Source organism: Sinohyriopsis cumingii, chromosome 13, assembly GCF_028554795.1.
Source record: "Sinohyriopsis cumingii isolate HCF-2022 chromosome 13, ASM2855479v2, whole genome shotgun sequence".
Classification (NCBI taxonomy): domain Eukaryota; kingdom Metazoa; phylum Mollusca; class Bivalvia; order Unionida; family Unionidae; genus Sinohyriopsis; species Sinohyriopsis cumingii.
Window position 1 is genome coordinate 66627739 of NC_142973.1, and position 143118 is coordinate 66770856.

Sequence of the window (143118 nt, forward strand, 5' to 3'; positions counted from 1 at the left end):
CTAGACTAATATTGTGGGGTAGGACACTATAAAACACGGAAATTAGCCTGGGAAACCCATTCACGACGATTTAGCTTGTCAAATCGGTGTTTAGATTTATTTAATCACTATTATTAACACACACCCCTGTCGGGTTTGGAAAGTTTTGATATTTTTCACCGCTTCCTTTAATAAACTGATCTCTGCAAAGATTCAAATTATGACAAGTACAAATGCTGTTTCTGTTACATTTCAACACTTGGTATTTTTTAATGCATAAAACCAATTCACCTTTTCTTGACCAGTTTGCGTGACATAGTTATCAAACAGAACCTCATTAAGAATCAGTCATGCCAACACCAGACATATTAAAGTACCATATCCTTACACATCCCATAGATTTAATTCAGTCATGCCAACACCAGAAATATTAAAGTACCATATCCTTACACATCCCATGGATTTAAATCAGTCATGCCAACACCAGACATATTAAAGTACCATATCCTTACACATCCCATGGATTTAATTCAGTCATACCAATACCAGACATATTAAAGTACCATATCCTTACACATCCCATGGATTTAATTCAGTCATGCCAACATCAGACATATTAAAGTACCATATCCTTACACATCCCATGGATTTAAATCAGTCATGCCAACACCAGACATATTAAAGTACCATATCCTTACACCTCCCATGGATTTAAATCAGTCATGCCAACACCAGACATATTAAAGTACCATATCCTTACACATCCCATGGATTTAATTCAGTCATGCCAACACCAGACATATTAAAGTACCATATCCTTACACCTTCCATGGATTTAAATCAGTCATGCTAACACCAGACATATTAAAGTACCATATCCTTACACATCCCATGGATTTAATTCAGTCATGCCAACACCAGACATATTAAAGTACCATATCCTTACACATCCCATTGATTTAATTCATTGCCAAATCACATATATTACATTAATGATTATGTGTCACAATGACACCTGCAAATTCACACACATCTATAAAATTAATACAGTTACACAAATATATGCCCAAATTGAGAAAGAAGCTCTGTCATTCACTTGGGCATGAAACATTTTGTATGCGTTTGCTAGGTCTTAAGTTTGTCTGAGAAACTGACCAAGAACCCCTCGTTCCTTTGTTGAGTTCAAAGAATCTGAATAATTTGTCCCCCGGAATCCAAAAATTTCGAAAGAGGTTAATGGGTTATTTCTTTACAATAGCCCGTGTTCCTGTGAAAGATCTTGAACTGCTGCTGCACTTTCACACGCCCCTCCAGAATTGGAAAATTTTGCTACCCGCTGTCCTTAATATGCTAATACGTGCAAAGTCTCAAATTATGACAAATATTTCAGCAAGTCCAGACGCTGTTTCTGCAACATTTAAACCATTGACATTTCGATAAACAAAACCCATTCTTCACCTTTGTCCAGTTTCGCCTGAGGTAAATATCAAACTGAATCTCATTAAGAGTCAATCAAGTCCCTAACACAGGTATTAAAGTACGGCCATACCCAAACAAATCATGGATTTAATTCTGTGCAAATTCACGTATTGATTTCATATCGCTATGTGTTACAATGACATCTGCAAAAGTTTTTCTGCTGTATATATATATATATATATATATATATATATATATATATATATATATATATATGTCTGTGTGTGTGTGTGTGTGTGTGAGAGAGAGAGAGAGAGAGAGAGTTTTACTTAACAATCTCAACTGGGTGCGGGTGCGTGATATTGGTTCAACCAAGGGGATTAAAACGGGTATCTTCACGCAAATACATAATCATTATTATTATTATTATTATTATTATTATAAAAGGCTGGATAATAAGATGACATAGACAAATCAATAATATGCAATAACACGGACAAGCTTCAAATTTACGAAAAAAAATATCGATGCTCATCAGAGAAGGCTTCAATAGTGTGATACTATGTTCAGAATACTCTCTATTGTTGTCCTTATGTTCCATCAATCAATACTCTCTATTGTTGTATGTGCATTCCTTATGTTCCATCAGTCAAACGAGACAAATTGAGGTTTGAACGTGAGAACCTAAAAGTTTCCTTTTGTACAAAGTTGAAACACCGAATCTCATAGTATTTTGTATTTGATTTTATTATGTTGATCTTTTTTTTGTGCGAGTGTTTACCGTTGAGAAAAGGAATTGTTGATCCCGAAAGCGTGATAGCTTGAACAACAAAATATTAAAGCATTAAATTTACTGCATGTACAATATAAATAACAACATCAAAGAACCAGCAAGAAAATGCTGTGTTTATTTTTTTCTCGCACATACTAAGGTAAAATTGCATAATAGCGAACTCCGAATGTGACCTTTGTGATGATTTAAGTTCCTGGGTGGACATGGAAAGTAACAATGCTGCATGGCTTTGTTTCAAAGGGTAATAGTGCAGATGTGGTGGTGGTGGTGGTGGGGGGGGGGGGCAAGGGGTAATGGATGCGTGTCTTTGACCTTAAGAACTAAGTTTTACTGAGGTATATAGCAGATTGCGAAAAGAAGTTTTACTTGGTGGATCCTTGTAATTATTGAGTAGCAAGAAATAAAAACGCTTTAAAGTGTTTTGACCTATAACCTTGACTATAGGACTCCATATGTCATATTCAACACTCCTCAAGATGATGCCATTAAGTGAAATAAAGTTTCATCTATTTATATCTAAGAACCCAAAAATTAAAGACCGAAAAAGAAAGTGAGACGGAAAAGTGATTATAATTGTAACGTCGCGCTCTTAGTAAGAAGAGTGGTTAAGTGGATTTGGCTGGCGTTATCTAGAGAATGACTTCCCTCAATTTTATAGCACGGCGGGGGTGGAGAGATAGAATATCAACAGAGAACTGAGCAAGACTGTTGGGAAGAAATAATGCCATACGAGCCTCCTTAGACAAGAAAAATAACAAAATTTAATCAATAACAATTAGTAGAGGCAACTCCAATTCAATCTAAGTTATGTTAACAGAATTTAATAGCAGCGTCTAATTTGGATTTATTTAATCATAATAACGAGTGGTGAAAAGAGCGCAATGTCCACGACTGATTGCATCACCTTTCTCTCGTGACCAGTGTATCATGTCTTCCTATTCTCTAATCTTTCTATTCTAAACGCTTCATCTGTTCCTGGACCTTCTAGCCATTTATTCTAAACACGTCATCTATTTCCGGACTTCCGACTTCCGTCTTTGGACTGTCCTGTCTGTCACAGAAAGCTGTTTTCTTAATGATGTCCTCTTTTAGACATTGTGCGTCCTATCATTAAACACTGTCTTTCTTACAAGACAGACACCTGGTCCCATTTTCTTGTTTAACGAGGAAAGCACTATTCTTTTTAGGCTTCCTCTGAGCCAAACTTCTCTTCTCTCAAGATTTCGAACTAAAGAATTTCGACCATGGTCGTCACTTTAAATTCACATTATTTCCAAAGTGTACGCCTTAATTTACTCTCACCAATCGAACACAGCAGTTCCTAAATTTTCCCAAGATAATCATTTCTTTTGTCAGATTTTGGATAGACTAGAGTCTCTGAACAATGTTGCATATCAATTTCCCTTTGAAAATGATAATTTTACATGGGTTCCTTTCAAGCGGTTATGGTTGGTAGCTCAAATGTTGACTTTCTCAGGACAGCGTTGCAATGTCCTGTCAAATATCAATTAGTCATAGATATTAGCCTTTCAAGTTTAACACTGACAAAGGGGGAGAAAATTAGAAAGGTCAAAGTGACCCTTCACAAAGGCTTGTATTGCATAAATGTGAAATTTTTTTTAATCCTCAGTGCATTCAACTTTAAGGTTTAATACAACTCAAAATTCGACAGGAAGACACAACCTTCTCTAATTTTTTTTTTTTTTTAATGACACACCGTCTCGGTTATGTATTAGTGATACTAAGCATCGTATATCCATTTCAAACGCCTATCAAATTATAGAACAGAAAAGAACCATGAAAGCTCATCTTCAAGACTGGAATAATCGTAGAGCAAATGGAGCAGTTCCACTAGGGCCCCCTGCAATGCAGTGAAATCGTATTATTAATAAAAAAATTTTGTTGGGGGGGGGGGGGCCGCTTTGCTTCAAGATCTCTTATCACCTAAAGGAGACCTGATTAATACTGCCCTTTAATTTTCCTGCCATGCAATTTTCACGTATTTCATTCAGCAAGAAATGATAGTGTAAAAGTGTATTGGTTCTAGGTAGAGAGAAACAGTAAAACATCAGCTAGGTGTAATGAATCTAAATATCCGTCAATCGGATAAATTAATTTAACAACAAAATTTGAGCGTGAAGAAGTTTCCTTTATTTGCAGTTTGCAAATAAGGATGATTGGCGTCATAATGGTATTATTTGTGACGTACGTTACAACACCAAACAAACACTGATGCAATAAAGCATATGGGATATCAAACTTAAATATTCTCGAGATATAATTCTCCACATTCGTTCTACGCGCTTAATATCCACAGTTGCATTATTCCTAGATTCCTTAAGTTTTTATTTAAGAAAATTACCCAAGCACGGCATTAATTTGGAAATACTATTTAGGACAGCGGACCTAGGCATGCTCGTATGGTCATTGTACAAATCAGATCTTGATTTTGGTATATCAAGTGAAAAGACGGTTCTGAATTAAATGTAACACAGTATCAGATGTAGTTTGTACTTTATTGACATCATCATTTTAGGCACGACTTGGTGGGGAAAATACAGTACAAATTTGGCATCGCAGCTTCTACACTTCAGTGTACCAGCAAGAAGTCCATTGATGTTAAGATGCAAGTGCGGAAACAGGTGTTCTACTATCGCTGAGTCATACACAGCGCCATGAATATTTGGACACTATGCCACAGATTCTGATGTAGGTCAGTGTGTGTATATATATTAATATAAACAGTAAATAACAGAACACATACACATGTAACAACAGTGTAGACATGACAATCAGAGGCTACCGCAGAATTATTTTTTTTTTGTTGGGGGAGGGGGGAGCAAACATGTAGTAATCAGCTATAAAGTTTTACATGTTTAGAGGTGAAATCGGGGGCAGGGGCGGGGAAGGGGGGGGGGGGCCAAGTGTTCCTCTTGGCCCTATGTGTGGACGCCTATGATGACAGCAGTTAACCAAAATCTTACACCCCACCAGACATGGTTGGTCTGGATGTGTAGCTGACATGGATACAAAAGAATAATTGTTTTAATGGGGATCTAGTTCAATTTTCTTATAAGTATGCATGTATATGCAGAACGGGGCATACATTTATTGTTCTGTTGTAGGAATTGTTTAAGGATGTCACAAACCAGAAATACCGCAGCCTGATAATTAGCTGCAGCGGACATTAATTCTGTGGATTCACATGTTATATTAATTAAGAACAAAGTACATCGATTTCGTCTAACATCTATTACAAGCCTCAAACAGATCTGTAAATCTTACTTACATATATCTTACAAAGTAATCCACAGATTATACCGTCACTATTTTCTGGAGTTCAAAAGTGGAATTAATGTCCTACAAGATGAAAAGGATGTGGTAGAAGCTGACTGAAACTGTTTCAAAGCTACTTTAAAAATTCTAAATCACACACATACACACACATTGTTAAATTCCCCCAAGGGCTAGACCAACAATTTGTTCTCCACCTTTTTTTTGTTTGTTTGACTGGCGGCTCCGCCAGTCAAAAAAAGAAAAAAAAAAAGGTGGAGAACAATTTGTTGGTCTACTCCGAGGGCCATTTGAAGTGCAAGGTAGTGGTTTACTGATCGAAGTAGACATTGATGCAAGCAAATAAGTCTCCTTGATTGTTTATGCATTTACTAAATTTAAAGCTGACTTTTGAACTTAAGGAAGAAATTCAAAGCAGTCAACTCCTTACTGGAATGACATTGCCAAGATCATTTAGAAACGGTCAGAAAAAATTACATTCATGGCATTTATGGGTTCTATCTCCAGCTCATGAGTATGATACGTGTTTTATAATGATTGGTGGGAAAGTGACTGGCGAAAACAAGAACATCACTGGCTTCAGTTTTAAGGATCTCGATGGTTCGAACTTCCACCCCTGATAAGAAATCCGGGGTTCTTCTTTGCAGTCAGTGCATTGAATGATCTACTATTTCTCAGCGGTGGAAGTGCTAATGAGTTTCTCTGCTTGAGTGGAACTTAAGTGAATGGAAGCAGTATCCGGAGATGATCAAGGGAAGGCAAAAGAACTGAGTAAGAGGAGGAATATGCATACTTGGTGGACATTTAGGTGTTGAAGACTGTAAAGGTATGTGGGAAGTTGATAGAGATTTGACAATGTACTGAACAGATGGGACCAAGCAGGGAAGTTAGTTGTTCCCGTTTATTCCCCATCTGTGACAGTTCTTGGTACCTATATTTATGTCTGTGGTTGACGAAGCATGCTAGAAACTGGCAAAGAAACATCAAATATTATTCTGATGTTTTACACAGACAAAAGAACAATGTACTAAACTGAATGCAAAACTCCCAATTGCAACGAAAGGTCCAATTTGAGGCCAATTATACTCCAGAATACCATAGTGCTCATCACGTTTATGTTACGAAAAGGTGTTGACTTGATGTTTCATGGGCGTTCCACTCCAAGGCAGATGCGCGATTTGGAACACTGTCCAAAGAAGGAATAAAGCATAGCAGTGTATGACAATACGGTCCTTTTAGTTGAAGAGGATAGCACCGATTTACCAGAATCACTGCATTGTGAAGCCAAAAGTTTTGGTCATGATACAATGTACGTAAAAAAGTCTTTTTGAGAACTGATTATACTTAAATCCAGCGTAAATACACTAGAACCAATTAAAACCTTGGCTTCGATGGATATTATTAGTCAAGGGAATACTGTCAATTAAAACCTTGGCTTCGTTGGATATTATTAAAGGGAATACTGTCAAGAAGAAAATGCTCCACCCAGCTGGAATAAATTTGTGAGCAGTGGTAACTTAAGGCTTGCAAAGTTTATATCCATGAATTTATGACAATAGAATAATGTTGATTGTTTCACCATTTAAGTTTGATTACTGAAGTAATACTTCAGGTCGGCTGTTTCTATTAACGATTTAAACACTACGTACGAGTTTATTATATTTTTCCAGCTATATATATTGTTGTTGTTTTTTTTTGTCCAGCTAAGAATTACACGCTATTTCAGATTTGCTTCTTTTGATCTTGACATCTGTTTTGTATATATAGCCTAGTGATGTGGCATAGCCTCAAATATTTCAGTCATTACTTCTTATTAACGAGTATAATGGCATCGAGCCATTCCATTTATATTTGATTCGTTTATCTTTACAAACAACATTAACGACATACTAGAACTAACTGAATACTATGAAAATTGCAGTTTGAGCCTCGCTAATTTGTATGAAGTCAGTGAATGATGCATAAAAGTTTTGGGAATACTGGACTAAATATGCCCAGTTATGCATGAAAATATATTGTTTACAAAAACAGTTATAATACCAAATTGAAAACAAATATATCAAGAATGTTAGCTTCTTAACATGTGATTCTTTGTAGTCAAGCTGTAAAAGCATACAAAATGTACAGAAGGCCACCAGTCCACAGATTTAAAACCTAAATTCCTGCGACTACCATGATATCCATGTTGAATAGTTTTGACAGATTTTTATTTATTTAAAAAAGCAATTTAAAAACTTTTTAAACACATCCATTGCAAGCTAACAAGAAATAAAATTGTTCAACCGCAGAGCTTCTGCATAGGTTGTGAACAATTGAGAAAATTTGATTAATATTTCCAAGCTTATAAATCTTGAAACTGCGCTATAACACAAAAACCTAACTCGTAGCTAAACCTCCAGAATTATTGATATATAACTTGTTTATTCAGTCGGTTGCTATTTAAAGACACATCATCACAGGGAGTGCCTTGCCAGTGAAAAACCATGGCATCTAACTCAAACTGGTCTGGGCAGAACGAAAAGTATACTAACATATTGCGGTGGATCTTTCCGGGGTTTTCCCGGGTTCTTCCTCTACCATTAATACTGTCCGCCATGTATAGCCTATCGTGTGATGAAAAATGGCGTTAAACCCAACAACAACAACAACAACTACATATAGTCTCTTGACGTATGTAGATTGGTCTTGGTTTTGGTGATTTTAACGGTACTTTAGCTCATTATTCACCATATCATGCCAATAAAATGGGAGCCGAGTGCCTTTCCCATGGATAAAGTGAGGTAGTTGACCAAGGCTGGCCTGGGTGGGTATCAAACCATGAACCTTTGATTACCTATCTGATGCTAAGCCACCACAGCTTCGTGTACCTACACAGATGCAAATAATAAATAATCTTACATTTTGGTTATTCTAATCTTATACTCAACAATGTTAACAGCAGACTAATTTCTTTTCACTTTGAGCACAATTTCATCATTGTGCTCAGTGTTGTGACCATACAATGTGTACCTGATGATGGCTCAAGACACACTATGGAACCTGTACTTGATGATAGCCCTGACAGCCTGTATTATCAGGATTCAATATGGAACCTGTACTTGATGACGGACCTGACAAGTCAGTACAATCAAGACTCAGAGTCAATGCTGAAATGTGTAATGGATGACTTGAGGGACTCTTTGAAGCGTTTCTTCTGATCACCTTAGACCTCTTTCCCTCTTTCAGCTCGCCGTAGAAGAGAGTCTTAGGTAATTGCTCATCTGACATCCTGGAGACGTGGACTGTCCATCTCAACTGTGAGTTCGTCAGCAGCGTGTGGATGCTTGGAATGCCTGCCCATGTAAGAACCTCAGCGAATGGACCCTGTCCTGCCATCTTATCCTCGTCTGTTTCCTCAGGCAGCCCATGTGAAAATGATATCTTTCGTTGGCATGGCGTTTTTACACTGTCCAAGTTTTGCAATCATACAGCAGGGTCGGCAACGCAATGGCTTTGCAGACCTTAAGTTTTGTTTGTAGGCTGACTGATCCCTCTGTGCTCACACACATTTGCATGTAGTTTGCCAAAGGCCACACTTTATTTAGCAATTCTGGCGTTGGTTTTATCATCAATGTGGACTGCACGTGACAGTGTACTGCTGAGATAGGTGAACTTGTCCACTGACATGTGGGTTTGACCATTTACTGTGACGGTAGGTTTTGTGTAAGGTTTTTCTGGTGCAGGTTGGTGCATCATCTCTTGGTATTGACCATAAGACCCAAATTTTCACAAGCTAAAGAGAAATGGTACATACTCCATTACATCTCAGATTCAGATTTGGCACTCAAATAACGGTCGTCAGCAAGTAGGAAATCACGAACAGTCACTTCTGTAACTTTGTCTTTGTCTGTAGTCTCCTCAGATTGAAGAGCTTCCCATGGCTGATATCGTATGTTGATCTTAGTGGCATGGTCAAAGAAGGCATCAGTAAGCGTGTCAGAGAACATCATGCTGATGAGGGTTGAGACCAACACACAGCCTTGATTGACTCCAGTGGTCATTGGGAATGGCTTAGATATCTGTCCATTGTCCATGACGCAAGAGAACATACCATCATAGAACTTGCAAACCACCATGACGAATTTCTCAGGACAACCACATTTTGCCATGATCTTCCAAAGGTCTCCATGGCTGACTATGTCAAAGGCTTTTGTCAGGTCGATGAATGTCATGTATAGGTTGGAGTTCTTTTCCTGTCATTTCTCCTGGAGTTGGGATGCAGCAGACACAATGTCTGTGGTCCCTTGTCCTTTCCTGAAGCCACACTAACTCTCTGTCAGGATCCCTTGATCGATGTGAAGCACAAGACGATTCAGCAGAATTCTGGCAAATATTTTTCCAGTTACTGACAGCAAGGAAATACTCAATGGTTGTTGCATAATTGTATGTTGTCTTTCCGCTTGTACAAGTAGACGACAGATGCATTCTTGTACTCCTGGGGAATGGTTCCCTGAGTCCACATTGAATTGAAGAGTTCATTAAGTTTCTGTCACATGTGTGAGCCACCAATTTTGTAAACTTCTGCTGGCATAGTATATGCTCCAGTTGTTTTGCCATTTGACAGCAGGTCAATTGCTTTCACAGTTTCAGTCAGCACTGGAGGATCATCAAGCATTATGTTATACTGCTGCCCATCTTTGAAGTATAGTTTCTTTGTGGGTGAGCAGTTAGGTGCTATCATCACTAGGTATCAGAGATAGTCCTGACGGCTGTGGCCCACAGTTTGTCTTGTATTCAAAGCATTAGAGAAGTTCTTCATGTCATTCCCGTCTGCGTTTGAATGAATTTCATCTGGCTTGCTGCTCAGCAATGAGTCTTGCAACTCTGAGTTTGCATTGGGAAGTCCTCTTGATATTGTTGATACTGTCTTTGTTGATGATGAAGTGCTGTATTCTAAGCAGGCCTTCTGCAGCCTTTGTTTCCCATTCAGAAAATTCTGTATGGCATCATAGTTCTCGTAAAGCCAATCTTGATGTTTACATGTGGTGGGATCAAGGGTTTTGGATGCAGCTACACAGTGTCCGTGAAGGATGCCCAGGTTTCCTGTTTCCTCCATATTATTGGACTGTTTTTTTTTTTAATTGTATCCAGTTGCCTGCACAGTTCTTCGACCAATGACTTTTTCACAATGTCCCGTTTCGATTTGGTAACATTAAGCTTTTGGGGCACCGTTTTGTCTTGTGGTCACGAGTTAGGTTGAATATGAAACTGAGCTTGGAGATTATTAACCTGTGGTCCATCCAGCATTCTGCTGTAGTCTGCTCCCAATACCAAGAAGAACTGTTCTACTCTGTGGCCTGTCTGCTGATATACTGTACTTTAGTGTGCATACATTCCTGGCACTAATCATCAGTTCCATCACCTCTGTGATTTTTGGATCATTTTTGGCTGCAAAGGAGGGATTCGCATCAGTGGCACTATACTGACCAGGGTTAAGGTGAAGCAGGCAATGTCTAGGGCACCTTTTTTTAGTCCATTCCTCGTGATACAGAGGTGAGCCTGTGAGATCTTAAAAAAGGCTGCTTAGTCACCCAGGGGGCAGCCGAATTCCACTGCAGCTTTGGTCCAGTGAAAAGCAACCAAATGCCCTGAGCAACCTGTGTGCAGGTCTGCAGTTATTGCTCCCATTGTATCCACACCTGCTGCATTGCCATTAAGACATTGAAAGAAACACATTGTGTTTGCTTTTGGAATGCCTCTCTCTGAATTTTGATAGTAACTAATGCCTGTGTCACATTACTGAATGTGTGGGTTATTGTTCTGTATTTATTCTGAATAGTTTCCATCCTTCCAGCTATTTATCTATCAAACATTAAAGATGCAAATTCCTTCAAAAATCAATATTAACAATGAATGCTGGCCACGTTCACAGTCAAAGTACCATTAATGGGAATCTTACCTCCCAAATTCACTCATATTCTCCTTCATGATTCCTTCTGCTCATAAACAGGAACTTCATATATTTTTTAAGTAAAAGAAAACAAGGAACGGAGGTGCTAATGGGTATTTGCATATCTCAGGCACATTCTTTCAATGAATTAGTTTACTCTCCCTGAATTAACCACTCCCCATATTTGGCATAAGTGTATGGCAGTGTCAAGAATCAATAGCACTGCATACTCTAAAGTATGGATGATAACCATATATGCTCTTCTTTTAAATAAGTGACAGTCATGTATAGTTGTTTTCTATATGTGCTGATAAACATGAAATATACTGTCATACATTTTTAAAACTTCAATAGTTCTCCTAATCAACTAGAGAAGAAAAGCATATTACATAAGAAAAGATGTCAGGAAGGGTCAAACATGAGAAATAGATAAATACCTATGCCAATCACTTAATTAAGAATAGATTCATTGGTAGGGTGGAAATTTATTCATCTCAGACTTTGCTAATACACATAATGTGCACCTGGTTTTGCTATAAAAACTCAGGAGGTCAATGTGCATCTATTTTCCACATATGCTTATTTTCTTTTACAGACTTATAATCCAGGCTTTAACCTAATCACATTATGTGTGGACACACCCCCATCAGCTAATTTACATAAACCCTTTTTGGAATCATATTTAGAGCAATATGTTGTTATCGTATTAGCATACCATATTTATTCAAAGCTAATTCAATGCTAATTAGACCATCCCCAACTTTAGATTTCTTTTAGGCAGATTGTTCATTTTATGTATAATGTAGGCACCCTCGTCTGATCATGGGAGTAATGCTGCACTGAACTTTAATGGATGCAGAATTCACTATTTCAGATGGGATCAGTCTAATTTCAAGTGTCCTATTTTCAAGGTCCATTAAACAATTGGTTGTATTGTATTGGTTGTTTTCTTTCTATTACAGGTTACCTGCTATCTGTATGCATTTAACTTTTACTAAAAAAAAGATTTATGAAATTGACTTAGCCAATCATCCAAACGCTGAACAGTGAATCATGATGTCTATCATTCTCGATAACCAGTACTGCCTGTTAGTTTTGTGCATGACAATTTAAGTTTCTAAATGTACCTATGACTGTTACAATATGTATTTTTGTTCAAAAATAAGAAAAAGGGTTTACATTTGTATGATTTTTACAACATTACAGTTCTATATGTGCAGTACTTAATCTCCAAAAGTAAGGGGGGGGCAGTAAGGGAGAATGTGACTTGCCTAAACTTGACTCGTCAGACAAACTATCAAAATCATAAAACATACAAGTCCTAAGCTAACCTGAGCAGTTTCAGGATAGTGGACAACTTGCAGACTTTTGTAAATTTACCAGCTATGGACTAGTGTACTACTGTAAATTTACCAGCTACGGACTAGTGTACTACTGTAAATTCACCAACCTCGAGCTAGCAGACGAATGTAAATTTTTAGCCAAACAACAGAACAAGTACAAAAATTAAACTGACATCTTCTTGTATATAATTTTCATATTTTTTATTTCAAAGATGTAACAGCCTCATGACAAGATTGTCAAAATAAATCCCAACAGACTGTATCATCTTATTTTAACATCCCTAGATCTGCAATTGCTACAATGTATCTCACCAAGAATGCCTGTTTGGATGACATCATTAAAATATAAATCCACCAAAAATAACCTCTATATGGTATACAACTACATCAAATTATATGTAAAAAGTGACAATGTTTTGACTCTCATATTACAAGCATAATATCATTCACATATCCTTCCTCTTTAAGTTATGTCTTCTGAATTGGAGCCCTAGGTGGCCAAGTGGCCTAAAGTGCTCACTGTTACAGATCACTGCCATCTGACCTGTCTGCAAGGGTTCGTGTCTCAGGCTTAGCCAATGCGGGTATGTGAGAAAGCTTGTCAGTGGCTTCCTGTGGGTCAGTGGTTTCTCCTGTGGTTTTCCCAGGTTCTTCCTCCACCAGTTATACTGGTTGCCATGTATAGCCTATTGTGTGTTGAAAATGGAAGCAACCACCACAACAACTTCTTTGGACCGCTCCAGTGGTCTAGTGGTTAGACCATCTGCTTTGAATGTGGGAGGATGCGGGTTTGAACCCTGGCCAAGTCATACCAAAGACTTATAAAATATGGTACTAGCAGTTGCCTTGATTGGTGCTCAGCATTAAGAAGTCAGTGTTAGGACTGGTTGGCCTGAATGTGACTGGGTGGAACATGAAGTTACATTATAAACTGTCATAATGCAGACATCATAATGATATGACTGGAAAATTACTAAAGCTACATTAAAAATCCATATCACATACACAGACAAAACTTCTTCCTAACAATAAATGATGCTAATCCTTAATGGTATTTTCTTATGATGGCAATTATTTACTGATGAGAAATATAATACATGTGTTTTCAACTCTCTGAAACTCATACAGACTTTGAAATCTCAACTGTTAAACAGTTTTTCCTAAAAATTTCAGGACTTTCATGATTTTATACATTCAAAAATGTGAAATATTACAAATCTTTATGCTGTCTACATTAAAGCTGTTACTACCTTGGAGTAAAAAAATAAATCTAAAAGAAATAAGATTTTATTTTCTGAATTATGTTGATGCAAAATCTGGTCCTAACTTCAACTGAACATTATATCTGTGCTGGTGATTTAGAGATTTTTTTATTAGTTTAATGCCATGTTAATGCTGGCAAAATTGCGTGGTTTATGTAAGGCTCAGTCAATGAGGATGACAAACAGGTAATTAACAAGAAGGTAATCATAAGCTTTAGAGACTTAACACACAATCATTCAAACAGAGAGCAGTTTCGTAAACATTTTAATGTATGTGAATTCACTTATTTCTCTGGTTACAAATTCTCACTGTTTTGAATAAAATGCATTTTTATCTGTACTTTTATTTGTAGATTGGAGAAGATATCCTCTTGTTATCACTGTAGAATCAAGGTTTGTTGGGTCTTTATATTTAAAGTTCCATGGAATTTAAGAAAAATTGAACAACTTTAAGTCATGGTTTCATGGAAGTCATAAAAAATGTATTCCACAAAATAATAAATTCAGTGGACATGACCGACCACATCTGTTGACTGGAATTTCTGTAAAACTGAATTAAAGGAGGAACTGACTTTCCCTTTCATACAAAAGGTTTAAGAGAATTATTTTATTTTTTTTAACATACAGTGCGACCCAACCATATTGCGCTCCATGATAATGTGAATTCTGATATAATGCAGTCGTAGCACGGCTCACAAAATTTTGTTTATTCACTTGCACATGAAAAAATATTTTTTTGTTCAAAGTACGTGAAATAGTGTATAAAAAAGTTATTATCAGTTTGGGGAAGAGATCGTGTATGAATTCAAAATAATACAATTATATTTTTCTCGTACCAGGATTTTTTTTTTAAGTACGAGAAATAGTGTGTAAAACATTTATTATCATTTTGGGGAAAAGTTCACATATGAATTTGAATATAATATGATCGTGGTGTAGCTTCTGAAATTTAACAATTTCACCAGGTTCTTGAAGTGTTATGCCAAAATAAACATTGTCGAATATGTTACTTATTACTGGTCCATGAGTAAAGCCAGCAAGTCATCTTTGTGATAGTCTTTAATTAATTCTGTATACAATCGTTGCTCAAACAATAGCCAACATGTGTTTCTTCTTTAACTGCATACACAACCAAGCAGCATGCAATGCAGTGGTTGATAAAAGATTCTCACAATAAACATCAAAATACAAAAGCCGCCACCATGTTTGCTGGGCTTGTCAGTGTTATTATACGCAATCAGTTGACCAGTAAATAATGTCTGCTTTATCAGCTGGAAATTGAAACGGCATGAAACTGTATATGTGTTCAGCTTAAACAAATTTATAAAAGTGACTTGTGACCATTGCAGGCCTACTGCACTTAGTTCTCGGGTTTTACATGTGTATGGTGTTTGCTCATAAACTCAGTATTAATTTCCTATTTTTTATCAAAGATTTTACTGTTATGGAAAAGCAAGGTTACAAATGCAAGTCGTTCGCTGCACTTTGTGCAATAACTGGTAAAGTAGTTTTCTATGTTTCTTTTGATATTCCCAAAATCTGAAGTAAAAGTTACATGCACGCTTAAAGCATGTGTTGATTGTTAATTATTCTTGCTGTAGTCATTCAAATGAATAGGCATACAAGCGTTAATTATTGGAAATTTACTATGGATAAATGTACACAGAAACGCATATCAGTAAATTTTACCTGTATGAAATATGTACAGCCACTATTCATGGACACTGGAACATAATGAACCATATATGTGCTTCATCTTTCTTAACCTAATTTTGCTGTTAATTTTTCACATTGAATTCAGACATATAATGACCTGTGACAAAATTATTGAATAGTTTAAATATGTATGCAATTTTTGCAATGGAATTACATGTATTATGGACTACTTGTATGGTATGATATCAGACGGCAAGTAAATGGTGTTAATACTCTGTCATGCTATATTAGACATTGAATTCAGACACAATGATCTGTCACAAAATTACTGAATATTTTAAATCTGTGTGCAATTTTTCAATGGAATTACATGCACTGTGGATGAACTACATGCCAAGACGGCACGACAGTAAATGGTGTTAATACCCTATTCATCATATACATTAGACATGGATACACGTGTATGTGCCAATAAGTTGTTCTCTGAAAAAAGTAAAATACTGTAAACCCTGCATTAACGCGACCCCGCTATTAACGTGATCCAATTTTTTGGACCCCAATTATCATTTTATAGCTGGGTTCCACTGTACAATAAAATTCCCCAAAACTGGCCCTCAGTAACCCAGCCACTCTTGAAAACTGTCCAAAACACTTTGGTCAAAATAAAGGCTTTTCTGATGCTAATCAAACTTCCATATATGACCAGGTCTATTTCTCATCCATTAGTTTAGAGTTTAGTTTCTCTGTACTTTTATACTGACCTCTTTCAAATTATCCTTAAACTATACACTACAGATAGTCTTACACAAGCGATACTTTTAAAGTCAGTAAAATATGCAATAAAACTACACTGACAGTATACAACATAAGCAAAATTAGAAGAAAATTAAAGTATAAAGAATAATTTTTGTCAATGTTGTGCATATTTTCCAGAATATCTGCAACAAACTTAAATAAGAAAAATTAGGTCATTTGCAGAAAAATATGCAGGCTTGGCCAACCTTACAAGACAAAACACCAACTTCACAAAACTTTGCATTCTGGAATCTATCTTTTTGAAAAATGACAGAAGAACTACTCTATCCTCATGTCAACTGTCTGTCCTCAAAAAATTCACATTAGCAGCTATAGAATGAGAATCAGGGGTGTCCAACTGATGTGGCATTAACGGCTCCTCTGAAGGAACCCTCTGTTGGCTAGGAACATGATGTGATGATGGTGCATATTTGCCGAGACGGTACCTGCAGCACAAGATATCAAACAGGAATCCAATTCCTCCATGTAACATACCTGTGGGAAGAAATAAGCAATAATTAATTAATTATCCTGTTAAATATAACATTTGCAGATGATGTGTAATGTCTGTTTTTTGACAAAATTAGAAGTGTTCGAAGTGAAATTCACTCTGATCAAAGGCAAAAGGCGGGGGAGAGTGGTACATTTGGAAAAATTTATGAACAGATGGTCCAAGCTATATTATTAACACATTAACCCCTGGTGATGAGTTTATGTGGCAGGAGGTACTAGCCTACTGCTGAGCTCTGTAGCGTCATGGTCATGTAAGATACACCAAAGTGGGTGGTATTATAGAAAGGTAGACAGATGTAGCTCTACAATGATACCAAATAATCTGGAATTTCTAGTTGCACTACAAAATACAGATGGAAAAACCTAATTTTTTTTACCCGATTTTTTTCACCAAAAATTCACCTGTGGTCGGAATCTGATTTTGTGTCCGAAGTTTAGAATTTTTGGTCTCAGATCTAAGACAGACCAGTATGAACTGCAAACAGACAGATGAACCTTTGCAAAAAGTATGATAAGATGGGCATTTGGAATAAAGAGTGGTCTCGATACAAAAATAATGGGTCCGTTAAGCAAAATAAAACAAAAAAACAAAGAAGAACTCCAACTTTTACCTTTCTTTTCATGCACGAGCCAAATAACCAATGAAAAACAATGTTTCTAACACGACTAGGCATTATGTTATTGGAAGATCACCTGGAAGTTGATTTATTAGGATGTATTCAGAAATAGCTTTCAAAATGTGTTTCCTACTCAAATTTCAGGCAAAAACAACAAAAACATCCAGGGGTTAATGTGTTAAAAGATACTGTAAACTATTGAAAGTAATTATTACATTAAATTGTGACATTAATACGAGATGAATGTAATAAAGGCAAATAATTAGTGCCGTATTTGCTGACCAATAAGCCTATAATTTTTACCAGAAAATCTGGGCTTCCTCTGGTATTCCAAATTAACATATATGTGGATTATGTCATTCAAACGTCTTTATCATATATTATGTAATTTTAAGAACGTTAAAAAATATCTCCAAAAATACCAAAAACAATGTGTGTGTGTGTGTGTGTGTGGTAGTTTGATTTTTAATGTAGCTTTAATAATTTTTCATTCATATCGCTATGATGACTGCAATATGGCAGTTTATAGTGATGTCTAGCGCTGGGGCATCATGCCGCGGATGTAGCATCATGTCCCACCCAGTCACATTATCCTGACACCAGGCCAATCAGTCCTAACACTAACTTCTTAATTCTTAGCACCTCGCCCTGCTGCTGCTAGTACCATTTTTATAAATCTCTGGTATGACTCAGCTGGGGTTCAAACCTGTAATCTCACACATCCAAGAAAAATAATGCATAAAAATAGTTATTATTTTGGGAAAGAGATCATAAACAAAAAATATGGGACCCAACATTGAGAAAGATTTTAAAATATTTACATGATTATAAGTATTAAATTCAAATACCTCAGATGTAATTGTGTTAATGCAGCATGCACTAGTATTATACATTGTTTAAATTTAACTACATATATGTGCATTATAACAGACAAGTTAGAAAATACATAACCATGACAAAGATATTCCATCTCATTTTTCTTCTTGCACCTCTTGATCAAATAACATATGCAAAGATTACAGAATCATTGTAATCTGTATTGTTTAGTTACCTGATAAGTGTTATCTTACTTGTGTACAAGGTCTACACCATGCTGAATTATCAATTAATACCACTGTGTAAAAAATCCTTCTAGTTTTAGTAACGATATCCACTTTCCCAAACAACGCAAGACTTTGCAGTGTTATTAACATGCTAATTAAAATATGCTACAGCTGTGGTCAGGTCATCCAATCTCACACATCTGAGAGCAAGATCCAGCAGACTAGATCACCAAATTGGAAGTGAGGCTACCAATAGGGTAATGTGAATATGGTACAGTGTAATGAAAGGAAATGCCAGGTGCTTATTTATGTCAACTGTGTACTCACCAACAGAACTGTTAGCAATTTAATGTAACAAGCAGCATGAGCAAAGATCAAAGCCAAATGCTGCCTAACTACATGAAGCGTACTTGCACTTACACATAAAGGATAATCTAATTTGTTGAGAATGGATAGGTTGTTGTACTTGCAAAGAAAATGACACAGCATGATCAATGGTCATTCTTTGGATTTAACCTAGATGGAGTCTATATGAATATAAATATTGTGAATATTTAAACTCTGAAACTCAAGGAGCATGGTATATTTTAATAATTTCCATTTACTACTATATTTACTACTGTTTTCTCTCTTTGACAAAGGCTTCAGTTAAACAGGGGCAGTAAAATACAAAATAGCTTGAGAAGGGCTGAATCTCTCTCTTTCTCTCACATTGGGGCATATTTCATTTTAATCATGAGGTAGAAGAAGAAAAATGCAATGGAATACATATGCCTGCCTCTCTCTTGTTTTAAAACAGAAAAAGCATTTAAGCATCAGTGATGCAATTTCTCTGTTATGGGTAATCTGAAATAGCAGACAGTGATACCATTAATATTCATGAAGCTGGAGTTACTATAGTTTCATTCCACACAGTTTTGCGAATTTTATTGTATCTGTAACTCAGTAAATTTTTAGGTCAGTGTCGTTAAAATGAAACTAGAAGTACATAATTCATTTAAAATATGTTGTGTGAAACAAATTAGGTACTTTTAGCTACCTTTAATGGTGCTAACATGAAATCCAATCACTTACTGATAGGATAAAATTTGCATTGCTGTGTGGATCAACGTGAAAAAGACAAAGCCATGTTATGTATCAGGTTTCTTATAATCAGCATTGTCATGTACATGGATGAAGGCATGAAAATTTTCAGAACTTACTAATTTCTCTTATACTCTGCATTGACTTATAGGCTAGCAAATATGGTACTGACCTTCCCACTCTATATTTTTTATACAGTTACCAAAGCAAAACATTTTTTATTTTAGTTTTATCTCCTTGCTGTTAGTAATAACGGTAACATAAAATTGCATAATAGTGACAGATATGTAGCATGTTTAATCAATTTAATAGTTACCATGGACAAGCCAACATACCAATAATATACTGAATAAGGAGATATCTTCATTTCCAGATACTAAAACCCTTTTACCTGATACAGCAAATGTTCCCCCAATGATGCCACACATTCTGACAAGGAACTGCCAATATGGTCGATGCTCCTCTCTGATCCTGATCGAGATTGGAGACAAATCATACTTCACAAATATACCTGGCACACCGTGACTCCCCGATGCATGGTCTATCGTTCTGTTCTGAAAGAAATGTTCTATATAATTACCACACAATAAAAAGTTCAAGTGGTGAAGAAATTTAAGTGATTTAGCAGTCACAGAATGAAACAATGAAAGTAAATTTCATCAAAAGCTACCACCTTAAAAATGATAACCTCTTTAGCTACAAAATCACAAAAATATAAATAGTGAAAATAAAAATCCAGTGTAGTTGCAATAAAATCACCTAGTTTTATGGCTATATGATATTAAAATATTTGTACCCACCAGTCTTGTGTCTTGAACTGCACCAACACACCCATTTACCAAACATTTACTTCAATGAAATGTAAATTTTCATACACTTTTATTTTATTTTATTATGTACAAATAATTATTAGTAGAAAAATAATTTTCTTAGGTACCTAAAATTTACATAATTATAATAAGAAAAGTGTCTATTGAAGGGACTGGGGCTTCAAAAGAATTTCAACAAATTCAAGACAAGACCACTTCTTACTTTTAATTGTTGTGTGTTGAAACCATCTCTAATATTCTTCAGCAAAAACAAAATGTTCAAATTGGCTCCTGTGGTAAACAAGTCAGCTTGGCAGCATTCTCATTAAACGTCCTTTGGTAAACAAGTCAGCTTGGCAGCATTCTCATTAAACGTCCTTTGGTAAACAAGTCAGCTTGGCAGCATTCTCATTAAACGTCCTTAGGTAAACATTTTCATTTCAGACCAACTAGATATCATAAGAAGTTTACCCCATATTGATATATATAACCATCCATTTGGAGAGGAGTAGAGATAATATTCTTAAGATAGGACATTCCATTATTAGTAATAATAACATATTCAAGTTAGCTGCTGTGGCAGCCATACTGGACATCAGATTGGCACCATTTTCATCCAAGACCAACTGAACATCATAAGAAGTCTTCTGTAAAAGTAGACTTGTGATAACAAATTTTTAAGATGGCTGCCATGGTGGACATATCAGATTTCAAACTGGCATCAGTTTTATTTAGGACCAGCTAGACATCATAAGAAGTCTTTTAGTGAAAACCCCATGCTGATACAACTGTCCATTCAGAAGGAGTGGTGATAACAAGATTCTTAAGGGGGCACTCACCAGATAATATGTACTTTTGAGAGAGTGACGTATGTAAGGTGAAGTAGTTCGCATTTAAAACATGCACAGTGGAGAGAATGTTGGCATACCTCTATGCTACATTAATGTAATGTGGATGATATTTCTTTTGGATATTGTACTTTTGGAAATTTTACATGATTTAAGCACACTGCTAACTAAAATGACTGCTCCCTTGTGTTAAAAAATCAGTCTGAATTAGTCTAAAGTACACTATACATAGCAGCTATTAAAATAAGGAAAATTAATTTTGCCAGACTAGACAATACCAGCTTCTGAAAGTGCAATGAATGAATTACCAAGTATATAAAATGTTAAAAAGTTATCGGCTCTTTTTTATACAATTTACCTCTGAAGTTCAGGAAGTGAAAATGACCAAGTAGAGCTAGCACTTTTTTGAAAGGTGCACATTTGAAGTAAGGCCAAGCTGTATACTCTATAACCCATAGTACACTTATCAATCATACACCAAAATAAAGGGAATTAAAGGTTCTTTGCATTATACCTAAGATATACAAGGTCTTTTTTAAATAGCCAGTATAACCAGTGAGGAAAGCCGGGGAAATTCTTTTTCTTTAAAATCCTAACCCTATGCAAAATACGAAACTGTAGAGCGCCACCTAAGATGGCTCCTGTGGCAGCCATACTGGAAATCAGTTAAATAAAATGTAAATACAACTTCAACATTGGCCTTAGTCTAGGTGTGCACAGACATACAGGTATGCAGCATAGACACAAATGTGATTGCTATGTGGTATTTGCACCAATGTGAGCTGGACAAATATTGCAAACAATACAGCAAGTTCCTTTTTGGGGTATAATTATCATAGAAGAATACTGTATGTACTCAATATTAAGTCGAGTCCAACTGCAAACAACATGGACCCAATCAGCCATTGCACAATGCACTGGCAGATCAAGGTATATATTCTTTATTCTACTGATTACTCCTTAAAAACTGCATAAACCTAGATCTGCTGGTGTATTATGTGATTACAGATCTGGCTCTGTACAATTTGCAACTGGACCAGACTTATAAGGGAGTAAATATGGTATATGGGCTAAAATATATCAGTTTACCAGTATGTGGTTTTTTCTACAAGTTTTAATAATTTCCTATAGTATCTGCATGCAGTTCCATTTGTCTGTACCCCCCTACCAATTTGAACAATGAAGACCATCAAGGATATATAAAAAATGCACAAAACGTATTCATTTCATTCCCTGATTTATAATTTTTAACCTCATAGGGTCCATGAGGGGTCCCTCACACTGTCAACTTATTGGCATTTCAAAGCTAAGTGAAGCTTTTGATGTAAACAAGTAGACAGACTGCTCTCTGTCCTCTTCTGGCTTCTTGAATACAGGAAGTCCATTTCAGCAAAAACTGTTACTTGTGTCCAATATTTACAATGTCTAGTTACAACACTTCTAAGACAAATTGAACAAATAAAATGAGTAACTCTTGTATACATGTGTTCCAAGAGATGTAAATCCAAAATTTACAGAATTACTGAGATTATCAAAGACGGCAAACTACATCACATCTGTTGCTTGGAAACAGACTGGCCATTGCAAATATGGCAGTGTTAGGAACATCCTGGCAACAATCAGGTTAGAACATATAAATCAATCAATGAAATGACCAAATTTTGTGCATTTTTTTATATCCTTGATGCCTTGTTTTTAAATTGACTAGGGAGGTACAACAAACAGGACGGTGTGAGAATAATATAGTAAGTTATCTTTGTTGATAGCAAGGTCAAAGTCTTTGAGATTTAGGAAAAGTGAATTCTTCATATACGCATGAAATGAGAAATTTGTTTTGAGAAGGTTTAAGTTCTCAAGCATTTTGTGCATAAATTCAAAGACAATCTCTACGTACACCTTATGTGCACTTACAACATATTCTTTTTACCTCTGACTTCATGCTCATTTTGCAACTTTGATTGTTTGAATCTAACAGCTAGACTGATATATACTTTCATATCAGCAATCAAAAAAATATGTCATTGTCCTATTGGCTATAAACTGAACATGGTAACATTGACATTGGGACTGATACTGTATACTGATAAATTGTCATCATCAGAGGATATTACACGAGTGTTTATTTCATTATTAAAATATGTTACCTATAATGTATGATTTTTTATTTATTGCATGCCAAAAGACTCATGAAAATGTTGAATAGTGTAGTGAAACTACACTGAAAACCATTTGGATGCCTTGTTTGTTATGTCTTTCCTATGCATGGTGTTATGATGTAATCTGTGACATTGTGAGGTGTTATTACACATCATACAAATTATGATAGGAGTATACTAACATAAGTAACACAGTAAGATAATTTCTATTACACCTGTAATATGCTCAGAAAGAACTGAACCATTATTCGACATTCTTCGAACCAGTGGCACGAATTCTTCATTAAATTTAACAAAAGATTATTGGTAACGTTTCAGGATGAACAAAATTTTTTGAAGCACCTGAGTGTACTTTTTCATACAGAAATTTGCTACTAGATAAGTTAAACTAGATAAGAAATTAAGTACGACAGTGCTCTAGATTGCAAATTTTAATTGAATGGAGGATGAGGGGTCAGCATGAGGGCATTTTAATGATGCTGGGGCACTAACATCAAGGTATAATACCAAGTTATTTCATACTTTCATCTGTAAAACATGTAATTTAAACTGAAATATTGTATATTATAACATGAATCTTGTAATAAAAGTTTGTTTTCATTGGATGACATAATGTCATGCAATTTATGATAATTCATTTTACTGCGCCATTGCATTGGCAGTAATTTTTTACGTCACAATCTATTTTTCTGAAATGGCATTTTTATTCCTCTGAATCGAGTTCAATTTCAAAACTGCACTAAACCAGATAATAAAACATTTACAGACTTGACTTCTGTTGAAGTGAACAAGAAGTTTTATGGACCCCTCATCATGCTGATTTCCACTTCATGATGGTCAATATGAGATTCACTGGTTTATAAATATATATATTTATGGCAGTAATACGATCTCAATTGCTAGATCACATCAAATTGTCAGCATCATAAAATAAGGATCATTACAAGATGCAAACCACAAAGTCATGATCCAGATTTTCTGACGCTGACAACAAGATGTGATCCAGCATTAAAAATCGAATTACTATGATAGCGATATTTTAATTATATACCTTTCAATTTTCAGATAAAATAATAAAATCTCAAAATATAGCTGAAAGAAAGAAATGGCATAAGATTTAATCATTTCTCATACAAACTTCATCTTAACTCACAAACTAATTTTTCACAAAACAGCTGACATACACATGAATATCAGTCTTACGAATGAAACGTATATAACATCAGCCACTCATTTTTGCTACTATCATTGTTAATAACATGAGTTCTTTGACAAACAGAGCAGCACACCCATACCATGATTTACAGTTATTGTGCATGTACTAAATTTTGTAATACTAAAGGTATCACCAGCCGAATAACTATCAAAGTTTATATCTGAGTCATGACTGATAATATCAGAACGTTTTCTGGTGTGATATTATGAGAGGCTCTGATGGGGACTTGGCATGGGAATAACAGCACAGAGGCTCTGATGGGGACTTGGCATGGGAATGACAGCATTATTCTGACAGTTGTTTACATCTGGATTAAACACAGTGTTGGAACTTAGTGATACATATTTGTTAAAATGAATGCTACTCATTTCCATTTGTATTTTTTTTCTACTGCATAAGTTATTTATGCTTATTCATTTGTAACCAGGAAACATTGAGGAAAAAGTAGTTAACATCCTTGCTTTAGAGTTTGGTAATATAGAAAGAAAAAAAGACTAATGTTTTCCTACTTTTGGGAATAGAGGTTACAATTCTGGGTCATTCTTAGGTAGAAAATTGACAGATACATAATAAAACCTAACATTAACCTAAACACAGGTCTATTAAGTAATAATATTTCTGATTCGTTATATTTTTGCAATTTCAGCATCTTCACAACTTTATTATTGTTTTCATTTGCATAAAAGCAATACATGTACACAATCATTATCTTCCTTTAACTTCTATTTAGGGGCCCCGAGTGGCCGAGTGGTCTAAAGCGTTCGCCGTTACGGATCACTGCCATCTCACCTCTGTCTGCGCCAGTTCGAGTCTCAGATTCAGCCAATGTAGTGATGTGAGAAAGCATGCCAGTAGCTTCTCGTGGGTCGGTGGTTCTTTCCTGGGTTTTCCCGGGTTCTTCCTCCACCATTAATACTGGCCGCCATATATGGCCTATCGTGTGCTGAAAAATGGCGTTATACCCCACAACAACAACAACAACAACAACTTCTATTTAATTTTTACAAATACAGCTGTATTGCTGAATTAGCAACAATATTATTCTCACAAAAGTTATATGATTGTATTATGCAGGGAAAAGATTAAAAAAATACAGAGAACCATGCAGAATAACACACATTAAATGTGATATCCTACTGATCTGAAGAAGGGCTAAGAGCGGGCAGGCTTGAAGGGTCGTAGGAATGAAATGATATGAACACAGAAGGAGGTTTGAAATGGGTCATTCACTACATCTCTGTCTAGATGATGGAGTGTGTGAGATACATATGAAGACATACCCTCTCTGTAACAGAAAACTGGTATGTATCTGCACTGTTGATATACGTCCTCACTTGAGTGGGAACTACTTGCATGAAGTACTGAAATATATGGCGATCTGAAAATATAAAAGTATATTTGATACAGAATTTGTCATACACATTTCTTTGACATGAATAATTATTCCAATAAAACATAGTTAGCATCACATATCTCTTTTGATATTGTCCTCACATTAATTCAAGTTACTGTCAATAATACAAAATTTAAATGATTTTCGGATCAGATCTGGCTCATCCTAAAGCGATTCAACTGCTTTCATAATCCAGTCCACAACTGTTTATCTGCATTCTTAATATGAGATGTGTTGTCATTTTCCTTGGAAAGGCCCTCTGCTGCATTATGAATAAAATTTGTCTGACTTTTCCTCATGTTGGACTTGACCGGTTTATTGACACTGATGTCTGGTGGCTGTAGCTTGGAGGTGTATCCACCCGGAATAACTGCATGCACCATGTTACCCCTTCTCAAAGCCTGTTTTACAGCATCTGTAATATGTGCCAAGAATGAATCCATCACTAAAAGAGATCGTTCCTTTCCTGTATACTTGAGATATATTTCTTTAATCCACTGCAGCATCACCTCCTCATCAACCCAACCCTTCTCCTGCACATGTACAATCCATCCCTTTGGTGCCTGAATATCTTTTAGCTCCCTCACACCACAAAAAATTATCACTGGCAGCAACACATTTCCTGCTGAAGATACTGCATGTACTAAGGTTAGATGCTTTTTGTCCACACCAGCCATGCGAACTCTCAATTTTAACACCTTTCTTTTCGACAGTTCGTCCAGAAATGTGATCAAAGTACATAGGAGTTTCATCCATGTCTTCATCTTGTCTTCGAAATCGGCTTTTTCTCTTCTCGAGTTTACGAATTCATGGAATAATTTAATTTTCTCCTTCAAATCTTCTGTGAGATTCTGGGCCATCATTGTCTGTGAACGAAGCATGAGGTTGTGTCGCTTTAAAAAACCTGTTACTGAGTTCTTATTGGCTTGAAACTCAATTCTGGATGTTCACTTGACACCAAATCCTTGGCATAAGCGCATATAGTGTCCACACTAACAATGATCTACAGATCATGCTGGACGAGAACCCACTTTGCAATTTTTCCATCTAACTCATTGCCATATGTTACTGGTCTCTCACTCCTTGCTAAATGTCCCCATCCAATCAGCTGTTGAGAAGAATCTATTTTTGACCAATGTACAATGGTTGATTTGAGGATTTTGAAATATCTTGCTGTTACTTGAATTCCATGCAATTTTGAGAAATTTACAACCTTTTTCTTTTTGCTTTAATGTAAAATGCCTGTAATGCAATTGATAGACATTGTCATTTTCAGAGATATCATCTCTCTCCTGACTTGGATCTCCAATTTCGTGTTTTTTGCAGCTGGTTCATTTTCTTTTACACCAGACTCCTCATCTCTAGCATGCTTTTTTGGTCGATCTACGGACCTCTTAGGTGAAGCTTTAGGCAATGCATTTTCTTTCCATGCACGAGGCAAGGCCTCTTCTCTACTTGAGTATCGCACTACAAACTTATCCATAACAGAAGAGATCTATAATGTGGTTTATTTTGTTTTATTTTTATTCCCCATAATATATGCTATCTATGCGATAACAATAACTGTGAGGAATCACTTTTTGTGTAAATGTGTGAGAAGTTATCCTTTCCAAGTGTTCCACTGTTTCTATTTATTTTCAAAATCCCAGTGAAAACCAGTAGAAATAAATCAAAGTTAGCTTCCCCATGTCAGCCGAAATTTGTATACATATGTATTGTTTTTTAAAAACAAATCTCCACACTAAAAGGAATCCAAAAACTGCTTCCGGGGTCATCTTGCTTTGTACTAAATTAACCTTTGTATTTGATATCCTACAAACAAGTTCAAACAATGAGTTCATGGCTGTTAGAAGGTGTGTTTATTCAACACCTGGGCTTTCATTTGTATGCCATCTGTAGTCATAATTGACACAAACGGGTTTCGAGTTCTTCAGTGTAAATAGTATACACAGCATTAACTTGCTTTAATAATACTTTTTGTAACCCATGGAATCAAAACAATCGTCATTTGTACTCACAGTAAATGTATTTCTAATAATGATTTTAGTTTGCAAGATATTGTCATATCGTTACCTTGGATATAATATACTATTGGTTATTTTGTACCTTACACCGTGTCACACATGAATGGCAGGTGCTTTTGAGTGATGGGGTTGATAATTCTCACTCTCTCTCTCTCTCTCATTTGTATGTGATTTTGATGGATCCAGTCTTCCTTCTCATAACATTCAAACCTTTGAGGACAACCAAACATGATTCTCAATATTCACATCAATGACCAATGTGTTGTGCTGTCTGATGAAAGCGATAACACAATGGATGCATGTGCAACTTATATGGAGTTTGTGGATATATTTTTTCTTTAATAAAATGCTAATGTTGACCAAAAAAGTGAATAAATGATAACAGTACAAGGTCAGTTTCTTTCATTTTATTATCAAATAGAGGAAACTTGGATTCATTATTATTTCAACATTTCTAATTGTTAAGATCAACAATGATTAGGAATACCACAAATATAATCCAGCTATGATTTCAAAAGTTATGCTATAAATTATTGTGGTACATATTCAAAGAGTACGAGTTTAAACAAGTTACTGTGAAAGGACTGACCTGATGAGATGATGTGCATATTTGAATATTAATCAAATGTAAAAATTAGTTCAGTAATTTTTGTCCATTTGCACACCAAAAACTGGTCTCAAGAAAATCCTACTCTTTTGAAGTCAAAACTCCTGAACAAATTTTGGAAATCTCCTGATCTGTCCTGACCTGACTTGTCTTTTTGTGTCACATGTATGTTTTTGGGGCCTTGCACAGATTGTGGGGATTCAGACTACACATCAAATCAATATGGATGTTACTATCTCTTTATCTTCCAACTCAGTATGGCCAAAAACATTCCTTTGGAGCTAAAGGCAGACTATATGTAAGGAAAGGCAATAACTCTCCACTAATTGTTCATTTAAATGTTCAATAGAAACTGCATGGACATGTGAAAATTTAATTAAAATTTGATACATTGGTTCATTCTTTAAGGTGCTGTTGAACTTGACATGACTCCTGTTCTATATTATATTCTTTATCAATTTGCCACATTACACATTACATTTTTCAGAGCACCTATCATGAATGACAATGAATATAAATGGCAATGTTGCGAGGAATGTGAATAATCAGAATTTTGACATTATATTTACCTTGGGATGGTAGTTTTAATTACAGGGGATTTAGTGGTATGAAGTTGTTCCCTTGTAGATTAATTTAATGTTGCACAGTTGATATCTTGCCTCATTTCTTTTACAAACTTGCTAGGTAAACACATATTTAATTAACAGTTTTCTAATCAAATCTTTACAAAAGACTATTCCAATTCTGATGTTCAGTTATTCATTTCAGCTCCAGGCCTAAGGCTTTCAGAGGTAGCTGCTACAGCTGCAACACAATAAACAAAAGCTGCCTCCTTTACTATATGTTTAATCTAGAACACATAAAACAAAAAAACCTGAAAGGGAAAACCAAAAGAAAACTGCAAATAAAATCTATTTCCACTATTTATTAATCACAGATATATCCAATATTTAATTATGCAGATTTATATGAAGAAAAAATCATTTAAAATGTGGTTGGTGCCACTTATGCAGGGTGGGTGATCGTTGTTGTATAAATTAGGCTGATTATTGTAGGTTTGGTAGTCCTTGGCAAACATGTGTGTTTTTGTCCAAAAACTTTACATATAAAACAAACGTCCCTTGAAGGGACTGATGTTTTACTGTCCAAAAAAGAATTTACAGGAATTCAAGACCATTTCTTCTTTTTAACTACTGAATGCAGAATTCATCTTTGACATTCATGAGCAATAATTATCCACTGTGACAGCATATTAGATGTAAGATTGGCACCATTTTTATTTAGGACAAACCAGACACCAATTGAGGACATCTAGCTAAAAACCCATTTTAATATGAGAATTAGTGAAAAGATTTCCAATATGAACATTGCTGCAGTCATATCTGAGATCAGATTAGCTCTATGTTCATTCAAGACTAACTAGATATCATAACATGTGAATGCCCCTATGTCAATATGTCTTTCCATTTAGAAGGAGTCACAATACCAACATTTACAAGATATATGGCATGGTAACCATGCTGGATATCAGATTGGCAACAATTTCATATAGTACTATGATATCATCTTCAGGTGAAAACCAATTGTTGATATGGCTTTCCTTCAGGAAATAGTGTCAAGATTTTCAAGATTGTATCAGTCATAATGGATATCAGATTGGAAATTTTAAATTAAGATCGACTAGACATCATAAGAAGTCTTCCAATGAAAACCCCATGCTGATATGACAACATTCAAGAAGAGTAGTAATAACAAGAATGCAAGACCACTATAATGGCCATACTGGATGTCACATCAGCACAATTTTCATTTAGGGCCAACTAGACATCTTTTAGTGAAAGCTCCCAATGATAATATGACCATTCATTCAGGTGTAATGATAAGAAGAATTTCAAGAAGATGGCAGAGGTGGTGGACAATGGTCTTCAGATTGGCACCATTTTCGTTTAGGAAACAACATCATAAGAAGTCTCATACTGAAGACCCCATGACCATCCATTCAGGAACACAAGCAACATGATTTTCAAGATGGCTACTGTGGTGGCTGTATTGGATATCGGTGCAACACCATTTTCATTTAGGACCAACTTGATCTTGGGGTGAATATGTGTGTAATGTTTCATGGCATTCCTTCAAGCAGTATCAACAACAAACTTGTGCTAATGGTTTGGCAGACATCAGACAATGGATGTCAAACAAAAGGGCATCCCTTAAGCTCTTTTGATTTATGGCCAGTATAGCTAAAAATAACACCCTCAAGCAATGTTTGGTGAAGAACAAAAGGATCTGAATTATCCTTCAATTAAAGCAGGGATCGTGCGTTGTTTGAGTTATATGACTGTTAATGAACAAGCAGGCATTCTTGTAAACATCAAAATGAGCAAGAAGTTACATGAAAATCACAATTTGGCACTGTTATAGTAACTCAATACTCATGTAATAAGGAACAATTTGTCCATTCATCTATTTAAGAATTATCAGAAACTGGGACAAAAACACAACAATATGTAAGACCCAGTCATTTACAAACATGAAAAATTATTCATAACAGACAATTCCTCAAAATGTGAAGATTTTTTTTAAAGAACCATATTTGTTCATTATGACAATACTCCTTAAGTTGTTGATTAACAAAAAACAAAACAGAATGTAATATTTTCCTCCTGGTATTACCTTCAAAAAATAGTTTTAACAACTTTTATCAAATTACAAATTCCTTCAAAATTTTCCCCAATTTTTTTAAAGACACACACACTCACAAACACACACACATGAATGATTACAGACTTGCTTTCTAGTTTGATAAAACAGACTGATGACTGTTGTAAAGTCAGAGAATGTCTGGATAAAAGAATGGGTTGAAAAATCTTTGAAAACTGACTAGTCCTGTCAGACTAATAATAAACTTTCTAACACAACCAGAATAAACCCGTACTCAACCAGTTATTATAATAATATAAAAGCTAATAATCTTAACAAACTTAATTTGACCATGTTTTGAAAAGTTGTTTTCCAGAACTCATTCTATGACCATTCTAACACATGCAATAAATAATTACAAACTGAGACCAGTCAGCTCTCCTTTCTGTAAGTGTTTATTATAACTTAATGAGTGAAAGCAAAGTGCTTGTATGAACTAGATCAAAACAAATGGAAAATGTTTGACAGTATGGAATGTAATAAACAAAGCTGACAATATTCTCCACAGAACATACCTTTTTTTTTTAAAGACACAAAGTCATGAACCAGAAGTAATCACCTTATTATTGGAAAAGTCACATGACTGCCAGAAATTTTCATTCACCAACTCCAGTTCAGTGTGTGAATTTTCGATGTGTGCAAAAGGTGAATTGTTACTGACATACTTACTTGAATTTGCTATCAACAGCTCACCATCCAGTGGGTTGACTATGCCTACAATAGGATCACCGAAGGAGAAACTATCTATCCGATGAGAAAAGTTGTACTCTGCAACATAAATTAATGAATAAATGCTTATATGAACATCATGTTTCTCTTTCTTCTTTCTATCCACTACCATATATACTCATTTATAAGTCAAGTCCAACTGCAAAAGGCAGCAACCCAGATCTGCTGGCACATGGTGCACTGGCAGATCTGGGTCTGTGCCATTTGTTGGAAGCAATCTGCAGAACAATAGAGACCTTGATCTGCAGGAACATTATGCTACAGCAGATCTGTTTCTTTATTGTTTGCAGTCTGAATTGATTTAGAAATGAGTATAGAAGGTATATTCATCAGACAAGCAGTTATTTTCTTCAAAATATTTCAAATACTAAAATCAATTTTACTTTATTATTGGAAAAAGCCACAACAAGCTACATAACAAGGAGCAACATTTATGTGCATAAAAAGGATATATTTATAACATATATTATCATTGGAATGTTCACAAAACAAGTTTGAAAACAAATTACAAATACATTTAGGGATAGCAGTATTGCATTTAAGGATATGAGGACAGTAATGGTGGTTTCATTATTACAAACTGAATTTTACTGGTGGCTGATCAAAAGAGCAGGTAAAAAATATTTAAACCTGTCTAAAATGTCACCTGTATTGAACAATCACCTGTCTTGAATGGCCAACTTTTCAATGTCTCTTGCATGAAATCACTGTAGGAATAAAACTCCATTAGGCAGCCACCTGTGTTGAAAGGCCATTAAGACAGTTTCGACTTAATCTGCAAAAGTAAAACTACCACTAATGTCCTCAAGTCCTCAAACACAAAACTGTTATCCCCACTCTAACACACTTTGGAAATTTTTCTTGAAAAACAGCAGAAAATGTACTTCTTCAAGGCACTATGTCATAAAGTCATAATGTCAATATTTCATCAAAATTTTGGACAGTACTTAATAGATTTCAATGTTCCAAATTTTGGCATCCGACGAATAAGAAAGTAGGTTACATTTATACATGTATGTATGTTAGAATTTAGTTTTTACTGATACATGCATTATGTTGGGCTGAAAATTTTAAAAGAATATGTAATTCAATTCATTTACCTAAATGCAGTGTAATCAGTTTCATAGTACCATAGATACTTTCTTATAGGTCAGACCCAATTGCAAAGTGCACAGACCCAGAACTGCAGTGGCAGTTCTGGCTATATGCAGTTTGCTAGAACTAATGAGTAGAACAAACAGCATAGATCTTGATCTGCTGGCACATTATGTAAAGGCAGATATGGGTCTATTTTGTTTTGCAGTTGGAATGAACTTGTAAGCGAGTATATACAATACATCTCATGCACAACTGTGTGCATAGGCATTTATTAAGATACAAACCTCGATGAGACAAATTTGAAGATATTATACAAATATAATTGACAAATAACCAATAGCTCAGGATACAACACAAATAAGAGAGAAGAAATTGCTACAAGCAAGATGCTTCAATAAGAAAGAAATAAGTAATTGCTATAAGCAAGATGCTTCAGTAAGACAGAAGTAATTGCTATAAGCAAGATCAGTAGAAGAAATTTTTCCTCTTTTCAAAAGAAAAGTAAATGCTTTACTTACTGCATATACTCAAATATAAGCCAGATCTAACTGCAAACTGCACAGACCAAGATCTGCTATCACATAATGCACCACAAATCTGGGTCTACACAGTTTTAGAGGAATAAAGAGCAGAACAAACATTATGTTTTGGTAAATTAGGGTTATGTTGCTGTAAGTTGGACCCAAGTTAAATGTATGACTCTAAAACCAGGATTAGTAAAGTGTGAAACTGCATCCAAGTTTGTGCTATGAAGCAAAGGAAAAACTTCTTTTTATGCATACAATGTTTTATTAGTTCTTGGTTCAACATGGTCTGGATATTGTTGTAATTACAAAGGTGTTGCTGCCAAATACCTCTGATATGGCCATTCCTTGACTACAATGGTAGATGGGAACATTTTTTGATAGTAAGTAATAATAAAACTATTTTTCACATCAATGCAAATGTGTGTTTTGTATGCAGATCTCAAGTCTCCTTGCTTTGAAGCTTAATAATTCTCTACATGTTTAAATGCAGTACAAAATTTAGTAAGGCCACAAATGTACCAGCTCTCTCTCTCTCTCTCTTTATCTCTCTCTCTATCTCATTCTCTTCCTCTCATAGAAAAGAAAATGAACTTCATTCACTATGTCTGATCAGAGCATAATTTTTTTGGATCACAAGATGTACAAATAATGGTGTAACAATCTGGATATCTACATCCATGTCATTGTTATCCATTTTTTAACTCACACACACACACACACACACTTTGTATAAGCATATTCATGCAACATATTGTACTAGTGCATGACACTTTTAGAACAATTACATCAGATGCATGAGTTTAATATTGAAGATCTTATAAATCCCTCAATGTCAAGTCTTTTACTTTTTCATATATGCTCACTAATAAAATGGCACATTATTTTTAATACTTTGAAAAAAGTAATTATTTTTTTTGTGTACAAAAGATTACATGAAATATGGTAATATGCAAATTAAATATTGCCATGGTCAAATGATTTCTGTGTCAAGATGTTAAGAAACTTGACCACCCACTGCCATTAACAGTATAAGACCAAAAAGTAAAAAAGCTGAAGAAGAAATTTTCCTAAATTGTCAGAAAATGTAGTCAGAGCAACTGGTAAAATTTCATTTGTTTATATAAAGTGTTATTAAGTGTGTGTGTGTGTGTGTGTTTTGGATTTTTAACATAGCTTTAAAAATTTTTAGTCATATTGCTACGATGTCTGCAGTGTGGCAGTTTATAGTGATGTCTACCATTGAGGCATCATACTGCAGACATGTAGCATGATGTCCCACCCAGTCACATTATCCTGACATCAGGCTGACCAGTCCTAACACTAACCTCTTAAGGCTGAGCACCAAGCGAGGCAGGTGTTAGTACCATTTTTGTAAGCCTTTGGTATAACTTGGCCAGTGATTGAACCCATGAACTCCCGCATCTGAGGCGGATGCTCTAACCACTAGACCATCGGAGCAGTACTGTTTTTTAAGTAAACATGTCACTGAGTAAGGCTTGATAAGTACATAATGAGGGATGGATGGATGGATGGATTTATGTTAGGATAAATATGGGAAAATCAGGATCAGGATGACTCCAATACATTTACAGCTGGACAGTAAAAGAAAGAAAAAATAGAAAATGTTTTCAAAAAAACTAAAGCATGAGATTTACTTTGTCTATTTTTTTCTGACACAAGAAAAAATTATGCAATCTTTTCAGTACTAGCTCACTGACTGGTAGATCTTTTTTATTTACAATCAAAAAGACAATGGTTTTACGAGGGTTCAGTCTGACTTACCCCAAGGCTCTACCATGCCAGTGATATGTATGTGTCCCTTGGGGTGTGGAATAGATCTAGGTGTGAGAGAAGAGAGGCAGAAGTAGGTTAGACAAGGTGGCTTTAAGTATCTGGTTATTTCATGAGAAGTATATTCGTCCATGTAACTTGAACACTTATATAACTTGACCACCTTCATATGAGACTTAAAATTTCCCACATCTCAATAATGTGACTTTAAAAGTTATAAACAGATTTAATTCTGTAAGGCCTTCAAATACCTTTGTTATCTATGTATAAATTATACCAAACTGTAATGAACACAGACCTAGATCTTTAGTCCTATTGCACTGTCAGGTAAGGTATACACTGCTTGCTTCAAAAGTGAAATCAACTAATTAATTAATTAATTAACCCTGATCTACCAATTAATTAATTAAATGAAGTTTACACCTTACCTGTAAACAGTACATTATTCCACAGTATATGGACTGGGTCTAAACTGTCTACAGTTCAGACACATAACAAAAATACATAGAATAGATCTATAAATAATACTGCAAAGTGGCTGTCATATAAACCAGCCTGGGTTGTAATTAGAAAGCTAAGAATGTTAGGATGGTAAAAGTGCCCAAGTTACATGGGTGATACATGTTAACTCCAGTTGTTATGAAGTGATTATGACTGAAGTGAGTGCTATTTAACAATAATACAGTGCACCTCATTTATAATGTTGTTCACAAGAGCCATAAATGTGTTCTAGAGGATCAATTAAAAAACCATAAATAGCATGACCCTCGGGGTCAATAATAAAAAAGACATAAAAGAACACACACACATAATACAAAGGTCACTTGATATACACACACACACATACATATATATATATATATATATATATATATATATATATATATATATATATATAATACAAATCAAATGGCGAATAACAAATCCTTTCAAGTGCACTGTATCCAGCAAGGGATCATGTGGGTCAGGGATTGATTAAGATATATGCAATAAACTGACAATGAACAGTGCAAAACTAGTATCTAGCTAGTCTGAGTGCTTTTGATTCTTTAATGAGTCTTTTTCAAAGGCAAATACAAAACACAGACAAAACAAACAAATAAAACTGATAAATAGTTATGTTTACAAAACTTTACATGGCTGTTTTTACAGGAATTCAACCTTTTAACTTTATTATGTTTCTACTAGTTTACTTCAGCTTGTTGCTGATACTGGAAAATATTTGTATTGACCTAGAAATTGATGAGCCATAATGACAGCTGTCATTTTATGTAAATTTATGTAAGCACAAATTATATCCTGGATATTTCATGGTTATAGTAGTCATAGGCTATTAGGCAAATTTAGATAATTATTTAAAAGAAAATATGTCAGCTGCAAAAGATAATTTTATTTGCACGTGGTTGTCTTTTTCTAGCCTAATAAAATTATCTTTTGCAGCTGTGAACAGATAAACTACTGTAAAATGAACAGATAAACTACTGATAAAACTAGTTTCACTGAAATGACAGTACCTGAATGTGATTCATTTGATAGAAATTTCACAAGTACTTCAAGTGTCAAGCATGGAGTGTCAGCATGGATTTTTGTGCCAGAATTTGATCAAAAGAAAGTTGCAGTACAGGCTGAGTGTTTATACTCGTAATGAACTTAGGAAAATAAATCTTACTGATATTGATATAAAAGACTTAGATTCAATGCCAGCAGTTAGGAAGTAGAAGATACATTGAAACAGAATGATTTCACCAAACTTAAAACTTTAAGTGAATGGCTATAACAGTGCAAAATATTATAACTGTACCAACATCATGATCATGATACAAATAACTTGTAAGTATGTTTCATTAAAAAACCTGGAATGGAAGTCTGTAGCAAATCATAAAGACAAACCTATGGCTTGCTGCTACCACCAGATAAGACTTATGGTGGGGTAATACACAAACTGCATATTCATGTGTTTATAAAGGCCATCAAAATGCCCGCTAGTACTTGGGAAAATTTAAGGATCCCTGATATATATATATATATATATATATATATATATATATATATATATATATATATATATATATATAAAAGGTTAATTTCACTACACATGCATTGAATTAAGCAGCTATAGCATGTACTACAATATTAGGTGAGATTGAGTCTTGTGTTTCATGGTAAGCAGCACACTTAGGTTACTTAATGCTGAGAAATAAATACACCAGCACATTATGTGATGACAGATCAGGTCTATGTTGTTTGCAGTTGGATTCATTTTATAAGTGGGTACTGACTGTTGTTCTATTTAACCTGTCATGTTTTGCCAGTAAGTAATGTTTTACATGCAAGGATGCTAATATAACTACTCAATTTGCGTCATTTATTAATGAGGTGATAAGGTGGGGAGTCGGAACTATTAGTTGCCTTTCTGACCTTGTGGCTATAATTTTCATAACAAAATCATGTCACAAATATACACTACAGCTTTCGGACAATGCAAATAAAGACAAAGTGAGCTAAACACAACAGTGACCCAAAAAAAATCATATAACTATCAAGCATACACAAAATTTCAGTTCTATGAGATCAGCTGGGATTTAATTTTTAAATTTATAGTGTTGAATATATTGAACAAATGCAGATATTTTAATCTTTTCCCAATAAAAATCAAAGAACTGCTGTACAAACAGCATCACTGAATAACTTTAATTTTCGAAGTCTAACCAAAAAGCATTAAAACACTGAATAATGATCTCTTTGAGAAACTTTAATTTTCAGTGTAAAATTGTTATTCAGATTTCAGTCTTCAATGTTCCAAGAAATCATAAACACTAGATTCTTTCACTCTGATGTTACTTGGTAAGTTTTAGTAAAATAGAGTTCTTAATTATTGAATGAACTTTTTGACAAATATGTCGTAAGCTTAATGTCTCAATTGGAATTCCTATTTGTTACAGTTTGTAATTACCACACTGAATGAGGCAAAATATTGTTTTCAGAAAATAGAAGGATGTACTTCCTTGACCCGGTTGAAATGGGCTTTAATGAAAAAATTCAACCTGGGCAAACAAACAAAAAACTTCTTGAGCAAAGACTTTACAAACTTTTATATTAAATAACTTTACGCAGATCTGAGTTCAACTTTTGGAGTTTCAAGCCTGAGTTCAAATCATGTGTTCAGACAGCATTGTTACTATAGAGCCTAATGTGATGGTAGAACTCAGACAACAGGCTGATAAAGCGATTCCTATGTCCCACCTACACAGGTACAACATATAAATTAAGGATTTATGCCTAACAATCTTATGAACTGAAACATTTGGAAAAAATCTACTGAATAACTACAGAAAGTTTAATGAAAACATTGCAGATGTTACATGCTTGTTTAAATAATTGGTGAAGAAACTACTGTAACAGGAATGTTTCAAAGCTGAAAGTGAAATGTTACAAAATGTGTCAAGACTGGCTTTTCTCTTTTTTGTTTATGACATTTCCAGCATTTTTATGGAAGTCAACTCTTTGAAAATTATATTTACATTGATTATGACCAAGTCAAAACCATGGAAATTGGATTCTTTTCATGTAATTGGTGCATATATGCAGAAGTTAGTTACAGTGCAACCAGTCTCAGTAGACACATCCATGTAAAGGTAACATAGGGTACAACATTCACCAACTCCTTTCCTTAATTTCACTTCCATCAGAAGTTGAACCATCTCTAAAAATCCATTTATCCAGTCCAGTGAGCACTAAACACTTCCCACCCCACTCCAAATAAATTCTTAATTAATCGGTTCTTGATGAAATATAAAGCAAACAAGATTATTGACATATATTTGATTTTGTTAAAGATTTTCTTTCTGAATTTATTCTGTGCCCATTCTAACACCAGCATAAGTACTTCCAAATTGAGACCAGTTAGCTCTTCCTCTAGTTAGTGTTTATTAGTTTTAAAAAAGAGACAATGAAGAGCTTGGATGAGCTTGATCAAAACCAATAGAAAACAAACTTCCATTAAAAAGTTTGGACTTTCAGTGATTAATGATGGCAATATTCTCAACAATTGTCAGCCCTGAATCAGCACTCATGAAACAACGGTCAGCCCTGAATCAGCACTCATGAAACAACGGTCAGCCCTGAATCAGCACTCATGAAACAACGGTCAGCCCTGAATCAGCACTCATGAAACAACGGTCAGTCCTGAATCAGCACTTGAGCAACAATGATCTGTCCTGAATCAGCACTCACCAACGGTCAGCCCTGAATCAGCACTTGTGAAACAATGATCTGCCCTGAATCAGCACTCATAAAACAATGGTTTGCCCTGAATTAGCACTCAACAATGGTCTGCCCTGAATCAGTACTCATGAAACACTAGTCAGCTCTGAATCAGAACTCATCTTATCTGGTGACTGGCTGGAAAATTTACTTGACTGCTAGAAATTTTGACCTGCCATTTCAAGTTTGGCAAGTGAAATTTCAACCTCTGTCCATGAAGGAAAATTTAATGTGGTCCCTTGATTATCCTTTATAGACTGGTTTCACTCTATTAAAGTTTTAAAAGATTTTAAAAGTTTAAAAATAAAACTGCATCTATACACAAGAAAAAGGTGTTACACTGAAAACACTTGGTCAAGGTTCAATCTAGAAAAAAGCTCAGTCTAGACACAAGAAAAAGGTGTTACACTGCAGGTCACTCTTTGTGAGGGGTTAAAAATGTTGGACACAAGTTACTCTATCTTACCCCCCTCATTCACCATCAAAGCCAAGTGGGCATGGCCACGCGGGATCACTGGAATCGACCTGTAGCATCAAACAGTTGATCAGCAAATACATCTCTAGACATAATTTATAGATCAAGATGAAGAAAGTAATATTTTTATATAAATTATGTTTCTCTGATAATACATACCATATTTTGGTCTGTATAAAATGCACCTTTAATATGTATTTTTCCTATTTTCAGACGGGTGTGTGCAATTTTCAAGAACAAAAAAATTATTTTTCTGGGTTGATCTGATGAGGGAATCCTGGCACTAAAGCTACCTGCACATGCCATGTCCTTGTGAAATACTGAATTCATTGTATTGTAACTACATGGAATTCATTGTATTGCAACTATACAGAATTCATTGTATTGTAACTACATGGAATGCCTTATATTGTAACTAAATGGAATTCACTGTATTGTTACTACATGGAATTCATTGTATTGTAACTACATGGAATTCATTGTATTGTAACTACATGGAATTCCTTATGTTGTAACTAAATGGAATTCACTGTATTGTAACTACATGGAATACTCTGCATTGTAACTACATGGAATACTCTGTATTGTAACTACATGGAATACTCTGCATTGTAACTACATGGAATACTCTGCATTGTAACTACATGGAATACTCTGCATTGTAACTACATGGAATACTCTGCATTGTAACTACATGGAATACTCTGCATCTTAACTAAATGGAATTCACTGTATTGTAACTAAATGGAATTCACTGTATTGTAACTACATGGAATTCACTGTATTGTAACTACATGGAATACTCTGCATTGTAACTACATGGAATACTCTGCATTGTAACTACATGGAATACTCTGCATCTTAACTAAATGGAATTCACTGTATTGTAACTAAATGGAATTCACTGTATTGTAACTACATGGAATTCACTGTATTGTAACTACATGGAATACTCTGCATTGTAACTACATGGAATACTCTGCATTGTAACTACATGGAATACTCTGCATTGTAACTACATGGAATACTCTGTATTGTAACTACATGGAATACTCTGCATCTTAACTACATGGAATACTCTGTATTGTAACTATATTTATTTCATTGTATTGTAACAACATGGAATTCATTACATTGTAACTAAATGGAATTCATTGCATTGTAACTAAATGGAATTCACTGCATTGTAACTACATTGTTGCTAGACTTACCTATGAAATAACTAATGCTTACAATCCTTGAACGTCCTGTTCTTGGACTGCTTACATTTAATAAACTAATTTTATTTCACACTGCTTTTGTTCTGCAACTCAGCAAGAAGAACAAAAGACTGGTAACTTGTTCATCTACTCTGTCATGAATACTTTCACCCTGTGCAAAATACCACCTTACAGTAGCATTGATACATATTATGACACTAAAGAATAAGTTATTGTATCTACAATTTGCAATCTACTTTTTGTTGCAAAATAAACTTGATTTTTTGTTCAATTTCTCATCTCAAATCACAATGTTTGATACTTCCTTGCTTCTATACAGTGATCAATGCTTCACTGACTCAGTGTTATTGTCAAAGTAATGAATGCTGGCTACAGCTTTGATGTGCTAACCATAAATCCAATGTATTAAATATATTTGTAATTTACTTACTTTTCTTTGTAAAAATTTGTTTAGGCCTTTATGGTTTTACTTCTCATCTTAAATTACAGTATTTACTACTTCTTTGTGACAACACAGTGATCACTGGTGTTTCAAGGTAATCAGTGCCAGCAAAATCTTTGATGTGCTAAGCATAAAAACAATGTCGTAAATTTGCAATATATTTTGTTTTCTTTTGAAAATAAGTTTTTTATTATTATTCATCTTAAATCACAGTATTTAATACTTCTTTGTGATCATATAGTGATCAATACTTCATTAACTCAATGTCGTGTTTTCAAAGGTAATCTAGCATCTTGTGTTTAATCTTGAATAACAATGAATGTAGCCAAACAAAATATCAATATGGGCCATACACAAAATTCCTACACCGTGAGAGACAAGTCATGTACCAGTATCAAGCACAGACAGAAATGACAGAATGTTGTTTCACAAAGAAAACAGTGTGAAATCATCAAGATTTTGAAATGTAGGTAACCAAATGCACTTTATATGTCAGAATTGTTTTTCACCTCATGCTGAGTTATATATTACTGCACATTATACACATCAAAATACTGTACCCAATCACATGAACATATGGTGAATAAGCTCTGCTACCTCTTGAGTCCAGAAATCCTGGAAAGAGGAAAAGTTTATCTATCCTTTCTATATACAGTGTACCATATAAAAAAGGTAAGAAACTTGTATCCATTACCTCCTGTTTCCATCAATAGGTAGCTACCCGTCAACCAGTTCTTTACCAGTGTAAGCTGAGCGAAACATCAGAAAGGATGACAATAAGGATGCATTTGCAGGTAGATACAAGTGAGTTTAATAGTAATAATGTCTGAATAAGTATTCTTGGAGAAACATAATTTACTAACTATAATTACTTCCTCCACTGAATACATTCCCAAATTACAAATTAAGAGAAGAAGGAAGTTCATAAGCATCCGACTGCTACCATCGGATTCCTTTGAGGGAAAAATGACTGAATTCCAATAAGAAGGAATAACAGCTCTTAATATAAAGACATCAAAAGTAGTGATCACATAACAGCAACAATCAGACAAAAAGGCCATGAGACCAACCTGATTCAATTCTTGTCACTGCAACACAAGATCTTGGAGATAGAAGCTTCTGATGGTTGACTGTACCAGACAGCCAACAGATTTTATTATATCCTGGATTGAAACATTGCATTTGAACACAACCACTTGCTGAGATAACTTTAATCTCGAAGTTGGTAATCCAATGATCCTGTGAAAATTCATAACAAGCAGAGTGTGTTACTGACTTTAAACAAGATACCAGTTTTAGGGGGTTATATCATATTTTCCTGCCTCAATCAAAACTGATGTCAGGATCCACAGCTCTATGCTGTGTGTTTCGAGTAATGCTTGCAAACACAGACCAGGTCTTACATCTAGAAGAGGACTATTTTTGATTCCCCTCAGACTGGTTTTTTACCTATGACATCTGGTTGTGGCATTACAACCACAGAACTATCTGGTTTGAATTGGAGATACTTCAGGTCGACTGAAAGGGTATGCATCTCTCTCACCCTGTCAAGACTCGAACAATCAGAAATTATGTCTTGTGAGATAACAGCTTCAGTGAGGTTCTGGCAAAGTGCTCAAACTTATCTCAGTTGAGACAAATGAAAGCCCATGAAAGATTCCACTCAAAAAATGAAATGTCTGTTGTTGTTGTTGTTATAGGGTTTAATGCCATTTTTCAGCACAAGATAGGCTATACATGTCGGCCAGTATTAATGGTGGAGGAAGAACCCGGGAAAACCCCAGAAAGAACCACCGACCCACGAGAAGCTACCGGCAAGCTTTCTCACATATCCACATTGACCGAGTCCGAGACTTGAACCCACGTAGACAGAGGTGAGATGGCAGTGATCCGTGACGGAGAGCACTTTAGACCACTCGGCCACTCGGGGCCCCTGAAATGTCTGAGTGATTTTTGCCAATTCTGATTAAAGATGACCGGCAAGGTCCTTGTCATAACCAATATTCACCCTACCATGATGCCTGAATGTATCAGAAATTATTGAGCAATAACCCCTGGTAGTAACAAGAGATAACCTTTTCTCCTCAAAAAGCCAGAAAAAAAAAACATTCTTCAAGACAATTCTGTTGACTTGCACCAGTCTCAGATAATCCATCATTTCCTGTCACTAGTCTTCAACCTCCTTTACCTTCTCTGCACTCTAACATGGAAAGTAAATATGGAGTAGTCAGACCCTGTTCTTCCCAGTAGTTCATTCATCTAAGTATGGGGTTTCTAATCCACATCTGTATCATTCATCAACCTTCCAACCACATCTCAGTATGACCTCTTTCATAAAGTTTACTATGGCAATATGCTAACCATACCATCCAGACATCTGGATACAAATGTCTGACTCCTTGCCAGCATACACTGTTGGTGATAAATAATGTTCAAATTAGCAACTCACACCCTGAAATGTCCAATGAACAATGTTCACAAGCACTGAAAGGTGGATGGATGAAAACAGATTTAAAATCCACTGGATTCCTTGGACTCCCATTGACAGTGCAAGTTAAAAACTGACAACATCTAGATCAGGGGTTTCAAACATGCAGCCCACCAAGGCATATCCTGTGGCCTGCAAAATGACTGGCATTACAAGCTGTCAAGATAGATAGCAAATGTGGTGCAGCCCTTGGGCCATCAAAAATGCCCTCATGCGGCTCTCAGGGTGGTTTGAGTTTGAGACCCCTGATGTAGATGATGGGTCACCACCTAATGGGATAAAGGGAGCTAATTCAATGAGTTGCTTCCCTTTGATGGCTGTAATAAAAACTGGCCAACTCAGTTTTGTACCTAATGGGTTCTGTCTTATAGATCCTAAGGACATGCTTGCACATGACATGAGGACTTAGGTCCAATGGGCTCTAAAACATCAGGAGAATAATCTCCCAACAAATTCAAAGCAGTATTAGAACAGCACAAGGAATGGAGGGGAAAAAATGACTCCAATGAATGTAACTGTTTTGTCATTTGAACTGATCATCTTATGTGTGTCTCTAGGAAATTATTCAACTTATGTAGTATTTGGCACTATCAAGTTGTCTGTTTCAAGCTGCCCAGATGGTAGCTGACAACCTTATTCAAGGAATCTTTGTTGGAGAGGAGCAACTGGAATGTCGACAAGAGAGTCTCTTCAATTCCTTGGCCTTTCAGTACAGTGATCTCTCTCATATCCTTAAGCCAATTTTACATGCACCCCTGCAGCTGGAACTCCTCTCACAGTGTTAGCCAGTATCTGCTTAACTACATCATTGCACTGTGATATCAATGTACATCAAACATGTTCTATCTCAATGGCAAAACGGAATGGCTAGTGGCAGGAATCTCATTAGAGGTTCCACAACCAGTCTGCTCAGATGCTAGTTTTACAGGTTGTGGATCGGCAAACTTGCTTCCAGACTTGATGATGGTCAGCGGCAAGTGGTCAAATTAGGAGAAGGTTTTCAAATCAACCTCCTAGAAATGAAGGTTATTCTCCATGCTTCCCTCACTGGCATGAACATCTTCATTCAAAGACTAAACTTGGAATGTCCCCCACTGCACTCATAATAAAAGAAGCTGGAAGCTCAAGACATTACACTGAAATGATTTTGATTTGCACTTCCTCCAATTTCTCTGCCAAACCAACAACCAAATCACCTTTGACCAAGAACTGCAAACACTGTAAGGAGCTGTTGATGAACACTTAATACCAGCAAGGCAAGTGTCATAATCATCCTTGCTGTCCTTGAATTTCTCGCATTTTCAGCACTTTGTCATCATTGTATGCTAAATAAAATAAAAAAGGTCAAAAAAGTGGAAATAAAAACCTAAAAATTGCAACAAATAAACAAAAGCACCCATAATAACACAAATAAGAAGATTCAACTGTTGTTTGCAGTACAACTTAGTCAGAAAAATATGAAAAACCATCCACTGATAATCGCAAATAAGGTCACCAGTCCCTTGCAGAAACCTTAAAATGCTATATTACATGACAATGATGGTTTAAATTTATGATCTTGCAGGTTTCAGAGAGGCAAATATGGAACAGTGTTTATCATACTACATAGAAGGTTGATTGTTATACAACTAGTAGTAGTGGTAAGGGGATGTAATGGGTAAGAGTTTGCTCCCTTTCTCTACATGGCTATAGAAAGATTTTCACGCTTCCAGGTTTGCTGGATTTGACAGGAAGCTGAGCTCAATTCCAAACTTTAATGTGACAGTGGAACGTATTTGATGGAGAAACAGACAGTATTTTCATGTACGCAAAAGTCTCTATGCATTTCCAAACATTAAAAAATTTGAAAGACTTTTATATACATATGAACCATGGAGCAAGATGAACAGGAGTCTCTATGTATACTGAACTTTTGAGTATTCACAAGTCCCTTAGCATAATGAAATTTTGTGTAATCAGGAGTCCCTATGCATAATGAACCTTTGAGTACACAAAAACTTCAACACATAACAAACATCTGAGTACAAAAGACCCAATACATGATGAACACTATTGTACAGGTACCCCCCTAAAAAGTGAAGAATTTTTATCTGCTAGTGAATAATATATGCAAGATGAAACATCATGGTGTTCATTTGTCCTAATAGCCTCTGAGTTTTTAACATATAATATTTGCACATTCAACTGCAAACAGCACAGACTCAGACCAGAGGTCATATAATGCACCTGCAGATATTGGTTCACACTATTTGTAATACTGATGACTTCTAGTTAACAAAACATTAATGTGACAGCAGATTTGGGTCCTAGCTGTCTGTACTTGGGTGTCTGTCATACCGACAAATATATGTATCAAAACATTAATGTGACAGCAGATTTGGGTCTTAGCTGTCTGTACTTGGGTGTCTGTCATACCGACAAATATATGTATCAAAACATTAATGTGACAGCAGATTTGGGTCCTAGCTGTCTGTACTTGGGTGTCTGTCATACCGACAAATATATGTATCAAAACATTAATGTGACAGCAGATTTGGGTCCTAGCTGTCTGTACTTGGCTGTCTGTCATACCGACAAATATATGTATCAAATTCAACCACAACAGAACAGTCTATACTCTAGCACTGTATATTCCCAATGTGAGTAAACAAGATTGCAATTAGTACTATAAAGAGTCAGCTGCTATATTAAATGTGATGGATATGTACTAACAATTTGTTTCTTAAATTGGTATACCTGAATTGGTCAAAGTTTTGATATTTTACAATCAAAGGACTATCCTTGACCAAAGCTTCACGAGTCTAGTTCTACAGGTGTTCAAAAGTTTAAGACATTACCTACGCATGAATATAGAGAAGAACAGGTAACTGTATGGTCAGATAGAATGTATCACATTATCCCTGTACTTTTTTAAAAGCATGGAGATAAAAAACAATCCATCTTTTGTGGTCTTGGACAAGGCAGTAAGGCAAGTTTGTACACAAATGTTCATTATTGGTACCTAGTTAACCAGCTTGTCATATTATTTTCTTTATTTAACTCTGATATATATGAAGCCAGTGTATTACAATCAACAGAAAGAATACATACTTTCCAGCTGTGATATGGAAGTTCCCTGCCACCTTGTTTACTTCAAGAGACCCATGAACTCGACATGCGGTGGGTCGACCTGTGGGATTATCCTCCCTGCAAAAACATATCAATATAATTAAACATTTGGAAAAATGAGCAGGATCTTGGTTGTTCTTAGCTGTGCAGTCACAGAGTTGATCCCTTGGTTTGGTCCAGCACAAACAGTGTTATGCGCTGTTAGCATGGTCACCTGCTCACAGTAACAAACTGGTGAGACCTGCTAAGCTAAAATTGGCATGGCATTGAAAAAATTTCCATTTTTAACCATGTTCGTTAATAATAAACAAATAAATACTACACGAAAAGTATATAGGATAATATCATTGTATAAACAGTTTGATATACACACCATGACACACTGCTTGAAATTCCAAGTAAATTTAACTATCAAAGGTCTCTCAAACAAGTTCTTCCCCAATTGAAACACAATTCGCAATCATTGCTCTGTATTGTTAGTTTTAGCCAACAAACAGTATACATTAGAACTGTAATCCCCCACTAACTAGCACTACCCTTATAGAATGCAGCGCTGGCTCTTTGTCCTGCTAGGGCAAGTGGTTGTTAACCTAAGACTGGCAGCATTCTTTTGTTTCGCCATTCTTCTCCACCTCTGATACCCATCAACGCTACCAAACTGGCCAACAGAAGTATAGTCAAACCCATATTAGCAGATACTTCTATAAAAAGGACAGTATACATAAATCCCTTAACTTCACATTTATATACATGTACCAATAAAAACCTATTTATAAAGGACAGCATACATAAATCCATCAATTTCACATTTTATGTAAAATGGACACACGTTTATGAGACTTTTTTGTTCCCAGAGTGTCATTTTTTAAATAGGTATTATACACCATATATGTTGCTAGAACATTGGGATAAAAGAAATACATGTACATCCCTCTCCCCACCATCAGTGGCCAACTGCTTTATGCAGTCAGAATCCCTTGGCACTGATGAGATTGTTTTACAAAAGGACCCCCTTAGGATAGACACCTGTCAAATGTGGCCAGACAATTAGTGCCAAAACTGTTAAATTTATGCCATATGAGTTCATTTGTAAACTTAACCCATTGACATTCACTGACATCTGTTCAAACATGCCAAATGAGTACCAAACTTTTTTCTGATTATACTTAATACTGTGGAACCTGTCTTGAAAGACCACCAGTTCTGCCAAAACATAATGGTCTCTCATGTGTGTGTTTGTGATTTGGATTTTTAATGTAGCTTTAATAATTTTTCAGTCATATCGCTATGATGCCTGCAGTGTGGCAGTTTATAGTGATGTCTAGCAGTGGGGAATCATGCTGCAGACATGTAGCATGATGTCCCACCCAGTCACATTATCCTGACACTTGGATGACCAGTCCTAACACTAACCTCTCAATGCTGAGAGCCAAGCGAGGCAACTGTTAGTACCATTTCTGTAAGTCTTTGGTATGACTAGGCCGGGGATCAAACCCATGACCTCCCGCATCCAAGGCAGATGCTCTAACCACTAGGCCACCAGGTGGTCTCTCATAACAGGTCATAACACTATATAATCCATAAATCTGTACATGGAGAACCTGATCTCTCAAGACCAGTGGTCTCTCATAGCAGTGGTTTCTCAAGACAGGTTTTACTGTACTATATGTTCCTTAGATGTTAGGTTTCGTAACTTTGATAATAACTCTTATTATCATATGATTATCAAGATAACAAAATATAACTGCTGAGAAGAACTGTATTATTAAGTCAATCTGAACGTGATGTATGTTCACCATAAAGTAAAACTGGTATGTCAGTCCACTGGGGGTTATCTGTCACAGAATATAAAATGTATTAGAAAGAGTACCATACTAAAACTAGTTGATCTTGTGACAGGCTCACTTCCTTAGTAAACACTGAGCATTCTCTGTAATAAGTACAAACCGCCAAGTGAAGGAAAAAGTGCAAAATGTCAATAGACATTCTAAGTTTAAAAGGAAAAGTGAAAGCTGTTTGTCTAAATGGAATGAGGGAAAGTTCTTTAATCACTGCTGAGAAATTTGACATTAGAAGGATTGAAATAAATAGTTAGAAATCCATGCTACGGCAGTGGAAAAATGGAATGGATGGTAATGCTTGTTACAGTCAGATGTTGGTACCGAATTTATTGACAAGATGTTTTTGTACCATGACAGAAAATTATTTATGATTATTTGAAATAACACTGATATAAGTTTTATCACATTGATTCCATATGTTTGTGATTTGTAAAGGAAATTGGTAAATATTTAATAATCATTCACATTTGTGTGATCTCCCTCGAAAAAGGTCACACCTCTTGTACAGCCAATTTCTTGCTAAAGAAGGGGAGGTCTTATAATATGTGGACAAGTGTACTTCCTTTATAAAGTTAGTGAATAGAAACATTATGAAAAGAAAATGAAAAATACAACGTCTGCAAATGCTAAGAAACTGATGTAGCAAGAAAATGCATAAGACAAGCATTTTTTTAATCTTCTTAAATGTATTAGCCATTGAATCTGGATCATGGACAGCTTTATAATTTATTTTGGGGTTTTGAAACCTACATTTTTATTCAAGCTTTATCGTCCCAATTCATTAAACATATTCCAAATAGCTTTGTGATATTTTCTGTTTTATTCACCAATGTTTTGAAAAGGTGATGTTTATGCCATCCTAATAAGCTTAATTACCTTGTTTCTATGCATTTTACATTCATATATTTGCCCCAAAAGCCTTCATTAAATCTCTTTCTCCTTACAACACTGCAAAATGTTGTAATGTGGCACATGGGATGACTCCGACCCATATCCATCTTATGCACGAGGAAAATAAAAGAACTCCATTTCGAACCATTCTGAGACTTCATTAACAAAATATTTGTTTTATATTAAAACTTGTCCCCTTTAAAGTGGCAATCAAATAATGGGACCCAAACATTTTGAAAGTTCAAATCATTTAGGTCCAAATTTTTAGAAACTACATAAAATCTATCCAGTGTAATCAAAGATTTGTAATTACTGTAAATTTTCATCAGATGTTTACTGAAGGTTAAACTGGTGGATATGCTTAAACTGAATCAGCTTCAATTCATAATTTCTGCATTCATTAAAAAAATAAAAATTATCATAGAAGACAAGAAGTTTTGGAAGTAGGAACCTAATTATGGCCGTTTACTGTAAAATTAAGGTAAATAGTAACAAACATTTATTTGGGGGATGGGCAAGAGGAAGTTTCAACAATGTATATATTTGATGTCTTACATACGTGAACTAATATTGGAAAACACTTTTTGCATTCACTTGTTCATTACAAACAAAATTTAGTTAAGACTATAAACTACATAATCAGTTGAATTATCTGATACAGATCTGACATTAGAGACCCAGATCTGCAATTGCACAGTTGCAGACAGCAGTAAGGGTCTGCTTGTTTAGCATCTGACTTAAAGCAAACAGCCAGAGCAGTGACACGTCTACATCTATAATGTGACCACTCCGGTGGCCTAGTGGTTACAGCATCTGCCTCGGATGCAGGAGGTCGTGGGTTTGATCCCTCTGCCGAGTTATACCAAAGACTTATCAAAATGGTACTAACAGCTGCCTCGCTTGGCGCTCAACATTAAGAGATCAGTGTTAGGACTGGTTGGCCTGGTGTCAGGATGTGACTGGGTGGGACATTATGCTACATGTCTGCAGCATCATGCCCCAGTGCTAGACATCACTATAAACTGCCACACTGCAGACATCATAGCGATATGACTGAAAAATTGTTAAAGCTACATTTAAAAAAATCCAAATCCATCTATACTGTACAATTCCTGATTTCATGGGAACAAGCTACAGCTGATATGCAACCACATTATGCAGTGACAGCTCTGCATCTATATCATATGACTCCTGATTTCATGTGAAGAGCCAGAACTGTAACCAGTGCGGATTAAACCCTGTGGAGGCCTTTAGGCAGTCAAAGTCTTGGGGCCCCCTCGCAAATTATCTCCAAATATGTTTTATCAATATTTTTTGTTGTCGCAAGGCCCCTAAATGGCATTTTTACTTTTTATTCTAATGAACCTTAATCTGGTCATAATTTTATGGCTACAGTGCAATGTTGGAAAGGGAAGTAACTCTTACATGATTTCATATGGTTAGTTTAATGCATGAACTTGAGCTTCTGATTTTGTCATGCCTGTAAGCACATATTATTGGTTTGTATGTTACCTGGCTGGCATGCCTGGATTCAAAGAAGCTGTGTATCGCGACAACCACAGAAGTTCCTGAAGGGCATGATACTGGTTCCTTAGGTATCGGTTCACTTCAAGGGTAATCTCATGGTACCATTTCTGTTTGGGGGACAATTCAAAATAGGCATTGTCCAAATTCAGCTGGCCAAATGAGTAGGTGTCTTGTCCAGTCTGGTCCAGGATATCTGCTCCTATCACTGATGAACATGATAAACAAGAAAAGGAACATTAAAACTTTATCAATTTATGTTATGTTTATTGCAGATCAAGTTCAATCACCTCATCGTAATCGCAACAACCAAGTCAGTATTCAAAGGGTTCATTTCCTTCATGTTCATCCCTGTTCCAATTCTTTTATCAGCAAAAGAAAATGTCAATGTGAAAGAAAATGCACCTCTTTTACAAGAAACTGCTAGCTGGAATAATGATTTAAACTTTAACCCACCCAACCCCACCCCCCAAAAAAACTACGTTGAGTGTAAGTTTCATTATCTAATAAATATGAAATAACACTCACATATAGGATGGGCTGTATCAGAAAACATGCTTTATAAAGTAATAAGGATTTTACATATCTCTTTTCCACCACTTTCTCTCTATTCTGTGATGCTGTGTCAAAATAAGAGTCCCTCAAAGGGACTGATACTCTACTGAATGAGACCAAAAATCCAGGACAAGAGCATTTCTTCTTTTTAGTGTTGAAACCATCTCTGATATTCCTGAGCAATGAAAAGAGTTTCAAATTAGCTGCTGTGGTGGCCATATTGGATAAATCTTCAGCAGATATCATTAGCTGTCATTTGGTGAAAATCCCTTGTCAATATGGCCATCTATTCAAAAGTAGTAGCAATAACAAGATTTTCAAAATGGCGGTACCATTTCATTAGGACCAATAAAATATCATAAGAAGTCTTGAGGCAAAAATTGATATGGCCAACAACTGTGGAGTGGCAATAACAAGATGGCTGCGATATTGATGTCAGATAGACACCATTTTGCTTTAGAAGCAAACATATATGATAAGAAGTCTTTTGTTGAAAACCCCATAATTAATATGATGAATTCAGCAGGAGTAGTAACAGATTTTTAAGATTATTACCCAGTGTCTGGCTAGCTCTTTGTTGACATGGCTAAGATTGGCTGCAGAATTTTCAATTCAGATTTGGACGGTGGATTCAATTGTTTCTTCATTTGTATTGTTTCTCCAACAATAAACCACCAGTACAAATTCTGTCTACAGCAGGTAAATAAAACACTGTAATTGATTGAACAATAATTTAGTTCTCTAACAATGAAGGAATTAAACAATAACAACATGCTGATATAATACTGTTCTTAATGGAAACAAACATGTGTTATATTAGTTATTCTTAGAAATAAAGTTTTTCAGGCCAGATCTCCAAATGAAAGCTGTATGGGTGATAATATTACAGAGTTACTTACAGTATCCATGACTGATTGGAATGTACTCCACAAAGAAATCAGCTCTAGTAATTGATAATGCAGGTGACATCACTGTTGCAGCAAGTAAGTGTGGATTTAAACACGGTGGTTCTTTTGCTCCCAGTCTTAATTTAGCATCTGTGAGGATCGTAATGTTAATGCTGGTCATCCTCACCATAAGCTTAAACGAGATGTTTGTGCTAAGTGAAACAGTTCCAATGAGATGTTTGTACTAAGTGGAACAGTTAAAATGAGATGTTTGTACAAAGTGGAACAGTTCAAATGAGATGTTTGCACTAAGTGAAACAGTTCAAATGAGATGTTTGCACTAAGTGGAACAGTTCAAATGAGATGTTCGAATGCTTTCTTGAGCATCTAAAGAGATGCATCAATGGGATGCTGATATTGCAACAAACCTAAATTAATTATGTCAACCTAATGATTGACAGGTTGGTCCTGTTGAAAGACCTGTTACATTCTTTGCATTTTGTGCACGTAAACACTGTTCCCATCATTATTTTAAAGTCTAGAACCAACTGAACTTCTTACATGGAATAATGACCATCATGCTGGCCTATTATCTCTTCTTGGATTAATATAAGTAACTTATGAATTAAATGTCTGTAGTCTTTTATATACAGTTTCATCTCAAATGAAGATCTGGTACATATCATTTATGACCACCTGCTTGTTTTACTTGTGACCACAGCTCACAATCCATTCCTGCATATGACTCTTGCTGACTTTTTTCATACTACTGTATCTTTTTATTTTGGGATTTTCTCAACACATTCTAATTTAAAATGCCACTTTCAGGTAGATTTATTAAAGCAGTATTTGAAAGCTGTGTTTTGTTTTTGTTATTATAGACAGGATGAAGGAAGAGCTCACAACTATCTTGAATCAATTATTTATCATGCATTAAACAATAAAAATAATTAAACATGTTAAAAAAGTTTAGAAACAGATCTTTGTTGTTATTGTTGTTGTAGGGTTTAATGCCATTTTTCAGCACAAGATAGGCTATATATGGCAGCCAGTATGAATGGGGGAGGAAGAACCCTGGAAAACCCTGGAAAGAACCACCGACCCAGAAGAAGCTACTGACAATCTTGAAAATCTTTCTTCAGTTAATCCTCTTAAAAGGAAAGTCATTCTGACATGGGGTTTTCATCAGAGTTCTTATGGTGTCTACTAGGTCATAACTGAAAAAGACTAACCCTCAATATAGCCACCATAGTGACTATCATAAAAATATTGCTATCTGAATTCCCAAATGGATGGCTATATCAACATGGGGTTGTCACTAGTAGATGTCTTATGATAGCTAGTTGGTCCTAAATTAAAATGGTGCCAGTCATACATCCAATATGGCAGTGATGATGGTTCCAGTAAAAGTCTACTCCCCTGAATGGATCATCATTATGACAAGGTTTTTTTTTAACAAAAGACTTCAGGAGCCATTGTGGCTCAGTGGTTAGCATGACAGATTCACAATTGAAAGAGTGTGGGTTTGAATCCTTCAATTAGACCAGCCTGGGTCAGCTGCCATGGTGTGTCCCTGAGCAAGGCACTTCATTCCAATTACCTCAGCACTAAATTACCATATTTCAAGTATTTTTTTGTACCCTTTAATTTTTCGAACACAATCCAGTTATCAAACTAACAATTATTTAAATGTATCATATTTTTTTGTACATGTGACTTTGTATTTTTCGAAAAATCCTTTAAATTATGGGACATAAAATTTCTACTAAGAAGATTTATGTTTGCAAAAAAGATCAAAGATACTGTATAGCTATTTTGTTTTTACAAAAATTAATAATGAATTATTCCTGAGAAAATACAAAAATTGATGCATAAGCTCTCATACTGTCATTACAATATCTACAACACATAACATAATCCTTAATTATCATTAATTAGTTCTTCTCATTAAGTCCATCTCCATAACAAAATACCATGTGCGTTTTAAAATGAGTTCAGAAGCCCTGTGATGTTTTCTTATCAAATAAAAATTATATCTGAGCACATGCTAAAGTGAAGACCACAGACCAATGATGAACTAATCTTATTGTTTCATTATAGTCATACACAAATAAGTTATAAAAACACTGTCATTTTCTGCCGTCAATTTGAAAGTCATGGATTCCATTAAATCAATTTGCATATATACAATCTCTTAAGTACTGTTTTGATTTGGATATAATTAACATTTTGTGACAAATCTATTGTACTATATACCTCTCTACTGTTACCTTTATTGGCGAGTTCGAATAACAAGTAATGTGTTATGATTGCTGGTCTTTACAACATCTGCTGTATGGAAAATGGCCTTGATCACAGGGGCTCATTACAAAGAAAATTAAGAGTTTCTGTCATTGAATCGAGGGCTGGGGGTCTAACTTGTAACAATATAACAGACTCCCAGCCCTCAATTCATTGACGGAAAAACTCCTAATTTTCTTTGTAATGAGCCCCTGTGATTGTAATAATGTATATCGTAATTAAAACAAGAATGAATTATTGATTTAGAGGTGTTTATTGATAATGGAATGTAGTTGTGTCTTAATACGTGAGGATTATCACAACTGTCAGGTAACTGGAAATAGTACTTTTTTCTCTTTGCAAAAGCTACAATTAATAACTGCCCTCAATAAATACTGTCTTGTACACTGGCAACATTTTTCTCTCTATCACACACACACACACACACTCACATTATCTAATACATGTTTTTATGTTCTTTATATTTTTATTGTAATTTGAAAATGAGGTTGTTGCTGTAAGAATACAAGCTGCACTTAGTTTCTTGACAACGTGGATTCAGATCTTTGCGTAGACCTACAAGTAGGTCTCCACTTTTTTTCTGACAGCAGACAGAAAAAAGAAGAAGAAAAAAGTGGAGACCAACTTGTTGTCTAATCGTTGCATACAATTTACCAATAAATAATACCCATACAAGTTCAACCCATCTTAATAATTTTACCAACATTAAATAACACAACAGCTACAAAAAAGTATGCTCTAAATGCAGACGAGCTAGCACACTGAAACAGTATGCTCTTTCTCTCTCTCTCTCAAAACAAAACAAAAATCATTCGAGTACTTTTATTTTTATTGTAATTGGATTCTTGAGTTGAGAGTAGAATGAGACAGAAAATATATGTTTATTCTGTATGTTTGTACTGTTGGGTTGCTGAGTAGCGCATGTTCCATAGAACTTGTTTTGGTATGGTTTTTTTATTTTTTGTACACGGTCAGTATAAAAAAATGATAATTATTTATTTTACATGTAATTTTTTGTACACTGAAATTAATCATTATTTTTCATGCACGAAAAATTACATCAAATATGATACCTAATTGTGTTCCATAAAGCACCAAACCAAACCAAAAGACTTCTAACAATGTCTAGTTTATCCTTAATGAAACTGGTGTCAGGATTGACATCCAATATTTCCACCAAAACGGCTAATTTGAAAATCTCGTTATTGATGAATAATATCAGAAATGGTTTCAACACTCATGGTCTTATCTTGAATTCCTGGAAATTATTTTTGCCAGTAGATCACCCATCCCGTCAAAGGACTCTTGTGTTCTTCATGATATGCTTTCCCCAGGCCTTTCATACCACATATGTACTTACCAACATGCCTTAATTTTGCAATCATGTCTTAAGCTTACCTCATTATTGACAAAACTTCAAAAACCAGATGAATCATTGTTCTCTGCAGTTACATACAAAATATCTTAATTTGTATTGCTGAATCAATTCTAGGATCATTTTATCCTAAAAAGTGCATCCAACTGGGGAAAAATATTTCAGCACAATCAACCATGAATCATGCATCAATAAATAATCTCTAATTTCCACCATGCCCGTGCAGGAAAAACTCCCAAAACAAAGAATGTGGGAGTTACATGGCCTACAGTACTTACATTCACATCGCATGGCTACTGTCATATCAATGTTGATCTTCAACTTTCTGCAATTTGAAAATAAACATCTACTTTGAATGAAATTAAGAGATAGCATAATATTTTGATCACTTCTGTCATTGTTTGCCCCTGATAATTCTTTTTTGTAAACATCTCAATACCTTGTACATTTATTTCACATGTACATTATATTAATACTGTTCATATTCAGACTGGATGTGTATTTAAAGCTGAATAAACTATTAAGCTATTATGATACTTTCTGTAGAATGTCCTCTCTCTCACTATATATATGTGTGATTGTGCATGTATGCACACACACATAGATGCACATGCATACACACATGTACATACACAGATGCACATGCACACATACACTGCTTCTTAGATAACTTGTACATAACGGGTCCCAAAAAATCAACCGCACTATAGATGAGGGCATGAGTTAATGAGAGACACATAAAAAAACTAATAAAGGGATTGAAACTGATGGAGTTAGGCAAAAGTAGAGGGAGGGAGGCAGTTACATTGTTGAATACTCATTTTATAATTGTGTTGAAATTAACTGTGAATATCTCTTTATAATGGTGCAGTTTGTTTTTCTTCCTAAATTACCTTTAATTTCAAGATAAAATAGATTCAAGATGATCCTTAAAAAAGTCATTCCACATGACTTCCATATACTTTACATGCATAACACTAAAGACATTGTGAATTATATCACTGCATTTTATGCTGAATTGGTCACTTTCTATTTTTATCGTTTCTTCACAATTAAATGAGATTTCTTTTTTCAAAAAGATCAAAGTTTATTCAGAGAAAAAACAAAATTTAAATTTGTGTTGTTATCATTTTTTATTCTTCTGTCACTAGATAGATTGATTGATTTATGGTAGAATGTAAAAAAATAAATTCACAAAGGTTATTCATTACCAAACGTGAATATAATAGGTCCAAAAGAAATTATTTTAAACAATGCAAATGAGAACATGATGATATTTGCAATCTGTGACACACTTGACAAATATTGCTTCACATTTTAAGGCCTTATTTGACAAGAGCATCTGTCCAATCAACAATTTTTTTTATTCCATGTTGGGGCTGGAACCTCCAAAGTCATCCACGGATTGTCATGAAATCAGAGTCATGACACATACTTTTTTCCATTTTATCTGACCAGGCCTTGAGAATTGTTCCAGAGATAGGAACATCTTGTTCCCATTGCTGTGTGAACCAGGTGTTCAAAGCATCACTGAATTCTGTTTCATTTTCAGTTTGTGCCCAACTTCATTTGAACCCAACATTAGAATCAACATTGTGCAAGTAATCTCAACATTTCTGATCATCCCTGAGCTAACCTCTGAGTGCTGACTCAGCAATTTTGAGTCAGTACAAACTTTTGATCTCACCTCACCATTATGAACTCAATCTATGACATAATGCTTTTCATTCACCTAGTATGCCTTTCACTTGATTCCTTTGCTCTCCATGATCACACTTATAAATGATTAGGATACATTACTGGCACTAGTAGGGCATGGTTGGCTCTAGAAATTATTGACCAATGGGTCCCAATGACCTAGACCTGTGGTCAAGATATGTGATCTTGAACTAAACTTACTGTGCAGAAAACAATTATTTTCCTACTATTATTCTTACCATCATTCTGATATCTAACCTTTAGCTCCCAGAACCTAAAGGTTTTGTTTATTATTCTATGTACAAGCCATCCACAAAATTTGATCATGGAACTTACTCTACTCTACAATGAAGGCTATTCTACACAATCAAAAATGAGCCACAATGACCTTTTCCTTTGACCTTTTGACCCCAAAATCAATAGGCCTCTTCCATACCTTACTGCAAACCCTCCACAACCTTTGGTCAAAGTATGTGGTCTAGATTTAGAGTTATTCAAAACCTTTTCTCTTTTTTCTGTCATGATGACCCATGACCCTGTGAACCCCAACTAAATAGGTTTCTTTCTTACCCATGGTGTAAAGCATCCACAATCTTGTTAAATGTGTTAAATGTATGTGGTTGAGTACTGAATATTTGTCTAGAAACCATCTGATTTCTTTCAGCCACAGTGATTTTTGAACGTCATACTTTCAAAACTAAAATCAACAGGCTTCTACCCTACCCCAAATGCAAACCATCCAAAAAGTCTGATCCAGTTTGTCTTCAGCTGATGTTATTGTGTGGAAGCCAGTTTTTTTCTGTCAAAAGTGACCCTCCAAATCAACAGACATTTCTTTTCTTACTCCAGGCACAAGCTGTCAGTAAACTTTGTTCAGGTTTGTGATGGTGAACTAATGTCACTGTGCAGAAACCAATATTTCTTCTTTTCGGTACAGTGACCCTGACCTTTAACCTTCTGAAACCAAAACCGAAAGGCTTCTTCCTAAGCCCAAGTGCAAGCAAAGAAACTTCTGTTTATAACTGTATATGGCACAGAACTTAAGTAATTGTGCAGAAACAAGCTGATAACAGATAGATGGATAGGCAGATGCAATGGCATCTCCTGTAAGGTGGACATTCAGAAATAATACAAATAAACTAAGTTCAGATGATGAGAGAGAGAGAGAGATTGAGAGAATATGAGAGAGAGAGAGAGAAAGAAATGTATGGCGGTTGGCTAAGGATAGACAACTACATGTCATGTGTTTCAATTTTTTTGTAGATAACTTAGGTAAGAAAGCTTGTTTTGTTTTGTTTGTAAACATAAAAAAAATACACATCATTTTGTATAATACTTCTTTGAAAGAGAAACATAACAAATTATTATTTTAAGGTTGACATTGCTCCACAGTACTGTAAAGCTGTCAATGGGTACCCAGGTTAGACAGGTAATAAAATGAGCCATAGGGTACCTGTTCACCATATACAAGTTTCAGCCAGTGCTTGTTAAGGCAGCGCACACTTTGTTTTCAAATCAACAATCCTTTTGACTGAGCCTTGAAAATGTGTACATTCTCAGTGCCAAGCAGAGGTGTGACTCTTCCAGTAACTAACTGACCTTAATCCTACAGCTTGTGACAACACTTTGATTATGCTGCAAGTGTGATTCAGTGCCAAGCAGAGGTGTGACTCTTCCAGTAACTAACTGACCTTAATCCTACAGCTTGTATTCCCACCACATGACAACCCTTTGATTAAGCTGCAAGTGTGATTAAGTGGCAAAGTTAACAGAAGGTGTTTATTGGATACTGCCGCACAACCGATATGTATTTAGTTGCAACTTTGAACTGATTTCACAAACTATATCATCAAAGTGTTACTTACAAAGCTCAAGCTCAGTCTATAAATAAGCATCTTCATATGACAGTAAGGTCAAGGACAAGGGGTCAGATGATGTTTATGATGACTAGATCATTACCATTTAGTTGACAATGATGGAGGGATTTCAGAACTTTATCAGAAAATAAGGACAAATTTTTTAACTTAGTACATGATGACATTAAGTAGTGATATTTATAAGATACTGTGAATTTTAAAAAATTGTTGACTTAACTTCAGGTTTGTATACATTTAATGCAATTTCCCTTTGACTGGATACAAGGGTAACTGATTGCTAGGATCTATCTGTACCAGGTAAAAGTTTTCTGAAATTTGGACAGCTTTAGTTAAAAAAATTGAAACTAATCATTTTTTGCCCCTCCCTTTGTCTCCTGGAGAGAGGTGCAAACAATCATATCTTTCTTGCCGATAATCACCATATGGGTATCCTATGAGCCAGGCTTGAATTGCAAACTAGCGGTTTTGATGTGGTTACAACCACTCAATCGCTAAATAAGCATTCACATATGGGTGTGAGAGCAAGGAACGGGAGTCAGACGATATTTACAATGACTATAAAGACCAAGACAATTTACTAGATGATGATTTAGGATTTCAGAACTGTATCAGGCACCCAAAAAAAATATGTGTGTTTCCTATTGCACTGATTTTAAAATTAGGGTAGGTAGGGAGTTGTGTTTTTATAAAGTTCTTTTTTTGTAAACACTATATATATTAAAATGATTAGTATATATAATGTGTTTAAGTACTTGGCTGAAATGAATGCACAAATTAAATTTGGGATTTTTTGGTTGAATTTTTTTTCACTGGTGGGGGAAAAAAGTGCTAGGGTTGGCAACGAAAAACAGAGACAGTTGGCCAACTGGAGACACATCTTTTTGGCCTTAACAATGAAGATGAGATCTTTGACTTTGCAGCAGAAATCATATGGTAATTATATATATCGGATACTGTGAATTCAAAAAATGCAGATTTCAGGTTTGTATACATTTAATAAAATTTCCCATTGATTAGGTACCTGGGTAACCGATCATTAGGATTGATGGGTACCCGGGAGAAGTTTTCTAAAATTATAAGTTGAGTCAAAAACATGTGAAATTGCAACATACTATATATACTTGCTTATAAGTTGAGTCAAAATCATGGGAACTGTACTTTATCTTTCTGCAAGTATGAGTCAAACCCAACTGAAAACAATATAAACCCAAGTCTAATAATATGCCAGCCAATCACAAATTATATTTGTAATGTTATGTTTATGTGGTTGAAAATGAAATCTCAAACTCAAACTGAAAGTTTTCATGGTCTCCAAGCCTGTGAATGGCTTAGACACTTATCTATCAGTACATTGTTTAAAGGCAGATGTGAACCAATGTTGTTCAGTTGGGTAATTTGTTTTAATTAAATAAATAGATAAAGCAAATAAATAAATCAGTAGCGAGGCTCTTGAATCCCATTTACCCTGATATACATGTATGTCTATCAGTAGTTTGCCAAATTCTTGTATGTTTTTGTACCCACATGCCTCTGGTTATTCATGCTAACCCTTATAGCTGGTCCCATTTAATATCAAAACTGTGGTTAAATTCACTCATAATCCAATAAATGCTTCATTTAATGCAATTGACCATTAACAAAATCTGTGGGGCCCCAAGTGGCCGAGTGGTCTAAAGTGCTTTCCAATACGGATCACTGCCATCTCACCTCTGTCTGCGGCGGTTCGAGTCTCGGATTCAGCCAATGCGGGTATGTGAGAAAGCTTGCCAGTAGCTTCTCGTGGGTCGGTGGTTCTTTCCGGGGTTTTCCCAGGTTCCTCCTCCACCATTAATACTGGCCGCCATGTATAGCCTATCTTGTGCTGAAAAATGGCGTTAAGCCCCACAACAACAAAATCTGTATGTAAACTACAAATAAACATCACGGGATATAAATGTATTACCTCAAACAAAATTCTAAGATGATTGGTTATTTATCAATAAATAATTCCAATTTTTATAAATGAAACATATTTTCTGCAATACGATTGGTTGTAAATGGTCACATGATACTGATCTGGAATTTTTTACACATCAATAAATTCTGGGACTAATTCGGTTTTTGTACTGTTTGCAATATAAATAAACATTGCAGACATGTCATTGTGAAAAAATTGTTTCATCTTTTGAATTTTTTATTCAGCAAATAAATATAAATTATACCCTTTTTATACTTTTCCCAGTATTTTTTGACTGAAATGCATAGTTTTTGGAACAATTAGATGACAAGGAGTTAAAAGAAATAATGGCAGCGATTGAAGCAGATGAAGATTGATTTGACGATAATGTGATGGATGTTACAAATGCTGAAAATGAAACAGAACAACAGAGATTGATAAATTTCCTCACAGAGCACGCCATGACCTCAGTCACCATAGCCATACACAACAACAACAATAACAGTGTGGGAACTGGGCCAGTCAATTTTGAGGTCACTGAGGGATATAAACCAAGATTCAAGAAATTATCTGAGGACTTAAAAGCTTCAGAATTGAAATAAATCAATACTCAGAGGCTACTAAACACAAAATGAGGCATTGGCATTTTCAATGGTAATATCTTTTATTTGTTTTATTTTAATTTTGTTTACTTATTTAAAAAAATGTATGTGGGTGTTGGTGGCATGGTGTGGTATGACCACTTACACAAAAATAAAAACAAACACTTATGAGACCATTATTCATAGACTGAATAAAGTTTTTAAATGGTAAAACTACCATCTCCACCAATGTGACTTAACACCAATAAACAGGACCTCGATCAGACAGGTTCCACAGAAAATGACTTTCAGACAGACTTAACACACAATATCTTAACAATGCTGATGACTATAATGACTACACCACATTGCTTCCAGAAAGTGATACTTATGTCTCTCTACTGCTAGTGCAGGCAAGACAATATATTTTGAGCAGACGTGTACCAACCCTTTAACCTCGGTATCCACCATGTAGTCAAACTTCAGGCTGGTGTCTGCATAGTATCGAATCTCTGATATGATCAGCACCAGTATAAAGATGAATGTCAGTATGGAGACTGCAAAATATAAATATTTTAGAGTTAATGCCCCTTAGTCCAGTGATGAACTACTCATTTTTGAGTAAAGGCTGGGAGAAGAAATTTTAGACACTAATTGTCAAAGTTGAGTATAGGTGGCGGTGGTGGTAATCTATAATAATCTATGTTTAAAATGACAGACTTTAATTAAAATTCTGTACATCATAGGGTCATCTTGAAAGCCTTGTACTTCATTCAGGACAAGTCTCCACAATTTCTCTAAAATAAGCAGGTATAATTTTTTGAGTCACTGGTCATAAATAAGGAGCAGATTTCAGCCTCAATTTTAAAGACTTTAACTGAATTTATAAGTATGAAAGCACAAACAGTGGGTCCTTACTACAAAACTCCCCTGTATACTCAACTCCCTTTGTATTACATACATGAAGTCATGGATCCTACTAAATTTAATTCTATAGTTGCTATTAATTTTTCTGAACTTTATACTAACTACTGGCTAATTAGAACCAACTATAGTGTTCCAAATAGGACCTTCTTACAGAAGACAACAATTAAAAGGTATGTTTAGCACAAGGGGCACAATTATTGAAGAAAGGGGCAATATTTGTAAAAGAACAATTTTTTCCAATAAAAGTTAAAAGACCTTAATGAAACTCCGAATTTATTCTTTTGGTAAGAAGAAATTGATGAAAGAACAATCATAAGTTTATCCTATATTAAGGAAAAGAAAAATAAGTGGAATAAATATAAAACAACACATATTTAAGAAGATGTTTTAGTGATCTGGGGAAAGGCAGAGAGGAGGGCGCTTGGAGGGCAGAAGTGGGGTGACCAGAAGGGTACTGAGGGCTTAGAGGAGGGTACTGAAGGCAGAAGGAAGGAATGCCTTTCTATTTTCATTTAGCTGGATCAATGAATTATATTGTGATAAATAACAAACCTAATTTGTGTGGTTTTGTGGTGATGATTGATTTTATTAATTGGAGCCATAAGATTGCACTGTTTATGTACACCTAAGCATGACATCAGTAACCTGCTATCTCCGCTCAGTTCACACTGATTTTACATAGGTATAATATTGGCTGATAAGGAAAACAGTTGTCTGTAAAAGTAAACATTAGTGTAAATCAAAAGTAATATAAATGTATGTGAGCTGTGCGTGACTCACAGCATATGGTATTCATGATGGCATAAAAAAGCATAGTGATACAAATTGAATGTTACTTTTTATTATACATGGCAATAAAATGAAAGCACATAAACTGAAGTGGTGTAAATCAAGCGTCATCTGTATATCATACCTACAATATGATCTAGCCTTTTCTAACACGAATAATTACAAAGTGACTTCATCTAGAATGCAGTGCAATCTTATGGCTCCAATTAATAAAACTGAGAGACCAATGTACTTGTACAGAAATGGTTCTAGCTAGGACAAGGATTGTTCTAATAAAAGTTTACAGGATTTATTGCCATAAGATTGAGACTGGCCCAATGACTACCACATTTAACTCTGTACAACACAGAATCAACTAAGGACAAAACAGACCCAGATCCACTGTGACATAAGACAAAATAGACCCAGATCCACTGTCACATATGACAGAATAGACCCAGATCCACTGTCACATACAACAGAATAGACCCAGATCCACTGTAACATACTACAGCAGCCACTTATAAAACTTTATATCAGGCCAAATGTACCATACATACTTGCTTATAAGTTGAGTCAAACTGCAAACAACAAAGATCCTGATCAGCTGTAACATAATGTGCCTGCAGATCAGAGTCTATCTTGTTTGTTCTACTGATTACTCTAACAAACTGCAATACCCAGATCTGCTGGTGCATTATGTTTCCAGTTATAAGTGAGTACATATTGTAATTATAAAATCAAGAGAGAAATATCCTATGCCTGGAAGCCTGGGACCATCAAAACGTAATGCTGGACCATTTATCCCAATGTGAAAGCCCAGTTGGGAAGCTCCCTCCTTATGTTAAAAATGTTATTGTTACAAATTATAATGGAATTTCCTGGGTTATTTTGGGAGTGACATAATATATTTGATCATTAAATTGTCTCTCTGTGTACATTTGGCATGGTGCCAATTTATTTTAATATAATTCTGTAATTGTGTATTGATAGATTTTTATTGGTAAGAAGCACACTAATCCAATTTTGTTGGTTACTTATTATCTGATTATGTAATCACAGTCCATATCACTAGCTGGACAAGGTGAACCCTTAAAAACAAAAAGATCAGTGCAGAGTTTTCAATAGACATGTACCCTTGGGTTTTGCTGCTTGAAATTTCAGTTTGATCCATTTATGATACACGGAAATTCCAACATGTGCATTTTTATAACACTGATTTGGGCTGGAACATCTGCCTTAATTACCCTTGATTTGCATAATTTAATATGGAGAACACAGTCCATTACAAATTTACTGTAATCACCAGTGATTGACATTAGCCAGACAACTGTTCTCCTTATCAGGCAATATTATACCTATGTAAAATCAGTGTGAACTGAGCGGAGATAGCAGGTTACTGATGTCATGCTTAGGTGTACATAAACTGAATGAAGGTAAGATTACATAAACTGAATGAAGGTAAGATTGCATAAACTGAATCAAGGTAAGATTGCATAAACTGAATCAAGGTAAGATTACATAAACTGAATCAAGGTAAGATTACATAAACTGAATGAAGGTAAGATTACATAAACTGAATCAAGGTAAGATTACATAAACTGAATCAAGGTAAAATTACATAAACTGAATCAAGGTAAGATTACATAAACTGAATGAAGGTAAGATTACATAAACTGAATGAAGGTAAGATTGCATAAACTGAATCAAGGTAAGATTCTTTGAGATTATCTTTGACTTTTATTATATTTAGAGATGGCCAGTATCAATTAAGATTACCTTTTGATCAAATATCGACTTTTGTTTGATTGCCCATCAAATTAAAATCAATTAGGCAAACTGTGGAAAATATGGCAGCTCATGAACCCAGTTGTCAAAGTGGACAAACTTTAATTGTGTTTTAGTGGTGATTAATTTACTTCAATCAGCAAAACATAAAAATTCAGTTGTTTTAATTAATGCACAATTCAGAAAGAATTTAAAGGACATTATGTTCAATAATTTACTGCATGCTATGGAATTAATTAAGACTGAATAACAAATTGGAATAATGCTATTATACTAGATATCTTTGCAAATTGGCAAATCTAAATTATATGGTCCATCAGTCAAAAACTTTGATGCAGAGAGGGTTTTTGCTAAGTTTGCAAAGAGTGAAAATAGGAGGAAATAATTTATTGACATAGTCTGTCAACAGATGACTTCAGAGTATACAAAGTTACCAACTGTGATGTGGGTTCTTCCTCCACCATTAATACTGGCCGCCATGTATAGCCTATCGTGTGCTGAAAAATGGCGTTAAACACTACAACAACAACAACCAACTGTGATGTTCATCCTTGATAAAATTGGTTATGCCTTGTTCATTTTGTTTCATGCATCAGTGTCATGCGTGATGATCAGATTGAATCGGTTACAATACAGAAATGAGATATTTGATTCATATATAACTTTCATAGTTGCACGAGTAAATTTTTGCATTTAAAATGATTTGAGGAGCTAATAGAATACGTTGAAAAGTTAAAAATAAAAAAAATCATTCCAATGTTTAATATTCCAAATATTGATAGACATACGTAATTAGCAAGAGAAACACTCGTACAAAAATCAGAAATGCTCATATCTTTCACACTGTCTGATTGTTTCTTACAAAATAAATTACAAGTATTTCTCTTTATTCAACTTGCGACAAGAAAACTTAATCATCCGTTTGCTCCAATAATAACAAGCAATCACAGCTATGAGCTCATGACTGTCAAAAATGTATGACCATTGAGATTTCAGTTTTGACACTTGAGATTTTCATTTTGATTCTTGAGATTATAGTGTCAAGGGTAAACCGACCATTCAGTTTTACAATTTATTAAGAACCCTGTAGTGAAAACCTTGCTTTTGTCAATGCACCAACACTGTAGCAGTATCTTTCATCCTTAGCTTGTAACAGTATCTTTCATCTTTGACACACTGAATGATCTTGTAGTATGCATTCCCAATGGTCAGAGGAAGATATTGTGCACTTGCTTCAGAGCATGTGACCATTGTTTCTGTTGGCTAACTTTAACTAAATTAATGTCAAGCATAATGAATCAAGCCAATCAAAATTGCTGTTGCATTCTATACTGGCTTGTAAGGTAATGACTACACAAATATCTCAAGGGAAAGTTTACACTGATCTGACAGATTATACACAGCAATAACTCTAGCAGATTAACGATAACATCAACTGGAATGAGGTAAATTCTGATAAACATAATATATGGTTTCTGATCAGTGGTGGCAAACTATCAGAAAGATGTGAGACAACAAGACTCCATGTCTGGATACCCAACAACACCATTTCAGGTTTAGGATCTGATTTTTCTGACAATAAAAAAAAACCTGAACAAAGGAAATTGTTAGATCATTTTTTACCTGCTATCTCAGATTGAATATGAGTGTTAAAATGGACAGAAATGATGGTGAGTTACATGTATTGAAATATCAATGGATAAAAGTTGTTGAATAATTTTAATTACAGCAATATTGGGGCAATTGTAGCAATTTACTGGGCAACCAAAAAAATCCACTGGTCAACCAGTTTTTCAACCACATTCCTGGTATATTCTTAATCTCTTCTCTTGATCATATATGTGATGACGTTCTCTCAACACTGAACAATGCACTGAATATTTAACAACAACAATATAAATGTTAAAACATATTGTTTTATATAATTCTGGATTATTTACTGAGTCAATGAGTGCAACGAGTGGCTTAGGGGCCAAAACAGATCAAAATGCTTAAAGTTGCGGGCCACATAAGCAAGAACAATTCCTGATCACTAATTATGCTTATTAATTAAAATACATATTTTCAGAAGAACTGCCTACATGGCCATGACTGCGAAATGTGAAGCAGGACAGCATGCGGCCCATAGGCCATAGGTTGGGCATGCCTGCCCTACCAATATTCTTATCATCACTGAAATCAATACCTAGGGCCAGTGTTCTGACAATAATCACACTACTCTACTTGATGAGTGGTTTACAACCTGTCCATTTCTGCCACAAGCATTTATTGTACCTTGTCAAATGCTAGATGCTGGAAGGTACTCAATTAACACAATACACATATCAATTAACAATTAAAGGCAATGCTGACTAAGTTTTATTTGATATATATGATACAAGACCAATTGTTACCTGTTATGATTGTGAACAGCTGTAATTTTTACTGCCCCAAGTCATTAGTGAAAGCTTGGGCTTGAGCGATTCATCCGCAAAAAGTCACTAACTGTGGGTTAGAGAATTAGCATTAATTTCAAGCATTTATCAGAGGGCCTTCAAACAGAAGATGATTCTATCAAGAAAACCAAAGGCAATAGAATAGAATGACTGATACATACCACCACCACCTGCAGCTGTGGTCTCTTGGAAATTTTCAGGCACCTTAGGAAAGGCATCCAACTCTTTCACAACCTTCAAAGCCTGTTTCCTGTTTGCAACATTTAAACGTCGCATCTTGACTTTCCTGTCTTAACCTGTAAGAAAAACTGCATGACTGAGTGAATACTTTTAAGATACATATTCAGTAGGAATATTCTCTTGTAATCTGATGGATGAACATCAAGGTCACAATATACGTTTCAAGGTCATAAGATCTGTAGGCCAAGTGCTGCTAACTTTCTTTTGCAGTGTTTCATCTTGATATATGTGATTAGTATTTCTGAATAGATGCAGAAAGTGTAGCAGAATTATTTTTCCTCCTGCTTCTACTTTTCTTTTCCATGGGAAATCTTAACTCTCTGTTCAATTATCCCCCTGCCCACACTTCCCTATGTAATACTCAATTATCGTACAACATAAAGAATATTTTAAACAGCATAAATAATTTGAAACATCAATTCCAACTCTGCTACAGGATGGATGAAAGCAGCAAAATGTTTGAGCTTACAGGATGCATGAAAGCAACAAAATGTTTGAGCTTAAATTTATTAACTTACTCAATCACATGTACAACACAAGTGTATAAACACTCAAACACACACACACATACATTGGGTTCGAGTCTCGGATTCGGCCAATGCAGGTATGTGAGAAAGCTTGCCAGTAGCTTCTCGAGGGCCGGTGGTTCTTTCCGGGCATTTCCCGGGTTCTTCCTCCACCATTAATACTGGCTGCCATGTATAGCCTATCGTGTGCTGAAAAATGGCGTTAAACCCTACAACAACAACAACACACATACATTTATCTATCTATCCAATCTAATTCCTATATCATTATCTGGGATCAGAGAATATTGGACCACAATTCTGTGTTTTCATATACAGTGAAACCTTGCTATAGCATGATGGTCAGGGTCCACAAAGTGCCATAATAATATGTACCATTGAATGCAATAGCCAAACAAGTCAGTAAAAAGGACAAAGCAATGAATACTTATCAACGAGGCTCTAAATACAGGAGAGAACGTGTTACAGGAGTGGGCGCAAAACTGTGCTTCAGTGGCACATTTACCATCTTCGATCAATACATATTAAAATGAGAAATGGTGAAAACAATGAGATTGCATAGTTAAGATTTTAGTTTATTCAGCGAACCATGCATTGGTACATACATGTACAAGCCTAAAGCATAATAGTTCAAATATCAACATATACACACACCAATCAATCTCAATGCATCCATTATAATGAATCCACAATATTTCCATCAAAAATTCAAAAATATGCTCACAGAACTATATTTAGTCATTTTGTCATGGATCATCAAATATACAATTTACAATTTATCTGTCATACAGGTAAACTGTAAGCAACGATACCAGCCCCTGTGCACATTCCCAATTCTACAATTCGTGGCACACTACTGTGCAAAATGCATAATGTACATCAATGTTTGATGGCAGAATGCAAGGCCAGTTTTGGTCTAATCCAATCTATACTTCATTTTTTGTGAAATACATGCACATATCTTTCTCCTTGGATGTGAAAACATTTTAACTGAAGTATAGTTGAACGATTAATGAGTAGAGGTGTTGGCGCGTGAGCAGAAAAATATGAACTCAAGCAAATTACGATATATGCTAACCTTTCAATATCTCAAATATATCTACACTTGAAAAAGGTGCCCTCATTTAGTGTTTGTTTTTAAAAAAATTAGAGTTGCTACGAGCATGTATTTGTGCCATTTTTTTAAAAATCAGTTGGGCCCCAGTTTCTTCAAAAGTATTTGTAAAACTTCTGTTCAAATTATAGATTATATACTTTACATTACCTGCTACAGGACAAACTGTAACAACTGGATATAGTTCTACTAAATTTGTGACTAGCAATACAGGACTGTTATGGGTATCAGTGACCACTGTTGATATTTTGACTAGCACTTAATGGGATAACATTTATTTTATTCAAGAATTAAGCCGACTGACAATTCAGAAATTTGTGATTTTTTTGTGCATATGGCATGAATTTGTGAATCACTACAGAGAATCATGAAATTCATGCCAACATCGTGAGGGTTAGCAGGTCTGTACATGTACATGTACTTAAATTGGCATATATTTTGGTCAGCCAGAGACAACTACCATGATGCAGTCTACCAAGGGAATGTGGCTATTCATTGGGAAATGAAATCATGTGAACAAATTAAAAAGTTTTAACATTCTTGTGAGATGTCTCACCTTCATTTAACCCAACGGACAGATATTTATTGTTTCAAAATAATGGAACTTTAATTTGGGTTTTAAACCATCAACGGTAGCTATTGTAAGCATGAACTATTTTGATGCAAACAGGAAACTTTCACAGCACAGTAAATATGTTCCAATTACTATGAAATATGAAACAATGCTTTTATCTAAGTTTGTTGCCGACTTTCTTTGATCAAAGGTCTTTGGCTTGCTGTGATGAAGCTTCATGTTTTTGAAAGCACAGCTAAAGGTGCTCTTTGAAGGATCAAACAAATGCCTGCAGCAAAATTAAATAATTGTAAAACATTGATGAAGACAGAGATTTTGTTTTCATTTGCTTAGTATATATACAGAATGTAATCAGTTTTCTTTGACATTTCAGCAAAACTATTTTTTCTGACACATTGTTCAGAAATGAAAACAACTGCCATCATCTGGTAGATTGTAGTCATTCCCATTCTCGCCTTCAGAGGTGGTCGATTGTAGCTAGTCAGGTAGCATGACTATTTGGGTTATATTACAGTACCGAGTACTAAGGCCAGACATCAGCAGATTATGATATAACAATGCTGTGTTAAGGTGGTTTGTCAACATGAACAAAGGATTTGTTTGTGTAACAATAGATTCCAGTGCAATTATATATCCATCTTTGCAGCTTCCTGTCATGGTGCCTTTGAATTTCTCAACTCCAAACCCAAGACTATATACAATTTTTAACAGCCAAAACTGTTGTCGTCAAAAAGATTGCCAGATGGTATATTTTCTTGCCAATAAGGAAAAAACAATCTCAGTTTGCAACATTGGCAAAGCCCAGTGTGACAGTGTGATCCCTGATATATATATATATATATATATATATATATATATATATATATATATATATATAATTTCTTAATTTGTTCAAGTCTAGCTTGTATGCTCTTATTGTGAAAGAAAACTAAACCAAATCAATAATACCTTTGTTACAATATATAACAACTGAATACAAGTTAGTATAACCCATGTGTGGCTTATGCATGCCAAATTTGTCATGGTAATACCTTAATTAAGCATTAATGATGAATAAATATTTTCGTTTGTGATAACTATTGACTCTTTTCATGTGGACAATCTTTTTCAAGTGGTCCTTTTTATTCTGGGCCTTTTCCACCCTGGTTCTTTTCGGACCATTACTTTTCTGGATGGGGCCTTTTAACCCAGGCCTTTTTCATACTGGTCGTTTCTGATCCATCATCAGCTACTGACACAGCTGAAATGAACATTCGCAAACAGAAACATTTAACAGGGGAAATGACTGCTCCTTTTGGACAGAAGAGGGAGATGTGAGAGCTGAACAGGGATAAATTGGAGCAAAGCAAGAAATGCAATATATATATATATATATATATATATATATATATATATATATATATATATATATATATATACACATACACACACACTGCTGTCCGGCATTTCTGCGCACCTAAGGTTTTTGTTTCCAATATTGAAGCAAAACGCATACCAAATTCAAGCAATTGACGAAAATAAAATACAGCAATGCTTACCATTTGAAAAGATGCAATTGTTACCATAATATTCTGTTCAAAATAATATTAATTTTAGACAAAGGGAATACCACCCCCGTTTTCCTGACTCGTGATATATCGGCCTATTCTGCGCATAGCTTTGAAAAGATGTAATGTTTATCTATCGTGCTATAGAAATGAAATGTATTACTTTGGACTGTTTTTGTCAGCAGTTCAGTCGAGTAATTAGGTCAGGTTTATAGTTAGTTTTACAAAATTCAACGTAAAAATGCCAATAAATGGCAAGAGACATTAAGGAAACTAAACCGAAAATGTTGGGAAAGTTCAACATTTTATGAAAAATAAGCTATTACGTGGAAGAGAAACAACAATGAATAGGATGTAATGTGTTTTTTACAATGTCTTGTTGATGGGGAAAAATTACTACAGAATTTAGAAACAAACTATACGCTGGTGAATTTGTTGAGAATTTATGTTCTAGCGGCAAGTAGACACATTGGGTAGCAGACGATTTTGTACGTATGGGACAACTTCTTGCAAAATTGGAAACTTGGATTAAAATACAGTTTTGTTTTAAGGTTCACATTTCCATCTTTTATATAATGTATTTATTTGTATGATTTTAAAAGATGCATAGTAAATCGAATTTTCTGGGTTACAGGTTCAAGAAGGTCATGGAGTAGGTATTCACGTTGTCATTTAGTACTAATATTAGTACCCTTACTCCTATCTCGTAGACAGGGTACTAACATGAGCATATACGTGTCAATGGAGCAAGCCGGGTGTGAATCACACCCAGCGCTCTTTTAGCCTAATATCGATAAGTTGAACATATTCCTTGCATATAATCCAATAAATTGAGTAATCCTCTTATTTAATACCAGAAGCATCGAAAATCATTGTAGAAATAGATGTAAAAACTTGTTTACATTTTTTATCTGATATTTTCGTTTAGATCGTCCACCAAATTAGTTCAAATAATGATTACTTCTGTTCTCAGCCTCGTTTGTTTGTATGCCATATAAGGACATTTGAGGCTCTGTTTCGAAACGCAAACAAATCATAGTAAAAGTTTAGCATGGTTTCAGTCAGAAATTCTGCACATTAAAAGTAAATACGGTTTGTCGGGAACTTTGAAATTCCACCAAGAAGCCATTATTCGCCACTTGATTGATAATAACATAGCGTAGAATATCCAAAAAATGGTCTGGCAAGCCTTATGTAGAAAAGGGGTCACAACGAGAATCTCATGTTATCTGTTATGGCAGACACGATGAGGTTAGTGTAACCATGCCAAATTATTTTATTGTGTAAGGGCTTAATAAATTCAAAATAAGCCAAACTTCTTTCACAACATGATTATACTTATGTAGTAGATTTCTACACTGTTTGTTTATCTGACTTTAGTGATGGTTGTTTTTGCTCCATTACATGATATGGGATCAGTTGTAGCCTTAACCACAACAAATCAAATTGAGACTACGACATCGTAGCTAGTTGTCATTTAGAAATCACATTTTTATGTGCATTTCAAGTCAAAATGTGGGATATTTTTGTACACTTTCCTTAATTAAAGTATGATCGTTCTTTCTTGATACAAAATGGATTTTTGAACGAAATAACATGTGATCCAGTGTTTACAGAAATGACGTATCATTGCACAGAATTACCTGACTCTCAGAATTGGCCGACATGGCGGTGTATATATATATATATATATATATATATATATATATATATATATATATATATATATATTCATTCTCTTATTTGCTATGCCTCATTTTACATATTTACATATTATAAAAAAAGCAATGTATTTATACTTTAAAGTATGTTTGTACGATTTCTGCTTGTACCACACACTTTGTTATCTGTGATATTGATTCTTTAGCAAGGTAACTGACAAGACTGCATTTGTTTCTTGGAAATTACAGTGATTTCTACCTCTAGTACCGGCCATCGACGACGAAAATGTGTGACTCTTCAATAGAGACAGATTTGGGGAAGATAGAACACATACACTTTAGATCACATATGAAAGAAATACAGTCAAGATTTCTTACTGTAATTTACGCCGAAAAATAACAGGTTTCTGATGACAAAATTTACTTGTATGGAGCTCTGTCGCGTACTGTTTACACAGGAAGTTAGTGGCCAATATGACTGATTAGAACGATTTTCTAAAAAGACTCTTAACTCTAACTGGAGCGTAAAATGTGTATGACACCAGTCCGACTACAGAGCGAAAGATTGCCAACATTTTGAAAAATATTATATTTTTCTTGGTCAACAAAATAAATTTGCATTTTATTTTTATTTTTGTCATATAAGTCGAAAATTTTTCTTAATAACATTATTGTGTATATTCTCGTTGGCCCGAGACTAAAAAGAGGCCATATTGATGTGCAAAATTCTAGGAGGAGGGACCCCAGAAAATGGTACATTTATAGTTCCTTTAATTGAAATCGTCTGTTCATTGTGATTTTGTACAGGAATTCATCGAGTAACGATGGTTAGTTTGCAGCACTGTAATTGCTTAAATTACGGGTAAAATTGTTAACGATGGACAAGAATTATGTCTGGATGCTGTCATGTGACAAATCGACGATGTTTTTCGGTCCACTTCATCGCACTTCCTTTTTCATAGTTATTAATTAAGTAGCTCCCTTCTATCAGTTTTAAGGTGTGACACATAAAGAGAGTAATATATATAAATATAGTTCTCCATTTATCATATTTTGCGTCTGTGTATGATAAACAGTGTATTTACCATCTTTCACTCGTACCAGTTGAGTTTTCGCAGTAGTCCACTCCAATTCCAGTTTAACGTGAGACTTTTTCCCCATTGCAGACCAGCTACACGTTACGATTTTACATTTCGACGTACTAAAATTGCACTAAAATTTAGGACTTACGGAACATTAATAAAAGATTCGTAAACACTATCGTTGCGGTCAAATCTAGTCCACAAGTGCTCGACGCGAGTTTGATGTTGAGAAAGAAAAAAACAGTAATCTAAAGGACAAAAATCATACAGAGTGACAAAAATACCTTAATCTACCCCCATGACCCGTTCTGACATAGGACCCTCTCTATATTACTATATGAGAGAAGGTACGGAACTTCCAAATACATTGTTCCACCCATGACGATCAATTTCCGTCTTTAAAGGCACACGTCCATACTGTATGGCTTGTTTTACTCCTGCGATATTTTTCTATCCATGATTTTTCCTTTAGACTATTGTTGGTTTTTTTTCTCAAACTGAAACTCACGTCGAGCACCTGTGATCTAGTCATGCACCACTCTAGTGGCCCAGTGGTTAGAGTGTCTCCCTTGGAAGCGGGAGGTCATGGGTTCGATCCCCGGCCAAGTCATACCAAAGACTTACAAAAATGGTACCAACAGCTTCTCGCTAGGTGCTCAGCATTAAGAGGTTAGTGTTAGGACTGGTCGGCCTGGTATCAGGATAATGTGACTGCGTGGGACATCATGCTACGTGTCTGCAGCATGGTGCCAGACATTGCTATAAACTGCCTCACTGCAGACACCATAACGATATGACTGAAAAATTGTTAAAGCAACGTTAAAAATCATAATTACACACATTAGCCTTGCAATGTAAATGATTCACTAGGTATTTATGTTCTTAGAGCGACTGTTCTGGCTAAATAACGTCCATGTGTTCCCATGTCATATGGCAGAACGGAAGGTAACATTTTCTGCAATATCGTGTACATGGCAGGCTGCCCATATCAACACTGTTCAAAAAATGTAGGTCCAATTGGTATACTTTGCTATATTTATCTTGATGGAATCAAAATCTGACACTAGCAAATACATACATTTCACTTGGTTGGAATGTGATGGAAGTCAGGAATTGGATTGTGTTGAGGTATGTTTCTTGAATGAAATGAATAAAAAGATACAAATATTGGAGAAAGTGTTTAGAAAGTGTTGTGTTTGTATGTCTGTGTTGTTTGTCTGAGTCATATCACTACATTGTATGCAGTGTAGCAGTTAGTAGTGCTCTCTGGCACTGGGGCATCATGCTGCAGACATGTAGCATCAGGGCTCTGAGTGGCTGAGTGGTCTAAAGCGCTATCCATTATGGATCACTGCCATCTCAACTCTGTCTGCATGGATTCGAGTCCAGGATTCAGCCGATGTGGGTATGTGAGAAAGCTTGTCAGTAGCTACTCATGGTTCGGTGGTTCTTCCTGGGGTTTTACTGGGTTCTTCCTCCACCATTAATACTGGCTGCCATGCATAGCCTATCTTGTGCTGACAAATGGCGTTAAACCCTACAGCAACAACAACAACACGTAGCATCATGTCCCACCCAGTCACATTACCCTGACACCAGGCTGACAAGTCCTAACACCCTCTTGTGAAGCAGATGCTAGAACCATTGTTAATAAGTCTTTGATATGACTCAGCTGGGGTTCAAATCCACGGCCTACTCCATCGGATGTGGACACTGAAACTACATAGGTGAATGGAGAGTTCTAATTTTATTCAACATACTTATGATACTCCTAACCAATTTCAGCATTGCCAGCGTCCATTGCATTCCAGCCAGTAGGTTAACAGAACTTGAAAGCACGTCAATTTACTTGTTTGTGAATTTGAATTTATTAGAACAATGAAATCAGGGTTAGTAAAGTCTGCCTGAATCAACATGACTTTAATTTGTGGAAAAGCGTCGATTTGCTGCCAAGTGTGTGATATTCCTGAAATTTGGCCTCTCATTTCAGTCAGTCGACATTGGAACATTCTACACAAGGCCATTATTTCAAGTGTAAGACAGAGATATGAAAGTGATGGATCTTACATTGTAGGGTCATGTTCTCCTTCTTTTTTTCCTGACATAACTGATGACAACAACCAACGATGCTTAGCACTATTTGTGCTGGAGTTTTCAGCCTTTTTGGCTCTAATGAACTAAAGGGCTGCTTGCTTCCACACATGCATGAGCAGTTTAAAATGTTTAAGGTCAGTAACCGATGATGGTGGATATACATTTGTTCTGTTCTGACAGTAATTAATAGTCAAAAAGTGAATGTTTTGAAGCAAGGCTTTCAACAGAATTTCAAATGAGGAGTCCTGGACTCTTTCACTCATGGAACTCAGGAGATCCCACCCTATGTCTGAGAGTCCCTGGCATAAATTTGGGAGTCCATCAATTTCAAAAGGATAGAATGGACAATAAAAAGCATGTGTTCATTATTTTAATATCAGAATTGAATTTTTGTGATTATTAATATCACACTACAATGAAAATATTCTTCAGTAAATAGAATGTTAGGTTTAAACATACACATAAATGTGTATTTTTTTAACCCCTACAACAATACTTAAACAAAATAATACACAACAATCAAAATGTCAAGAATTAGTTTCAGTCCCAGGAATGATCACTTAAAATGTGTAGTGTCAACCAAATACATGCGAGTAAACACCTTTCATTACACTGTACTATGTATGTATGTTTTTGTGTGTGTTTGTATACATTTATATGAATTCCCATCATCAAATAAGCAAAGACTAAAAAATACGCCAAGCAGCATATGTGCAAAAATAAACCACACCAAATTCTGAATAAATATGTTAATTACTTAACCGTGTTAAATATTTTAGGAGTTGACCCTAATGAATAAATGAGGGATAGTGTTAAATATTGTAAGAGTTGACCCTACGGAATAAATGTGAGATATAATGTGGGCACTATACAAAGATGAATTAATCTTGGTACAAGGACCTAAATGCATGTAGCTTGAGACTGAAGAGTTGAACTGTTGTTACATTGATTCAGACAAGATTTGGGTACTGTTTTACTCATGAAAACAGATTTTGCCAATTCATTTTTAGGAGTCAACACAATTTTCTTTTTTAAAAAGTCTACAGATACTGTAGTGCACCATAGAATCACAGTTATGGCTTATTGATGATTTTACAATATTGTCCAAATCGGTCTTTGAATAAGCTTTGAATTAGATTCATGATATATATTTGCATCATCACCAGTTCAGTTCAAAACACCATTACAACAAAATAGGGCATTGTTTATTTGCCAGTTAATTGCAGGTACTTTCATATGCAATAGAACATGGTTTCTTATAAGTATGTGCAGAATAGCCCTCAGAGGGGAATCCTTTTCACAAGATGGTTACAGTGATAAGAATAACTGTGAATTAGTCACACTGGCAATATGCATGTTTACTTAAGTCTTGGCCTTGAGCTATTCTACAGGTTGACCATGGCTGACCAAAATATGAATTGGGGTAGTGTCCTGGGGAAAACTTGGCATCTCATGGAATGCACCATAAGATGAAAAATGGCAGGTCCTTTGAGAATTTCATATATATTTGACCCAGAAGCTTGGGTCCTTGAACCCTGCTGAAGAATTTAATCACATGGGTCAAAAGAAGAGGGATTTTACTTAACCATCTGCATACTAAGGTTAGTCAAAATAAATTTATTAGTGAGTGGCCAATAGTCCAATACAGAAGGAGGCTGAAAACTCCAGAACAAACAGTGCCAAGCATCATTATTCTACAGCACCAGTAATGTAAGAAAATAAATAACAAAGGCGGTGAACTACTTCTTAGTCTAGTGTTTGGCCCGGATCCAGGTTTTAGACTTTGTATAGTTGGTCAGGAAACCATGCTCATTGTATAAGGTGTTTCTGAGACACTTTATGATTCGCGATAATAATTCAGCATAAATGTATGGAAAAGCCATGGTCATACATTTGACTGAAAAGACAGGTCAGGTTGGGATATAGACCAAAAAGTTGTTCTCTGCCTTTTTTTCTGACGTGACTTATGGCAGAAACAACTATATGAAGAAACAATTCATGTCAGAGCATCAGCATTATTATTCAGTCGGATTATCTGATCGCTCATTACTTATTAATGAATTCATTATTACTGGCCATTGTATCCCAGTGGTAAGTATAACCCTTTGTCTGTTGATCCATTGCGTTAAACCCTCAAGAACACTCATATATTTTGCATTAATCTCAGTCAGAACACTACACCTGTGTATTTAGTGGATGTTGACCTAGGATTAGAATTGCTGGCACATGCAAGGAAAGCAGCATCACCCCAAGGAAAGAGATGCGTGGAAGCCATCTAGCAAAGCCTATATCACTGGGAACTGATTGAACTGACATCCAATATGGCCCCTGTGGCAGCCATCTTGAAAGACTTGTTATCTCTACTCGTAACCAAATGGATAGCTAGATCAACATGGGGTTTTCACCAATAGAATCTTATGATACCTGGTTGATCTTAACGAAAATGGCTCTCTCAATGACTTAAAAATCTTGTTGTCACTACCTACCCTTGAATGGATGATTATTAAGACTGGAGTTTTTCACCAAATCCTTATTGAAAATGCTGCTAGTCATACATCAGACCTGCCAACTCTTATGATTTTGCCATAAGTCTTATGAAAATTATGAAAATATACGAACTTAAGGCATACAAGCAAAAACTATGGAAAAATGATCGTTGCCAAAAAATCTGGATAATTGGTTCATCTGTGTTTTATTTGGATCCGGGTTTCATCTTAGAATTATTGAAATTAGTCGAGGAACCTGACTAACTACTGCACCCCAGATGCTTTAAACTGCACCTGTTTATTAAGGCAAAGCGTCTGCATGATCAAACTGTTCATTATGGAATTTTTAAAAATGGCATCCAGAAAGTGATGCATGTTTAAGATTAAAAGGAAAATAAGCTTCTAGAAAAGTGTTAATAATCAACACAGAAGAATGAAAATGAGTATTCAGATTCTTGTGAATAAAAGCTGGAAAGGACACAATTACATTTATTGGACATCACATGCCAGTTTGAGTGTCTCGTGGTGGGAGATAATGATTGTCATCGTCATGTGAAATGGAAAAGAATTTCCAAGAATTATGTCAAGTTGAGAGATAGCAACAAGCCATTGAGTTGCATAGGGATTGGAACTAAAGTTTACACAACTGTACTAGTGGTAAATAAAGTCTATGTGTACTTTACAAAATTTTCAGTTGAACATAATGTTTATCGTTGATCGTTGATGCATCACACTTTTAATTGTTTTCCAGCTTTACAGTGGCAGTTATTTATATTTTGTTACACCTTACTGAAAACTGGCCAATCTTACAGAAAAAAATCAACTGCCTTACTGAGAGGACTCATCAGGGTTGGCAGGTCTGACACATTCAATATTTCTGCCATGCCAACTGCCTTAAAAGCCTGCTGTCACTCTTCCCCTGATGTCTACCTTGTCCAAAATGAAATAGTGCCAAGCTGGCATCCAGTATGTGTACCACATCAGATAATTTGAAAATCTTGTGATTCCTGGAAAATATCGTAAATACATTACAGCTGATGCCATCCTGCATTGTGGTGGGGACTTTAGCCCATCCATTGCATCTCCGCTACAGAGCAATAAATACCTCTTGATCGCCATTGTGCTTTGGGAGGCATGCTTATGGTAACTCACTCCATTTTGGAGGGGTTCATTGACATTTACTGATTAACATTTGAATACCTAATGAATGAAGACTTCCCATGGAAAGACTGCGACTTCAAGAATGATTTACAGTCAGATATCATTTCAAGGATTGGTTGATATCTATTTTGATAACAACAAAATAATTAAAAAGTATTGTATATTCAGTACATTTAGAAAAAGCTGATAGACTTCTTTTGCAAGAGGTGTATGATTGTTCATGTACTTGATTTCAAGAAATCTGAACAAACTTGTGCAATGACCTGATGAGAGTCAAGCCTTTTTTGAGCTTCTTAAACAGTATAAAAATTTATCCTACTGTTTAAACATGAAAAGTAATCCTCAGAGGTATGGTAGAGGTCTCAGTAGGATTTTAAAACTAGGAGTCCAGGATTCCATTTTGGTAAAAATAGGAGTCCCACCATCAAAAGTTGCAGTCCCTTCTTTCCTACAGAATCAACACAGACACGAGTACATCTTTTTTTAGATGAAGAGGTTTTCCTAATGTAATCACTCACTTTAATATAGCTTCATTACAACAGTCCATTGACAGGATTGCAAATTTATGGTTTATTCATTTATCTACGACCTTGTAGTAATTTTAGGCAGTGGATAAATAGTATCTGATTTGCTGTTTTTTTCCCCGTATTTTCGCAAATATGTGTCAAGTTGGAAAACAGCTTAGACCTTAAAGCGTATCTCGCGAATTCCACAACATAGCATTGTCCCATCAGTTTCTGACCTACATAATTTGCATTTTAAAGTTAAATCTTTACTGAAATAATACCTTGGTTTTGCTTTCAATGATTTGTATATTTTTTTGAAAATATTTGCCCGATGGTTTACACAAACAAACAATCTAAAAAACTGGTACATCCCAGATTTCATGTTAGGCCTACTGGTTCACTTACAGTTTCAAACTAATTTTATGATGAAATAGTGTACAAGAGACAGTTAATATATATCCAGATCACCGATTCTGATGTTAAACACGTTTGTATGTTTTATCATCAAAGGATATCATGCAGGAAATTGATAGTTACTACCTTACTCAGAAAAGGGTTAATGGTCAATCAGCTATCAAAACATATGCTTCTGAATGGGCAAGAGCTTGTTTGTCAACGTAATTGATATCAAAACTAGGCCTAGCTACTGATGTCGTGATGAATACATTTCGCTATAACACTAGAACTAACCGGGCTAAGGCAAGGGCATTTTAAAAAAATTATGGTCAGTCATTGTAGCTCTTAAATAGCTCTTGTTCATCCATCAGAGTGATACTGAATTTTGTCAATCCAAGTAAGGTCTTATTCCAAACACTAAGCTAAGCATCATACACATTCTTACACTCAGCTACTGTCCTATCCGAACTATCAATTCTAGCAGCTTTAGCACTCTTCTGAATCTCGTTACAATCTTCGTAAGTTTGCCGTTTAACCCCAAAATACTTGTCCAAATTTACGAATGGCATTTTGTCTAAGTCTCAACATGTTTTGATTCTGAGGTCATGTGCACTACTTATTCTGATACATTTGGAAATGAACACAATAACAAAAGCTAAAGTTGTTTATTTGATGTACTTTTATAAATGACCACATGTACATCTCTATGTCTTTCTGACTCTGAATTCAATCATTGTAAATATAAGTACATTTTCTCACCCAGCAGCCAGTCAAAGCCTTTTAACTTGCCGCCCAGTTATTGCATCATGTTCTTTTTTATGTACCCTTATAAAATGGCAACATGTATGTACATCAAAGGGTCTTTCAGTCACTGAATTCTGTCATTGTAAATATCAGCACAGCTAATTGATCAACACATTTTCCCACAAAACAGGTTACTGAAGCAGGACTGGCAAGTCTTTGAATTGTGCTGCACACCTATTATATGCATACAGAAGACTCCTGCCTCAGTGATTTTCTGCATCCCAGATCAAAAATTGGCATCCAAATACGCGTATTTAAGTGTTTCTGAGATCTCTCTATGGACAGTTAAATTTCAGATGACAACTGCTTCTGCTTTTAAAAAAGATGACAGAAAACACTGAATTTACCCTTAAATGGGAACTACGCTATTTAGCCCTGAAGCAACAATGGCCCTCTCAAGGCTGATTATACATAGCCATGTGGAATCCTCAAAAACTAAAGAAACTGCTTGTATATCATTTTGGGAAGAGAGAAAATAATAATAAAATAGTTTCTGATGAAGAAAACATGCCACAAAGATTAATCAAGCTGAACTGGATATTGTGTGATTTATAGACACGGTCTAACTGCTTGCCAAACTTTCAATTCTCGATGATCATGGACTTGGTATTACATGGGCAGCTGTGGCCTTATCATTGTTCACATTTGATTCCATGTATGACAAACAGATCATTAAAGATGTATATTGAGTAATGATGCTGACACTTCCTCTACAGATGTTAAAAGGGCTTTGATTGTATTTGTCACTTATATAAGCAATGCCACTGAAACAAATCATGATGCAGGGTTTGTCATTGCACGTCCAAGATACTGCCAACTAATTAGAGACGTGAATAAGATGAAATGTATTGATTTCTGCAAGTCTATTTGCAGCAAATGATGCACTAGACAAAAAATTGATACCAGTTGTTTTGTTTACATTACGAATTTTTCCTTCTATCACTGATTTTTTTTTGTTTAGATTCAAACAGTTCTACATTGTGATTCTGCAAAATGCTCATGCAATAATGAAAAAAAAACACTGTTTACTGTTCACTTACCCCAAGTATGTTGTTTATTCAGGGTCTGCTTTGGACCTCAAAAACCTAAAAATAATTTTGACCCTACAGATCTTTCAAAAAAGAGACCTCAGACCCTGAAAGAACAACAAAACCTAAAAAATTTTAATAATGATGAATGGCTCTACCCTGACCCCACAAAAAATGCATTTTTGCACACTGTTTAGAATTCTTTTATTTGCCTGGATTATGTTTTAATGTTGGAGTAATTCAGTTTGGGATGATTTACCTCCAAAATACCCTAGATACGGAAAAACATGGGGAATACATATATATTGTCATAGTCTTTAATTTACTTGAAGAAATATGGAATATCACATTTGTTTCGTTTATAGTACTTTAAAAAATTTTTTATACATGTTCGCAAATTCACCATTATTGACAAGAAAACTGCTGATTTCCAAATGTTGGAAATTTTAACTACATGCTATTTTTATATGTTGTGACAAGAAAACTGCTGATCTCCAAATGTTGGAAATTTTAACTACATGCTATTTTTATATGTTGTGACAAGAAAACTGCTGATCTCCAAATGTCAGAAATTTTGACCGCTATTGCTATGTCAACTTTTAATCACCTCTTAGTGTAATGTTTTGGGTTTTGTAGGGTGGAAGAAACATAAATATGTATTTAAAAAAATTAGACCCTGGTTAATCCAGAAATGGTAATATTACTCCTTAAAAATGCATGATTTAAATTAACTTTAGCATAGTTGGTATCAATAGTAAAAGACATTTCCAACTACATTGGCCTTCAAAACCAAAGTATGCCTGATGGTTGGAAAGGGACAGTGGCAGATTTTATGCTTAATGCAAATAGAAAGCGTGCAAGGGATAAAGTCGAGCAAACCCAGGCTCTTGAAAAGCAATGGGATGAGAAGCTTCAGGAGCTTAAAAATCCATATAAAGGAAATGTATAGGGTTTAGGACAGGATATTGTATGTAGTGTACAGTGTGTTGAGTGTTAACTGTGTATTGAACTGCAAGCCTAAATAATGCATTGGCTAAACGTTTAAATTTATTGAATGGATTATATACTGAGCAGGGTGCAGGAGGACATTTTAGCTGAAAGTTTTTAGCTCTTGCAGGTATTTGTTTTTTTAATTATTGATTAGTTTTCACTTTTTTATTTTATTTAGAAACAAACTGGAAAGCATACTTTGTCAAATTTTTAATGAATGTTATGCTAACCATGGAGATAATCTTGTAACTGCTTTGTGTCTTGAACCTCAAAAAAATTTAAAACATTGAAAAAAAACCTAAAATAGATCTCAAATTTTTAAATTTAATTTCACTTCTGACCCTGTTTATTGTAAACATAATGGCAAAGAAAGCAGTCCTGCACATGAAATTAGGATGACTTTTTGTGACCATTGGTGAAAGAAACATAATTACAATTAGTACACAATAGTACAGTTGCAGAATCTTAATAATTCTCATATTAACAACATATAGAAATTCAGTATGAGAGTGAATTTAACTTTGTCATCGTCTTTATATTGCCAGAACAGTATATGGTCAGTGAGCTTTTAGGAATAGTTTTTGTTTTCTTATGTTCATGCAACAAGCACAGAACTGTGCTTTCTCAAGTTTTAATTACCCCTCTGTAAATCCTGTGATTAGATGTCAGAAGAAATCCTACATTATGTTAATGAGAATGCATGGGGTAACTATCGGAACTTGTGCGATTTTGTTTCATATAAATAAATGTGATTTTGTTGTAAAATTTATTGATGTTTATCTTTTGTTATAATCCTTTTTAATACAGGGAGAGCAATGTCACTGACTTTCATATAATAATTAAAGTATATTGCGTGCACTGCATCAGAAATAAGGAAATGAATGCAGAAAAAAGATTTTGAAATTCCCTTGACTTAGCCAATTGGACCAGCATCCTACACCATGGTACAAAAAATGCAAAAATTGACCGTATTTAGGTACATTCAAAAAGCAGAGAACATTTGGTGGGTGGGTGTGTGTAAGACAGCTAGTGGCAAAACCTAGTGACGAAGATAATAATTTTGCTGTAGCAGATGAATCAATAATTATATCCATGATGAAAGAGCCAGGAAGTCATAATCATACCTAATGATGTCTGATTGGTCCTAAATAATAATTATGCCAATCTGGCATCCAGTATTCCCACCACAGCAGCTAATTTGAAAATCTTGTTATTGCTGAATTACATCAGAGATGGTTTCAACACACATCATTGAAAGGAAGATTTGAATTTGAATCCCACCCACCCCCCTCCCAATTTTGCCCAGTACCGCATCAGCCATTTTCGTCATTTTCTGGGGGGTGTAATGCATGGTAGGTGAGGGTATATTTATGTGAGCAAGTTGCTAATTATTTCTCTGGGTAATGTTTTTTTTTTATCTCCAAAAATATCACATTAAATCAAAATTTAAGAGTCGGCAATAAAAGTAGAGATAAACATTTATGTGATGGTTTCCATATCAAATTTTTCCTTTCTCTGTCATAACTTTACACTAAAAAAATCCTTCTGAGTTCATTTTTGTAATTTTGTGTTCAGAACGTTGGTTCAGGTATTATTGGCATCTGCAATTGTTTATGTAACATTGAAGTGTGCTGAAATAATATGTATTGATGGCATAATGCAGGGTTTTTTCAAGACCTATGTGGGCAGAAAGTTGGCCCATTCTCATTGCCAAAAACTGTCTATTTTTCCCAATCTGTGTATTAAAACTTCCCAATCACAACTTTAAACAAAAGCCCCATTACCTTTATCATACTGAATTTGGGAGAGAAATACTATAATGAGTGTAGCAAGGGATCTGTACATGTAAATAGTCAAAGTAACATTATCTAAAATTTATTAGCACATCAAAACTTTAGCTTCTGTTTAATTATTTACATGTTCAAGAATCTTTTCTTTGTGATTTTTTTAAAAATGAATTAAAAGTATATACAAAATTCAGAATTTTCCCCATGTGTCCTTTTTATGCATACAAATTCCCAATTCCATGGAACCCATGCTTTTTTTGAAAATGGTATTTAAAAAATCCCTGTAATGAGAAAAAAAAATAGCTTCATGTTTTGTTGGGCATGTGTATTCATGGAAAATCAAACATTATCCCCAAAAAGTGACAGTAATTTCCATTCTTCTTCGCTTCCATCTCTAAGAAATTATCTGAAACAGATAATATACATTTTTGTAAACAGTATGAAGCGTGTATTGTGCCAGTTATAATTTTATAGATATACGTTATTTTATTTTACACAGAGCTTTTTTGGATTCGGCCAGAGTGCTGACGTGGACATTGTCCTAGATGGTCAGGAAACTAGAAAGACTGCAGAAATAAAGACAGAAGATGGCAAGAAAGAACGGCATTACTTGTACTATGATGGAGAGACTGTGTCGGGGAAGGTGATGAAACTTTTTATTTTGTTTCAGTTGCATACCTGATAGCCATACATTGGTGTAATTTTTCATGTAAACAGGGCAATGGTGGATTCTTTGGTGTCAACAACATTACGAGTTTTTTGTTTTTAATGTTAAAGGTACAGTGAAATTTAATATGAGTAATTACAGCCATTTACAACCAGATTTATCATGCATCAGTTGATTTAACTATACAAATGCATTGGTGTAAGTGACCACTCTTGGTGTGAGTGGCCACTCACTAAATGTGACCAGTGGTCACTATTGTTAGGCCACATATGATTTTCAGTGCTGCCAGAAACAACTGTGTTGCAAAATCAGATACAAACACTATTTAAATCACTAGTTGTTTTCTTGAATGTACATGCTAGAGTTGTATTCTACAGACAGTAAAGCAGACATAAGTATATATCACAAACAACCATTGTTTGGCTGAGTTTTTCTGGGTTTTTTTTGGTTTTTTTTTTTTTTTGTATATACAGTCATGTTACATGATGTATTCATTTTAGAGGGTACTACTAACCCCATGTATAAAAATACATCACAGCATTTCAAACTCCAGTGATTGCATTAAGTTGTTGCATTTAGCTCCGTTTTTCTGACACTTGTATGTACAGTCATGAAACTTGATAGGTCTGTTCATTATGGAGGTTACTACTCACCACCAGTACAAGTAGGTCTCAGTCACTTACATTTCATGCTCCAGAGATTATGTTAAGATTTTTGTTTTTAGATCAGTGTATCTGACACTATTGTATATAAGGAGTTTGGGAGGATGGGGTTTTTAAATTGAACAAATCGATCAACATTTGGATGTAAGAGATATACTTAGATAAACATATGATGAGATTCTGTATGCTGAATTGGCAGCCACTTGATTATACTGGGATTTCCTTCTGTCAGGCAAAAGGCATTAGAATAAGTATAGCATGCTCTAGAATAATTCAACTCCAAGCTGTACAGCAGTCAGCATGGGCTGCAAAGTATACAAGATAATATGTAGCTTTTTAGAAATTTGGGGATCAGAACTATGAGCCATTGTGTAGGATAACAGTAAACTATGGGCTCCTCTCTCCTCACCTACCCATCATAACTATTTGGGGTGATGTCTCCCACTGTTGGACTAGTGTATCTATGATTGTGAACTTGTACTAGAATTCCATAGAATGCCATATCTTGAATGCACCACTGTTGCATAATCCAGAAACATACACCTAAAATGTTCAATGTTTCTCTTCAAATCTTTATTGCCCAATGGGAATAGTGGTCCAGATGGTCATTTTGCTATTAACAATTTGTCAGTTTCAATTTTTTCCTCCAGTTTTATGTCCATCAATCCATTATCCACACTTCTGTTTCCACTGCAAAACTCGCACAACATTTTGGATACGTGCATGTCTGTTTTCGCCCTCTTATTTGAATTGTGCCTTCTGTTTCCCAGTATGCGTATGTGCAATTATCATTGGTTGAAATGAATGCAAATTGATAACTTCTTATACTTTGAAACTTTTCTCAGTTCTGTCCTCGGCCTTCACTACATAATAGAAAGATGCATTATTTTGGTTCCATTATAGCCATACATGTACTAGAACAAAATCAACCTCTTTAAACTGGACACCAGTAATATGGACAAAAGTCTGTGGCTCCAACCTATCATATTTAGGATCATTTTAAGCCACTTTTCTCAAGACACAGATAATTCTAATTTTATTTTGGCTAGCATAAAGCTATTGCTCACAAAACTTTATTTGTAACATCAAATCATCTTTGCTTCACAGGTAAATGTTACTCTCAAGAAGCCGGGAAGTAAACTTGAACATCAAGGGATAAAGATAGAATTCATTGGGCAGATCGGTAAGTTCTTGACAGCTAATACAATGGAGAGAAAATGTGCAGACTTCTCATTATTCTACTATGATACATACTCACAAGAAGAATTATATAATTGTAATTTTATACAGTTGAAATCAGGGTGAAATGTGGTTCAGATTGAAATCTTTTTTTTGCCCATTTTCACAGGTCACCCGAGCTTTATTCATGTAATGTTGTTCTCCACCTCAGTTCCTAATATTTAGTAGAAGTGATTTCAGCAGAACACCTTAGCATTTTGCATGACATCTTTTACCTGCAGCCATTTTAATATGTACTTCAATGCTTCTTTGATGTCTTTGCCTTTTTGTGGGGGCTCAAACCCATGACTGCTGCATCAAGAGATTTTGACCTATTCCATCACCAATTCAGCTACAACATTTACACAGCAGTTGGATGCATTTTGTACTCTAACAGGCAGTAGAAATCCAATTCTGACATACTTGCTGACCAGGATGATGTGGGAAAAAGGTATCAAAACTTAATGTATTTTCTTCATTGTTAATTTGGGACTGTTGATCTGAAATTTCACTTGCCTAACAATGATTCTAATTGTCCAGGTTAGTTGGGCTTGAATCGTATCAACTCTCATGTATTATGGCTGAAGCATAGCTGCCAACCCTCACAATTTTGGCATGAATTTCATGACTTTTTTAGCGATTCAGATTCACACTGCAAGCAAAAAATTCACGAATTCTCCAATTCTCAATTGTTTTAAATCTTTAATAAAATAACCGATTTTCCATTACGCACTAGTTTTAATATTGGCAGTTGCTGAAACGGTCCGGTACTGCTCATCGCGATATTAGTAGAACTACAGCCGATTGGTACAGTTGGCCCGGTAGCAAGCATTTTAGCCTATTTTGATCTATATGTGTAAGAGTAGTTTTACAAACACTTTTGAGAGAAACTGGGGCCTGACAGGAATTTTGCTCCGCACATGCGTAACCAGCACTGATTTGAATTACCATTCAGCATCACATCTAAGATCTTGAAAATGGCTTCACCACCAAGGAAAAAGAAATGTATTGCTAAAAAAGTGAAGTTTAATTTGGAATATACCAAAAATTGGCAGTGCATTCTGCCATCAAACATTGATATACATCATGCTTTTTGCACAGTGTGCCACAAATTTTAGTATTGGGCATGGTAGCAGAGACAATGTGAGGAAGCACATCAGTCGCAAAAAATATGTAGAGGTTGGGAAAATTAAGAATTTGCAGATTTCAGCTCTGGAATATTTTAAGCCATCAATGGAAGACCTGCAGGCTACCAATGCTGAAGCATTATTTGTGATTTTTTGTTGTTGAACACAATCTACCTTTATCAGTTGGAGACCATGTTAAACATTTGTACCGACAAATGTTCCTGGGCTCAAAAATCACTTCCATATTTCCTGTGGAAAGAACCAAAAGTGTTGCACTAGTTAAAGCAATGTCGGAGAACGCCACAGAAAACTTGGTCCCCAAGATCAACCAGCAGGCAAGAAGCCTGAACTGTTTTGAAAACAAATTTACGATCAAGCAATTGAGGAAGTTCAAGTCTACCACAGTATGATGTCTTGGTAAATAACCACAAGAACAAGTGAAGTTTATGAATACCATAATAAATAGAATTTCAGATATATTTCTGCATATATGTAGTGTTTTATTTTTATTTTGTGATCTTGATATAGTGTAGTATTGACGGTCAGAGTAGATGGAGTTATTGTCATGGTATTTTTCACTAATTCATGTCCAAATTCACTAATTTCTATCCCTGTTTTCACTAACTGCAAGCCTGGAAGGTTGCCAGCTGTGCTGAAGATGCTGCATACAGTGTCTGTATTTTATGCTTGTGTTTTGTTAAGTGCAGCTGATACTTTCTGTCTTTCTGGTATTTATGGTTTTTATTATAAATTGAATCAGGAAATTCTGTTTATTTCAGAAAGTTGTCAATATCAATACCCTTTCAGAGCATGAAATTCATGTATACTTACTACTAACATAACTTCCTAAACAGTTTGAAACAAATGCCTTTCTGTTACTGTTAATTAAGAGGTCAGGCATTAGCAGTTTGAAAGAAGTCAGAAATTGAATTAATCCTATTTTGTTGTATGTTCTTCATTTCCAGAACTGTATTATGACAGAGGCAATCATCATGAATTTACATCATTAGTGAAAGAACTGGCCAGGCCAGGGGAGCTAGCTCAAAATACAAACTACAGTTTTGAATTTCAGCAAGTAGAAAAACCATATGAATCCTACACAGGGGCAAATGTTAGGTTACGGTAAGTATGCAACAGAAATGTCCGATTTATAATTCAGTGAGTTGTTTCTAGTTTCATACTGAAATTGGCACATAAGGTGTATGCGTATACACATATACATACTCACTTGAGGAGTCCAACTATAAACTGCACAGACCTACATCTGCCATCACATTGTGCAGCGACAGATCAGGCTTTGTTTAGTTTGTTAGGAGTAATCAGAAAAACAAGCAACATAGACCAAGATTTGCAGGTGCATCATGCAATGGGAGATCAGGATCTTTGTCTTTGTTGTTTGAAGTTAGGCTCAACTTATAAGTGAGTTTTACACACACACACTTTAAGGTGCCATTGTAGCTGGTCCATACTTTGTGAATAATTTGTGCTCGAAAGAGATGTAATTTAATTTAAATGGGCATTACTCACCACAGGCAAAAGAAGGTTACACTGACATTTTCTTACTCCATGATTATGTTCTTGCATTCAGCTTCATTTTGTTGAGAGTTGTTAGTCATATATAGTCATGAAACTTGATGGGTACATTCACATTTAGGGTACTGCTCACTGGCAGTGACAAACCACACTACTTTTTATGCACCAATAATTATATAATGGTATTGAGCTCCATTTCTCTGCTGCTTGTGTTTGGGCAGTCCCCATCATCAACCTTTGATAGGTCATTCATTTTTATATTTTTTTCACCTGGCCATGAGGCCAATTGAGGTTTATGATATCACTCTTCGTACATCGTATCAACAATTGGTACTTTCAACTTCTCAAAACCAATTTCAACCAAACTTGGCAGGCAGCATCCCAGTGTGAAGCCTTTCCATGATTTTACAAGTAATACTGATCTGTCATCAGATATGGCTGCCATTGCTAAAAATAGAAAAACCTTTAAATGACTTATTTATATTTAAAAAAAACTTGACAGAGTTTGATCAAATTTGACAAAACATCCTGGCATAAAGGGCTTTCAGATCCATACAAATGATGCTGATGTGCAGTCAGATATGGTCACTGACAGGAGGAAAATCTTTAATGATCTTCTCAAAAACTGCTCAACAGAATTTGACATTGACAGAAGGCATCGTGACATAGGGTATTTTCAAGTACAAACAAAAGCTGATCCACGATCAAATAATATTGCTATTCGGATGATCAGTTGTCCATCATCTGTCCATCGATTAATGCAAGTTTGTTATTACTACTACTACTCCTTATATACTTGGAGGATTGACATGAATCCTTATGCACATATTCATCCTATGGTCTGGTTAGTCCAAGATGAAAATGGTGTCACTTGGACATCCAATATGGTCACTACAGTGTTCATATTGAAAATCCTGTCAATACTCCTGCAGAATGGATGGTTATATCAACATATTTTTACTGAAAGACCATAGCAGCCATCTTAAATGTCTTGTTATTGCCACTGATCCAGAATGAAAAGTAATAATGCATTGGAGCTTTCACCAGAAGACTTATGATATCTGTTTGGTCCTAAAGGAAAAAGATGCTACTTGCGTATCCAGTATGGCCACTGAAGGGGGCATTATGAGAATCTTCTGAATGGATGGTTTTATCAACATACGGTTTTTCACTTAATGACTTCTTATAATGTCTAGATACTCCTAAATTAAAATGATGATGCTCAGACATCCAAATATTGCCACTACAATGGAAATCTTGAAAATCTTGTAATTGCTACATTTTGCAAATGAATCGTCATATCGGCATGGGGTTTCCATTGAAAAACGTCTTATGATAGCTAGTCACAAGTAAAATCGTTTCCAAGCTGACATGTAATGTGGCCATCTTGACAATCTTGTTAGTGCTACTTCTCCTAGTTGGCTTGAAGGTCTGGTTTGTCTTTAGTAGAAGTGGTGCCAGTCTGATGTTCAGTATGGACACCATGGTAGCTGTCTTGAAAATCTTGTTATCACAGCTCATTCAGTTTGTATCAACATGGTTTTTCCATCAGAAGACTTCCTATGATGTCTTGTTGGTCCTAAATAACAATGGTGCCACTGTAACATCCAATTTGTCCACCATTATAGCAGTAATTTTAAAATCTTACTGTTGTTCATCATCAACAACAGATTAGCTGGTTTCGACCAGTAGAGCGTCAGTCTTTAATAATGCTTAATGAGAAGCTATTGCTTTTTTTAACAGGTATTTCCTGAGGGTGACAGTAGTGAAGAGGTTGTCAGACGTTGTGAAGGAACAGGATATCATTGTACACACATTGTCACAGTATCCAGACATGAATAGCAGTATCAAGATGGAAGTGGGCATTGAAGACTGTCTTCACATAGAATTTGAATACAATAAATCCAAGTAAGCTTTAACTGACGTCGAATTAAAGCTGATATGTTGCAGACTAAAAATAATGCACACTTACGTTAATTTTCCTCATGCTTTTCTGAGAAAGAGCTTGGTTTATGTGACCCTGTAACTCAAACTTACAAGCTAAGCAAAAACGTCTTCTTTTAACTCTAGATTTATTCCAAAAGTTAGATATGACCTTACATCTTTTTCACAACATTCAGTTTGGCTACCATGTTGGCATACATGTCAAATATATGATTAAAAGTTCATAACTAGAATTATGTTTGTAATATTCAAAATTAATTTGTGACAAATACATCTTTTTTGTATTAAAAAAATAATATTAATTTGTGTAATTATATTGTCATAAAAAAGAAAATATGTTTTCAGTATATGATTCCTCAGGAATTTCCATAGATGCTTACTGACAGAAACTACTGAAATAGTGTTACAGTGAAAAAGTACCATGGTACATACCACCAGAAAAAAAACCATGATGAAGTTAACCAGTGTACCAGTAATGCTACACACCTCATAAATATATATATTCATTACCACGGTGTCTGGAAGTACACTTCAGTTGTTAGCAACTGCTCACATATATATATAGCATGTAATTAATAGTCATTCCAAATGATACTCATTAGATAAAGTTAAATATAATTTTATCAGACTTATTTTGTTTTGCATTCAACTTTTCCAAGTGTAGGTTTTGTCAACTTTTTGTATTTAAATAGTTTATTGACATTCCTTTTTAAACATATCCTATTTTAACAATAAAGAATTGCATGTAAAATTTGGAATTTTTGCATAATAAAGAAATTGCCTGTGAAACTCCACACTTAGAACAACTTAAAAATTATTTATTGATAAATTACAAAGTAAAGTAAAAGTGACAAAAACAGAACATTGAAAATTCTATGTAATGGTCATTTGTAAGAAGTTAACACTTCATATTTATCTTGTAGCATTTGCCCTCATTTAGAGCATGTATATTGATTGTAATAGTTAACCACACTTTCTCTATACTGCAACTTGGCAGATGGCTCTCTGAGGATGTGTGATGTATGAGTTAATTTTTCAATTTAAATGCTGCAACTCCATCAGTATGCATAGTGGAGGTGTAAATTTAAGTATTAGTGATAATGTATTGGATTACAAATTCAGGCTGTTGATACAGGGCTATAGTAGAATTCAACATAAACTAAAGGATGTAAACAGTCAAAAAATTAACTTTTCCATATTGTTTTATATTCTTTTGAACAATTAAACAACAAGGACATTTACATGTATACAGTCTCTTTGTACCTACTGTATTTACCTAATTAACTGCTATACACACTCTTTTTAAATTCAAAATATCCTAGTTTGTCATGAGATGGCAACTATGAATCCTTGAAAGCATGTGCCATATAGCCTATGTACTTTTTTAAAAAAATTCATTCTGGTAAACATATGTTCCACCTGAATATTGTTTGCATTTCTACACTTACCTTATAGGATAGATTGATTATAAATCTACCTCCTCCAAAAGTGCAGGTCTTATTTTGTTTAAATAAATGTCACTTCCCGCCATCATTTAACTCCTTTAACTCATTTGGCCCTGATCCTGTCTGTAGGTGTGATCCAGTTTCTGCATTCATTGGCTGATCCCACCTGTAGTCGTGGTTTGTTTACTGCATTCAATGGTCGATCCTGCCTGTAGTCATGATGAGTGTGTGTTAGATACGTCTCTGATTGGTTACAAATGTGTTTTTTTTCAAGAACTAAACAACTATTAAACCAATCAGAAATTATTTCACTTTCATTTGTGGAAATTTGAATTGTTCAGAAGCCAAGGGTTACTATTTGATAGCAGTTTTACTACACGTGTTTTGTTCATGAAAAATCGTAAATAATGGCGGAGTTTCTCTGGCTTGATCTCGAAAATTTTGAGCAAGCTGATGAAAGATATGTTTGGCAGTTGGATATTTTGCAAGATTTAGATTTGGAAATAGAAGTTTCTGAGATTGAATTGTCAGAAGATGAGGATGCTGACAGTGATGATGATAGAGTTCTTGTGGATAAACATTGTACCTAATTTTGTAAATAGTGTATAAATAAGTTGTGAAAGACTTGGACAAATAGGACAAAAAATAATCACTGTATAAACAAATTCATTTGGAATAATTGGTGAAAATTTTGTGGATTTTAATTGGATATAAGAAGAGATATTAAGGTAAGAGTGAATGCATGTGCACAATGTTTTCAAAATTTTTCAAACAGGTAAAAACTCTGGGGCACAAGCAGCTAGACACAGCTTAGTGCTTCTGGGGAATAGCAGCAGAGATACTGATAACAGTGCTGGGGCTGAATAAATTAATGTAAATGAGTGCCTGTCATTGGCTTTGAGTTGTACCGCTTAAGGAATTCAATCAAGAAAGCTGAATTTATATCCAATAACCATCCAGGATACAGACGATGTCCAAAGATAGAAACATTCAGAAGGAAACATGACCTAGCTGATTCCAGTCCAGATTGGCCATTTGCAATTTGCAATTCCTCCTAATATATGTGAATATTTTGGTTTATGTTTTTATATTGATGACATATTGAACGAATCCCATGTGCCATTATTTCCCTACAGCATTTACTAGAGTTATTCCCCCTGATTGCCCATCTTTGCTTTGGTTTCCACAACAAGATTGACTTTTCTGTATTCCACAACATCATTTACAGGAGGTATGGCATCTGATTTACCATCCTTCTAACTTTTTGATTGTGTGGTATAACATTACTAAGTTTCTTTTTATATTTTGGCCAAATTTAGCAGGCACATTTCTGTTGATTAGACTTTGATTTTTTTGTCATTCTTGACATTATATTCAGGAGTTTTGTAGTTATTCAATTTTCTCTACTCCTGACATTTGTTTCCACGTAATAACTTTTTCAAGGATTGCTGGATTTAACCAAATTTAGCATGCAACTTTATATTAATGACACCTTGAAATGAATTTATTTCCTAATTCCAAATTATAATTTTAAAAGTTGTACCCATTTAATTGCTTGTTATTCTGATTTTGTTTGCTGGAGAATTTGACCAAGGTTTATTGCTTTTCAACCAGATTTGGTACTGGTCTAACGTATTAATAAGACCTTTATTGTGTTCCATTCCTGTGTATCATACAAAGGAGTTGTTCCACTCCAATTGCACATACTCTTGACTTTGATTTCTGTAGCGTTTCCAGCATTCCACATTGTCATTTATAAAGCTGTCAAAATTTTAGAAAACTTCTATCGGGTATCCATCCAGCTTAATGTGATTGGTTACCCAGTTAACTGATCAAAGGGAAATTGTCTTGAATGTGTACAAACCTGAAGTTAAGTCCACATTTGTTGAAAAATCCCAGTATCCTATAAATATCACTATCTGATGTCATCTGGTACAAAGTCCAAGAATTCATACTCATTGTGTGATAAAGTTCTGAAATCCTCCATTGTCATCTAGTAAATCACCGTGGTCTAGTCATCATGCAGATGCTTGTTTAGTGACTGAGCTTTGTAAGTAACAATTTGATCATACAGTTTGTGAAATCTGTTAAAGGTTGCAACTGAGCACATGGCATTCATGATCAAATAACCTTTCTTTGTAACTTGCCACTGTACCACACTCACGGCCCAATCAAAGAGTTGTCTCATGGGAAAAGAAGCTATGGAATTAAGGCAGACATCTACTTGGCACTGAAAAGTACATGTATTTGCAGCTCAGTCACAATGATTGTCAACTTGAAAACAGAATGAGTGCTGCCTTTGCAACCACTGACAGATAACTTGTATATGGTAAACTTTTACCCTGTGGCTCATTTTATTACCCTATTTATTATCAAATGGGCAGGTACCTGGATACCCATTGACATCTTTAATCATTTAAGAGAGTTATGGCCCCAGAATTTCTTCCTAACTTTGGTTCTGCAGCATAGCTTTACTAAGGAATGTTAGATTTCATCCAAATTTATGATGCACTTTTATACTGATGAGACCATGAATGACTTGCATTTCCTGTTTTTCATCCTTTTTTAGAGGAGCTGTTTCCCAGATTGTTAATTTGGTCAACTTTGACCTTCCTGTATTCTACATTCTTTTTTAGAGGAGCTGTTTCCCAGATTGTTCATTTGGTCAACTTTGACTTTCCAGTATTCTACATCCTTTTTTAGAGGAGGAGTTTGAAAGATTGTTCATTCGATAAACTTTTGTTTTCCTACATTTCCTCCACAGTTTAAAGTCTTGCCAAGCAACAGCTTTTGTGGATTTATTTTTGTAATTTATTTAACATAACCATTACCAACACCACTGTCGTCATCATCACCACTGCTTCCACTTTAGTCAAACTAAACCGTATATAGTCCCTAATGGTCATTTCCATTTAAAAAGACAAAGCAAAATAACAAATGTTTCTGAATTGATACAAAATGTTTTCATTCTTCATTATTCATATTCTTATTGGTATTGGGGCCCCGAGTGGGCGAGTGGTCTAAAGCGCTCTTCATTAAGGATCACTGCCATCTCACCTCTGTCTTCGGCAGTTCGAGTCTAAGATTCAGCCAATGTGGGCATGTGAGAAAGCTTGCCAGTAGCTTCTCGTGGGTCGGTGGTTCTTTCCGGAGTTTTCCGGGTTCTTCCTCCACCATTAATACTGGCCGCCATGTATAGCCTATCGTGTGCTGAAAAATGGCGTTAAACCCCACAACAACAACAACAACAGCAACTTATTGGTATTAAGTGATATAACCATTGTATTTAGAAAAAACGGGAATTTTGAGCACGCTGAATTATTTGTCAGTTTGAATGGTGGTTTAAATGAAAAAGGTACTTTATGTCATCATTTTTATCTCGAATCTACATGCATCAGCAGACCAAAGAGTGGCATTCACTGAAGTCGGCTGCTATGCTTGTTACTGTAGCTTCCTGCCTCGAGTCAACAACAGTCAGTCTGGATAGTTCCTATAAGCTACTTTCAGTACTGTGCTACGATGTTTCAAAATGCACATTAACTGTCGAATGAAAATGTTATCACAAAACCACATGCATTAAAACTAAAATGATATTAATTTGAAAACAAACATAGTCTGAGTATTGCATTGATGTTCTGATAATATCACATAAAACTGGTTTCTAGCATTATATGAACTAAATACAATTCTTTTATTTTCCCAATTGGAGATGGACCCTTTAAATTAAATTTTAAAAAAAATGTTTAATAGCTTTGATTTAATCAACAACTTCGTTCTTTTTTCTGAAAGTCAGAACAAATGTATTTGTTTCTATCTAACAGCCCATCCCTAATTTTCCCTCTCCCAGCCTAGCCTCCGACCTCCATTGCATAATAAAACAAGTAGAGTAGAAATCTTAAGTAACTTGAATTAGGGCAGATTGTAGCAGTGACTGGTCAATGTCATGCTTCATTGTTTCAAAAAAAGCACTTTGAAATCAAAATGTTTCTTGTCACAAAACCAAATTATAAAACTGAGAAAATATTAATTTGTGAAAAGTCCATGCCACTTGTTAACAATGGTCATGGGGGAAGGTGTTGAGTTTTAATGTTATTTTTAGCACCAATTGTGTAATATAATACCATACCCATTGCTATTGTGTAGCTGTTACTTTTCCAGAAGGCAAATACGCCAACTACATGAAAAAATGTCACCATCCTATTTGGGTGAACCAGAAGATTCCAGAACACTGGATCAACCTTCGGACACCCAACAAATTCTTGCCCTTGCATACTGACCCTCCATTTTTTTCTTGGTTGACATTCTATAATATCTGCATTGTTTTTGTCCACAAGATTTGCTGTCGTTTTGTTTGTCAGCAAGCAAATTTACTATTTCTCTTGTGTGTATATTCTTCATAAATTTTTGGATTTTACCTTTGATAGAGTTTTGTCTCATTTAGTTAAAGCTCACTTGAAAGTTATTAGCCTTTCATTTTATTTTTATTTTGTACCCATTTCACAGGGCATTGGTGATTAAAATTTGATTGAGCCTTCTACTTTTGATTGTGTGTGAGTATTTCTTGTGTTTGTTTTTTATTCACTAGTAGTGGGATCATCAACATTCCACCAAACTAATGAAATTCAGTTTTGCAATAGCAACAGCTGTCCTATTACTGAGATTAAAATGTAGTTTGGGAATGGGGATAAAACTTGTTTTAATGATGTAACACTTACCAGTTGCTATTGCCAGATTTTCTCCTCCCACTCTCTACTGATATCACACTAAATTATACTGCTTCCTAGAATGAATGAAGGGAGGATGTAAATAGCATCAAAAGTAGGGGGTTTACCAGGGGCGATCCATTGTTCTGGAATCTTTTGGTTCACCCTAATGAGAGGACAGATTGTTAGCAACAGGTAAGTATTACATGATTAAAGTAAGTTCCCCCCCCCCACCAATGAAACTACATTTTATATCACAATAGAATCATGAAGATTTTATTATTGATCACATTACTATTTTCTCTTGCTGCTGCATGGAGGTATCACTTAAAAGATGTCATTGTTGGGAAAATCTATTTCCTTTTGGTGAGGATCAAGATTAGGTACATGGAACTTGCAATTGTTCGCCGTGAAACCACAGGAGCAGGTATTGCCATGCAACAAGTGGATCCAACGTTTGCATCCATTCTTTAATCTCATTGTTGTTCATCAGTGCTTCAGCTAGAGGGAAATGGATGCATGTCCCCTTCCCCTGATGTTCCTCATGAAAAGCGTCATTCTTTTCTAGTAACTTCTCATTTTAATTACAATTTCTTATCATACAAAATTTCAGTCTGTCCATGTCCAACAACAAAAAATAATATGCTCCAAGATGTCAATCAACAAACTCCTTTTGTCACATAATATAATCCATAGTCATCTCTTCTGTTAAAAGATTCCCCGCTCCACCCTGTAATACTGACAATCAAAATAATAGGATTCTGTTATTTTCTAGAATGCTCAAAATATTTGATAATTTTAATATTACATAAATTTCCAGACATCAGATACTTTTATTAAACTGACAGAAAAATTCAAATTGGAAAATAAACTATTGAATGTTTACCCATATTCAAAAACAGTTGATAGAATAGAAAACCTTCAAGCCTTGAAACTACTTTGACTACCCTAATTATAGTTGGATTTCAAACAACTTACAAAAATGGTACTTACAGATGCCTCGCTTGGTGCTCAGCATTAAGAGCTTAGTGTTAGGACTGGTCGGGCTGGTGTGAGGATAATATGACTGGTGGGACATCATGCTATATGTCTGTGGCATGATGCCCCAGTGCTAGGCATCACTATAAACTGCCACACTGCAGAGATCGTAGCTATATGACTGAAAAATTGTTAAAGCTACGTTAAAAATCCAAATCACACACGCACACACACACATATCTGGATTTCATCTGATGCTCATAGATTCTATCTTTCTTCTCTGAGGGATCGCCATATTTTTGCCACTTTGTGGCCCTGTTAATCAATTTCAAGACATGAACTAATTAAAATAATGTTTTACTTTCAATACATGCTACATAAAGAATCATGCTATACTTTTAAGCTGTCAAGTGGCCATGCAGTTTTTAGGGCTGAGACCAATTCTTTTTACTATCACTATTGTTTTGACATGATGAACAAATGCAAAGTGGAAATGTCAGTCTTACCAAGAAAGTAACCAGTAATTTGGCATAGGGCATAATTAGACCTTTGTGCACAATTATCTTGATGTATCCACATGAACAGAAAAAAGAAAATCACAAAAGCTGCATCCACTGATCTTTATTTGTAAAATAAAACTCCAACACATCGTGTAAATGTTCTTTATTTGTAAACAAGGATGTAATGCAACCTAATTTACCTATAATCCTTCAGTCAACATTGCATTGACACTCTTGGACCCAGTAATTAATGATACTAATTTTCTGGATGGGATATTGGGTTAAAAATGACAATTTTCATCTGCACGCAGGTATTTGGAAAGCATCAAAAGTAATTATGCTTTTGCCCAAATATTTGAATAAAGGGACAGATCTAGCTGGGGCACTGTTGTAAAGCATAGAATGTACACATTGTTCAAGGAAATTACTGTTCTTGCTTGTATATGAACAAGTTCAGTTTAGCTCGGAAGCACTTTAGCTTATTTGTGACATATTGTTAACAATTTTCCAATCGGTAATACCATGTTGTTATTAGCTGTTAACTTTAATATTACTTTTGCAAACTTAAGCCAAATATTTGGTAGGCAAGAAGCAGAGAATATCACTATTACCATTGACCATATTACAATTCACTTTGAATTAATGGAAACTGTAACTTTTGCACAATGTGTACATCAAAACATTTATTGAGTAGAGATTTTCTTTTTTTGTTGAATGTGAAAACTCGTTCTTCCAGCACCTTCCTGTATTAGATTTCTCTTTTTTCATCTTTGAACAAGTTAGTTTTTTAATGAAAATGAATTTTTTTTATATGCCTGCCATAATGTGGAGCATTTTATTATGATATGAATCAATCCATCTGTGATTAATTTTGTTCTGCACAATTGCTCACACTTTTCTACAGTCTGCAGTTACCAAACTTTGCGGATATCTTGCACTTGGAGTAAGGTAGAAGTTATTTAATTTTGGGATCAAAAAGTCAATCTTTGTGACTGATAGAAGGAAAAAAGGTTTCTGCCAAAGAAAGATATAGTTCTCAGTGTCCTTCACCAAAGTTTGTGGATAACTTGCATGGTAAGAAAGAAATCTGATTATTTTGGGTTAAAAGGTCAAAGTTCATGTCATTGTGGCTGAAAGAAGTTGTTGTTGTGGGGTTTAACGCCATTTTTCAACACACGATAGGCTATGTATGGTGCCTAGTATTAATGGTGCAGGAAGAACCTGGGAAGAACCACCGATCCATGAGAAGCTACTGGCAAGCTTTCTCACATACCCACATTGGCCGAATCCTAGACTCGAACCCATGCAGACAGAGGTGAGATGACAGTGATCCGTAACGGAGAGCGCTTTAGGCCACTTGGGGCCCCAACTGAAAGAAGTAAAATGTTTTTTATATAATAACTTTTGTTCTAGATCACATACTTTGGCCATCATTTGTGAAAAGTTTGTACTTGTGGTTTGGTAGAGGTCAGTTGAGTTGGATTTTTATAAAGGTGAAGGTTATTGAGGCTGTTAAAAACATGGGCTTGGCAGAATAACTTCTGTTATAAATTAAGATCCTAGATCAAACTGTCGCTCTGGTGGCCTAGTGGTTAGAGCGTCCACCTCTAATGCAGGAGGTCATGGGCTCAAACACCGGCTGAGTCATATCCCAAAGACTTGTAAAAATGGTACTAACAGCTGCCTTGCTAGGTGCTCAGCTTTAAGAGGCTAGTGCTTGGACTGGTCGGCCTATAGTCAGGATAATGTGACTGGGTGGAACATAATGATATGCGTCTGCGGCATGATGCTAGACATAACTATAAACTGCAACACTGCAGACATCATAGCAATATGATTGAAATAATTGTTAAAGCTACGTTGAAAATCCAAATCACACACGCACACACTCCTAGACCAAACTTTTTTGATAGCTTGTACAGAGGGTATTAAAGAAGCCTATAAATTCTGAGGAATTTGTGCAAAAACTGACAAGACATCTGTCAGGGTAAATGGGTCTGTAACTGGCTCAACATTGAATATGTGTTACTATACCTTTAATCTGGTAGAATCCAAATATTCTGTGAAATGTTCTTTGATCATCTTAAAATAGTCACCAATTACATGGCCAAAATTCTTGACCAGGAGTTTTAAGTGAAAGTGTCTGGTAAAAATGTGAAAGACTATTCATATCAGTATTGGAATGTTGGGTGTAAATCTTTATAGAAGACTCTGAATGGAATTTTATCTTGGGCATTTCATCATTACTTTATCTCATTAAAAAACTTTGTGATAAATATTTTTATATTTTATCTCCAGAAAAGATAATTGTGAAGTTGGCAGACTCATTCAATTTAGTTTTTTACTTACTAGGATACAAGAGCATTGTGTGTTGCAATTTACAGTTGGCTTTTTCTTTATCATCATTTTCAGTCACCTTTTATTTCAGTGACGAGCTGCTATCGGTGTTCAGTTTCACTAGCTTTCTTATTCATGTTATTGTCTTTATTTTAATTTTTCCTTTTCTGTTGTTTTTCCTAGGTATCATTTAAAAGATGTTATAGTTGGAAAGATATACTTCTTACTAGTTAGAATAAAAATCAGGCACATGGAAATTCAGATTATCAAGAGGGAAAGCACAGGCACAGGTACATATTTCTTACTTTCAAGTACAGATTTACTAGCTCGACTGTACAAAGTAGAGGAATCATATTGTACTATCCTCAGCATCCGCGTTGGTGTCCATACATAGAAGCAAATACATACCACCCATCCACCCACTTAGTTTCTAAGCACCATTTTGGAGTGAAAAATGTTGTCTTTATCCCAGTGGATGGGGTAAAAGGGATGACCTTTGTACATGCATATATTTTATATGTACATGCTTGGTTTTGCATTTAGCTGATGATCACGGAAGTTGTTTGCACAATGTACACATTTGATGAGACTACACCTTTATAAAAAATATAGACCATGGTGACTCTTACTTCATGTTTCACTGACATTGGTTAAACCTGGTGTTTATTTCTCAAGAACTGTTCATGAAAATAAAATCATTAAGTGATTGTATGCATCTCAGCGAGAATTGAACCCATACAAGAGAAGATCATTGTCACCTAAATTTCACATCATACTGGCTGTGTTTAAGTATTTCTCATGACCAAATAAAACTTGGTAATTTTTTGGTACACTCCGTATTTCCTGATTACCTTGAATCATAAATTGTGATTGGCTGCATTTGAATGAGTATTATACTACTATATCTGGATTAAAAAAAAGTAGGTAAATTATGTGAATATTCCACAAGCATCCTTTTTTGTGCTAGAATCATTGAACTGTATTATACTACTATAATGTGTCGTTGCTAGTACCACTCTTAAAACGTAAGGTCACTGTGAACTACATTTTACATTTTATTTATAATCAGAGGTTTTTTGGATATTGTATGCATACTGTCCTATCTGGAATCCTGGAACATAGTAAGGGGATGATTCACTGACACGATTCATATTTTGTGTTTGAAGTTCATTTATCAGGGGCAGTTCATGCTAGAATCATTAAACTTAATGATGATGCGTGTCTCTGTTAGTACTTCATTTTCAACAAAGAAAGCTCACTGATGTATATTTTATGAATAACTTGCTTTGGTTAAGTATGTTCATAATCGTTTCAGTTTTTGGCATGTTGTATGCATCCTGTCCTACTAAGAATCGTGAAGCTTGATGAAGGAGTCTTGTTGGCAAAATGAAGTCTCTGTGACCTGTATTCTTCTTTTTGATATTTTGTACATTACAGTTTATTTCTTGGATGTTGTTCATGTTAGATTTATGAAAGTTGATAATTGGATGCATCAGTGTTAGCACTACATCCCAAACACCACAGAAGTTCCCTGCTGTGTTTACTGACACAGGTTAAGTATTTGTATTTTGCATGCACATGCCCTTTTTGGCCAGTGCACTTTCATGTGGAAATAAATATATTTATTCAGTGTTCAGCTTTCCATATTATTGACTATACATTGTGCATTGTGATAGGCTACATCTCCATAAATTTCATGTGAGCACCCTGCTTAAATGTGCAATCAATTTAATTACTGTTCTTACTGGTTGTACTAGTTGTCACCTCAATGTTACTGAAAGCCTTTGTCTTCCACTGAGTACAATCTGGATTCTAGGTGTGGACTATGATAATGGCACAATGAATTGAAGAAGAAAAAAATGGCTGATTTTATAAACCCATTACAATATTTCTGCTATCAATTATTATGGGATAGTTTGTTTTCTGTCTTTTTGCTCAGTCACATTGGCATTTGACAGGTTAAGTCCACTTCCTGTCCAATAATTAATGTTTATAATGGCTTATGGAGGTTGAAAGCTTTGTAGAGGCAAGCTATATAATCAGTGATAACATTTTTTTTTCATTATTAAGCTGAGAAGTTACTTTACTACAAAATAAATTCCATTGATATTCTTGATTCCTGATCATATTTCAAGGAAAAGGCTACAGCAAACAAACAAATCTTATTTATCTTGCATTAGTTATCTGTGCCAGATGCTAACTTTAAATATGAAATTAGTATCTATTCTGTTAAACGTTTACATTCTTGTTCTGAACCAGAGTGAAATGATTTTTAATTTTAACTTAATCATCTTTTTCATAATTTTTAAAAGATTTAACCAGTTATAAGGATGCAAAATTTTTATGATTTGTCAAATATCTTAGTTTTTATGAATTTAGATTATTTCAGTCATCCAGTGCATACAGTGGGTGTTGAGATGTATATCCAATACCTTTGGCATTCTTAACATTGTTTGTATGCCTATTATAACCAAAGTAGCCAAAGTGTTCCAATTAGAAATTAGGATTCTGTTTGATAACCTTGATTACATTTATTTTTATGGAAATCCATTCAAAAATAAATGACCTCTAGGTAGGGTGTAATGAAGTTATTGGATTAGTCACATAATTGTTAGTGCAATTTTTGTTCATCTTTTTGCACATTTTAATGCTTAACGTCTTGATAGGAGAGGGACCATTTCAGCTTTCTTTTAAGAAATTACATGTTAATATCAGAAAGATATCCAGTTTGTGCTTTCAGCAGTTGAACAGGTTGTAAAATGTTGAATATTTTTTCATAACTAATTTCATCAGGATTCCAGATACAGTGTTTAAGTTAAATTAATGTGTAATATATGACTAGTAGAATAAAATCTATTGGATTTTTATTCCCAGTGAATGATCCTTTGAATAAAAGAGATAGTGTATTAGTATACACCATGAAAACATTTTGATTTTATGTCTTCAAGAGGAAGGAAAGTATTACTTCAGATGGTTATATAACTACATGTTCTTGTTTTGTCAGGTCCAAATACATTTAATGAAAATGAGACAATAGCAAAATATGAAATTATGGACGGAGCACCAGTAAGAGGTAAGAACCCACTAGACAAACCAAGGCTAATATTCTGAAAGATTTGTCTATTATTATGATTATTATTTAAAGCTGTAAACTCTAGCTTAATCTAAAAAAAATTTTAAAAAACTGAGGATTTTCTTTGCTTCTTCTACTAGTATGATGAATTTCACTCGTGCAGTACAATATTAGGTACCCGATATTGGGGGTTGGAGCTTGAAATTCTTTCATTCTTTCAGTTTATGAGATACATGTACATGACCTGATGCAACCCATTGGATTTAAATTTTAATTAATTGATTTTATTAATTCTGGTGGCCAGGCTTACTTTCATTTTCATTTTAATTGGCTGGAAGTTTTTAGATGACTCTTTTATCTTTAATATACTTCATATATGATGCTTCTGTGTTTAGTGAAATATGAATAAACATTTTTTCTTTAATGCGACCCTTGTTGTTATTACGTATCATCAGTTGCTTTTGGTCATCCGAAAAAAAGTCTTCTTTAAGAAATGTCTTTTAAGCTGTCACAAGGGTGACTAAGTATAGGCATAAGAGAAACCCCATGGAACATTCACACCGCATGCATTTTGTCTACAAAACGTATATCAATGGAGAGACGTCCAATTTGTTGTCATGTTTGATCAGAACAATTGTGTGTAATGAAAGGAATAAAGTGAAGTGAATTCTTCTTCATCTGCTTATGAATCTTGTAGACTCTTAGAGAGTATACATACCACAACTTGAATCGACTGTGTTTCCGTGAAAAAAAGCAAGGGAGTGACAGCATCTTCCTGGAGAGAACTGGAAACACAATTACAGTCTTAACCCAGGTGGGGGTAGAACTGAGCCCAGTTATGGAGTATTGTTGCACCTGCCTCCCTCCCCCCAGGAGACGATCAACATTCTCCAGGTACCTTGGATCCTGGCAAATAGCAGATCATGCAACCCCAAAAATGGTGATGCATTATTCTAGCTTTTTAGTTCTGGGGAAAGGTATTCCTACATATTCAGATATAATTCAACATTGAATTTTGGTGGTTGGCCATAGACCAGACACAAATCACCAGATCTAATTCAGCATTGACTTTTGGTGGTTGGCCATTGACCAGACACAAATCACCAGATCTAATTCAAATCACCAGATCTAATTCAGCATTGACATTTGGTGGTTGGCCATAGACCAGACACAAATCACCAGATCTAATTCAACATTGAATTTTGGTGGTTGGCCATTGACCAGACACAAATCACCAGATCTAATTCAGCATTGACTTTTGGTGGTTGGCCATTGACCAGACAGTTACTAAAAATAGATTTGGCTTTTGTTTTCTGTACGAGAACTTCTATCACCAATTTCTGCAAAACTTGCTACTTGTACTATAAACCTTGTACTTGATGTGAGTAGTAAGGCATAATCAGAATCTTTTTACATTAGGCTTGATATCAACTAATAAATTATATGTCTATTATGGCAAGTTGATTTTAAAATTCACATTCTCTAAAGCAGTTGTTGTTGTTGAAGGGTTTAACGCCATTTTTCAGCACACGGTAGGCTAACATGGCGGCCATTATTAATGGTGGAGGAAGAACCCAGGAAAACCCCGGAAAGAACCACCGACCCACAAGAAGCTACTGGCAAGCTTTCTCACATACCCACATTGGCTGAATCTGAGACTCAAACCCATAAAGCAGTTGTTACTGTCAAGAAAATATCATTTTGCAACTCGATGTGATACCAAAATTGAACTGATTTTGTAAAGTTGGTTTAATTTTAAACAATTGGTTAATTTTGTGACATTTAGAAAGCAAGAAAGTTGAAAAATGAATAGATGTCTATGTAGTTGAAATCAGTTAGAAATGTGTGATAAAAACTTTGTCTGAATTTTAAGTTTTATTTTTTATGAGCAATCAGATATTGATTTATATATTGCTCAGCTGCAGTATAATTTATTTCAGTATTTTTTTGTTTAGTGCTGAAGTTTTAAAATTGTAATGCATCTTTTACAGATTGCAATTTGTTGACTGTTTCTCTCTTGGTTTCAGGAGAGTCTATACCAATTCGGCTGTTTTTGAGTGGGTATGAGTTGACACCCACAATGAGAGACATCAACAAGAAGTTCTCAGTTAGGTATTACCTTAACTTGGTGTTGGTAGACGAAGAAGAAAGGAGGTATTTTAAGCAACAGGTGGGTCAAGCAAAATAAAACCTTTTTCTTGTATTCTGTCATTAACTACAGCAAATGTTCTTATAGGCCTTTTCAAGTATTAACTTTATGACCACAGAGACTGGTCTTTGAATTAAAAAATACTTGAGGAAACTTCACCCCTGCAAAGACAACAGTGACATGTTAATTTGATGACAGGCAGATTCAGAAATGGTACCAAACCCCCCAGCCCCCAGAAGTACACGTGGTGTGTTCACATTTACAAGATGTGCTAAGGGTATTGTTATAATATGTAGTGCTGTCGATAGTTGCCAGTTTTTCTCCTTGGTTTAAAGTGCACTGAACTTATCATTATAATTGCCCTAAAAGTGACAAAGTGTAGACAAGGTTTTGTTTCCTTTTTTTAAAATTCTGAGTTCTTAATTCAGATTTTAGTGTTAGAGCATTGGCAATTATTGTATACGTGTCAACGATGTCTTTATTGGTATCACATGACTACCATGTTGACGTGCTCTCTGAGCTTGGAAGTATTTACAGCGTGATTAATGCACTACTCGGGGCTTATTAGTACATGTATTAGCAATATGTACATCTTGTCTGTAGCATTGGATTAAACTTTCAAAATGTCAGATTCTCAGAGTGGATTTTCTAACTGACTCTTTTTGAAATGTCAAAATTTGTATATGCCTGCCATAAAGAGGTGCATGTCATGTTAGAACATGTCATGTTGTATATCTGATTTGTAATTTTTTGCAGCACAGTGACTAGAGTTCTTCACAATCTTCTGTTACTAATTTTGTAGTAGCTTTGGGATTTGGATGGAATTGATAAATTTTGGATTCTAAAGGGCAAGAAAGAAAATTGTTTCCACACTAAAACTTGACAAGATACCTTAACCAAAATTTTTAAACGGCTATTATTTGAGATAAAGACGCTGATTGAGTTGGGTGTTAAAATGTCAGAGGTCTAGGTCACTGGCTATAAAATGAAAAATGGTTTCCTCTCAAGACTTTCTGGATAGTTTGTATTTGAGATAAGGAAGACCCTTATTCATTTTGTTGTCAAAGTTCAAGGTCACAGGGACTGAAATAAGGAAAATTGATGTTCCACAAAACAGTGTAAGTTCTGTACCACTTGCCTTGACTAAACTTTGTTGATAGCTTGCATTCTAGAAAGGGAAGATGCCTTTTAATTTTGGGTGTTTAAAGGTCAAGGTTGTTGTTGTTGTAGGGTTTAATGCCATTTTTCAGCACACGATAGGCTATACATGGCGGCCAGTATTAATGATAGAGGAAGAACCCGAGAAAACCCCGGAAAGAACCACCGAGCCACGAGAAGCTACTGGCAAGCTTTCTCACATACCCACACTGGCAGAATCCGAGACTGAACCCACGCAGACAGAAGTGAGATGACAGTGATCTGTAATGGAGAGCTCTTTAGACCACTCGGCCACTCGGGACCCCAAAGATCAAGTCAGAGAGACTGCAAAGAGAGAAACATTTTCAACAAAATAAATCCAAGTCTGTGTACAAAGCATGACCAAACTTTGCAGATGGCTTGCATTGAAACCAGATTCCATTTCACAGTTGAATCCATTCTCACTTTAGCACTTTAATAAATATACAGTCTCTGTAAATGCATAAACAAAATACACCTCTCCTGCAATGACTCACACACAGCAGGGTCAAAATATATATAGACCGCGCTATAAACGAGGGTGCAAGGTACCAAGCTGGACATTTAGAAAACTAGTGGGATTTTGGTAACAGGGCTGGTTAATGGCTGAATAATCGTTTGACAATCATGTTGGGAGTAATTGTCAATAAAGAGCTTTTTCTACTGAAATTGTTTGCTGTTTTGTATCAGGTGTCTTTATTTTCACAACATACCCAACCTCTTAAAGATCACGGAGGTTTCAGCAACCATTCAACAGCCATCATGTGTATGCATAAACATTGTATTACATCACTGCTTTTTGTTGTTGCTGATTAAAAAGAAAACAAGATTCCTTTTTTTTTTTAATAAAAACTAATGATATTTCTTCTGTGAATTAACTGTGAATGTTGAAACTCAACTTAAAAAAAACAATTGTTCTGTTAGTAAATTATTCGTGCTTAGGTTTTTTTGCAAGTGTTAGCAAAATTCCTACTCATCCTAGAGGAAATTACTGAGTGCTAATTCAGGAATTTTAAGTTCACTATAAACTATGGAACTTGCTTTTTCATAATGAACTGTATTTTTGAAAGAGACTTTCTTTTCACCAAGTACTCATTTTGTTTCAGTCTTTTATTCCACCCCCTTTTAATAATTTGATTGACGTGATAATAAAAGTCAGATCTGCTTTTAATAGAGTGTAACAGTACAACAAATATGCAAGTTGGAGATAAAAACATAGTCGTCACTGAATTAGGTTCTCACAGAAATGCTCATGGACATACCTGTGATGGCAGAATGACATCTTTCAACACAATATAGACAATTTGTTTTGTATTTTATAATTTTAAGAAAGGGGATCCGTTCCAGTTATCTGGGTATGAGTTATCAAGAGAGCGAAGTTGTGATCATATTAAAAAGGTTTTAATTCAAGTAGAAAGCATTTTCTTGCACAAATCAACATGGTATTTGATCCACTTACTATTTTTTTAAGAAAGCACAAAGTCATGTTTACTTAAATCATAATGCCCATCTTATTTGCAGGAAATAATTATATTCCGTAAAGCAGATAAAGGCAAGAAAAGTACTGGCTACAAGCAGTCGCGAGCCATGCAGCAACATCCAACACGACCCAGTCCCTCATCACCAGGACAGCAAAAACAACCACACGAAGAACAAGACCAAGCAACAGCTAATTCACAATCAGATGAAAAACAGCACAATTCAGCAGAAGATGAATGACAGTTTATAACTTAGTAGGGCTAACAACTATTTTTTCAGACAGAAGACTGTATGTGTTTGTGTCTCTTGAAAAGATAACTGTATATCGAAGATAGTGTCTACTTAATTCATGGGCAAAATAAAAAAATATTTTGAAATTGACTGCATCCTCTGTAATAATCTCAGAATAATCACACTTTAGATGTACAAGCATGGCATTTTTTTTTTCATTTTGACTTGATCTCCAGATGTAAAAGGGACTGCTCTAGTTCTTGAATTGTAATCTACCAACCAATTTCTTTACCTGCCCAGTAATATACTCAACTCCATAAATAAAACCTTGCAAAAACCTGACCAGAAGGATGTACCAACAAAAGTGAAATAATCATCTTTAGAACATTTTTATAGTTTAAGTTAAGGAACGATTTAGATTAGGATTAAAGTGAAAATTTGGTTCTGATATGATATGGAATCATGTATTTTTATTATCAGATGTTTTTTAACTCATACTGCAAGCCTTTTTTGCCGAGTTATTTTCTTGATCATGAAATTTGTAGGCTTAATGAAAATTTCCAGTCTTCGGCTGCCAAAGAGGGATGTTAAAACAGTGCAGTAAACCAGCTGCAGATCACTGCACTTTCATGTATGTGTTGTATTTCTGCATTCTATTTGTGATTTTTACTTAGATAATTGACATTGATAAAGGTTACAAGTATAAAAATGCAGATCAAGTTGAAAGTTAATTTGTGGAGATTTGAAGAACAGATGGATAAATGAGTATATTCCAGTAGCATTGACTGCTAATCGGGTACTCTTTATGCTGTTCAACTAGTCGCAAATGTGCATGTGTGTCTGTGAATTTTGCAGGTGAAGAAAACATTTACAAATATCTAAGTTGTATGATTGCTAGGTGTCGATATTATATAATGGTTAAATATTTTGTAACAGTTGCTGTGCTTTTCATGGAACAGTATTCACTTGTCAAGGAGACAGGTGAAACAGTACTTTTTCATAAGTGTATGATGGCCTAGAAAACTGTACAATTTGATGAAAGTTTGTTTTGAAGATATATGTATGGAACCATGCATAGAAGTTTGATTTTTAGCTCTACTGGTCATAGACCAGGAGAGCCAAATGGGAAGGCCTGTTATCCACCATCCATTGTCCTTCCATCTTTTAGCACCATCCATTGTCCTTCCATCTTTTAGCACCATCCATCGTCCTTCCATCTTTTAGCACAAGTTTGTTATTGCCACTCCTAATAAACTACTTTGGAAGATTGCCATGTAATTTTAAACACTCAGTCATCCTAAGTCCGGAATGAACATGGTGGTGTTCTGACTTCCAATACAACCACCACATCAGCCAGTCAGAAAATCTTGTTAACGCTACTCATAAATGGATGGTCATATCTATATAAGGTTTTCAGTAAAAGACTTTTTATATCTAGTTGGTTCTAAACCAGGGGTCTCAAACTCAAATCACCATGAGGACATGTACATTGGCTGGATGGCCGCATCACTGAAACCTTTCCTATAGCGATACAAAAGTGTAGTCAAAAATGAAGAACAAAAATGAGTAATATAGTATACTATTGTGTTATGCTAAGTGGCAAGGAATTGTACGCCCACCCTTATTAATTAGCCCATCCATTTTATTGGAAACAGTAAATGATGTAACAACTGAAATTTAGTCAAATCTGGCTGGCTGTGAAGAAAAGTTTGGATTATCAGTTATTATACAGATTCCAGGTGTTGTTGCACGCTGAAGGAAGTAACACTACAGGCCTCATGCGACCCACAAGCCACTTATTTGAGAGCCCAGTTCTAAATGAAAATAGTGCCAGACTAATGTCAAATGTGGCCACCATGGCAGCCATTCTGAAGATCTTGTTATCATTACTCCTGAAAAAAATCAGATTGACATAGGGTTTTCACCAGAAGACTACTTATGATGTCTTGTTAGTTCAAATCGAAAATGGAGTCAGTCTGACAGCCAATATGGCTGCCATGGCAGTCATCTTGAAAATTGTGTTATTGCTACTGATTCTGAATGGAAAGTGATATCAGCATGGGGTTTCACTGGAAGACTTCTTATGGTGTTTGCTTTGTCTCAAATAAAAATTATGCATATCTTTTATCAAATAAGGTCAACACAGTAGCCCTCTTGAAAATAAAATGGTACCTATCTGACAGCCAGGATAGTCACCATAGCAGCCAGGATAGTCACCATAGCATCCATCTTGAAAATCATGTTATTGCTTACTCATAAATCGAATGATTTGCTTTTGACATGGATCATTCACTAGTTATAATATCAAGTTGATGCTGAATGAAAATTGTGCTAATCAGCTTGCACAATGAACAATGAATATGATTGAAAATCTTGTAATCCTCTTGAATGGATGGTCGTATCAGTATGGGGGTTTTCACCAAAAGTTTTAATGAGTATGGCTGACACGGGCTAATTTGAAATTATTGTCATGTCTATCAGAAATGGTGTCAACACGCAGTAATTAAAGAGAAGAAATGGTATAGTCTTGAATTCCTGGAAATTCTTTTTGGACAGTAGAGTGCCAACAGTCCCTTTAGAGGACTCTTGTTTATGGGTGTATGCAAGGTAATTATGAAACCATACATCCAAATTTACTGATTTATTTAAAGTCTTTAGTAGATAAGTCAGGTATATATGATGTTTGGTCGACAAGTTGAGACTGTTGAAGATTATCACAGACTAACTTGATCAGCTCATCTGTAAAGTGTCTTAAACTCTTTCTTCCAGATTGTTCAAAGTTTATTGAGGGATCTTCAAGGAATTTTTAACATATAAATTATTTTTCCCCCTTTTATAAAGCAGAACCATACACATAATGAGATTGCACAGGAAAATTTTGTTTATTGTAGGGAGCAATAGATACTGTTTCTAAATTTTAATGATTCCATAATTCTTTTGAGAAAAATCAATCCAGATTTTGAAACTTTGCATGTGGAAATTTTGGTGAGTACAGCATTACAATATATGGCTCTTGGTGAGAACTTCCCTGTAACTCTTTCATTCTTGGGGCATCAAGCGAGTGTTGCAAGATTATAGACTTTTAAAAATAGAAAAGATAAGCATGCGAGAAATCAAGACTTATTTTAAAGCATGTCATTACTAAATGCTGGAAACTCTTATCTGCCAAATTATATATACCAAACACACCATTTAAATCACTGAATTGATGGCGTTTACAGATCAGAAGCTGTAATGCTGTCATTTTTTATGAATGCATGATGATGAATATAATTTATGTTAATATCATGCTTCAGTTAGGTTGCTGTAGTAGCCTCCAGGCAGCTAGTGCATTTTATATTCACTACATTCCTCTGAAGTATTGCTTATGCTTTGCCAGTTGTCATTTCATTTCATTGTAAATAATGATTATGAAAACCTAGACCTCTTGTAGTTAGCAGCATCAGAAATTGTATTCATGTGGCATGTGTGTGTGTGTGTGTGTGTATATATATATATATATATATATATATAGATCCAGGACTTGCAATACCATGCTTGCATCATTTGATGACTATCCTAACTCTTTTAAAATCCAGCTGACATGCTGACTTTACTGGGAATGGTCAGGGCTGATCATCCATAGATTTTAATTGGTGAAATTTGATGTATTTTTCACAGAAAATGTTATTTTCACTTTCCTGGAAACATTTCTCAGTGTCCCTGATTTCATCGTATTATCTTGATCACCATAATCAAAAATTTAACTTGTCTTAACTGGTGATTAATGATTAGTAAATCATCTTGTTTGGTCATGAGCATAAAGAAATAATAAAAGATGATTTTATGTCCACTTGTGAAAAAATGCTTATAGGAACAATATAAACTCGAGCATTGATATGGTAACATTCACTTGTGCATTTTGGGCATCAACTTGGCATCGTTTAAATCTTTGCACATGTAGTGGTGGAGTGCGTAAAAATGTTGTTTCATGGAGAGGGTGACCCCCAGAAGGGACTTTATGGAACTTAAAACGCCCTGGCTGGCAGCCTGCACACCACCCAGACTGGTGATAATCATGTGGTGAATTCTTGTACGTGATTTTTTTTTGCTGAAGTACTTAGAAGTTGTACATGTTTGCACATTCCCTCTTAGTCATTGTTTCAATCATTTGCTTTTTAATGATGCCAAAGGTTTCATACAATAAGATTGTATGTGGCAGTTATAGGTTAACATGCTCACTGTTAATTATTTGTTGGATGTATTGTATGTATTGATAATACTTATATATGTACATAATTATTGTTTATTTTGTCAGATTATTGGAGAGAGACTTTCCAAGTTGCAATATATATTCTGCTGTGAAGCTGTGTCTTTACCAGTTCTTAACTTGTCGTATAAATGTATAAATGTAAATAAGGTCAAAATTCACTTAATATTGTCTTCACATAATCCAATGTTTTAAATTATTACAATGGTATAGGTAGTGTGCAACGTTCTTTGTATTGTGCACAAAATTATATCTTGGACATAGAATAAAATGAAGAACCAATATGGTGTTACTGTTGCAAAATGTGCCAGGACAGTATGTTATCTATGGCTGTTATTGATTATGTATATATGGATATATAGGTGGATTTATGAATGTGAGTTTGCAATTTGAATTAAATTTTAGATTTCTAACTTGTCTTTACACATATAGATTCTTTCCTTATTGTCTGGTTTGTAATCAAAGGTTATGGATTTTGTTGACCTTGCATAAAGGCAATGGCAAGATATAATTATCACTTCTTGGGTGGGGAGATCAGTGTTGAGAGTTTGTGTGAAAGCATTGGAAAGCCAGAAATGATTTATTCTTTTGAATCCTTGGATTCATGTCTTGTCTGCCTTGGCAGTTGGCATCATTGGTTTCATGTCTTGCCTACCTTTGCAATTGGCAACATCATTTTGCCTCTGCTTACAGGCAGTACATGCCATTCCATAGAATCCTTGTTTCATCTAGAAAACAAAAAAATATCAGAAGAATTTAGATGCCTGTATGAGATTGATCCATGATAATTAGGACAATTTTAATTATTTCAGTATTAGAATTTTCTGTCATCCTTGTTTTCTTATTTTTCTGCCTCGATTCATCATCTTCATTTCTCATTGAAATGATCTCCATTGATAATATGATTATGTCACTTTATCAACTTGAATCAAACATGTGGAAATTTGCAATTAAAATAGTTTGTTAGCTCATGCTACAAATGATACCTGAAGGACCTGTTATAATTTAATATTCCTCAGTAACTTGACCAAACTGACCTTTTGTTATAGTTATCGGGTCCTAGTCATTCCACATGATGGTAGAGTGGCATGTTAGCATCATGTATACTTGACATTTACAGTATTATTTTCCAATACCTACACAAAGTAGGCAGAATCTTTAGCCAAAATGCAGAGAGTACCTGAAGAATTCACACAGTCCATTAAACATGTGTTTAAAGACTAGTCTCTCTTGAACTGTTACTATCACTATGAATTTGTACAAAGACACAGCTCTCTCGAACTGTTACCATCACTATGAATTTGTACAAAGACACACTCCACTCATTTCTGTAGTTTAAAGATAATGATAAATCTTGTATTAACCAACTAGACCAATCAACATTAATAAATGAAAAAGAGTGTGTCTTGGTAAAAAAACCAGTGGTGTTGTGGTAAATATTTGAAAAGGAAGATTGATTGATTGATTGGTTGATTTTTAACGGCGCATCAGCACTGTAAGGCTATTTAGCGCCAAACAAAGTGTTATTTGTATAATCTTTTAAAACTTATAAAAGGTCCTATATTGACCAGCGATATAAAAGAACAAATGGTTTTAAATTAAAAACGGTAAGATGGTAACGGTGCAAAATAAAGCTTCCCGATCAAGGGGAGATGTAAATAAGATGAATATGTATTAAAATGGGACGGTATATATATTCCATAAAACTGCACAAGGTGAAAAGGAAGATACCAGCACAAACACTCTGAAACATTGATGAATGAATGTTGATTGCCTACCTGGGGTTAAGTTTATGATTGCATTTGGCATTTGTTATTGGCACACTTTGTTTAAAATTATTTGTCAAGTGAGGTCAGACCTAATAAATATTCTGCTGAAAGGTTATACTGCTAAATCACCTTGGTCAGAGGTCTTAGAGATTGAATTGGATCATGTCATCAATCAGTCTACATGGTTTGTGCTCAGATACCTTCCGTTTCACCTGGACGTATATTAAATAGTACAGTTGTCTCCCCTGATTCAGACTCTTTAGTTTGTTTGACAAGAGCTGCACTCGAAACAAATTGTGCTTGTGCAGAAACAATTGTCTTTAATAACTATACCTGCCAACCTTTACAGTCCTGGCATAACAAGTATGATTTCATGGATATAATTATGTCTTACCATCATTTTGTAATGCAAACAAAACAATGCTGTGTTTGTCTTATATTTATAAATATGTTTGATCAAATTGTTGGAAAAAAGTTTCTAAACACTTCACATTTTCAAATTTGAAAGATTTTATTTATATATAAATGTACTTTCCGAAGACTCTTGCCTAGCATTCTGTTTATAGCCATTCAGAACATAAGGATGTCTCAAGAACAAAGTGGTTTCTTCAAGTCGAAAACTTGATGCTTATATTCATTGTATTTATTCAGAGAGTTGGGTAGAGAATCAGTCTTTAGGTTTACATGTTGACACAATTATTATGGAAATAGGCGTCTGTTGTTACAACTGAATACTCAGTTGCTATGATAAATGTTCAAAGGGGGAATAGTTTTAACTGGAACATGCCAATTAATAAAAAAGCAAAATTATGTGTGCATGTGAATATGTTTATATGGCTGATCTTCCTTTACAGAATTGAGATGTTGAACATTGCCTGAAGTGAAAATAGAAATCCGCAAGAGATTGCTCATTCATTGAGTGCTGCAGATGATGTTGTTTCTTTATTAGATGTGTATGAAGATGATATATAAGACTGTATTCTGAACAATGCATACTTATTTGGGTCTATTTCGTGTGATTTAATATCATGTATACTTATTGAGCAGAATTATGAATAAATGTTAACATGCCCCAAAGCCTGTCTTGATTCATTAGTATGATGTGTAGATAGATGCAGTTGTTGCCTAAATCATTCATGTGTTCCTCTTATTATTGCCCCACCTGATGAAGCTCGTGTAACTTGTAGTAATATTGTTGTCCTTCCAACTGTTACTCAATCAGATATTTAATATCTGCGTAATAACTTGATGGGAATTGTTAGATTTTAATCAAATTTGGTATGAATCTTTATACTGATGAGACCTACGAGCAAGTTTTGCATTCTTCTGTATCATCATCCCAGTAGTTATGACACCCTAATGCTGAACCTCTTAACTTTGGTTTGCACAGCATAACTTGTTGAATTTCAAAGAAAATTTGGATTAGAGTTTTATATAGATGAGACTTAAGTTCCATTTTCAGTGTTTTAGAACATCATTTACTTTGTATCTTCTGACTTGGGTCCAGAGCAAGATTTTACCAATGATTGTTGGATTTAGCTGAATTTGACATGGAGTTTCTTCATGGTAAGACTTCGAATGATTTCAGTTTCCTGCATTTTACAACATCATTAGGGTCACTGTCGGTGAATTCATTGGAGTCCTACAGTAATCAAGATTCGTGGATTTCAATCAAATTTGGTGTGCATCTGTATGTTGTGTTGATGACACTTTCAGAAGTGTGATACATATCATTACGTTGCTTGAGGGTGTTTTCTTTCTGTATTCAGCTTGTTTTAATAGCATATGTGTGCCATGTTTCTGGTCAGATTTAATAATGGTTATGACAGAAAACTGATCCTAGCTTATGCTTGTCCTGGCAAAATATATTTATATATATTGAATATTTAAAAGTGTATATATATAACTTAAAAGTTGCAGATGGCATTATGTATCTTGACTTTTGGTGCATCAGAGTTTTTGTACATAAATTTAATGCTACATCCACCTGCCTAATATAAAATTTCATAAAAAGGTAAGACACGAGTGAGGTTACAAAGGTCCATATTTTTTGATAGCTGTAATGAAACAAAGCATACAAATATTATTCCCTTGACCTGACAAGTAAATGACAGTTCGTAGCAAAAGAAGTTTATTCACTCCAACTCAAAATGTATTTTTTCACCTCCAAGGGTCAATTTTGACACCAAGTGATATTCACAGTGAAAATACAAGCCCTTTTTTTTAGAGCTATTCTGAAACACATTGTTTATTAAACAACTTGGTGTAGTTCAAAATAGTTGCCCTCCAGGCTGTTTTGGGGATATTCTACTTGCCTTGAACCTACATGTCTACTGCTATGGATGGCTAGCTCTTCTCCCTTGCCAGCTGTTACTATTTCCCTGTCTACATAATGTGAAGCTCACTGGGCAAGGCATATGTGCTTCACATTAATTTCAAGAACAACACAAGCCTGAAACACCTAGAGGAATAGCTGAAAAGGACACATCATGGCCTTAAGTGAAGAAATTTGAAAGGCCAATTTACATAATTATCCACTGCCACCTAAAGACCGCTCCAGTGGCCTAATGGTTAGAGCGTCCACCTCAGATGCAGGAGGTCGTGGGTTCAATCCCCAGCCGAGTCATACCAAAGACTTACAAAAATGGTACTAACAGCTGCCTCACTTGGCACTCAACATTAAGAGGTTAGTGCTAAAAAGCCAAATCACACACACACACTGCCACCTAGGGCTAAATTAGTAATTGCAACATCATTTAAGAACGAGCTAACCACCCATTACTCTCAAAATATATTGAATGAATGGTTAGTCATAGAGATTAGAATATGGGGCAGATATTTTCCTTTGCTTAATTATTACATGGAACAAAATGCAGAAAATATAATTGATCAACCAGCTATATTGTGCCCAATCGGGAAGTATGCATTAGTTCTTTATGAATAGGTATGTTTTCTGTTATGTCAATATCTATGTGGTTTTGAGTTTGTATCCATTTATTTTGGAATATTAGCAAAATTTCAGTGCTTCAGAGTTTTATCAACACAGTTCTAAAAGTACTATGTTGCCATGGTTATATATGCTTGCAAACTAGATATGTTATTCTTTTACTTCAAATGTTGCATATTGCAACCCGAGTACAAATAAACTTTTTTGCTTTGTCACTCAGATGAACTATGCAGGTACTGTTCATTTGAAATTTTAACCAAGCACATCACAAATAAATGATTTCGAATCCCTTTTAAAGTTGAAAAAGGATTAAGACATAATTTACAAAAATATTGTTGGAAAAGTAGAGAATTCTGAATAATAATGATAATTATAAAATGAGTTATCCCCTTTCATTGGTACATTAATTTAAATTGAAAACATGTCTTCATTTTTTAAGCTTTTCTTGTAGAATAATGATGGAGAAATTAGAAAATCAAATGTTAGCCAGCTCCTTACAAAAGATTTTTTTTAGAAGATAAGTGTTGTTTAAAAGAGATATCCCATGTACCATTCCAGAGAAGTCCAGATTAATTTTTGGCACAAAAACCAAGTTAGTGAGCCTATGGTATGGCCCTTCATCCATTGTATGTAATGCTGCCATAAACAAGTGTTATATTTAGATGACCGCTCCGGTGGCCTAGTGGTTAGAGCATCCGCCTCAAATGCAGGAGGTCGTGGGTTCGATCCCCGGCCGAGTCATACCAAAGACTTACAAAAATGGTACTAACAGCTACCTCGCTTGGTGCTCAGCATTAAGAGGCTAGTGTTAGGACTGGTTGGCCTGGTGTCAGGATAATGTGACTGGGTGGGACATCATGCTAGATGTCTGCAGTATGATGCCCCAGTGCTAGACATCACTATAAACTGTCACACTGCAGACATCGTAGCGATATGACTGAAAACTTGTTAAAACTACGTTAAAAATCCAAATCACACACACACATATATTTAGATGACTTGTCAAAAACCCACTGGACTAACTTTTACTAAATTTTCTAGACAGCATCCTGCCATGAAAGGCTTTCAAATTTATACAAACAATGCCAATTCACTTTCAAATATGGCCACTGTTGTTAACAATAGAACAAAATGCAAAGTGCAGAATATAGTTTGTACTTCTGTAAATTAAATTACATTCCGTATGTGCAGAATCTCTGTTCTCGCCGGTCAAATATGATCTCCTGCTTTGTCGGTTTTAATTTGGTGATTTTCCTTTGATTTTCCTTTCATAAATAGGCAATGGAATTAAAATGTGTTTCATCTTACTTTGTGAATATTTTACCAGTGGTTCTTCCAGTACACAGTTTCCTTTCTTAATATTATTGTAGCGGTTTTTCTTCCCATACAGTTTCCTTTGTTCATATCATTTTAGCAGTGTTTCTTCCCATACACAGTTCCTACAATTTTTTGCAATTATATTGAACTTTTAATTGCATTCTTTTATGCTCTATCTTATAGGTTCATAGTCTTTATGCATGGAACTGATGTCAAAGCAAAATCTCATGGTACATGTTTGACTGATTCTACTTTGCATAACTTATTTTAATCTGTTTTGTATGTGTATATTAAACTAATTATTCCTTCAAAATTGCACTATGAACATACAGAATGGAAAGAGATTTTGACATTGGGGGTGGGTGACCAGAACTTTTCATATAATGCCTAGAAGGTCCTAAAGAAAAATGGTGTCAATTAGATGCCTAATCATAGCAGTGACAGCGACCTTCTTAAAAATCTTGTTATTGCTACTCCTTCTGAGCAGAAAGACATATTGACATAGGATTTCACCAGAAAACCTTTTATGATGTCTAGTTGGTCCGAAATGAAAATGGTGCCATATGATATCTAATATGACGGCCACAGTGGCCATCTTGAGAATCGTGCTTTTGCTGCTCCTCCAGAATAGATGATTATATGAACATAGAGTTTTCATGAAAGACTTCTTATGATGTCTAGTGGTCCTAAATGAAAATGGTGTAGCTCAGACACGTAACTTGTGCATCACAGTTGCCATCTTGAAACTCATCACTACTTTGCTAGAATGATCACATTAGCACAGGGTTTCCACAGAAAGACTAATCATAATACATGTATCTAGTTGGTTGTGAATGAAAATGATGCTAATATGACCTCCAATATGGCTGCTACAATGGACATCATGAAAATCTTAATATAGCTACTTCTACTAGACAGCAGGTCATAATGACATTGTGCTTTCACCAAAGGACTTCTTGTGATATCTAGTTAATCAAAATATGGAAATGGTGTGCATCTGATATCCAATATAACCATGGCAGCCGTCTTGAAAATATTGTTATTGTTATTTTCTCAAAATGGAAAGTCATCGAAATGATATTTTCACCAGAAGACTTCAAATGGCGTCTTGTTTGTCCATAATTGAAATTATGCTGATCTGACATCCCGTCTTAAAATTTTTATCACTACTCTTCGTAAATGGAAAGTCATTTTGACTTTGGGTTTTCATCAAAAGAGTTCTTATTGGGTCTAGTTGGTCCAAAATGAAAATGATGCAAATTGACCCTCAATATGGTCACCATTGCCATCTTGTAATATTGTTAACTCTGCTACTCCCAAATGGATGGTTATATCAACATGGACTTTTCATCAATAGACTTCTTATATTGCCTAGTTTGACCTAAATGAAAAATGGTTCCAGTCATGTATCCAATATGGCTGCATCATTCCCTTAACCAGACTAATGTTGAATTTCACAACAGAACCCTCATCTGACGTTATGTCTATTGAGTTGTGTACCTGATTTCATAATAACTGGCATCCATATAATTTATACCAAGACATAAAGTGACTGAAACACTTCTCATAAATGTACTGATGTATTTTTTTGGTAATTTTTGTTTATCTGAAATGACATAAACCTTGTAAAATCCTTCATTACACAATAATTTTAATTTCCTTAAAAATTAATAATGTGGACATGATTATTTCGTTTTTCACTTTAACTGCTTTTATGATTCTATGATTTTGTAAACATCTGATGGACATGTTAAATTCATTTTCGAATTCATTATGATTGGGCATGTTTATAACTGTCACGGTTGTATATGGATCATCTGTATCGGCCTTGTCTCGGTGGTTTGAACATTGATTCTGTGTAAAAAGTATGTATTGTCCTAATTTTAACATTCTTGATCTTCTTCCATTTTGATTATTCAGTCTATGATCTTCCTTATGCATAAAATGCCAGTAACATTTCAGATATTCCACTAACTATCTTATGCATTTCATTTCAGCATAGGATGTTTAAAGCATTTGTGACACTAATCCATCAATATTGGTCTGTCAGCTGTTCTCGTTATGAGCGTAACTGCTAACTTGAACCAAATTCCCAAATTTTCATACTTATTGTTTTCTTTTTGTTTGTTTTAACGTTTCTGAAAAATAAATACAAATCTTGATCACTGCCCTCCATTAAATCTATACTGATATGATGCTCTGTTAAATTAGTCTGGAGCCTCTGAAAGATTTATTTCGATTTTGTTCATTCATTGTGTATTTTTCTGTTTAGCTTGAACATAGATTAAAAGGGGTTGTAAGTTTCTTTCACTCTTTAGTATTGATTACATTACTATTTATACAACAAAAAATTAGGATGACACTTTCTTTTATTGTGATTGTATATTGTTCCCTTGTTATAATTTGTCCACACTTGCAAGTTGCTCTTTTTTTTTTTGTTTGTTTTATCCCACCTTTATGTTTCATTCTTTACAACACCAACTTGATTTCATCAATGTAAGTAGTAAATGGGGCCACCCTAGGGACAATGTGAATTAGCATTAAAAACACCCCTGGGCCACTCTAGGGACAATGGAAATTTAACATGGAGAAAAACGCTGGGCCACTCTAGGGACAATGGGAATTTAACATTGGGCTTGTCTAGGGACAAGGGGAATTGAACATGGGAATAGAGTTTGGGTTTGTCTAGGGACAAGGGGAATTGAATATGGGATTTTTTTTATTTTTTTTTAAAGTTTTTTTAAATTTAAATTTAAATGGGAATTTAACATTGGGCTTGTGTATCAGACTTCTTTATCACGACCGAAGAGAATACGACCTTCCCGAGCTAAACACGCCAACCCTGTGACTAAGCCTGTCGTACCACCCTTAGTGATTTCAACCCAATCATCAGAAGTAGGCCTTGGCCGTGGCAAAGGCTTAAGGCAGTTAAAGTTGATTGGTTAAACTCACTCCTACACCGTAAAGAAAAAAGGCCCTTTTCAGGGCCACCCACATTTCTCGAAAAGAAATACAATTTCAATTTGCCAATAACTCAAAAAAAAAAAAACAACCCACCCATTTTACCCTTATAGTACGTGTCCGTGTATGAGTGCGTGAGTGTAGCTTCTTATTTTAAAATCAAAACTCAAAGACACTTACCTTATATCATTCATGTATTCTTTTATCCATTTTTTACAATCCAATTCACAATTCACCACAGAACACTTTAAAAAGTTCGTACACTTCTTCTTTCTCATTATTTAGTCTCTCTGTTTTTTGAAAATCTTCACCGTTTTTTCCTCATTTTCTTCCCTTCTTCTTTTCTTCTCCTGCTTCTTTGCCTCTTTTAAATAGAATTGTCTTCTTTCTTCCTCTTCTTCCTCTCAAGAATCCATCTCTTCTTTCGAAGAATCCCTCTCTTCTTCCGAAGAATCCCTCTCTTCTTCTGAAGAATCCTTCTTTTCTTCTGACTCCTCTTGTTTCTTTTTTGGGCAATCTGGAGACCAATGTCCTTTTTCTTTACAATAATAACAGGTATCTTGACTTTTGTCTTTTTTAGCCCCTGTTATTTTTCTTTTTTGACGGTCTGGACACTCTGAAGACCAATGCCCTTTCTTCTGACAGATATAGCAAGTATCCTGACTTTTATCTCGAAAGGAAGGAGAGTAGTCCGTAGGCTGGTCTGAAGAGAATTTTCTAATGACCCCTCGCAAAGCTCTGACGAAACGTTCCATCTGGGTAGTCTCTTCCATCGTTGTGCTCGGTTTGAGAGTGAAATGAATAGTGAAAGGACAAGACACACACCCTTTTATATACGCTGGTTTGTCATGACTATAAATTAGTCTATGGTGTTTAAACTTGAGTCATTTGACGTTTTGCACTCAAGATGAAACGATCCTATTCATTCGAGAAGAAAGAAGAAGAAGAAGAAAGTAAGAGGCAGAAACGTGATCTATCGCCTCGTACCAGGGCTGAAATCTTGGCACAAATTCATGCCAGTGATTTTGAAGAGGACATGAGTGAACCAGAATCCGAACCCTCTAAACCAAGTTCACCACCCTTAGTCAACCCTGAAAAGTACTATTCCATTCGAGAGACGGAAAAGCGCTCCTCTAGAAAATTTAGAACCACGGCTTACACCTACACGGTGAAGTTTAAAGATTTCAAGGCCGACGTACCCTTGGAGAAAGCAGAAGGGTTTATCACCGAGATGTGGGATTCTTTGCTCACCTCACTCAAGCGACAATGTCAACCCAAAGAAGACGATCGCTTGACACTATCCATAGATCACGACGGTTTGAAATCCCCTGTTTGGATCGAGTTTAGCAGACCCGCAGAACTAACCCCTTCCAAAGTCATGGACAAGATTCAACACGTACAACAATCTAATGACCAGTTTGACATCACCGATGGTAAAGCCACACTGAAAATGGCTCACATCTCTCTTCCTCAAGGGACAGGACGCAAAAAGATGTTATTGGTGGACGACCTTCGCAACACCAAAACAAGTCTCGTCCGAATTAACAACCCTCAAGACCAGATGTGCTTAGCCCGTGCCATCGTGGTGGGACGAACCTATGCCAACAAGAACGACACGGTAGAATGGAAAAGAACCTGGGAGAACATTCGAAAATCGAACCGAACCAAACAACGAAACGAAGCAGAACTCCTGTTGCAACAAGCTGGCCTGTCCAAAGACACACCCTGTGGCATTCCTGAGATGCAAAAATTGCAAGATGCCCTAGCTCCACGCTACACCTTGAAAGTGCACCCTCAAGAAATGCGCGGACCTCTGTTGTTTCGAGGCCAAGACTTTAAGGACGGAAAATACATTCATGTTTATCATCACGATGACCATTTCGATACCATTACCAGTATCACCGGATTCCTGGGATACAGATATTACTGTGAGAAATGTGACTATGGTTATAATAATCGAGAGCAACACAAGCATTGTGGATGGAAATGCCCAGGATGTTTGGCCTCTCCACCCTGTCTGAGCGAAGAACCAGTGCCTTGTTCGACTTGTCTGCGCACGTTTGTCAGCCCTACCTGTTACCAACAACATTTGAAAACACAAGGTTCACAGAAGAAATGTGCTTGTCAACTCCTGAGATTGTGCCCTACGTGTAGACAAGGCATACGTACCAACAGTACCAAGGCACACGTATGTCGAGGAAAGAAAAAATGTCACATTTCTCACCACATCGTGGACTTGGAACACGAATGCTACGTGCAAAAATACCAACCCCCACCAGAGAAAGAGGACGGTCACAAAAAGAAAGGCAATTTCATCTTTTTCGATTTCGAATGCATGCAAGAGACCGGCATTCACATTCCTAATTTCTGCGTGGCTCATCGAGCGTGCGAGAAGTGCATTCAAGAACCTATCTTCAGTCATTGCCCTCACTGCAGCAAGATTCCTGGAGGACGTGAAAAAATCTTTCGGGGACCGAACACGTTAGCCGATTTTGCCCAATGGGTCTTAGACCCCATCGACAAGACGTGGAGCCAAGAGGACATCGAACGTTACGGAGATTGTCATCGTCATGCCACAGTGATGGCTCACAATTTCTCCGGATACGATGGACAGTTTCTTTTGAGATACTATACGGAACAAGGCACCGAGCGTCCTAAAGTGACTTTGAACGGAGCCAAAATCATTTTCATGCAAGTGGGACAAGTACAGTTTAAAGATTCGATGAGCTACTTGGCCATGCCTTTGAGCCGAATGCCTAAAACGTTTGGAATGACAGAAATGGCTAAAGGGTACTTTCCACACTTTTTCAATACGGAAGCCAATCAACACGCCGTTCTACCCCATTTACCTGAGGCTCACTATTACGACCCCGACAACATGCGTACCTAACAACGAGAAGATTTCTACGCTTGGTACCAGGCTCACGCCTCGGACCCTTTCGACTTTCAGGAAGAAATGCTAAAGTATTGTCGTTCCGACGTGGACATTTTACGACGTTGCTGTGGAAAATTTCGAGAACTGTTCATGGAACACGGAGGGGTCGATCCTTTGAAAGAAGCTTGCACCATTGCCAAAGCGTGTTCCTTAGTGTATCGACAACGATTCATGCCTGAAAACACCGTAGCTGTCATCAGCCCTCAAACGACCCACTATGTCAAGCGTCAATACTCGGTCAAAGCCCTACGTTGGTTACATTACTTGTGCGACAAGAAAGACAAATGGATTCAGCATGCCCGCAACGGAGGGGGTGAAAAGACCATCGGAACGTATTCGGTCGATGGCTGGGACTTAGAAAACCCCAAGATCGTGTACTAGTTTAACGGCTGCTTATTTCACGGATGTCCCGTCTGTTACCCTGACCGTAGCACTAAAAATCAGTTTTTACAACGAACCATGGAAGACTTGTACCAGGACACTTGTCAGCGGCGCCTAAAGTTAGAACAGCAAGGATACCAAGTGGTGGAAATGTGGGAACACGAGTACGATCACCGTATGAAAACCGATCCCGAGTTTAAACGCCTCGTGGAAAGTTACCAGTTCATGGACCCGTTGAACCCGAGGGATAGTTTGTACGGAGGAAGGACCAATGCCACCTGTTTGCTGTGCCAAGCCGACGAAGAGAAAGGAGAAGAAATCAAATACTTGGATGTGTGTTCGCTGTATCCCTACGTGTGCAAATATTGTCGCTTTCCTGTAGGGCACCCGCGATTGCTGACGGAACACATCGACCTGAAAAACATTCGACAATACGAAGGCTTGATCAAGTGTAAAGTTTTGCCTCCCACGAACCTATACCATCCCGTCTTACCTCACCATTGTCAAGGCAAACTGATGTTTCCCTTGTGCCGTACTTGTGCCGAAACGTGCAACCAGGACCAACCTTGCCATCACAGCCAGGAAGAACGTGCCTTGACGGGAACCTGGGTCAGCGTGGAATTGTTCAAAGCTCTGGACATGGGATACCAACTGTTAGAAGTGTACGAAATTTGCCACTTTCCCAAGACACAACAGTACCACAAGGGTGACCCTACTCAGAAAGGCATTTTCGCCGACTACGTGGATGCCTTTTTGAAACTGAAACAAGAAGCTAGCGGCTATCCTTCCTGGTGTCACACTCCCGAAGACCAAATACAATTCAAAGAGAAATACTACGAACAAGAATGCATCTCTTTAGACCACATCGAAAACAACGAAGGCAGGCGATCGTTTGCCAAAGTGATGTTAAATTGCTTGTGGGGTAAAATGGCACAACGACCGTGTTTACCCAAGACGGAATATTTGACAGAACCTTCCCGCTACTTCCAGATGATTCACGACAAAACCAAATACATGAAACACGTGGACGTCGTTCGAGAGGATTTGATCTTGGTCAATTACGAAGAAGATCTGGACTTTGTACAAGACGACCCTTTTGGAAATGTCATCATTGCGGCTTACGTGACAGCTCATGCTCGCTTAAAATTGTACGAAGCTTTAGAACTGTTAGAAGAACGCGTCCTGTACTTTGACACGGACAGTTGCATTTACATCCATCACCCGATTCAACATCACCCTGACATCGAAGGAGACCGTTTAGGAGCCTGGACAGACGAGCATCCCGACGACAAGATTCTAAGTTTCGTCAGTGGCGGCCCCAAAAATTACGGCTACGAATACCGGGACAAACAAGGAGAAGTGCACACGACGTGCAAAGTGAAAGGACTGACTCTGAATCATCGTACCAGTCGAGTGGTCAACTTTGGGGTATTGAAAGAAGCCTTGCAATCGGGAGAGGATGGAAACTTTAAAGTGACCACCTATCAACCGAACAAGATTGTACGTTTACCCACTCACCACATCGTCAGTCGACCCTTGGAAAAAGTCTATCAAATTGTATACCAGAAGCGAGTGCGACTTCCCAATCACTTTACGTTGCCGTACGGTCACGTCGGTATTGGTCTGTATATAAAAAGGAACCCTAGGCAAGATCGATAGTTCATTGTTCATTGAAGTAACTTACCATGTCGTTGACGAAGAAGAAACCAGATTGGTTAGGAGTCAAATGTTGGACATCACCGAGACCAGAGTTTTGAGGCTTGGACACAAGAGGTGGCCCAGTATGCACGAGAGTTATTCAAGGAAAAAAGTTACTTTTCAACCTGTGTTAGTGACGGTGCCAGAAGAACCCGTCACCCAGGACAGGACTGTCGTGGACAGGCCTGAAAGACCCTTTCGGGAGGACACTTGTGTGACCTTACCCCCTACTATAGAACTGGTTAGAACTTTACCTAAAACATGTGGTTGTTGTACAGACACTTGTTTTTATTCCACGTTCATGGTTATCATGTGCCTTTTATTCTTGTACTTAAGCCTTTGGCTTTTATGTATTTTTGTCTTTCGTATTCATGTTTGAAACATTCAATAAACGTGTTCTGAAAAAGTATATAAACTCTTGTCTTGTTTGTTTTCGTGTCACAAGTGACATTTCTCACACCATGGCTACCTCTGCTGTCTCTGCTCCCTCTTCCTCTACTGTCAAAGTCATCGACGAACACTTAGATCGTGCCAGTTGGGAGGCTTTGTATCTTCGCCATCCCTTTAACATGCTCATTGCTGGACCTAGCGGTTCAGGCAAAACCGAATTCGTCAAACGTTTGATCGAACATAAACATCATTTGATCGATCGGCCACCTCAACGGATCGTGTGGTGTTACAAAGAGTGGCAATCGGCGTACAGCCTCTTGCGAGAAAGTCAAGGCGATTCCATCGTGTTTGTGGAAGGCATTCCTAAAGAAGACGACGGTATCGTCTTTGACTCCCGTCAAACCCATTTGGTCATTTTCGACGACATGTTAGGAGAAGATGAAGAAGAAATTAAACTGTGGTTTACGCGCAAAGGGCATCACCGTAATGCCAGTGTCGTTTACATCACCCAAAATTTGTTTCAACAAAGTAAAGCCCATCGCACCATCAGTCTCAATGCGCATTACGTGGTCTTGTTTAAAAGCCCTCGAGATAAATCGCAAGTGCAAGTCTTAGCCAAACAGTTAGGAACGCCTTGGCTGACTCAGGCGTACGATGATGCCACTCAAACGCCACACGCCTATTTACTCGTCGATTTGAAACCTACGACTCCCGAGGATTTGCGATTTCGTACCCACTTGTTTCACCACTGGTGCCAAGACGGAGGGCCTGTCCTGTACACGTCTCCGTCCTCGACTTCATTTCACTCCCCATAAAAAATCTATAAAAAACCTCAGACCCTTTTCGTCTGTCTCACACAGTGTGAACATGACGTCCCTTCAGTCGCATCTTCCCGTCAAATTGATTCGTGCCTTGTATGGCATCAGTCGAGAAATAGATCCACAAACACGAGCTCGTGTCTTAGAAGCTAGTCTCAAAGAAGTCTTACGATGGTTCACGGTGACGGCACGTCAATTACTCCAAGGAATCATTCAGATTCCTCATCAAACCAAACGCTTTTTTGATCGAAACAAAGTCGCTTTGGTCCAACTGGCCGATCCCCGCATCGACACTCAAACCAAAAAACAAATCATTTTGAAACCTGGAGGGAGCGGTACTCTAGGAGGGGTCATCATTCGCTCACTCTTAAGATGGGATCCTAATGCCCCCAAAGTTATACCCAAGACAAAAGTCCAACGAAGCCCCAAGAAGAAAAAGACCAGGTCCCCAAGGAGAACTTCTCCAGTGCCAGGACCCTCCTCTGACCAGACACCACCACCCCGGAAAAAGAAAAGAAGCCCCCAGAAAAAGAAACAGAGAAAAAGTCCCCAGAAAAAGAAAAGTCCACAGAAGAAAACTAGTCGCAAGAGAGGCACTTCGGCCAGGACGCAACCTTACACTCGCAAACCACGATCTGCCACGGCAGTGACTGCGTCTCCGGCATCCTCACGTTTATCCACTTCTCCGTTGATGACACCAGGAACTGAAGAGTACTTGGAGACGTTGATCACACCAAGAACTTCTCCGTTAATGACCCCCAAAAGAACTTCCCCAGTGGCAGGACCCTCCAATTTAGTGGCAGTGGCTGCTGCTCACAAAGTACCTTCTCCCAAAATCAAAGTCCATGAAAGATCGGGCATGTTACAAAGTTTACTGGATTTGTCCAAGCAAGAACTGGCTCGATTTAGTCCGTTGCGTACCCCTGCACGACGTGTCATGCCTGTCCTCAAACTGATACGACGTAAAGACAATCAGTGGCGGCGCATTCCAGTATAAAAAAGACCTGTGACCAAGTAGGGTATCAGTGTTTTTTTGGTGCTCCTGAAGACTCAAAGATGTCACCCTCCAGAAAACCCCAAGGAAAGAAAAGGAAAGGACTGCCACCACGTTTAGCCAAACATGGGGACATGTTATCTGTCCTGTCCAAAGCTTCTCCACCCCTACGAAAAAAACTCATTCAAACAGCCTCCAAAGAGATCATCGATACCGTGTGCGAATGTTGTTTGAACGTTTTGAAAGGCACGATCCCTTTGTCCAAACACCAGAAACAATGCTTAAGCAAGCATCGTCACGTTCTTCGCCAAATGGTTCGAAAGAAAATTCCCATTCGTCAAAAAAAGAAGATGTTGGTCCAACGTGGAGGCATTTTGCCTCTCTTGTTAGGTCCCATACTGAAAGGAGTCTTGGGAACCATGTTGGGAGGACTGGTGGGAGCAAGATAAAAAGGCCTCGGAAGTCCCAAGATCTCAGAATCGACCCCTGACAACCCCATGGAAGGACGAAAACTAGCTTTAGTGCCTTACAAACGATGGATGGAATACCATCGGTGGCAAGAACAACGCACCCCGCATTTACCTCCCAATCCCAATTTGAGCGAGATGTCCCAGTTACAACACGAATTGCAGTCCTTGATGGATCGCCAAGATTTGTCCGAAACAGAAAAATCGCAAAAGTACGGTCAACTCTTGCAACGACTGCAACTCTTTCACCAGAAAGCTTTAGACGAAACAGCTCTACCCACTCTGAAAGATTTTAAGACCTTGATGAAAAGTCCAGCACCATCACCAGTACCAGTACCAGTACCAGTACCACCAGTACCAGTGACCAAGACAGAAAAAGGAGAAGAAGAAGAGGAAGGGTTTCAAACTCCACCAGAAAAAGTACGCAAGTTAACAACACCACCTACCTCCAGAATTGGATGGATTAAAAAGATGATGGCCACCCCTTCTTCATCACAAGAGAAAAAGAAAGTGAAGACAGAAGTGAAGACAGAAGTGAAACAAGAACCGATATCCCCCGCTCAGACATCCTTCTCTTCGACACCTATTGCCGGCCGCACACGCAAAGCATTGCAATCCAAGAAAGTACCCCAAGAGAAAAAGAGTAGCATCCTCCAAGAGTGGGTGCCTTATTAACACAAAAAATAAAAATGGAAAAAGTCTTAGCCAGCATTTACTACGATCCCTCCCATCCTGCAGGTTACGCAGGAGTTCAAAAATTGTATCGTGCTGCCAAAACTCGACTGAAAAGTCTCCGTTTACCTCAAGTGCAACGATGGTTACAAGAACAAGCTACCTACACTTTACACAAACCCATTCGACGCAAGTTTGCCAGAAGTTGCACCCGAGTGGAAGGCATCGATCATCAATGGCAAGCCGATTTAGCCGATGTCTCTCATTTGGTCAGCTACAATCGTGGCTACAAATATTTGTTTTGTGTCATCGACGTCTTTTCCAAATTTGCCTGGGTCGTGCCCTTGACTTCCAAACCGAGCAGCGAGTTAGTGCGAGCCCTGCAACGGGTGTTGAAACAAAGCGGTCGTCACCCTCTTCGATGGCAAACGGACAAAGGTACCGAATTTCTGAACCAAGCTTTCCAAAAAGAATTAAAGAAACGTGACATTCATTTTTTTACCACCGAGAATCCCGAAACCAAAGCCAGCATCGTGGAACGTTTTCAACGCACTTTGAAAGAACGCATGTGGAAATATTTTACGCATCACCACACTCTGAAGTACATCGACATCTTACCGCACCTGGTGCAAGCGTACAACCAATCTTACCATCGAAGCATCGGACATGCCCCGCAAGACGTGACTCCCGACAACGAAGTGCTGGTGTTTGAGCGTCTGTTTGGTACGTCCCCGACGAGGGCTGTCCCCGAGAAAAGTGGAATGTTGGCCGTAGGAGATTGGGTGCGCATTGGCAAAACCAAACGCACTTTCGACAAAGGTTACTTACCTAACTGGACGACCGAATTGTTTCGCGTCACTGGACGAGTGCATGGCCGTCATCCTGCCGTCTATAAATTGGAAGACATGAACGGAGAAGTGCTCAAAGGAACGTTTTATTTGCCCGAGTTACAACGTGTGACCAAAAAAGAAGACGACGTGTACGACATCGAAAGCATTCTCGAACGCAGAACCCGTAAAGTGGGCAAACGACGTGTCAAAGAAGTCAAAGTACGTTGGAAAGGATATCCACCCAGTTTTGATTCTTGGATCGACGCTTCGCAAGCCATCGACTATAAAAAGAAGTGACCATCATGCCCTTTCACACAGCAGACGCAGCTACGTCGACCACTCCTCCTTCACCTAGTTCTTCTGTGCAAGATTTACAAAAACAACCCTTATGGGTGTGGTGTGGAGAACGTGTGCCTAAAATGCAAATCGTCTTTTTCTGCCAAATCTTCGTGGTGTATTGTGTCATCGGGGCAGCCATCGCCAATTTGAGTTTGCAACAAGGAGACAAACAATTGTGGACCATTTTATTGAGCAGTTGCATCGGTTACCTGCTTCCTAATCCCTCCCTGAAATTCACCTCGAACGGGAACCCCGGGAACCTTGTGTCCAGTGCCAGTGCCAGTCACCACTTCAGCCACAACCAGAACCCCATTTTAGACGGAGACACGCCTCTGACGTCTAGTAACACCTCGGACAGCCACAGAACTCTGGAATTATGAGTCACCAAAACCAATTTTACTTAACTTTACCCAGTGACAGTTCCATGGAGGTGTTTCCCAAGAACACGTTGTGCTGTTACACGGCCAAATTACCTCAGGCCATCCAGTTAGATCACGAAGCCCATTGGGAAGTGGCTTTAGTAGAAATGATTCACCCGACCCAAGTCCTCAATGTCGTTCCCAATCAAAATTTTTTTGATGTGGAAGTTCATGACGAGCAAGTGCAACAGTGGGTGGATAGCAATGTCAAATATGACAAGAAAACCCGTACACAAAATCAAAAGTACACCACCTATCACTTGTTCATTCCCCCAGGCTATTATTTTAGTGGTCAACATTTGGTCAGCACCATAGCCTCCAGGTTTAATGTCGTGTTTCTGAAAGCTTTGGAGCATGTCAACAAAAGTGTCACCATGGAGTACCACAAAGCAGCTCGTCGCTTCTTGATGAAATTTGAACGAAGTAAAATCGTGTCCATTTTATTTTGTCCTGAATTGTTTGACATGTTGGGCGGAGACATGGACATGAGAAAGGCCATGCTCAAGAAAAACGAATTACCCATCGTTTACGACAACGAGTCTTTTAGCAAGTTATTTCGTGCCCCGGTAGAACTGAACCAAGGACTGAATTTGATGTTCGTGTATTCCGATGTGGTGGAGTACAACGTGGTGGGACACACCTCCGTACCGTTACTGCGTGTCATTCCTTTCAAAGTAGATTCTGCCACGGGCGCTGACGAGGAAGTTGGACACTTACCACGTCCACCGCGAATTTGTCCATCCTCACTATTTGCCTGTCAGCAAGTCGTATTTGGACACGGTCAACATTGCTATAAAAGGAGATCTGGGACAAAATATTCCATTCACCAAAGGAAAAGTCACGGTGAAACTCCATTTTCGAAAACGGTTCTCTCACGACTCGTAAGTAAGTCATGTATCCAGTGTACCGAGGGGTTGCTCGACAGCGAGGACACGGCTTAGGAGACATGTTAAAATCGGCCTTTCGTTCGGTGGCCCCAGTGTTGAAACCGATGGTGACACGCGGATTGCACGCCTTGAAAGATGCGGCACTGACGCAAGGCAAAGAATTTCTCCAAAATGTCATCATCGACAAACAAAACCCTAAAGAAGCCTTCATGAGGGCAGGCAAAAATGTCTTGCTGCAAACGGGCAAAGACATTTTAGGCCAACGAGAAACACCTATAAATGCCCTGCACGCTACCGAGTCAGGCATTCAGCAAGGACAAGGCAGAAAGAGACGACGAAGAAAACACCCTTTCACCAGACTTCAAGCGAGAAAGGCCAAGAAAAGAAGAACCGTTCGAGACTTAGACGTTTTCGATTATTGAGAAAAGAGACAAAAAATGATGCACCGAGAATCTTGCGCTTGTTCCAAGACGGAACTGGATCTGTTTGCCATGCCCCCCACGATGATGACGATGCAAGAATCCCAGTGGGTGGAATTTCACCCCGTCTCCTCACTGACCGATTCCGCTCCCATCGAGTTTGAAATCAAAGGACAGCCCGAAGATTACATCGATCTGAATAGCAGTTACTTGTACCTGAAAGTCAAAATTCTAGATAAGACTGGAGGTGCTATAGACGATGAAGCAGTAGCTCCCGTCAACAATTTCATGCATTCCTTGTTCAGTGGAGTGGACTTGTACTTGAATAACAAACTGGTCAGTAGCAGCATGGATACTTACCCTTATCGTGCCTACCTGGAAAATCTCTTGACGTACGGAATAGATGCCAAGAACACTCATCTCAATGCCTGTGTGGTATGGGAAGCTGACGAACCTACCAAGTTTGAAATATTGGAAACTGATGAAAAGAAAGACAACAATGATGGATTTGTAGAACGAAGAAAGAGAATCACGGGAGCCGACACAAGTTTAGAACTGATGGATCGTTTGCATTTGGACATGTGGTTGCAAGAAAAGTATTTGCTGAACGGGGTGGATGTCCGCCTGAGACTGAATCGTAGCAGTGCCGCTTTCCATTTGATGGCTGATAGTGACGGTTACAAAACCAAAATCCTAGAAGCCAGACTCTACGTACGCCGTGTGGAAGTGTTACCTAAAGTGGGAAACGACATCAGTCAGACGTTGAGCAGAACGACCGCCAAGTATCCCATACGACACGTGGAAGTGAAAACCTTCACCATTCCCAAGGGACAGCGATCCATGATCGAAGATCATCTGTTCCAAGGACAGTTACCCAAACGTTTGATCGTTGGTATCGTCGAGAATACAGCCTTCAACGGAGCTGCCGAAAAAAAATCCTTTCTACTTTCAACACTTTGGCGTGTCCAAAATCGAAGTCAGTCGCGATGGCAAGACCTTGTGTACCCGACCTTTCGAACCTGATTTTACCAAGAAGAATTACTTGAGATCGTACTTGTCCCTGTACGAAGCCACCGGACAGTTAGGAACCAATACCAGTCACGGTATTACGTACGAGGATTATGCAGGAGGCTACGCTTTGTGGGCTTTCGATTTCACTCCAGACCAAGGCAGCGACGAGGGACATTTCCACCCTATAAAATCCGGCCAGATTCGTGTGGAAATTCAGTTTAAAGACCGAGACCCTGATGAAACGGTGAACGTCATCCTGTATGCAGAATTCGATAATACCATAGAAATCAACAGTTTGAGAGAAGTCATCCTAGATAACTAGAAACCATGGAAGACTGTTATCCCTCTTTACCTAGTGGAGAAACTTTTAGTGTTGGATTATTGTTAAAAAATGTTAGAGTTGTTGTTGTTTAGTGTTAAGTGATTTTTGAATAAAAAATGTTGTGTTTTGAAAAAATTGTTTGATGTTATATTGTTGGATTATTGTTAAAAATGTTAGAGTTGTTGTTTAGTGTTAAGTGATTTTTGAATAAAAAATGTTGTGTTTTGAAAAAAATGCCTTTGTCTTTTGTTTAGCTATAAGAATGTTGGATTGATGCTCTTTCATTTCTTACTATCCCTCTCATGACACTCACTAAACGTTGCGACTCCAAAACAGTGTGGGGGATGTTTTCCTTCACGTCCGCGCTTTGACTTTAAGAACCGGGTTGTTTCCAGTCTAACCATCCATTGTCGACTCATCCTCATAAGAAGATGTGTTCCAAACTAGCTAAGCTCAACGAAGCCTACGTGAATTTGCATAGGGTCAGACACAGTCTGATATCGAAGCCAGAAGAAATAGAGAATGTGAGAATGTTAAAAATCACTGAAGACCTGATAGAAGAGCTTTTCAGAGAAGAAATGAACAGGGAAAAAGAAGAATGGACAGAGAAGTACAGACTTCAGAGACAGCAGCAACAGCAGCAACAACAACAACAGCAGCAACAAGAACCTGAAGCTGATAGAGGCTTTGTCGATTGTCGTATCGACACCAAAGAGTTCTTCTTCTCTTTCCGAAGAAGCAGAGCTATCGCCAGAAAGTCTATCCTCAGAGGACATCGCATTCTTAGAAACTAAAAGATTGCCATAGCAAACAAAAAAACAGCCCTTTTCAGGGCTACCCAATACTCTAGAAAAGAAATAACAATCCATTTGCCAATGTGTGTAGGTAGAGTAGTGTGAAAATAAACACTAACTCTTTTTTAAAAAAATGTGAGGGTATGTGTTTGTTTTTGTAAGTGGTTAAGTAAGCTGGTATGGATAGTAGATTAAAATGATGTCTTTTTTTTTGGTGTTTGAGGTGTAAATTTGGGGTTAGATTGGGTTGCTTTGCGTATGTGGATAGTCTATTGAAGTGATTTATTAAAAAATTTTAAAATAGTGATGGGTAGCATAAAAAAGTGAGTGAGTGTTTCTTTTAGGTCCGCGCGTTGTTGTTTTTTGGTTATGATCTAGGTAAGATCAATTTTATGTTTTAGGGGGATGTTTTCCATCACGTCCGCGCTTTCACTATAAATTGAAACTCGTTGGGCAGTCTAGCTACCCTTGTTGATTGATCAACACAAGAATGAATAGCAGAATAAGCAAACTTCTTGAACTCCAGATACATCTGGAATATGTCAGGCGCCTGTTAAATGAACTGGCCGCGGAGGCTATAGTAGAAGAGGAAAGAATGAAGAACGAAGAGGAGGAGAGAAGACAGAGGGAAGAGGAGGAAAAGAAACTAGAAGAGAGGACGTCGTACAATATTCCCGAGACAGAGGATTGGGGTGTTGAAGCGAATCATCCTCCCTCTGCGCTCCCCAGAAGAAAGGTGAAAGGAGACTGGGGAAGAAGATGCGTGTGTGGCGCCAGGCCAGGAAGGTGCAACCATTAGATAGGTGCATCTGGAGTTCAAAAAAAAAACAGCCCTTTTAAGGGCTACCCAATACTCTAGAAAAGAAATAACTATCGATTTGCCAATGTGTGTGTGTGTGTGTGTGTGTAGGTAGAGTAGTGTGATTATAAACACTAACTCTTTTTTCATAGTGCGAGGGTATGTGTTTGTGTGTTTGTGTTTGTAACTGCTCACGTACGATTGTGTGGATAGTAGATTATGGATTTTATTTATTGTTTCTTAGCGTATGTGGAGAGTATAGTTTGGGTTTTGTAACCGCTCACGTACGATTGTGTGGATAGTAGACTATGGATTTTGTTTATTGTTTCTTAGCGTATGTGGAGAGTATAGTTTGGGTTTTGTAACCGCTCACGTACGATTGTGTGGATAGTAGACTATGGATTTTGTTTATTGTTTCTTAGCGTATGTGGAGAGTATAGTTTGGGTTTTGTAACAGATCACGTACGATTGTGTGGATAGTAGATTATGGATTTTGTTTATTGTTTCTTAGCGTATGTGGAGAGTATAGTTTGGGTTTTATTATATGAAATGAGAAAAGTAGGGGGATGTTTTCCTTCACGTCCGCGCTTTCACTATAACAACCCACAGTATTCGTCGTTCAAACCATTCTACAAAGAAGATGGCTTCTAACCAAATGGACAAAATACAAACATTGCAAGACGTTTTAGACAACTTAGGAATGATGGAACAGATGTTAATAAGACTCGTTGAAGACCATTATTCCTATAGTCCCCATCGTGTAAAGATGGAAATTAATAACTTGAGAAAGGTAAAGGACAAGATAAGTGGTGTAATGAAAGAGATAAAGGAGGAGAAGGAGGATGAAGAGGAAAGGATAAGGATGAGAGCATGGAATGAAAAAATTGAAAAAGAAGAAGAAAATGAAAAGAGGAAGAAAGAAGAGGAGGAAGAGAAGAAGAAAGAAGAGGAGGAGAAAAAAAAGAAAGAAAAGAAGAGAAAGAGTGTTGGAGATAAAATAAGAAGTTGGTAGAGAAAAAGAAGAAATTAGAAGCAGAAGAAGAAGAAAACCCAGCCTTATTTCTCGAAAAGAGATAGCCTTTCCATTGCCTACCCTTTTTTAGATTTAAATTTAAATTTAAATTTAAAAAAACTTTTTTAAAAAAAAAAAAAAATCCCATATTCAATTCCCCTTGTCCCTAGACAAACCCAAACTCTATTCCCATGTTCAATTCCCCTTGTCCCTAGACAAGCCCAAACTCTATATTAAATTCCCATTGTCCCTAGAGTGGCCCAGCGTTTTTCTCCATGTTAAATTTCCATTGTCCCTAGAGTGGCCCAGGGGTGTTTTTCTCCATGTTGAATTCCCATTGTCCCTAGGGTGGCCCCATTTACTACTAATGTAAGACTTTATGTATTATTGGTTTCATTTTTCTGTCAACTCTATGGACTTGACTTTTATTTCCCACATTACTAATATATATATATATATATATATATATATATATATATATATATATATATATATATATATATATATATATATATATATATATATATATATATATATATATATATATATATATATATATATATATATATATATATATATATATATATATATTTGCATTTTTTTAAACTCATGAATCGAAATATTATTGTTAAGATCACTGTACCATGGACGCCATTTAAGTTTTTAGGTCATCAGTAATTCTGTTTATAGTGGTATGTTCAGACTCCATAAAGAAATAAGCTGGAAAAATGCTAAAGATATATTCTTCAGCAATATTTATAACAGTCTTTCCTTATTGTCTGTTTGCACAACTCTTGTCAGTATTCGCCATAATCGAAATGTTATCTTTAAAGTTGTGATGCAATACCCGCAAGCAACTACGTATTATTTCATTGGAATAATTTAATGATACAAAACACATATACCTTTCATTTGGCCAGCATATATATTGAACCATTCCGTGTCTTCCTCTTCAAAATCTCTACAACAATGTAAAAGTCATTTTTGTTCATAATACATAGAGCATATCCTCATGGCATAGTCCCTTGGTGGTTTCACCATTCAGATCTTCCAGTTTGTAGATAACAGGATCACCAAATATATCCCTTGTCTAATTTTAAAAATCTTGCCTTTAAAATAGGGCACTTTTTCATGGACGCATCAAAATTGCAACACATGGGTTCTCAGTACGCAATATTATTTCTTGGTGAAATGCTTTTATTGGATTTCTTTGGACAAAACCGTTATCAGTCATGTGTGTGAACTATCAAATAAAGTAAAGAGCAGTAAAAGGAGGATTCCAGTTAGGAGGACATGTACGACCGGACAGCCACTCTTTGTATTATCATAGAATATTCACAATAATGGCCGTAACCCTTGTACGTAAATTGTATATACTTTAAGGAAGTATTTGACGTAGTGTATTGAAGCACCATCTGAAAAACCCTGAGGTACTAATGCATCTTAGAGAAAATTGTCAGTATTATCCACTGCCTCTGCAAAGACACGACCAGTCATATCATATTTAACACATACATGTCTCCTTTCTCAGTTTCCACGGGCGTCAGACAAAGTTGGTAACTTTTCACCAGTGTTCTTCTCACTAGTAATAGACTGGGTGATGAAGATGGCAATGTACTAACAAAGAGAATTACAATGGACCTTGTCCCATACACTAGAAGATCTTGATTTTGCAGACGATATTGGACTGCTGTAACACACACAGAGTCTATGACATGTAATTTAAGTTAACAAGACTACATATCCTAGCTCGAGTTACTGGCCTTGAGGTTAATGTCGACAAGACAAAATGCCTGAGACTGAAATACAAACCAGGACGCACATATTCTCTAAGAGGGACAAGCCATTTAGAATAGCGATAGGTTCACATACTCGTACGACTCTCTGATCTTAAATCAAGTAACAGAAAAGAGTGAAAACCAACTTTTGTAAAACTGTACAAATAATTTATTTCCCAATAACACAAAGTCAAAAATTAAAAATAGCTTACAGTATGATGAAAAAATTCATAAATAGCCATAAAGTTCTTGCACAAGTCCAAACGTATCGAGTATTCAAAATGAATTCCAGTGGTGTTCCGAATGATTGCAATATACTGTGCTGATGTGTCGGTAGTCTGGAATAGTTTCATGCGCAACAATAGATATACACAATAATATAATCCAAAATGTACTTTTAAAGGAATTCACAATAATTCCAAAATACTTACTTTGTCCTGAAATTTATGAGCACCTTGTAATTCCAATCAATAATTAAAACAAATAAATTAAACCCTCTCAGATGAACACATGTAAAGCTGATTCTTCTAAGACTGATGTTTACGGTGGGAATAGCTAATTCCCAGGTAAACATCCCTATATATATATATATATATATATATATATATATATATATATATATATATATATATATATATATATATATATATATATATATATATAACTTAGACGCGATTTCAGAACCAG

At 36.0% G+C, this 143118-nt stretch overlaps 2 protein-coding genes across 5 annotated transcripts; one reads left to right on the forward strand and one right to left on the reverse strand.

Annotated features, from left to right (window-relative positions):
* Positions 1-12933: 12933 nt before the first annotated feature.
* Positions 12934-75183, reverse strand: LOC149785762 (endoplasmic reticulum-Golgi intermediate compartment protein 2-like). 3 transcript variants are annotated; one of them, XM_089979660.1, is made up of 11 exons: positions 75046-75183; positions 69166-69300; positions 63535-63643; positions 57273-57319; positions 51865-52084; positions 47603-47698; positions 35616-35671; positions 32149-32247; positions 26036-26133; positions 20118-20280; positions 12934-16965 (listed from the first exon to the last, which is right to left on the reverse strand). In XM_089979660.1, the coding sequence occupies exons 2-11, from the start codon at positions 69278-69280 to the stop codon at positions 16766-16768; spliced, it is 1203 nt and encodes a 400-aa protein (XP_089835786.1). In that variant the 5' UTR covers positions 69281-69300; positions 75046-75183; the 3' UTR covers positions 12934-16765. The 3 variants fall into 3 exon arrangements, with proteins under 3 accessions (XP_089835786.1, XP_089835784.1, XP_089835785.1); XM_089979658.1 differs by lacking the exon at positions 35616-35671 and adding an exon at positions 40354-40412; XM_089979659.1 differs by lacking the exon at positions 35616-35671 and adding an exon at positions 40354-40412 and having other exon boundaries at positions 69166-69312; positions 75046-75150.
* A 181-nt stretch (positions 75184-75364) lies between these two features.
* Positions 75365-119318, forward strand: LOC149785763 (vacuolar protein sorting-associated protein 26B-like). 2 transcript variants are annotated; one of them, XM_089979662.1, is made up of 9 exons: positions 75365-75420; positions 87501-87644; positions 89438-89513; positions 91641-91797; positions 93952-94116; positions 104299-104405; positions 107120-107188; positions 109216-109358; positions 112035-119318. In XM_089979662.1, exons 1-9 carry the CDS (start codon positions 75418-75420, stop codon positions 112230-112232), a joined length of 1062 nt encoding a protein of 353 aa, XP_089835788.1. In that variant the 5' UTR covers positions 75365-75417; the 3' UTR covers positions 112233-119318. The 2 variants fall into 2 exon arrangements, with proteins under 2 accessions (XP_089835788.1, XP_089835789.1); XM_089979663.1 differs by having other exon boundaries at positions 75379-75494.
* The last annotated feature ends 23800 nt before the right edge of the window (positions 119319-143118 follow it).

Excerpts from the sequence above, each read along its gene's own strand:
- LOC149785762 (XM_089979658.1), bottom strand. The coding sequence starts at position 69,280 with ATGCGACGTTTAAATGTTGCAAACAGGAAACAGGCTTTGAAGGTTGTG. Across the intron at positions 57,320-63,534 it reads GTGGATACCGAGGTTAAAGG|AAAGTTGAAGATCAACATTG; the intron begins GTTGGTACACGT and ends TTCAAATTGCAG. Across the intron at positions 26,134-32,148 it reads GCTGTTGATAGCAAATTCAA|ATCGCCATATATTTCAGTAC; the intron begins GTAAGTATGTCA and ends TTATATTTTCAG.
- LOC149785763 (XM_089979662.1), top strand. Across the intron at positions 94,117-104,298 it reads TTTGAATACAATAAATCCAA|GTATCATTTAAAAGATGTTA; the intron begins GTAAGCTTTAAC and ends TGTTTTTCCTAG. Across the intron at positions 109,359-112,034 it reads GGAGGTATTTTAAGCAACAG|GAAATAATTATATTCCGTAA; the intron begins GTGGGTCAAGCA and ends TCTTATTTGCAG.